At 40.7% G+C, this 142,464-nt stretch overlaps 1 protein-coding gene across 2 annotated transcripts; it reads right to left on the reverse strand.

Annotated features, from left to right (window-relative positions):
• Positions 1-24,565: 24,565 nt before the first annotated feature.
• NCK2 (NCK adaptor protein 2) lies at positions 24,566-113,429 on the reverse strand. 2 transcript variants are annotated; one of them, XM_055701954.1, is made up of 6 exons: positions 113,171-113,429; positions 111,003-111,094; positions 79,925-79,996; positions 56,635-56,876; positions 35,634-36,355; positions 24,566-25,946 (listed from the first exon to the last, which is right to left on the reverse strand). In XM_055701954.1, exons 4-6 carry the CDS (start codon positions 56,858-56,860, stop codon positions 25,752-25,754), a joined length of 1,143 nt encoding a protein of 380 aa, XP_055557929.1. In that variant the 5' UTR covers positions 56,861-56,876; positions 79,925-79,996; positions 111,003-111,094; positions 113,171-113,429; the 3' UTR covers positions 24,566-25,751. The 2 variants fall into 2 exon arrangements, with proteins under 2 accessions (XP_055557929.1, XP_055557928.1); XM_055701953.1 differs by lacking the exon at positions 111,003-111,094.
• Between the last annotated feature and the right edge of the window lie 29,035 nt (positions 113,430-142,464).

The raw sequence follows: 142,464 nt of genomic DNA on the forward strand, positions 1-142,464 counted from the left end.
CTCATGGATAAAGCCAAACTGCTGCAGGTAATTCCCAGCAGCTATACCCATCTTTGGAGGTCAAAGAGAGCAATGTAGGTATTCGTACCTTAATTTGGTATTTCCTGCTTTGCCACTCTGAGCTTGGCGTTCTGGAAAGATGTTCATACTTGGCACTAACAAAGGCTGGGGCCAGCAGGGGCAGGTGGGCACAGAGGTTGTCTTGTAGTTTGTTTTTCGTTGCAAATAGTTTAGCACACAGTGAGATGTGCTGGTAGGTCCCATCACGTGCTTGCACCTGCCCGCCATTGAACGGCTTGCTGGAAACATTGGCTGGGATGGAAGCGAAGGACAAAAAAGTACAAGGTCAAAACAATGCACTTGGCACTAGTATCAAGAACCTGTTTTGGTGCCACAAAGATCCCACCACTTCAAAAGCACACGGGGCTCAGCACAACCCGTTTCAGGTGGTGCTGCAATCTCAGCCACGTTACAGTCTGCAAGCATCAGACCAAGCATCAGTTTTAGAAGTACGGATGCAAAGCTAGTATGAACTGAAAGTAAATTGTTTATGCCCTCGCTCAAAAACATGACATTCAAATCCTATTCAGAATTAGCCCTGTAAAAATCAAGCAAACTTAATAGCTCATATCAAAGTTGGCCTTACTTCAGGAAAATTTCTGCTGCCTTTGTAAACACAGCTGAGTCTCCATTTTTCTCATTCCTATTGGCAACGTACTTCACTTGCTAAATAAAGATATCTAAACAATCTCTCTTTGTACAATAATTTTTATGCTTTCCCCATCAGTCTATTTCAGTCAGTTGCCCCTACTCTGTGCACTACAGTGCGAAGCAGCATTCGGAGTATGCCTTAAAAATGTTTGGGGTTTTGGTCAAGATACTAACAGGAAAAAACAAAGTTTTCTGGCTGTAAATGCAGGGTGAGAGAAGGCCCCTCTTTCATCATGTCTCTCTACGAGACAATGTCCTGCTACTGTTTCCATTACAAAAATTGCAGTTTTCTGGACAGAACTAATAGTACAAATTTACTGCAGCATAAAATCTAGTATTCAGAATCTACCAAAAATCTTTTCCATGCATAAAATATTTCATTTCTATATTTTCTATCCTAAAATCTTTATTACTCAAAACCCATTATTTCTGCAACATAAACACTTACTTTATAATGAAACTGCTTTTCGTTTTTGCCTTCCCTTGGAACTCCCTGTAACTAATTTCCATTCATCCCCACGCCCAGAGGGGAGTTACCCTGGGGAGAAACATCTGCTCAAGGAGAACTGCAAACCGATAACTTTTTCTGTCTAGTCATTTTAGACCTTACGCCAATGAGCAGATATCACTGTTCAGCAGACTATCACTGACTTTAACAGCCTTTTGGGTTGAGGGCAATCATAGTAGCAGTTACTCAAAAATACCCCACCCAGGTGGTTACCTGAAGCAACTGAAGTCAGCTTTTCCAGCAACCCAACAGCCAACGATGGCACATAACGGAGCAGCAAACCTCTCCCTGCACCTCCAGCTGCAAACAGCAGCACTGCTGCACCCAGCCTGAATTTCTGCCAGACATTAATGCTAAAAAGCATGAGCAGCACTAGCTTTGAATGCAGATGGGCTGGGCTAGACTGTCCATCCACTCCAGCCTTAGTCTAGTGATTTCCCATGTGGCAATCCAACCCCAGCTTTTGTCTAGAGATCGTCTTTACATGAGGAGAAACCCCTGTGAAACAAATTGTTATGATGCTGGTGTAGCCTGGTCCCTATTAAAATAAAATGGGGATGATGATGAGAGGGCACATGCATTCCTAGGTCAAGAGGGAAGAAAACTGCGTGCTTACCAGTGGTGTCACCTGAACAGTCACGTGGGCTCTGTAACCGATACATGACTTTTTAAGCACGCGTGAGTCCTTCTCACATGCTGCAGGGAAAAAGCAACTCCTCTGAGACTTGGGAAGAAGGATTTACTTGCCTCCCTATGCCTCAACTTTCAAGTACGCTCCATTAATTTGGTTTTAGATGACCCTGAAGACAGCGCACAGTTACCGTCTAATCTACTCAAATAAATGATTTGGTTAACAAAAAAAAAAAAAAAAGCTGTTGTCGCTTCCATCTGAGAGCAAGCACTTCTCACTTCACCAGCTTGCACAGGCAGACCTTTGTTCAATACCCCCTACGCGCATTTCCAGCAGCCGGCACAGAGGGACAGATTGTGCTTGGCAGAGAGAGGATGGGTGTGGAGAGCATCCCACCGGCATGCTGGCCTGGTGGCTAACTGCAGTCGGGATGTGGAGCAGAGAAACTGTGCTGGTCTGTTCCAGCTGCCAGATTTCCTTAAAGGAGATGGTTTTCCCTAGACCTCAGATTAGACCAAGTTTTGGCCCCTTGCAAATGTGCCCTGTTGCCAGTCGTTACCCAGCCATTGCAGGGCTTCTAATTCAGCTCCATGCCTCGACCAGGGTGAAAGAGGTGAGAGAGGAGAGCCGTGTACAGAGGAACATTGATTTTCAAATGGCATTTTGTCTCAGAGTAATACTCAATTAGAAGAGACTGAAACATCTCCCATTAGGCTTCTGTAAAAGGAACCTCCCCTGGGTTTTGATACCAACAGGTGCAGGCGAGGGCTGTTAAAGCCAGCCCTGCTCGTCGCCCCTGTGCGAGGGGCAGCCCGCTCCTGCTCCTGCCTGGGGCTGGTGTGAGATGGGGACCCATTCCTGCCGCAGGGCTGAACATGGACCCTCACAGAAAGTGCTCATCCCCCAGGGGTCCTGCACAGTGGAGATGTCTGTGGCCTGTCTCCAGCCCTGAGCATAGGAGTCTCAATCCGTATGCGAGACACATGTCACTGTCCCTATATTTCAACAGAGAAGACAGTGAGCATCAGCACAGAGGAAGATGAAAGCTCTGCCTGATTTTTGCATCATGCTCAGCTTCAAAAGGGCATCAGAAAGACTTTTTTCTCCCGTGAGAAGACAGAGCCTAGAAATAAGCACCAATTATTGGCTCCATCTGCACTCATATCGCTGGAAATAATTCTGAATTACAAACGTACTAAGGGCACCTTGTGCTTGTGCAGAAGCAGCACCCCCCATGGAATGACTGAAAGGGAAAAGCTTTGGTTTGGCATCCAAGTTGTACTTACTGCTTAAATAGCCTCTCTGTTAGGATCCAAGGTGTGTGTCATCCTGCCCCCCCCCTTTTTTTTGTAAAAAAAATGCAAATAAGAAGAAAATGCATACAAATGCACGAGGCTTAAAATTAGACAACAGGAATTTTTCTCAGCAAACATGCTACCAAAGCCCAGCAGATTATGAACAGGGGTAAAAGAGGCAGGCGTTTATAACCAGTAAGCGAGGGCAGGGATGGAAGGGCAGCAGTACAACCTGTCTGTTCGCTTCAGTCAGCTGCAGAACTTCGGCATCACAAACATTCACGCTTGTACTGAAAACACACTCACCAACTTTCCCTGCTGACATGAAGGTTTCTTCAGATCAGATCAAAGGTGCTCAAGCAAAATTAAACTGATAGTTTAATTCTGCTACTGTGCAGCAGCTGCTTTATGAACAGACAACATCTACATCTGGAACTGTCAATCTAAAACCTTTAATTTACTTCAGAACTGAAAGCATAAAATTTTATAAAGAAGGAAAAAAAAAAGGGGTGTAAGAATGCCACGTGGCCATGCCTCACATTACAGACACGTATCTGCAAAATTATAATAAGAATGCCTCAATCACAATGCTGATTTTACACAAAAGCAGAATGGTTCCAAAAATGACACAGAAGAACTTCCTTTTTTGGTCTTTTTCTGGCTCTTCTAGTTATATTAGACATGCAAACTACATATATTTGCTTTTTCAAATTAACACATGGGAGACAATGAAGCAATCTCGCCTATGGCAGGTGCTGGGTGCCTACTCAACACTTACTAAACTTTCCAAGTCCGCCTTTCAGCTGAGCCAGAAGAGAAAACACAGTATCAAGGCCAGGTTCACAAACTTTGGCTGATGCCACCTTGCCAGATGCTCCGTGACAGCAGAACCTCGGTGCTCGCTGCTCACTTCTCCTCTCGGCCACAGCAGGGAGGACACCCAGCACCGACAACCACCTGCTTGGGTGAAAAGCCCTGCAAGAAGTGGGTGGCTGCCAGCAGCAGCAGTTCCTCCAGTTCTTGCCATGCCTCCGGTACAGAAACTCAGGGTATGCAGAGCAAGATGTGCTTTCACAGCACCGTGAGAAGGGGCTATTTAGCTGCGGCGTTACTTAAAGGTTTAAAGACTTCAGAGCAGGATGAGCGACTGGAGATTAAGGCTGACTTTGCAGCCTGGGGAGGAGCTGGAGTCAGGGAGGAGAGGGGGAAAGATTCCAGACTTCCCAAAGCATCTCAGACCCCAGACTAAAGAAAGAGGAGACAACCACTGAAAGGAAATTGATAGAAGCACAGCAGCAATTTCTGCCATAGACTACGTTACAAGTGCTCGCCAAGTAATAAAAAAAGAGCTGTTTTTAGAAACCCTTCCCAAGAAGCTGGTTAATAACTCAACAAGCAACCCTGCATTCATGAGGTCACCCCCCAGCTGTGCACGGAGCGGCTCCATGCATAGCTAGCAGAAAGTCCCGTGCTTTCAGCAAATACGCTCTCAAAGGGGATGCTCTCCCTTGCCTCTCTCTACAAAGGCTGTTCAAGGCTCACCGCATTCATCACATACCAGCCTGTTAGGAGACACCAAACTGATCATGCTTGTTTATGCTTCCAAAACTTGCTCACAGAATGACTTAATTCCTGTTATTAGCACTTGACACGATGGACTGGTTTTCTCCACATGACTGCAGCTCCACTCAGTGCTCAGGCAATCCCCCGAAGAGCAGCGCTGAGATATTCCTGCAGCTCAGCCACACCTGGGCAAGCTGGGTCTCACCTCTGGAAGGATCAATACTGGTGACTGAAAGATGTACGGCACTGTCAGTCATGCAAGTACATGTAGCATCCCTGACACCAGCCAGCTCCTGAAATTGTTGGCCTTTATCTGCTCACCCATTGCTTGCAATAGCTTTCTCACTGCTGATTGCTGGAATGATCCAGTTCTAAAAGGCTCCACTGCTGCGCTGTACATCTTAAATTATACATACACTGCTCTACCATAGGAGAAGTGCAATCAAAGTGATTTATTTCTGGGTGAATAGAAAGTGTCCCCTTTGTCTCAAAATGGTAATTACCGCAGGCCACATTCCAATACCAGCCTTAGTCACGGCCGAAGTTACTAGAACAGAGATTATTTGTGGAGTAAGGTATTTCTCAGCAGGTATCAGGATGTTGGTTTTCAGCCCTAAAGCATCTATGTTAAATACCACATCTTTAATTATTTCCATTTATCTTTAATCAAACGATGTGTAACTGCAGTGCCTCCCTTTCTCTTTGCTGATAGCTGCTCCCACAGACACACAGAAGAGCAATTAATTAGCGCAAATTTTAGAACAGAAATAGCTATGTAGGCATCTGTGAAAATGCTAAAAATGTCAGGAGAAAAGCAAGATAAATGTCAATGTTATTAAAAATAAATGTCTACTTAATGCAACATTTACCTAAATGTTTGCCAGGAAAACAGTAAATACAGAATTTAAGTCCTGATGTAGCACAATCACATAAAGAGGCTCAAAGAGTAAACTCCACCCCTGCACTGAAAGGCAGCCCGGGATGAAAATCTCATTCCAAGCCTTGATACCATCTGTGCTAGCCCTCTGTACAAAAGTGGATTTTATCCAACATACAGTGACTTTGTAAACAACCCACTTCCTTTTACCAATACCAAGTTTAGTTTCCTAATGTTTCCTTCCACATCCATAACGGTGCCTTATCAAACCCCACACCCTGGCAAAGTGTCAGGATTTATACTCCCTTTCCATCCATCGGGGCCTCTCAGTTGCTGCTCTGCAGAAGCGAAGTCTCGGGCCCCTGCCAAGACCTGCTGTCCTGAGCAATAAATACAAGCCCCTGTACCAGGCAAAGAATAAATGTTTCTTACATTCTCTCAGTTTATAAAATAACGCAGGTGGCTCTTCCAGTGAGCTGACTTATTCATCACCTCGGCTGTCTCCAGTTCGCATGCACATCTGCAAACGTTATCAGTAATGATTTTATGTTTTCTAGCAAGCTACTGATACAAGTGTTAAACAGCGAAAGGCCAGCAAACGATCCCTGAGGAACCCTGCTATGCACACACCAGCTCAGAAACAATTCCCTCCATCCATCTCCATTTGGAGATCTGTCAGCGTCAAAACCATTTTCTGTTGGACATTATTCATTTTGTCTCTGGATCAAGATGTGAAGGAGGCCCACTCAGATGACTACTGCATCTATTATCAAGCAAGCTTGTAATCTTGGTAAAGTAAAATACATCAAGCTGATTTGACAAGATCTGTTTCCCTTAGGCTCAGGTGGATAGATGCTAACAAAGTAGTCCTCCCTTAATTTGTTATTAAAGGAGTCCTATTTTAGTCATTCCATTATTTTGCTTTGGATCAATGTCAAGCTGAAAGACCTCTACTTACCACCAGCACTCAATTGTCGTAGCATGTTAGCAACCTGCTTTTTTCCGCTTGCTGACTAAAAAGCAACATACAGAGGTCAACAGAGCTTCTCTCTCCAGGTCTTTAAAAGTTCTCAGATATAAATGTCTTGGATTTAACAATTCTAAACCATTCAGAGTCAGCAGCTGTCCTGCATAACCTTCTCTAGCTGCTGTCTCAATGGAAAACATTTCAACTTCTGTGATAGAGCTACATTTTCTATTTGCTAGGCCATGCAAAGTTCTGTATATTAGCACTGGCTTGAACGCCAGTGTCAATAGAAGCCATCACAACTGAACCAGTCTCCAGGTTGAACATTCAAAACTTCTCCCTGAAAAGTTGCTGGAAGCCGGTTTGCACAAGCTCATCCTCTCAGCTCCATGAGAATAAATTCTTTTCTAGAACATCTTTAAGCATTTCTGGCTGAGCTATAACAATTTATTTGATGCTTGCATGATGGAAGGAGGGAGCATAGAGGGCTCCCTGCCAAAGGGAGTTAAACTTCTTCTAAACTTGAATAAAATTAAAGCTTTGTTCTTCTTAATTTGGGTTATCAGTAAGGCCATGGATCACTTGCTAATTGGACCAGACTGATTTATTCCCTCCAAAAAGCCATGCTGGCAGCAATCACCATAACACCAGGGTAAGGCTCAACTCCACACACATCAAAGGGACAGTGACAGAAACCAGCGAACGTCCTCACATGCACTGGCAGCTCCTAAACCTGCAGGGGCTGGACTGCCTGACAGGGAGAAAACCGGGACCTTGACACTGTTCAGACTAATAAGCACACGCCTGACTAAGAATTGAACAGCAGTTGCAACTCCCGTCTGCATTATTTGCCTCTGCTGTCTATAAACAGTGGCAGGCCCACATTTCTCAAATGCTCAAGGAGGAAATTCAAGACAGTAATATGTGCCTCCCCCTCGCAGGCTGGGGGGCAGGGTACATAAGTTATTGGGTTTTTTTTCACACATCGCTGCCACCCCCCCTACCCCCCACCCCCCTCGCTGGTCACTTTTGACAATGTGACGCCTGCAGCTTGATCTTCTGTGAAGTTTTGAGCAAGCTGTAAAAACTCATCTTCCTCATGGAGGGCCGGAGATACCTGCAGACCATACAGATTGCATTTGCATGGCCTAGATATTATCAGCTAATATAGAAATATAATACCTCTTCTTGGTATCCCGGTAATATCTAACCCATCCTAATTTCCTGTTGTTTCTTTCGGGAGACAGCACATCAGAACAGCTGTGGCAGCAAATACACCCTTCAACAAGCTGGAGATGTCGCACGGAGTGCTCCCGCACTCACGGCCCTGGGGTTTCCGTGGAACAGCCCCCATTAGATGCCTGTTAGCAATCCTTCCTTTTCCATCACTTCAGCTTACTCCAGCTGCTCGATGCACAAGAACCACAACAGGCTATAGCCAGGCAGACTTGAGTGAACAACTTCGGTCTGTTTAAGAAGTTTGCATCATCAGAGATACAGCTCTTCATCCCTCTCAGAGGAAAACTATCCCCTCCCCAATAACACTTCAAAAATCCATTACAGAATTTACTGGAACCGCTACCAATGACAGAAACCACGCTGTCAGCATGAAAGACGAAACTGCAACGTAACGAAGAATGAATGCCCACTTTTGTGCAAAACTGCGATCCTAGAAAGCTATAAAAACATTTGGAAACAACAGCTCTTTTATTTGGCTGTAATACTGCCCTCCTGTTCAATCCAGTTCGCCGAATAAGACAACCCCCATATCATTAAAGATGATCTCATCGAAAAGCAGCTCCTAGGAAGTTTTCTTGCACAGGAGGCTTTAGCCGCCAGCCCTGATGCAGCCTGACTCGGAGCAGTGTTTGCTCAGCACATTCTGGTGGTTTCAGAGACAAAGCCAGCATTCCCAAGGCTGGAGATAATCAAGCAGATGAAGTCACGCACTCCGGATGCTCCAGAAGAACTGGATTGGGGTGGGATGGGGGCGGGGGGGTGGGGGGGGGTGGGGGGCAGGTGCAGGACAGACGGACAACTGGGGACCACATTTAGCATTTCCACGCAGAAAAGGAGAGGGGAAAAAAGAAAAAAATGTTCCTCCTTTAATGATTCTCTACGTGAATGGCAAGCTGGCATAACCAATAAGATAGCATTTGAAGGGATGAAGCATTTAACCCCAGGAGAAGTCAGGCAGCCTGTCTAAACACAGGCACTACGATAGAGCGTCTAGGTCTAGGTGCTCTCTCCAAGGACAAAGATCTTTGGTGGCTACAGAGGCAGCCTAAAGCCAGCAGCTTCTTATTTCAGGGATCTCAATTAAGCACCACCTTGTTATCGTTCCCGTGTCTGTCAAGAAAGGTACAGCTAATGCCAGTCGACAACACGTAGGGATAAAAGGTGAACCACGTGCTTAAAACAACCCTCTCAGTTTTGGAGCCTGCTTAGGGAGCAGGCTCGTGCAGGGGAGCAGTGCGGAGCAGCTCCCGGTAGCAATAACTTCAAAGGCAGCCCAAGGTTGGGAAGCAGGCCAGCATTAGATATTGATAACCACAAACATTTTTGAAAGCAACCGGGGTTTTAAGAGCCCTTGTGTTTCGGAGTTCAACTCCAACTGCTTAAGGGAAACAGATTTTTAGCCCTTTCTAGAAAACCCCAAACTAGTTGCTTAAAGACTGAAATCATTGCACTGACCTACCCCTGAACCCCTGTGCCTTCTTTTTGTATTCATCTCTGCCTGCAAGCCCTGCAGGGAGGGGTCTGGCCTCACACTGCAGTGTATTTCTGGGGCTTACATTGCAATAATTATAATGGATGGCTTTCTTTTCAGATTGGGGAAGAGTTTGGTGAAAATCCTTTCCATTCACATGTGTTTTCAATCATTTTTTCCTCCTTCTTACACAGACACATATCTTTCCAACTCGAAAATACGTAACTGCCCCGCAGATAGCACAGCTGGATGGATACATCTCATTACTTTCTTAGAAGCTTCTTTTTTTCCCCAATTCCTTATTTTTATTTTAACTTTTGCTTTATGCTTTCTTCCACCTGGGTATGGATTATGGGCATGGCCTCTGCTGCTGGATGGAAGTGTACTATGATAACTGATACGCAGTTTTCTGCTGCATATTAGGCACAGCCACCTGTGGATAAAATGGGAAACTCCTGAGGGGGTGATTTTGGAAGGAAAGCCCATGCTAGGTGCCATGCCAGAATTTCTCTCTGTACAAGACAGGCAGCTGCGCTTGGGCTCAATTCACTCAGATTGCCACTGAAATGGCAGCATGAAACTTTAACAGCAAAAATAGTTTATGCTTAGGCATTCCAGCCATGGATAAAACATCCTGCCGTCTCTCGACACATTGATTTCACTTCATGCTGAGTCTAGTGGCAAAATCCCAGCGCTAATGAAGTTAATGGGAGTTTCACCATCAGATTCAAGAGGGCTGGGATTTCACACAGACTCTTCAGTCATAAAATTCCTCCTGCTCACCTCTGAGCTTAAAGACTGTGCCCGTTACACCCAGCATGGAGGATCTGGGGCTGTTCCAATACCCTTTTAAGTTAATGGAAAGGCTCCCACTAACTTTAATGAGGATTGAGATAGATGGTTAGTGGATGAAAGCATTTTATTTGAGAGGAAGATGTTGTTCTACAGCCACTTACATTGCCTTTTTAACCCCTCATGTACTTTTTTTGTGCTTGTCATCCCCCATGTTGATCTCAGTTGTTGTCGATAATGATTTTGCAAGAGCCGGGGGAAAGGAGCCTTCCATCATAATAATTCCAGTTTTTACGCTTCCCTCCTCCTACCACTTAATGTGAGCAGTAACTATTGAGGAAGTCTGAATATCAACAGAAGCATTCAGGACAGAAAAATATAAAGATGTAAAAACGCACTCAGAAAATAATCTGTGTAACCGTGGTTGAGAATATGGCACAGCCTCGGTTACGCCTGCAGTATACAGCAACCTCTGCATTAAGGTAATGTATTTTGTCGGGAGGAGATATTAGTAGCCAAACAGCTGTGACAGCAGGGCTGTGCTTAAGGGAAAAGTATTACTTTTGTACCAATGCCAATCAATAAATGCGAGTTAATGCTCTTCCCTTTCTGTGTGAGTATTGTGGAGACTCATTCCTCCTCCTGATCTTTTCTGTCACCCCCTTATCCTTCCTGGCTGCATCAGCTCCTCACACTTGGGTACCTTGGCTTTCTCTTGTCCTACCCCACCCTCAGTTTTTCTTCAAATACTGTTTCAGAGGGCATCTCCTTTAAAAGGGATTGCTTACATCTCTTATTACTACCCATTTGTTTTAAATCCCAGTCCTGCAAAACTGGGAGGCAGTTTCTTTTATCCTGGATGAAGCAAGACATGAGAAAAGAGATTGCGCTGATAATGCAGGTAAACTAGGTCTGGCCCAAGTCTCCAAGCCCGTAGGAGGACTCTGGATGTCAGCGACAGCTGGATGACACCAAAGTCCATGTGAATCTCATGAAAACTCTCACTGTGTTTCCCTGCATGAAATAGAGCTTTTCTTAACATTTATCACCTTTATTTTTACTGCTCTCTTTAAGTCCCATCCTTGGTCTTATGGCATGCTTGAAAACTGAACAGGAAGTCAAAGAGCCACGTGCAGGGCTGAAATGACAGTCACAGTTACCTGAAGCAACAGGCCAGGGGGGTTTTAATTCTGTGCCACTGGAGGGAAACACATTTCAGTCCCACCCTTCCCATCCTCAAGCCTCCACATCCCCATTTTAAATTTTTTTGGCTCCCAAGTGTATTCCCAGAACAATGTATTCAAATGGAAATGAATAATCACCAGCTTAACAAAAGTCATTAATCCCCTGTAAGCACGCTTCTGCATGAATCTATTAATTCTCATTTCCAAGTTTTCAGAATTAAAGTGTTTGATATAGTACGTGCTACCTATTCTCTTTAATTAAACAACCTCCCACTGTTGAAGTGGGTGACATATTTCATCAGTCAACAGCATGCACAGCCCTCACAGAGAAAGTTTCTGGGTTTGCCTGACACACAATAAAACACTGAACATCAGCTGAAGTTTCCTGGCTCACATTAAATCTCATTTGTGGCAGAAGCAGCAAGGACATTAATTCCCTGGCATCTTTATGACATGTACCTTAAGAGAGAATTGCACTGTTCAGATTTATATTAAATATTCTCTGCACCCTTCTTCACTGATTGAAGTGTGGCTCTGATCAACAGCAAAAATAAATGATTAATAACTGCTAATCAGCGACCTATAGGGAACAGTTTCGCAGCACCAATGCAATTTCAAGTGAATGAATGTCCATTCACCAGTGCGATTCACCACTTGGCAACTCTGACAAGGAATTTGAGTAGCAGAGAGATACGCTAAGCAGTGCTGAAAAAGAGGAGACTAGCTGTGTTTATACTTCTCAGTGCTGCAAAACACGAGGAAGAAAGAGGACCTCTAATAAAGCCGGTGGCAGAAAATACACCAAACCATTTACTTTTCTAATCCTTTTTTTAATTCCCTCTACTTTTGGGAGGGTTCTACAAAGGCTGTATACAGTGCACAGAAGTAAATTTGTGGTATTTTGTGATTTCTTATCATTCTCGTAAATAGGAAGTGGAAATACAACATTCTGTCAAGAAGGTGGACTTGCACACATCCAAGAAAAGCAGAAGTCTGTAGATGCTTTTTAACATAAGCAGGACCCAAAGTTGTTCTTTTTAGTTCTATGCGTGATCAAGAAATCTCACATAATAAGCACACAGACACAAGGAGAAGGGCACAACAGTGAAAGCATCAGGGCAGTATTGGTACTGGGGGTCATCTGGCACGGGTGTCCCGCATCCATACAGGATTGTGATCCTGCTTGCACAGAGAGGCTTAGGACCAAAAACAGACAAGCAGAAGAGCTGAGCATGGAGCAAGGGGACTCACCCAGAAGAGCTCAGGCACTTGAGCAACTCATGTTTTAGGGCCCAGAACTGGTGATTGCTTTGAGACTTCTAAGCTTTTAGGTCACTTTGAACAAGCTTCCCTTAAGCATGTGCAATGCAAGCCATTTCCAAAAGTCCCAGAGGCCTAACACCATCCCCTTGATGGAATCAGATTACAAGGAAAACTTGGGTCATCCAAGAAACATCATCTAATAACAAAGTCATCTCTGGCAGTCCCAGTGGACTGCAGCGTAGGAGGCTGTGAATCACTGAAGACGTGGGAAAATGGCAGCAAGAGACAGAAAAAAAGACCAGCTCGCAGCAGATAAACAGGTGTAACCCTGCTAAATCCTTCTGCAAGCAGTTGTCAGAACCCAATCACTGCCTGGAAACTTGCTGCTCTATTCTTTAAGTAGCCCAGTTCTGATACTAAACGTCTGGAGTAATTACTGCAATATTAAGCTTGTGAATCCAGCCAGCTCCAGCCAGTAGAGAAGAAAAGAACATCACTAAGCAGCAAGGACTGTGAAGCTGAAATAAAAAGAACCCAAGAGAAACAAACCCCCAAACTTTAGCTAAGGCTTGTGTTATACCATCACAAAGATAAACATCAAAACCCATGGGATGAACAAATTGAAAACCACCACTCATAATTTACCCTTTAAGCTCTGTCACATATTAATAGTTTTCGCTACAAAGATGCAATAAGTGACTATCTCAAAAACAAGTCCCAAAACCGGGAATATGCTGGGGGAATGTCTGCTCTGTAGTTCCAGAAGACTGAGGGAAAGTGAGTTTGTACAGTCAAAGTTTATTTTTTTTAATGCTGGCTTATTGTAAATGAACTAAATATGCAAAATCCCTATGGGATGGGAATATAGGGTCCAAGAGCACAGGCACAGCAATACCACAGCGGTTCCCTGGAAAGCCGGAACATTATTCGAAAGGTGAAATAAAACAAACAAAACAAGAAAGCAGTAACAGCATCTTTTTCTCTTCCAGCCTGAGGTTTCCAAGTCCAGAAGTAGTATAGTATTCTTTAAATTCTTAATAGTAAGAAGGCTTTGTCCATTAAAAATATATCTATAACTTAAACCACTTTCCACTAGCTAGGATAAAGTAACATTAGCAAAGGGAGCTCTGTAATTGGAGGGCTGAATTTTAATAACCAGAAAATCTGGGAAAAGCCATAGCAATTCTACAGCAGAAAGCCTAGGAAGTCAGGTTCAGTTAAAGAACAGTGCAATAGTTGATACTAAAGTAAGCATGAAATCCTCTTTCATATGACATTTTCTTTGCAGATTTGGCACCAATTCCACGTTTTATCCTTTTTGCAAGATTGGTAAAGTAAATATGCTTCGCCTATGATAGTTTAGAAAACACAGATGTACAATGCAGTCAGATGCTCTGGAACAGAAGTTAACATTTCTGATTCCCCCCTATCCTCTAAAACCAGGCCTCTTAAAATCATAAGTGCCTTAATACTTTCTGATATCAAACAAAAGTCAGTAAGAAATGAATTATATTAACAGTTTGATCCAAAGCCAAGTCTAGTCACTTTGATCTTTCCATTAAATTTCAGCCTGCCTTGGTACAAAACCTTAGAAAACACGCAAAGTAAATGTTGATGCTCTTTGTGGTTACTGTAATGTTGCAAGGCTCTTTGCAAAAGGTTTTCTCTTTCTGTGTCTCAGTTCATGGCTACTGCCCATTAAAAGCCAAAGCATTATCAAAGTAACAATCAGGGTGCCAGATAAAGGACATGAATCTGCATGTGGTATTTAGTTACGGAAAGCAGCCATGCACACAAAAGACCAGCTAGAAGTCTACAAAAACCTGTAAGAAATTAAATAAGCACTATCATGTTCCCACACCTAAAAGAAAAATGTTAAAAAAAACAACAACCATGTGCAGAGGTACATGTGTGCCTACCAGTACGGGCAGCATCACAGGGTCAGTGATTTTGTCTTGTGCTTGCATAATTACACAAGAATCTTGCTGAAGTATGTTAACAAGTCTGTATATTCAACACGTGGTGAGCATTAATTGTAAGCACTTACCAGAAGACAGTACCAAGACTGGCTAGTTTCCTGAGTTCTAGGGCAAGAAATTAAGATGGAAGGAAGCACTGTGAAATCTGGAGTACTGCGTTCAGCTCTGGGACCCCAGCGTAAGAAGGACACAGCCCCGTTAGAGTGAGTCCAGAGAAAGGCCACGAAGATGGTCAGAGGGCTGGAGCACCTCTCCTATGAAGCCAGGCTGAGAGAGTTGGGGTTGTTCAGCCTGGGGAAGGGAAGGCCCCAGGGAGACCTTCCAGCAGCCTGCCAGTACCTAAAGGGGGCCTACAGGAAAGCTGGAGAGGGGCTTTTTACAAGGGCACGTAGTGATAGGACAAGGGGTAATCGTTTTAAAGTTGAAAGAGGATACATTTAAATCAGATATTAGGGAGAAATAAACGCTTTACTGTGAGGGTGGTGAGATGCTGGAACAAGTTGCAGAGAAGCTGTGGATGCCCCATCCCTGGCAGTGTCCAAGGCCAGGCTGGATGGGGCTCTGAGCAACCTGGTCTAGTGGAAGGTGTCCCTGCCCATGGCAGGGAGGTTGGACCTAGATGATCTTTAAGGTCTCTTCCAACACAAACCATTCTGTGATTCTATGATGATTCCCTGTGGGCTGGAAAGCCCAAGGCTTACAGAAAGCGTAAATGACATTCAGAGAAAGAAGCATCTTCATTAACTCTTCCTATTTTGTAGTACCTGGCTACCTGTCATCTTATATGAGCATGAAAATCTCTAGCTGTCTAGATCATCCGCTTTCTTTTTCAAGCCAGTAAGTGATGGATGTGGTTTTCACCATCAGAAAGCACAGCAGTCCAAAGCCCAGGGAATGATTAGTTCAGAGCACCATGCTAGAAGTTCCTAACTCACTTCTACCCATCCCACCTGGGAGGAGACAGGTCCCATTCAGAAGTCAGAAAGCCCCACAAGAACTGATGGGGAACGAGCAGAGACTTCGTCGGTCAATAATACTAGTAGAAAAGGTGTATTTTAGTTTAGATGCACTGTTTTGCAACAGTTATGTTCTCCTGCTTTAGAAACAGAATTGTCACAGTGAATTTCAGTGCTTTTCAGGCCTTGCATTGCCCTAACATATGTGTACCGATAAGACTACTATTAAAACTTACAGGAGCACCAGCAGACCTCTGCACTGAAAAGAGGCAATTCAGAACTGGCACCGAATCTTACATGTTCTCAAGCCTTACACATCATCAGCTCCCAATCCAACTCATATCCATGTGGATGTGGAACGATATAGGCCCAACACAGAACCTCCTACTGCTCTTCCACTGATGGAGCAATCCTGTATTTTCCGGATGCTGATGGCAGGCAACATGTTCATCTGGTTATGGCAGTGGGCAGCTGGGTGCCCTGGCTGGCATGAGTACAATTACACAAGAGCAGCCACTTCTCATATTCAGTGGGAAAGGCTGGTCTGAGGGGAAGCAGGCTCAAGGGGGTTGGGTTTTTTCCAAGTATCAGAATTAAAGTTGGAATAAATTTGAAGTTGTATCAGGGCTGTAAAACAGATGACAGAAGCCAAAGGGATACATGTCCCCAGCAATCAGCATGGTGGGTAAGGTAGAAGAGCAGAGTACTTTTAATGCAATCATGGGCACAAGTAAAACTGTTCAAACATTGGCTCTCCCTTCAGAGAGCACTGAGCTCATCATGGATTAGTCACCCATGTGCAGCCTAGGGCAAGTCTGCACTCATGTTCAAATGTAATTAAACCTTTCCCTAGCAATCACCCTGCTATGGAAAGGCGTGCACCGATTCTGAAAGGATAAGCAAGTTAGTTCTGGAACATATCAAATTTGAAAAAAAAAATATTTTAAATGGAGGGAAAGTAAACACATGCACACACACATCTATCTGGGACAAAGGGGATTTCTTAGATGTCTTCATTTCCTGCCACAGAAGCAGAGGCTGACTGCTTATTCAAGTCCACTGCTATTTATACCCTGTCTCCACATCATGAGAGAAAAAGCAAGACAGCTCCACAATGAATCTGAAGTTCCTCTGGCCTGGGCCTGCCAAGCCCAGTCCCTTAGCAAATGCCTTGTGCAATCATTTTGGACTTCCCTCTTGCTCACTGGTGCCAACACATGTATCATCGCACTTGCGTGGGTGAGCACACTCATAACAGCTTTATCTGTCACCGGTCCTTCATGATGCTTCATTTCCATGGCTCCTCAGTGCATGCTCTTTGCCTGTTCTCCATCATCACTCCACAGTACACAGCAATCGTTCTGGCTGCTTTCTTCAGTTTGAGCTGCTCCCTCCTTTTGTACATGGGCTGAGGGGTATTTGTTTTGTTTTTAAAGTAAAGGGCTTTGTTTACAGTATCAGGTTTTTAAATGAGGATTTATAGCAGACCCCATAATTATAACAGTCCCAATAAACAGTACAAACTGTCATTTACAGCTGCAACACAGTGTTATAGTTATATGCCAGCATAACATCTCCACTATGTCAGCCTAACTATACATTGATGCACTTCAAGCAAATCAGATCTCACAAAAACTATAACTGCTGAACTGCAGCTCTCTTGGAGGAATCCTTGGTATTTCTCTCTTCAGTACTGGAAAATACCATCCAGCAGGTCAGGGAGAAGAAACTTTGGCAAGCATGAGAGCAGGGGTGGGCAACCACCTCCAAATACCAACACAAATAAGAATTTCACTGCCTGTTTTGATGAGCACGCTGTGTGACATTCAGGGGAAATATGCAGAAATACTGCCCATGTCATTTTCCCCTCACCACTTCTGAGCTGCAGTTGCTTAGCCTGTTTGAGCACCAAGCTTTCAACAGTGAGAACACAAGCAGTGAAGCCCTAAAGTCAAGTTGCTGATTTAGGCTGGGATGGTATCGTCCAACCAACCACCTCTCTGAATGATAAGAAGAGGTTTGCTCAAGCAATACAGTTGCTTGGTGGCCTGCTCCTTGCTGTGCCTGCAGCACAAATACAGCTCCACCCAGGGAAGCAGGACTGCTTCTCTGCAACCTCGACACATACGGGAAAAGCACGGAGTATAGCAATTTTTCCCGTTCATTAGGTAGGCTCTAAATAGTAAAGGTTGGAAATGGAGGGAAAGCAGAGACAACTGAAGAAAGGAAGGAGCTGAAAAACTGGAGAAGCTTTAGTTTAGGGTACAAGAGAAAAGAAAGGAAGAGAGCAGAAAAGGTGAGTATGAGATGAAGTGCAAACAGGGCAGGAAGGCAGGGCAGAAGAACAAAGCACAGGACAGGCAGGATTCCTGGAAACTCAACCAGCTCAAAAGGAAGCGATGTCAGACCACATGCAACTGCACTAGAAAACACACAGGAAAAATCCATTCATTTGAGTAATCATAAAAGTAAAATTGTTGCAGTTAACAAAAAAATAACAAAAAAATCAAGCTAGATGACTGCATGGCGCCTTATCCTCAAAGGTTCAGTACTGCATTTAGTATGCACAGCTTGGTTTCAGATATATTTCTAAAGGCGTCTGGGTTTGTTTTTCAAAAATTCTATGAGCATCACAGAATCAGTGTTCTGCTAATGCTGAGGAAAGGAGTCTCCTTCCATCCGTAACTAAAGTATATCCTGGCATTGCACTATATAATGAGCTTCTCCCTTTTTACAGTTTTAAAATGATTAGCGAGCACTTGCAGAGTGATTTGATTTAAACCAGAACTGTAACCTGTTCTTTTTTTTTTTTTTTCTTCTTTCCTAAAGAATGGCCAGAATTCATGCTATTAGCATGAAGTGTTTCCAAGAACTAGCATAACGTAGGAAAGTACCTTCAGTTCTTATTTCTCCCACCACAGGATAATGCAATTCATCAAGAAGGGTATTATTTCCCATTAAGCCAACATTGGATGGAAACACCATTGTTCCAAACAGTCCACAAAGTTTCAGAACAGCAGCCAAAGAGACTTTCTGGGAAGTAACAGGACTGCCAAAGACAGATGCATGTGCATTTTTGAGGAAAAGGTGGAGAGGGAAGGAAAAGCAAAAAAGACAAATCTGATGTTAATTTAGGGAGATGAGTCTCAAAGATCACCATTAAAAAACATGAGATATTGCTGTCAAGGGGCCGGTGACTGATAATCTAACACTCACCACATGGCAAAGGACTGACCTGAGGCTGTTAACTTTTGAAACATGCTCAGACTTCTCAGTTTTGCAGAAAAAGTTACACCAAAGAGCATCAGAAGGCTGACAATGTAGGTTCGCCATATACTATATCAGAAATGCCAGCTAAAAAGAAATAACAATTTCTCTTAAACCATGCCAAATTTCATACCAGAATGATTTCAGAGACAAGCCAGAGAGAAGCGGCACATCTGATCAAAGTTACCTGTTAGCACAAGAAACAACTCTGTGCCTTATTAACACGGAACATCAAAAACTGGTAATGTCAGCACCCATGGCTGAATTAGTAAGGGCAAAGGACAGAAACAGGCACCCTGTGGCATTCTCCATGGCTCCCGTCCGTGACTGGTGAACACTCATTCAGCAGCTTGCTCTCCTCTTCACGTTCAGCTCTGTGCTCAGCCCAAGCCAGAAGCACAAGAGCCTTGACTACATTATGGAAATCCCTTCTAACAAAATCCCAGTTACCTTGTCTTCAGTAAAGTCAGGTTATGTTAGCACAAAGTTGGGCCAATGCTAGCGCAAACCCAAGTAACGTGGAGAGGTAGCCCACTTTTCACTGGGATATAAGCCTTGAAGGATTTTCAGTAGGAAAAGCTGTCACAAACACCAGTACCCTTAATTTTCTTTAGGGCCTCAACATCCACTTTCCCTCCTGCAGTGTTAATTCCTGGAATTTACTACTCAATAAACAGACTGTACACCAAAAAAGGGTTAAGTTTCACTTTTACAAATCAGCTATGCATATTCAAATGAAAATAAGCATACTAATTCTCCAGAGAGAAACCATCAGATACCTGCTTCATGATCCCAGGAGCTTTTTATCTCTGCCTGTCTGCTGGTGCCTTACATGCAATTCTTTATGGCTGTATTATCATCATCATCATCTATGGACTTAGTATTCCGCACGTACCAGCCACCCACAACTGAAGGGCTTCTTTGCATTACCGATTATAATTGCACTAAATGCTCTGCTGGTTCTTTAACATAAAAAGGAACAAACAAACAAAAAAAAAAATCATCAAGCTTATTTTAACTTGACAGAGTTGAACCCAGGTAAAAAGCTAAGTCAGTAACCCACGGAACCCACTAATTAATTACCATATAGATGTATGTATCCAATCTAATGGAGATCAAAATCAAAATTAAAAAAAAAAAAAGAAGTAACCCATTATTCACCACCACAGTTTCAATTACAGCTGGGAGAATAATTCCGGTTAACATATTCTCTGTGGTCTGGCTCACACCCAAAGAGATGCTTCTTGGGAGGCAGCTCAGAAACAAAATTTGGCTTGAAAACTGGAGCAAGACACCTCTTTCGAAGTCTTCCACAAAAATCAAAACAAAAAAAAATGACCAGCACAGAAAAGTCCTCAGAATCACAGTTCTCCCCTTTTGAAGATTACTACTATTTTCTGGAGTAGGACATTGAGATTAATAAATGTATCCATCCATTCCTTCGTTAAGATGGACTGAGCCAGCATTAATTTGTTAACTTTGTAATACTTCACACACACTAGCGCCATATGATGTCAAACTAAATTCACTTAGGAAAATAGAAAAGAACATTTCTTACCTGTTACTTTTTCCTCATAATTGTGGACTCCCACTGCTGAAGATAATTTGTCACGTTAAGATTCTTCTTTTTATTTTTAACCTCCCACTCCTAAAACATTTAATATTACCAGATATGAAAGAAAATGCATGGAAAAACTTATCTTTCAATGGTTTCATGCCATTTCTGTTAGTCTGCTTCTGTATAAGCTTGGGTAGATTTTTCAATATCAGGGGAGACAATCTATTTTATAACAAGAAAAGAAACACCAATAATATGCCAGAAAAAACTTGCATTTTAAAATACAAAAGTAGTATAGGGTTCCAGAGGCATGCAAAGGAAAATATTATAGCATTACGTAGATTATATAGAGATTACATTTCATATTAAGTCAATTTAGGTCAAAACCCATTGTGCTGAATTTTTCAATGTACTATAACTATATCCAACAGCTGTAGATATGAATGCCCACCTAAAATAGAGAAAAAGACAAGACATTATTGCTTTTGCAAGATACCAGCACAAGAACATACATGTATTAGGCATTGTTATATACAAAGTTGGTGCACATTGGGTTGCAATTGCAGTACGCTTTCTAGAATAGTATTGCACAACTGATTTACTTGTTACTTAAAAGCCTATTCCACCGAGGGGCAACTAGTGAATGAACAGCAGCATTTACCTACATCCTCCTTCTACTCTGGAACCTTTCACTCCAGGCGATCTATAACACTATTCAGGACTGTGCACCCTGTAACTTCCTGGTTTACACTTTTCCACTTCGTAAGAAAGGCACCGAATTTTGGAGGTACCGAAGAGAAAGGAATAGAAAGTTCCACAGTTCCTAGTGTTTTTTAAGAGCTGAGAGTTACTTCAGCAATACACCTTTCACAGATTATCAGTATAAATAAGTTAACAATTTTCCATTTAAAAATGAGTCATCCCATCCCACTGGAATAAGGAAACAGAACTAATCAGATTCAGATTCTGGTGATTGCACAGGTCTCATTTACCTCTACATCACTGAATTAAACTAGTTTAAGACCAAGAATGAACAAAAGCACTCACAGATATTTAGTAGCTTCTGCCAAGTAAATTGCCAGACCTAATCCAAAAGAAGCGTGATCCATTTTCTAGTTTCTGATTTATAAATTAGGCAAAATCTGACTCATTTTTATAAGTAAAATTGTATAGTGGTATTTTAAAAGTACCTCATCTTTGTGTCATAACAAAAGTTACTGTTTTAAGTGTGGAAGATCTCTGTTTCCCCTTAGTGAAATCATTAAACCAGGCAGCAAACTTTACAGCATAGAAAAGTTACAATAAACGTTTGGAAGAACAGCTGTAAGCTTTAAGGATTTCTATGAATTTATGAGACAAAAATATCTGGAGAGAGAATACTAAACAGAATCATTCAAGAGTGGGACTTGACAGTCCATTCATATAGTCCATATTCATGTTAATTACCCAACTGCATGTCTTTATTGCCTCTTCTCTCCCCAAAAGCCAAAACTACACGAACTCTTTGCTTTTATAATACAGTAAATCCATGTGAGTTTACCTGGCATGCTTTTGGTTCACTCTTAGATTAATCCTTCAATAATTTGTCCCCACCTAATACGTGACTGCCTTCAGTACCAAATCAGGTCAGCCGTGGCTACCTGGTACCCAGCGACAGTATTTTGCTGACAGGTACTCCAAGCCAGCTGAGCACTGCACAGCTGTATTAAGCGTTCTGTTGTACTTCTCTGCCAGACCCTCGGGCTGAGACTCAGCACCATGCCGTGGGTTCCTGCTTCTTCCAATTTGGATCTCAGCTGCCTAGCTTGGGACTTATGCAGAAGCTTGCGTGCATTTATCTGCAAACCAGTGTAAACCCTGAAACTCTCCAATGGTTTTGGCCAAATAACACCATCAGTAGCATGGTAGGTACACCACACTGGAATGGCTGGCGTAACACTAGCCTTCTCTCCTTGGAAAATGTCTCATACATGCATGCTTTCATAAGACTGAACAGCATAAGAGCTGGGACCAAGGACTACACTGTAGATATTTAGGAAGAACAGCTACTACAGCACCCTTTAAATAAAACATCCTCAGAAAAGGAGTGCTACAGAACAGATGGGCTGTGGTGTGTAAGTTCAGAAGTGACGGGATTTTGACCTTCTTTTTGCACCTACTTGAGGCAGGGTTAGTTGGCGACACCACAAACAGTCAAGAAAACTGGAAAAGGAAGCTCATCAATAAGCTCCTGGAGCTAAAAGTGAAAACACAGATCTCAAATTCCTGCCACTGCATGGAAAGTGTGGCAACTGCTACAGATTCAGACAACTCATTCACATTCTTATGTAAACACCAGCAAGGCAAGAAAACATTAACAGCTGTACAGGAATAATACTGATACATCCACACGAACCAGGTAAGATGGGAAAAGCCAGACTGAATACCATAAAGAAAAATCACCACTTCTACTCCATCAGAAAATATTTCAGCCTTTAATGAAAACTGCAGGTGAAGAAACTCAGGTCACCACAAATTCCTCTCATCTTAAAAAAAAACCCAAAAAACCAAAAAACCAAAAACAAAACCAAAACACACACCCAACCCCAAGCTTTGGCAAAGAGGCTTTAAGTAGTCAAAAAATAAGGGTGAGGTTTTGTCAAACAATAGAAAGGTACATTTAAAATAGGAAAATAAAAATAAAATATGTGTCTGTTGCACATTTATTAAGCAGTTAGTACTGAACATTGTTAATGCTTATGTCCAATGCAGCAAATGAGGTCAAAAATGCAGCAAAACTTGCAGAAACTTATCTCAATTTGTAAAGACCAAAACAACTGAAGAACTATTACTGAGCCTGTCGAATGGACAGCATATTGATTAAGTACAGCATGGGCAAAAACAAAATGAGGTTGTTTCAAACAAACACCCACCCCCCCCCAAAAAAAAAAACAACCAACAACCCCAAACCCAAAACAAACTCAAGTTAGTCATTCACACTGCTGCATCATAAATTAACCAACTGCTTCCAAAACAAAATACTTTAACAATTAACATGTCAATACACAGAAGCTGTTTACAGAGGATGAGGTAACAAAAATTTTTTGATAAATCCATTAAAATATAAAGCATATGGTAAAAACTTCCTTTATACATCTGTTTGATTTAGTTCTAAGCTACTAAGACTAGAACGGGGTTAGGAACTAAGATAGCTTGTAAAAAGGGACTATTAAAAAAAAAAGTGGAAAAAAGGATTGCAAGAGGCATACAAAGGCTCCTGGAACAGGAAACATGGAGAACATTACAGAAAAATGAACAAGGGGCATGAAAAAGTAATTGCAGCAATCAGTTTACTGAAAAGGAAAACCATTCCCGTATATCCTTCTCCCAGATACTACAGAGTCAATGAGATTGAAAAGCAATTCACTCAAACTTGAAAATGCCCATACAACATATAGTTGACCTTCTTAATGTCATTGCCATACTCGGTACTTGCTTAGTTTCACCTAAAGAACTAGATATTAGATGGCAAAAACCTACATTCTCTGCAGAATTCATTTAAGAAGTTCAAGCAGCAGCCCACTGTGGAGTCCTTCTGTAGGTAGACTGTAAACAACTGGTACTTCTAACCAACTTCCCAAGGAAAGTTTCCATATTCTCAGAAGATAATCATGGGTAGGTGCTCTTTGGGATAACACATGACCATTCGGGAGTGCTCTGACTCACTGCTTTCCTTCATTAAGCTGGACCAAGCAGAAGTGTCACTGCCAGTTTTCAGTTAATGCATGTACACAAATACAGTTGTCAGTTCAGATAACCTTACAGAAATAAGATTTCAAGAGTGATGGGAAAAGAGCACATGTGCACAATTTCAGAAATTGTACTTGCCCCTCGGGTCTGAGCAAGGCTGCAATTCATTCGCAGATGTACCAGTGCAGTCTCTGGCAGTGGTATGATTTACGCCAAAGCAAGGCAGACAGTGCTGGTGTCTGCTTAACCTACACTGGAGTTATGCACAGAGGTAGTTGTACTACCACTGACTGAGATACAGTATAGGTAAGGAACATGTTTTAACAGCAAAAAGGTACCAGGAAACAGCTCCATCTCGCAGTTTTCATTAAAGCTATGAACAGACTTACTTATCACAGAAACAAGTAACACAGAGCTCATTAGACACTGCTTCATATCACTGTCCCCTGCAGTCACAGAAGTTTTCTTTTTAGGCCACACAAATTCCAAGACAAACAAATTCATTATTCACTCTATTTCACCATTCTAAAGCAACACCAGGACTACCACCCAAGGATAAATCCAGTACTCCATCATGACATAATACCTTTTTTATTACAATATCCAAAAAACTGAGTATGCAAGATTTTGAGATCTCATGATCCCTTCTTCAATCTTAGGAATGTGCCATCTAAAGACTGTATATTTAAACCATAAAGGAGTTTAAATGTAAAGAAAAGAGAAAAATGCAATTTCTTCATAAACATTCTGTGTGTCTCTTCCTACCAACCACGCCATCCTCTGTAAAACCCGAAGATTTCTTTCTGTAAAGCAAATATATATATAGTGTTGGTAGCCCGCCCCACCCCGTCCCAAGATCAGTTTTTATTAATCTTCTGTATTAGTGTCAACAATCAGCTACAGATACATATTACTTTGAGAATTAAATACATAATCGTTTAATTCAAACAAGCAGAAGGGCAAGAGGAAAAAGCATTATGTGGATGGCACATTTGGTTGCAGATTACCAAAACATTCAGCCTTTACAATTCAATGATTCTTTCTCTAGTAATCAACTTTCAAATAAAATTTCTCTTTGTTGCAATTACAGACCAAAATACACTAGATAATTTTCTTTTACTACAATCTTACCATAGTAGTTTAAGAAGTACTATTACAAAATGCTTTTAATTAGTGTACTCTTTACAAAGAGTCAGAGAGGCAATGTAATAGCAGAGTACAGTGTAAAGAGTGCTTCTAGGAACTAGGAGTTTTTGTAATATGCTACTTGGTAAGCGATATAGCTACAGAACTCACAGCCACAACTGTTATGTCTACTCTCTCTCACTTAAGTAGCTGCAGCTTCAGTGCATTCAAACTGTGCCCGATGTCTCTGAAAGGAGAGTTCTGCCTTTGTGAGCAATCTGAACAGATTAACACTGGTTTGAATTGAAAACACCCCTCCTTGATCTGAGCTAACTATGTAAACGTACACAGGAGAGGGGAGTTTTGAACTCAGCCAGGAAGGTGAATGCTCACCACGGCCACCAAGGGAAACTCTCAACCTGAAGAGAGGTGGTCGGAGAATAACAGAACTGGAACACAAAAAGAGGCAAACAAAAAAAAAAAAAAAAAGACAAACAGCAACCAACAGAGCAAACACTTTAGAAAGAGCCTAATCCTTAAGCCTGCTTCAGATATTGCTCTGCTCTATAAAAGTGAATTTAGGACCTAAGGCTTGTAAGTTATAAGAGGCCCATGTGGCCAAGTCCATCTTCAACGTCACTGAAGTGCTTTCACAAGATATAGCTTTTCCCCGTGTTCACTGGTGAAGATGGGAGCCTTTTTGTAGTGTTCCACCAACTCATCCATAGTATTAAAGCGACGCTGCCCAATACAATAGACATTGTCCACGAGCTGCACCTTGAAATGTTTGTTCTTCCCCGATGCTTTTAGAGATACTGAGAAGTCACTGGGCTGTTGAGAAGAATTCAAAAGAAAAAAAAGAATTACATAAAAGTGAACAAAATGAAGGCGTAATTTTGTGGTTTCAGGAACAAACTGTGTCATATAGTTGATGGTAATTTATGCTAGTCTTTGTTCCACAGCTCGGTGCTTCAGCTACTTAAGAAACCCAATAGTCTATTATTCAATAAATAATTGCCATCATTATTAACGTGCACAGTTAAGTCAGTTAAGTGAAAGCTCCCCAGATGCACAGTCTGAAGTTGCCAATTACATGACTAAATTGCAAATATTATCTTAGTTACTCAACCTAGAAGCATGAGAATGTCAAGGAGAAGGGAAAAACTTCCAGCACGTATGGTTTCTTTGCTAGAAAGTCCTGGAGAAAGCAATTATTGCCATACTGCTTGGGCGAGATGAAAATTCCCCTTACCACTTTTTTTAGAGCCGTGACCACTAGAGGGCCGTTCTTGCTTTGCATTGCAAAAGCCAAAACCCCATTCATCTTTTATCTTCATTATCACACGTATGGGGAATAATTTCTCCTATTGAGTACACATTTTTTGTAAAAAAATATAAAGCTATAGAACGAAAACACAGTACAAATCTCACCATCAAACCACTGTCCAAAAAAAGACAAAATGTAAGCACTAATTAAGATATTCAGGACAGAACAATTTCACACTATACATCTCTTTGTCTTGGCATTGCCTTAAGGAAGACAGTTGGGATGAGACCATTCCGCTTTCTGCACCACATGCCACCTTAGGAGGGTAGAAAGGACACACTGTCCCTCTCTTCCAGCTGAACTCCATCTCTATCCATTGACTGCTGCTGGTTGGCCATACGGATGGCAATACAGGACTTGCCCTGCGAGAGGCTGCTGGAGGCAGCTGTTGCCAGCCAGCAGAAAAAGGAATAATAACAAATAAAAAGCACACACCAGAGTTTGTAGCAAGTGCTTAATGGAGATAAGTAACACCTCTGCCCCACCACTCTGCTGCTTTGGTTGGGCCACTGCTGCAAACCTGACCTTGTCCAGGGTAAACAAAATGCACAAGGGGCTATGTGGTTCACAGCACTGCCTGACAAACAGCCCCAAGCGCAGCTGTGGCACAGCAGAGGTCCAAGCGGGGTGGGGTGAAGGCATTTGTACATTACTGCTTTCACCAGAATTTGGTTCATGAAACCACAGCCTCTGGAGTCCTCTACGCTGCATTTGGGGGGTGAGATACTCACTGAGTACATACCCAGGTAAGCTGAAGGACAGCATTTTCTCAGTCACGCTGTCTTTTTTTCCTGCAACGATGCATGTCTCCACCCCACGCATCCCCCGTGTTCTGTCTATCCCAAAATCTCATCCCTTGCACCTCCCTCTCACCTGTTTTAGTACCGATGCCTTCTCTGCCTTCCCTTCCGACTCCACCTGCCCTGCCCAGAGCAAAGCGAGCTCCTGCTGTGCCTGTTGATCTGGCTCTGGCCCAACTCCCCAGGCTTGTACCTCAGCTTTAGGCAGCAGCTCTTCCCCTGTTGCACTGCTCAAGGCAGCAGCTAGCTCCCCACACCTCTGGAGTAATTCTCTTCTACCTCAAGCCCACTACATTCCAGATCCACAAGCATCAATCATTAAAAACCATTTTACAGAACACCCACAGATGAATTACCCCCTCCGTCTATAACCCAGGGTCACTGGGCCTTGGCCAGGTCAGTGCAGGGTCCATCAGGAAGGCTGCCTCAGGCATCAAGCAGCTCCAAAGCCACCGGCTCAAAATATACACAACACCCTCCGTGACTACTTAGAGGACTGGGGAGGGTGGGGAAAGGGATGGAAACAAATGTGCATGAGAGTGTACCTTTGGGGTTTCCAGGGCTCCACCCAAGATACATTTCATGCCCTGTCATCCATCCTTAGCTCCAAGTTGGAATACTTCTATTTTAAGCCAGCTAGCTCTGATATTAAACCCCTGCCTCAGGAGCACTGCAAACAAGGCTGCACAGAGCTCACACCAAGACTGACCTATTTTCAACACCTATCCTACTGGGTTAAAGCTAACCCAGTTGTACCAACACTGCGCTGTGCTTAAGACCCTGAATGCAGTGTGGACAAACCCTCCAAGCAACCATAACCACACAGGCCTGGGACCTGTTTTAGTGGACATCTCCATAGTCGTAAGCAGCAGCCATTGATCGGTAACAAAACACGGGCCTGCACAAAAGAAAGCTCTGCAGAAGCTCTGGGACCCTGGGTTCATGGAGGAGAAATCTATTGCACGGGCTCTGGGCAGCGTGCTGATCACTGTGCTCTGAACACAGGCCACCAGGCAGGTCCATAGGGTCTCTTCAAGGACAGCACTGAGGGGGGCACTTACAGACTATCCGCTTAGGATTCAAGAAACATGATCAAGTCTTGCTGACTGAGGTTCTGCTCCTTCCATGGGCAATGCCTACCCCAAACGAAAACCAGTAACCAGAAGGCCCTCATTTAAAATAGAAGAGCTTGCAAATGGAAATTTCATAATCTGAACCAAACACATTTTTTTTGGTTTTAGGAACAGGAAAAGATGTTATGACAAAGGTTTAAAAATAAGTGAAATAATCACTTTGTGCCCAACAACGTTTTAATATTTTCTGACAAAGCACAGTTGTTTTCAGCATATCCAAATTATGAGTTTTCAAAGCTCTTTGTATCTGCTAAGAATCATTATCTTTAGACCAAAAAGCATATGCTAATGACACACAGAGACATGCAGCACTGAAAGAGGTCTTAGACCTCTGATCTACTGTCCTATGTCCCAGGCCGTGGCCAGACTTAGACCTCTGTGAGACGATCTACACACTATGTTAAATACTTTCCTGCCATTTTAATTATAACTTCAATGAATGAACGTTCTCCTGAACTATTGTCCATTCTTCCCAGCCTCCGCACTGCTAATTAGATTAATGCATAAATAGAAGACTTTATTATAACTTATTTTCTCCAGAGTATGTTACAAAGTTTATTCTTTTTGTGATCCGATTTAATTAAAAAAAAGCCCACAACCAAAAAAACAAGCGGAAAGGCTGATCTAACTCCTGAGAGCCATCATCCGGTGCTAAGAGATGGAAGAGCTCAAACAGCTGTTGCAAAAATCCTGAAACCCTTTATTGGCCTCAGCACAGTAATTTCTACAAGAGTCAAACAAACAGCAAAAGAAACTGGACTTGGGGGTTTGTTTTGTTTTGTTTTGGGTTTTTTTTGTTTGTTTTTAGTTCTTTCCCACTAACAAAACTGCAAAATGGTTAAAAAGACTATTTTAAAAAAATTCTAGATAAACTACTGCTCTTAATATTACCATTTCAAAGTATGCTGGTTCAGTGCAGCTTGAATTGGTTCCCTGCTGTCCTCCTTGGATTTGCTCCAAGTCTGTTTATTTTATTTACTGTTTAAACTATTTTGTTTCAACTGCTGGCCAATTTTTCTCCCTTCTCCCTCTTAAATTAACTGCTATATTTGGATGTTTGCACACTAACTTTTCCAGGAATAAAAGCCTCACATACACCAAATAAAGGCACATCAGAAGTAAGCTTTAATCCCTGAAATCTACAGAGGACTTGATGATGCTGGAACAGAATTACAGAACACAGATTCATGGCAGAGAACCTGTGAATATTTTTACACCATCATAACTGGGAAGACCTAAACCTGAAGTTAAATCAATTCCTACAACAGAAAACTGAAGATTAGCTGCAGCTCTTTAGTCTAGGTGAATTACTTTTTTGAATTGTTTCATATTCCTTTATTTTAACACCAGATTATCACAAAGATGACCACAGGCTAGCTGGTGCCTACAGCATGTGGAAGACAACAGGTAGGAAGATGTTCCTTTAATTTTACTTCTTTGGTCAGGAACTTCACTGTCTTTTTAAAAAAGGATAGAAAACCTTATCAAGAAGACAAGTTAGAAAATGACATAATAGAAAACAAGGGAAACCAGGAAAGAAGGTTCCCTCTTTACAACCTCCATTTGAGAATGAAACAAGGCAATTCTATTATAAATGGCAATGTTGGGGAAAAATAACTCCCACTGGAAGCCTTTTACTGATTTTGTAACTTGTCAATCCACTTCCACTTGGCAATGCCCTTCCTCCATGGAAGATATTCTCATGCACTCATTCTTCAGACTATTCTAGATCCTTTAAGCTCCAGCCTGTAAGCCTGACCCAGAGCTTCCCAACTCCTTCCACTTCCATACCCAGGTTTTCCCTCACTCCTCCTTCACCCAGCCAAAAAAATCAAGTCATAGCTCAAAGGTCTGAAGTCAGGCTGGACAGAAACATCCGGGAGAGTTAATTCCTTTTTCTACCCATTTAGATATAAACAAATACCCTTCCTCTCCATGTAATGTTTGCCATGTTCCAAAATCAATGTTACACAGGTCAGAAACATGAATTGGCTCCATCAGTCTTCAAATACAGCTCTAATAAGATTTCTGTTCTTCCATTTGAAATAGACTACTAAGGTATTTCCTTAAGCCTGGTTTTGAAGGTAAACTTTCTCCTCCTCTTCGTTGTATTTGTCAATCACAGCATGTCACGGAAAATGACAAATGCTTCAGTTTTTGAACAGCTGCCACATTGCATTGCTTCTATCCAACACTTGCAGGATTAAAACCCCAGGAAAATATGGGACAGCCTGAAGGCTACACAATCAGCATCTCAAAAAGCATAGAAACTCTCAACCTGTGCATCCTCCCTCTGCTGTCACTATGGCTGGACAAAGAGCAGAGAAGCTAAACGTGATCTCAAAGGGCTGACACAAATCCAGTTGGACCTACAATCCTCAGTATCATCTTAATACATCTACGATCATCAGGATCAGCTGGTATTATACCCTGCAACCTCATTTAGGATCGGTTATTATAATTTGATAGCCGTGACACTATCGGCAGAAGGTAGCCATTACTTCCTAATGAATAATTGCTCCTGAAATCATGCAAAAAATTGCATAGCTTATTCATGCTAATAAACAGAACTGGTCTGAGAATAAAAAACATTGTCTCTGCTTCATGGGAAGATGTTGCAGGGCTATGAAGTAGTGGTGTTTTGCACCCACTCACAACAGAACGCAATGAGACTGCAAGTCCTGACAGAAGCTCCCTTTGAAGTCTAAGGGTGTCTGCAGCAGAGGATCTGCTCAGAAGCTTGAGGTGTGGTGTGGCTGCCCTCCCTCATCGCCAGCCACAACCTATTACTGCTTCCTGTTAGCTATAGCACTAGCAAGCACACTTGTTTCCCAAGGTGAACCTGAACAAAAAAACCTCTTCCTTCCAGATTTGCTTCTCTCCCCAAAGGAATCTTAGATCTTCAAAGCATGTCAATCACCTACCCAACCCAGACCAATGGTGTCAGCCAAGTCTTACTTGTCTTCTGTTAGGTACCAAAAAGAGAGAACAAAAATCTGACCGTTAAAGAACTTGCAATTCAAAAAAGGTAAGAAATGGCTGCACAGAGACCGCATCGATTAAATCTGCATTATTTGTTCAGAAGTACAACCTAAACGAGACAACAAACTTCAGTTTTCAATCAAAAGGGCAGCCTGCAATGCAAAGAACAAATCAAGCAGTGTTTCTAACTAGGTATGTTCCACTTCAGTCTCCTCCTTCATGTCTCCAAAACTAAGGTGACATTACTTAGGTGTAACAGAGTTGCAAAAACGTTACCAGTAGGTAACTGTGCCTGTTACATAAACTATGGGCTTAAATGGTTCAAACAAGTTTATCGTTCTAATAATAGTATTTCGTAATTAATGAAGATAATCAGGCTTCTAGCCACCTGACAGAGTTCGTCTCAGGATATTCTCCACTATGGCAGCATCCCTTAGATCTAAGGGTAACTGAGGAGATTATTTACGGCGAAAAGAATCTAGCTGTGAGACAAATATCTGGTAAATTACATCTAGAGAAACATTGTAAAATCTTGCAACTACTAAAATTTGAAATGGAAAAACATGACAGTCTCATCAAGTGAATACAGAATGATACAAGCCATCTATCCAAGGAGAGCTTTTCATAGCTCAGTAACAATAGGAAAACTCAAATCTATGGAAAAATCTTATACATACAAATGTTTGCAACTAGGGTGACAGAAGGCTATAGAAAACTCTAAAACAGGTCAATAATCAGGCAAAGGATTAGCAGAATGACTCACAGTTTTATCTATGGGCCTTATTAGAAATGAATAACCCCTGTACCCACAGCTTTAATAGGTGGGTTCATAACACAATGCAATGGGACTTGCTGGTCTGCTGGAAAGATGAGCAAACTGGAGAGCTGATAACTTCGCTTTCTTCAGCCTGGTCTCTCTAACCAAGATCTTTTGCTCTGATTGCGCAGACACTCCTGGTGACTTTTAGCCACTGCATGAAGGGCCTGTGTAGTCATGCATGTGAAGTACAGTAACCATCAAGAATTTGAGAGTCATTTCTAAAGTCTTTCTGTGTTCCAAGCTTGAAACAGGTATTTTATGATATTTTTCCCAATGCTACCAAGTATGCTTATCTGCTTATTGCACCACTCCAGACACTTAACAAAAAACAAAACAAAACCCCCACCAAAAAGTTAGCAATCCCCAATGCTTTTATAATTCACATGCATGAACAAATGACATGATGGTATGACATATAAAGATTAGGGCATACAAAAGTCTGAGATGTAGCAAAGTATTTCTTTAAACCTAATAAAAACTAAAACTCTCTACTAGTACTAAGACAGTAGTACTCAGACATTTACATGTGTAACTACAGTTTTTCTCGTTGCTCAAAAAACTCCAAATACAGAATCATTTGGATACAAGACCAGATCAAGATTAGAAAAAAGAAAAAAAAATTAAGTCCCTCAATTCAGCACTTTTTTTTTTTTCATGTGTGCAAAAAACTTGCTGTAATATGAATTGAGAAATTTTTCCTGAGATTCCATTAAGCGTCAGATGTAGAAACAACTTGAAGACCACATTCTGAATGAAACTTTTTGTGCTCTACAAGCAACAATTTTCCCAGCAACAATGCAGGAAGCAGATTTGAAACTGCTTTGAATACAAGTATGTTCAGTGTTATGATGTCATGTTAAATGAAAAGGTTACTGTGTCTTTTCAAGAAAATTCATTTACTCCAGAGGTAGACTCTTCAGCGCAAAGAAACAGGCTGTAGCACGGTGATCACTGTGATATGGCATGGGCTTAGAAATGGCTATGCATTTTTGTATTTACGTAATGTATTAATTTTCAAATTGTCCCTCTGGCACTTCCCCGAAAGACAACAGAAAATTGATAGCTACTGTCTCAGAATAACCCACAATGCAGCATCCATATCTGAAAGTGAGCTTCTACCTGCTGGATGGACACACCAAGGGCACACCATATCCAGTATGGTTCGGACAGGATGCTACTTTGAAGAGACTGCTGAAATACTGTAATTTAATGATTACCATAATCCTCTAGTGGCTTTCTACATTTTAGAAGATGTATGCCCCATCTTAGCCTCTTCTTCTGTTGATTAAAGAAACTTGATTTCTCCCTCAGACTCTGTAAGTCAGTCATGTTTTCTAAATTTCTATTTTTCTTCCTGTTTTCCTCTGGTTTATTTGCATTTGCCTTCATCCAGTGATTACAGTTAACTAAGAGCAGAAATAGAAACTCAATGACACAGAGCTTCAAAGAAAGGGTAGTTTGACAGCTATTATGTTTTCTGCAGAGCAAATTTATCAACGAAAGATGCCTGAAACCTAATCATACAATACTGTATCCAGAAAAAAATAATACTTGGGACAGTTACAGAATTGTATTTTGTCAATAATATTGGTTGTGATGTAAAAATTTCAGGGAATAGCAAGAGTCCTAGGTTCAATAATAATAAACAACTACTGTTTTCAAAAAATTAGAATGCAATTTTAATTGGATTTAGAAAATCCTGCAGAATTAGCAATTTCCTTGTCTTTCAACTGTTCTGCTGTCACTGTTCATCTCCCTCACCAGAAGCCAGCATGCCTGCCAATCCCAAATTTTAGCATTGCATATGAGGAATGCATGACAATTCAGACTGAAACCTGAAATACTTAGTTGCTTGTCCACTGAAGGGTACCCTTTAGTATGCACTGTTTAGTGAATCTGCCTCAATACTACCTCATATTTTGACTTCATCCAAGTACCTCTTCTGAGTAGTTAAAATTTTAACTTTGGAAGAACAAAAACAAGAGATGAAATGCAAAACATATTTCCAAAAAAGTACTGGGAGCTACAAGGGTCTTTACTTCCACATTCCAGCTCAAGCCTAATTTTATCTGTTAACGTAAATTCTTTGTCTTACAGCCTGTAGTCATGCCAACACCTACTACTGACTAGTTACTCAAATCATTTACACAAAAAATAGCATATGAGAACAGTTTTGTTCCAGTTTATAGCCAAATATGATAAAGAATATCACAAGTTCTAACCAGAGGTGATATATGCAATCAATACAGCCTTCTAAAGTCATTAAAGTCAAGAAATCTTTAAAAAAACATATTATAGCTCAAACTGAATGTATTTGACACTGCTCTAGTTTTTATTCGTAGCCTACGTTGTAAACCAGGACAGCCCACAACACGGGCACAGTGAAACCTGATATAAATATGACACAGGGATAGATATCTGTAGCTGTATAAGGTATACTTATTTTAGTAGTATCGTACACTCAAATTAGAAGACTGAGCTAACACAACTATATTAATTTTGAATTTTTATACATGAAGCAAGAAAATACTTAGATGGAGGCATCTGCTAGACAACACTTTGTCTTCAGGGACTGACCTTACAATTGAAACAATAAATGCAGAACAGCCCTAATCACAAATTCAGATTTGGTGGGGGTTTTTTTGGTAGCTTTTAAAAGACATATTAGGGAATTATTAAAAACTCTCATCTTTTCAAAATCACAGTCAAGGAATAATTAAATTTTGAGCACTTTAACTATGAATTCTCTGGCTTCAGCATACATGAAAGACCTTTCAGTGTAATTTAAAATTTTAACTTCCAGAATTACAATGATCCCTAATGAATATTACTCATATCCCTCTGATGTCATCAAAGCTCAATCTAGAAAGCATGAGCTGCTGACTTGACCCCCTCTGTTGTGTATCATAACCTTAACAATTAGATACAACTTTACCTTATTAAAACCTAAATAATCTCAGTAGAACAGAAATACAGTAAAAAATGGGATTTTAACCAACAATTTAAAGAACCTATGTTATTATTCAATTAAAAGCAGAACAAACCCAACCAATACAAAGATCTCAATTTGCAGTTAGCTTTAAAATCAAGTTCATGACCAAATTTGCAATTCACAGGAATTATTTTATCTTGTAGTGCTGTAAATTTGAGGAGGATTGCATACGAGGAACATATGAAAAGTCAGATTGAAGCCTGAAATATTTACCTTGCTTGTCCACTAATTAAAAAACCCTGGCTAATACAAAACAGCTGCTAAATTTCAGTGCAAATGTCACTGCATTTCAGTAACAGACTAATTCTCACAAGCAGTAAGCGCATCAGTTGGTAATGCCAAAATGTTGCTTGTTTCTTTAAGGGGGAAAAGCCCTTTACTACAGATAGGGAAGCTATTAACTGTCATGCTTGCTAGCCCAAGCATTGGGTATTACAAAGCCTACCAGGCTGAGTACCACTTACCGAAGATTCACTATCTCTAACAAGGAAGTCTCCTTCCACTCCCCTTTCATTCAGGGCACATTCTGCTTGGTGTCGGGTAACATTCCCGTAATACCACTCTCTTCCAGCAAACCGTCCAGTAGAGGATGGTCCCGTGTAGCTTATCTGAGGCGGATGGGAAGTGTTAATGGTAGGACCATCGCTAATGATTACTACATAGTTTTTAGGAACAAGACCAATTTGCCCTCTGGAATTTTTACATTTCCACCATTCTGGGTCATTTTCTGGCTTTTCAATGACTTCCATCGTTTCCCCTTTCTCAAAATTGAGCTCTTCTTCTGTGACGGAGCTGAAGGGATACAGTGTCTGAACAACGTGAAGTACTTTGGTGCCCTGGCCGTTACTCATGGAAGCGCCTTTCCTTAAGCTGAGAAAGCTGGGGGAATCTGCAGTTGCCTCCTCAACCTCCTCTACCACATAGTTCGAAGGAAACCATCCAATCTGTCCATTGTAGCTACCTCTCCACCAGCCGTCACTGCACTTCTCCATGACAATCACTCGGGATCCTTTAACAAGGGACAGTTCATCCTCCCTTTCCGCGACATAGGCAAATTTCACGTAGGCTGGAATGTTAAGATCATAAATCCGGTCGGCACTACTGCCGTTGGATGGGTATTCTGCGTCTGTGCTAGGAGTGGGTGAGGCGTCTCTTGCACTTGTCTTTCTCTTGGTTTTTCCCAAACCTGTTAAAGAAAGACACATAAAGTGGTCACTTGGAATGCTCATCCCCAGACTGCAAACACTGGATTTGGTGACATGCTCTCCACCACTTTAACAACACTGCTAAATGGAGATCTCTTCTGTAACACTACACAGTCAGAAAACACCACCTTTAAGAAATTATCTTTAACATCCAGTTGATGCACCATTAAGTAAGGAGCAATTTGTGTTATAATAGCTCTAGTCCCTTCCCAGAAGTACCAGAGTTTTAACACACTTTAAAATAGTGGTTTCTTCACTACTAGAACAGCTAATCACTGGAACAGTTGCACAGCTTGCTGTTATATCTCTTAAAAATCCAGCCAAATTATCATGCCTTTTAATTTTAGTGATGACTTTAATTTGGCTTAAGCAAAACATGAAAGGAAATCTACAAAAATAAACTAACACAGCCATAAAAGCTTAAGTTTCTCTGCAGATTACATTCTGCTCTCTTCATTCTTCAGTGAGTCCCCAGGCAGCTACAGCTGCAACTGCTTCCAACTGCAAGTCTCCTTTTGAAATCCACACCTCTTTCATCTACATTTCATCACGTACTATAAAAGCATAAACCTGACAGTGAGGAAGGCCATTTGCATATGTTCCCCTGTAATCTGTAAATTCTGATGTACTGTTGTGGCTTTAATTACAGCATGGAATACAATGTACAGAAGTAACAACAATAACATGAAACACAACTTTTTTTTTTCTTAATTAAAGGAACCATGCTAGCGTCTGTTTAAATATAGAAGAAAAAACTCACAACACACTTTGTGTACTTTTCAAACTTCTGTGGCAAGGACTGCTTAAGCTTATACATAAACAGAAAGATAGAGTGAACAAGTAGCCCTCACTTGTGAAATTCATTTATAAAAAAATCTGAAGAGAAAACAAAAGATGAAATCTCAGTATAACACAAACTAAGCAACACCCAAAATGTCATGCAGGGGACAGAAAGCAAAAACCAACACAGAAATTGGAGTTTCTGTACTTTTCTGCATGCTCCTTGAGCCTTGCTGGCAAGCGAGAGATTCACTTGAGACAGAACCAGTACATGCTGATTATGGCAATTGAATGGGGTGCATATTATTTCATTTTTACCAATTCAGGACTATTTAATCTGGCCACTCCACTGCTGAAAATGTGTTCAGTTTTAATATATACACATATATATGTACATGCATATACACTGCAAAACCACCTGGTTTATTTCACAGAGTTAGCTGTACAGCACAAACAGTGTGCACACAACCATGTGGGCACTGCTAGACAGAAGGGTTAAATACATTAATTAATACAGTCTTAAGGTCTCAGAAGACTGCAGAAAATTCCAATGATCCTAAAGTGTTTCCTGACCTTCCCCAGCAGCTCCTTGCTTCCTGCTGGAGCCTGCTTACATCCTAATGTCATTCTAACTACATCATGTCAGCCATGAGCCAGTGGCTGCACTTTCAGGCAAAATGAGGGAGAGCAGCTTATTGTACTAGGGGAGACAATCGCAGGAAAAGAGTGTCCAAGCAAGCACTAATGGGAAGCTGCCCAGGCTCTGATCTCTGCCAAGACTGGAAATTTTCATCAGTTTAGAGATCATTCTCAACCAAAGACAAGGAAGTATCAGAACTAAGGAGCATTAAATTAGGGTGATATAAACAAACACAACTTAAGAGTCATTCTGTTAGGAAAGGGGGGCAATTACTGTTATAACTTCATAGAAAACAAGCAACTGTATTTCAGTAGTCACTCTACACAAAGCCCTACACTGAGATTGAACCTCCAAGATTAAAAGCTTAGGTTTTGATGTGCTTGGTAATGGAGATATGCAGCACCACTTCTTGGAATTACAGTAGAACAACAAATACAATACAAAAACCCCACCAGATGATAGAGTAGCTGGCCAGGAGAAAACTAGCTGAAAATCAGAGTACAGAAATAATGGAGATATATGAGGACGCAGTGTGTTAAGAGAATGCCATAAACTGAAGTATCTAGAGAAAAAACTGTTGACAAACAGGTGAAAAACAAATTTCTCAAAAATAAATTCTGAGGTCTGATAAAGGTGCCTAAACATTTAGCAAAAGGTCATCATCCAAGCACTTTCTTTCAAGTGGAGGTTTTTTAAGTTGCATCTTTTTCCACAAACCTTCCAGTGCTGCATCTTACATTTTAAATGTTCCTTTCTATCCTCCCCATTCAACATAAACCATAACAACATCGGGAAAAGAAATCAGAAACTTCACTACTTTGCTTTATCAATAAAGGCAGTTGGAGCTCTTCAGTTTAACATTTAACGTAACCAAGCTTTTTAAGGCTGATAGCATGGTAACAATTAGTCTTTTGCAATAGCAGCAACGTGCACCAAAGATTGTGTTTCCAGCTGGTTTGACCAAGGTAACTAACTACGCAGAGACCCATTTGAGCCAACCACAGCAAAGGGTACACACAGCTTTATCTAATACTCATTTTTAATGTGAGGTTACAACATTCCTAACTGCCTCTATGACAGAAGAGGAAACAAGTTGTTCCATGAGCAGAACGAAGGAAATCTGTTCCTGTTTTTCTCCTTACACCTCCTGCCGCATTACTCCCCCTCTTGCCTCCCCCATCTCCTGTAGGATCCATAACAAGCCCCTTTACCATATGACTGCCTTCGCATGCCCAAGTCCTTCTCATACCTCCAGCTCTCCACTGCCATGTCCAAACTACCCTCAACCTATACCCCCCCCTCTTCCCTGGCGATGCCCTCCCTACCTTTGTTGGGCTGGCCAGCCAAGCACAGTGTCTGGCACCCCGCTGCCTTTCAGCCCTGCATGGACTGAGCAAAAAGCTGGGATTTCACTGGCTTCTCCAGTGAGGGACACCAGCAATGACCCTCCCAGGCACTGAGTTGGAGAAAACCAGTTAGTTTATCTCTGCCAGTCTGTCAAGTTTGCTTAAAATTGGCTATCAAGGGTGGACAGATGGATGGACGATGACAGCTGACTGTGACAGCATGACTAGTGTAAGCTTCATTTCCTTAGGAAACAAGAAAAAAAAATATAATTTAGTAGGATGGCTGGTCATAGTTAAGCAAGAATAAAGTAGGATGATTACAAACTTCACATGCACCCATGACAAAAATCACAAACCTGTTAGAAAAAAAAAAGTACAACCTACATGAGTCATCTCTGGAAGAGTAAACACTGCCGTTACTCACTACTAACAGAAACATTTGCTTACTACTACTTGTAAGGGTATCCCTATTATTATGTTCAGATGGAATGAAACCCATGTAAGGATTTTCATGGAAAAGAAAAAATTCAAGCACATTTGGAGACATGTTTGGAAGAGTCAAATATACTTGTGACTGCACTCATGATTTTGGCATTTTTATTGTCTTTGTTTTAATGAAAACTTATCTACTAGTGAAATACAACTGTATTTTCCCATTCTGACTCATTGGTTACAGTTCACCTGAAGCCATAATCCTTTGGAATACAACTAGTTGTCATACCCAGAAACCTAAAGCAACGGATTAGCTTTTAAGTGAGGGGAAAAAAGTGGGAGTAAAAGCATTGCAAAGCAGAAGAAAGCCTATTTTATGGTATGGTATCTCATAGGAAATAACACTTTACAATCTACAGCTGACCCATCCTAAACTAGTTCATTTTCATTCTCACAAACAAGCTGCCAAGTGATGTAAGTAGGTTTAATTTTTAGATGGATATATTGCAGAGGTAAAAAAAAATAATAAAAATGGTTAGCATCATTTCCAGAGAATGGATCCACTGCAAATCCTCCTTCTCTCTGCAGTGAAAGAAGTCTTCTGGCCCCCAAGTTAGTCCTATGGAGACTCAGAAACATGCCTCCCCCATTACTTTGTGCCCTCTTCCTTTCCTCACTCTGTTGCAGCTCTAAAGAATAGCTTGTTTTGCGAGCAGCAGGCTGAAGGAAGACCAATTTCCTATGCATTTGCTTCCTGTCTTTTAAGTCCCCATTGTGCAAGCCCCAGCTTTTCACCCTTTCGTTACCAACTTGTCCTTCAGCTCACACCTCCGATGCCCTCCCCCTGCAGTGCTTCCAGCCTTCTCGCCTTATTGTGCTCCTTAAGCTCTCCCAGGAAATGTTCTGAGCTTCCCCCAGACCTCAAAGTGGTGGAATTTCCTTCATCACGCCCCTTTGGCCTGATACTGTGATACTGACAGTTCCCCTACCCCTACTCTATGTCTTCTGCCATGCTGGCCAAGCTCCTGGGCTCAAAGCTTGGCCACCTGTCAGACAGCACAGATGCCCTGACTGCCCAGCCTTCCTCCTGTTAAAACCAAAAGGATTTCTCTCTCCTTCTGCCTTCAGTGAAAGCACTGAAAAAGGGCCGCATAGCTACAACCTTTATGAAAATTGGTGCTTAGGATAAGCAAGTTTAGTTATCTTTAAAACTTTATCCTAATACAGAATTTATCAAATACAAATATAACACGTGTATAGCAAGGGATCTTTTCCCCACTAGTAAAAATTCATATTCCATTTGCTAATTATGGTATGTAGTACATACCACCTTTCCCAGAAAAAGCCCATTTACAAAACAGATCTTTTCCTAATTTTAGGAAAAGCTATCTGATGAGTCTTTCCATGCTCCTGTGAGTTGGTGTCCTTGCTTGAAACTGATGGGTGACCACATTTTGTATTTTAACTGCTTTTGCTCATCTCCAGGAGGTGAAAGAACAGATTCACTGATGTGGCTGTATAATGCAGGCTTATTCGTACTCACATTTATTTTATTAAGTTCTGTTTAAGAATAAATTCACTAGACACTGAAGATATTTGCAGTCAAATTGTCTAGCACCACCTTCCCCAGACTGCTCCCTATGTTTATTACACCTTGTACATAACTTTAAATAGACTAAATACAATTGCATTTCTTTTACAAAGGAATTTCATTTGATATCTCAGATTACTGACTTTTCCATTCTCCCATTTTCTGTATATAAAAAGGTCAGTCAATACCCAAAGCCAATTTCTGAAAAATAGTTGGCAAGTGACACTAGTATCATCTGAATTCTCCCAACCTATCTTTTCTAAAGCCTTCTCTGATTTTAACACATAAATTATGAGCAAAAATATTTTCTGCGCATCAAATCAAATTCACAAAACAAAAAAAAAAAAAGCAGCCTTTCAGAAAAAAAAGGTGCAATACAAGAAAACTGTAATGCTTTGAGAAATCATAAAGGCAACACTAAATTTCTGAAGTGGAATTCCTCAGTCCAAAACTCAATGGAAGAGACCATGCCATTAAACATGCCAGATACAACTGCTTAAGAAGACTCCAATAACTTCTTATTAAAATATCAAGAGCATTTAAGGAAGGACACCCCCCCTCCCCCAAAGTAAGTGACCATTAAACTATAAAAAACACTCCAAACCCAACAACAGAAGTGTCTCAATACAACTCAATTCTTGGAAGCTACTTCCTCTTTAAGGAACTAGTTTTCTACTAAATGGTGTCCTTCAAATATCCTATATCAATGCTGGAGTAGCTAGTTTGAACCCTAAATATACAGCTGGAAATATATTAACAAATGCTGCTGAGTAATGCTGTTACCTTGCCTCTCCCCACGGGAATTAGAAAATCAATTTTTTTATCTATTTTCTTTTATTGCTAACAGATTTTTTTCATAACAAGTCAGAACTAATTTTTGTACCATGTATTCAATCTTTTATGTTTGAAATTAGTTTTCCATCAGTTATATTATTACAAAGCTGTAAATTGGCAAAAAATTAATTCAAGTATGACATAGGTCATCAAATAGATATCTTGAACTAATAGTACATCACATACTGCCAGCTACTTTCTTTCACAGTCTATTCACAAACACAACAAGCTTTTTCTCAATTAAAAAAACTAAATTATGCTGTATTACCTAGTCAAAACACAGGAACTGATACTACAACTGAATTAAAAGCACACTTATGTACAGTCAAAAACAAAGGTGGATAAAAAAATGATGTATTTAATTTTTATCTCTCCAAACTGTATTTTGTAGATTTTTTTTATTTTTTCAATCATCTGAAAACAGAAATGTGATGCCCTGCCCACCTGGAAAGGCAGGCAGGACTACTGAGGATCCCTGCCTTCCCACCTCCTGGCTCCCCACCAGCTCTTAAGTTGCTCAAATTGGCTATGTCTTCCCCAAAGAGACTAGCTCTACCATCAGGTTAGCACCCAAAAAATCAACCCATGATGCTCAGTTCTGTCAAAAGTCAATGAATTGGCATGATTTTAGTGAGATGAATGCAATGCTATGCTGATCTTGATAAGTCAGCAGCTATTTGGTATCAAACTGATGAACATATAAAAAAAAAGGTATTGAGAAGAGGAGGAAAAAGGGTGAAAGTCCTGGGAGACTGTTGCTTCAGTTTCTGCCTTAAAACCTGTCCACGCTACCACAACTCTCACACATGCTGTCAAAGCATGGATTTTAAACATAACATGAAAGAGTCTTTGAACTAAATGAAATAAAATGCATTTATAGGAAAAAAATATTTTTTAAAAGGATCTTTCATTGGCATTACAAATTACCCAGTAACTGAAATTTCTTTACATTACTAGCATTCTTCTCTGAATTACAAAAACACCACCAAAAGAGTTACTTGTAAAATTTTTCATACAATTTTTAATGTAATCTGTGTACCCTCCCTTCTAGAGTAAAACAGTTTAAACAGCACTGTTAGCTTTATGGTTAAAAAAAAAATGATCATAGAAGCCACCACAAAGAGCATAAGTAGAGTACGTTTTTTATGAAAATATTTTAATTTTAATCAGATTTTTAAAATACTGTTTTTCTTCTTTAAAAATAAATCCATTAAAATTCAAATTGAAACAAGACACTCCAGAGCTGAAAAATTTAACATTATTGTAATCTATTGAGATGACTTCCATTGAACAGCTGAAACAAACAAGTGAAAATGTTTAAGGTTGATAAATTTAAGGAAGCCAAACAAATGAGCTAGGAGAACTCCCAGTATAAATACCTAGAGCAAGACCTTGTTCAAATACTGAATAATAATAGTAATCTCTGAAAGAGTTAGAAAAAATATTTTTAAAATAATTTCTGTTTAATGGCTTCTAGAAAAAGTTAAGAAATCAATTTCAGCTGTGATGAAAATACATTTTTGTTCCCCCAAATATAAAACAAAATTCTAGAGAACAGCTCTCCTAGTTGTAAAAATCTTAAAAGACAACATAACCAGAAATTCTCATTCAATTTACTAATCAGGTGTTTTATGTTAGATGCAGCAGCAATAAGCAAGCTTATCAAAACCCATTTTTATTTAGAGGCTTATGTAATATTTTAGCCAATTTTTATTTAAGAAACTTAAAAATCATGATTTTTCTTGTGCATTTTAATAGAATTGCAATTCCACCTGGCTTCACATATACGCAGTTAAAAAATTTTCCTTTTCTGTCTAACAAGTTATTCATCTCTTGATACTAAGGCTCTGAGTTATATTCCATATTAATGTATGCATCTAATAAGTAAGCAAAGTTTACAGTCTTTTTTAAAAGAAAAAAGTATTTAAAAAGAAGTCATTAACTTTTCAGGAAAATTTCTAAGAAAAAACAAACTGATGTAAATTAAGTAATTCATTCATCCAAAGCAGAAATAAACACATAATTTCTTAACAGCTGGAACATCCAGACCAGACATTCATTCATTTAGCTTTACGTTACTTATTATTTTTATAATTTTAAATTAACTTGTCTTTGCCTCTTTATTAAAAAGGAAAAGTTTCTTCTGTTACACAGAAAGAAAAACCAAACATTTCTGCACATTTTCAGTCTGTAACCTCCCACCCCTTCTTCTGCCCCTCCACCTACACATCCAGTTTCAAAGCAAATGTTCCAAGGCCAAGATCCATATGGACAGTCAGTATTTTAGAAGCAATATCTCCATCAACAGCACTCTTTAAAGGACACTGCTATAAATTCCAGAAATCTTCATCTGCACTTGTGATACAGAAATGAAGCCTTACAGCTCTATTAATGATTTTTCTGTATCTTCTTTAAGCAGCTCAATATCAAAAAAAGCCACACTAGAACAAACCAGAAAACGGAAGCTGCTCTTTAAATGTCAAAGTGAAATTCTGACATTTCGACAACCAGGCTGCTTTGTCACTATGTTTTTCAAATGCAGGAAAAAGTAATGTCAAAGTTTCCCGTGCATCAAACACTATTCGGTATGGAGGCTCCCATAAAGAAACCAACTCCACAATTGTATTAAAAACAACTACTGCATTAGTTCTTGTAATTTAGACTGTGTTAAACATGACTACCTGTTATCATGAAAAGTACATTCAAAATCCAGTACCAGATAACAAGTTTTCTGTACGCAGAGCATTTTAGATCAAAAGGTTAAAATGAAACATGTACTACAGGGGCGTATGTGGACAGAGTTTTCCAAAGATGCCAAACACACGATCCAAAGGCTTCCATCAACTGCCTTGCGTATGTTCTCACCCCACTGGAAAAGCGAAGTAGATGAAGTCTTACCAGGCCAGTTTAAAATGGCCTTGGGATTTTAAATTCTCTAAGGAAAACAGTGTTCTCAGTCTCAAATAGAAGGCATATAAAATAAACGGGGTTTCTCAAGATCTATGGTTCCAATTTCTGCAAATTTAAATTGAAGACAGTTTGCTTTAAATACACACCTGTTGCTTTCAAATAGAGATCATTTAAAGATATTTCCACCTACTTTGTAATCTTATTAATGTTGCTCTCTTGATTTTGTAGGATACCCTGATAAGAAAAAAACAAAACAGGACTACCTTAAACCTAAGGCAACCCTATCATTCTAAGAACAGATGTATAAGGGATGAGGAGAAGGCACAGTAGCCCTGCAGGACTTCCTAGTGCTTTCTGTTCCCTTCATGTAGAGAAGGAGAGCTACGCCGTTTTGCTTCCCCTTCACAAACACTAACAGAATACTGACAAAGAAACCCCTAATATGCATGAGGTGCTCCAAACTGTTTACCCCAACACATGCTCCTGTCCCTCAGCAAGCGTACAACAGCTTATGTTCCCCCCTCCTTCTCCAATGTTTGATGGGAAAATAATTTATATTTAGCTATCTTGCACTTATATGAAGCAAAAGAGGTGCATGGGACAGCTCAGGATACAAATCCAATTTGCTAACACAAACTTACTCAATTTTTATTTTTTATTTTTTTAATAAATAATACAGCAAGCACAAAGTAGATTACCCCTCAATTTAAAGGCTCTTCCCGATACATGAGAATGAATCATTCTATTTTGGGTATGGGCAATTATACTACTAACTTGGTCTTTTCACTTCTTTTTTGCTCAAATTTGCTCTCAATTCTGTACATGAAAATGAAAGGTTTTATAGATGTAACAAATACAAACTGAAGTTCAGATAATCAAGCCCAAACCTGACTAAATAAATTACAAAGCAGTATTATACATAGCCCCTCAACTCAAGGAAATGCATTAAAGACAGCGATGCAAGTACTGATTAATGGGCAATCTCTTGGGATCAAAAAGCTCAAGGCAGTCCTTCCTGAATGTACCATGGGTCGGCTACTCTTTGAGGTTACAGTGTTTTATTCCAGTTGGCCCATACCAGCACCAAGCATGATGTAAAGCCTTAGTAATTCCGGCATAAGGTCAGAATGACCATGCTATATTATACTGAAGTTTTTAACCATTAAATAGCATCTTGGATAGAAAATCCAAGGTGTCTCCGACTTTTTTTCTTTGGAAACGACGGAACTCCTTACAAGCCCGTCATATATACTGCAGTTTTAAGAAAGGAAAGCACCTTCTCTTCACTAACTTCCTCCCTGAACTGCAATGCCCATAGCATCATTAATAAAGGGCTCTCAAGTTATTTGCAACTACATGCACAAAACCAGACATCCCCACCACTGACGAGGATGTACCAGAGGAAAATGGCTTGCTTAAACAGCTTGTCTCCTCTGAGGTTTGGCCCTCACAGCCAAAACACCAAATCCCACAACTCACAAACTAAAACAATTTATTCTATAGATTAAAATTCAATAATGAATTAGTAAGTAATGCAGTAATAAATTTAGCTCCTGTTCTGGAGAACAACTTCCTGACTGAACAATTAAAAAAATATCTTACAGATTTGTAAATTGGTAGAGACCATGTACAAGAACAACGACTTTTCACTACACCAGAACACGTTTGCCCTGTCTTTTCTCTTTCACTTTCCATTTTCTTTCATTTACAAAGTCTCAAAGACTGCTGAACAGCAGCAATGGCAATGATTGCATATAGCTTAGACAGTCTACAGCCAAAGTCCTAAATCAATTTTCTGGTGCAAAATACAGTTACAAATAGTCACCTAGTAGAATCAGCGCCCATGAATGTTCACATGGCCAACCTTACCGCGCATTCACAATAAGAGCAGTGTTGGTCCAAATCTCTTTGCTGAGACCACAAAAACTTACTTGTTAGTAACTAATCACATTTACCACTGAAGTGACTCAAAGAAAGCCATCTCTGCCACTGGAACCCTCCCCTCCTTAAAAACAAGTGGCCATTTTCTCTCACATACCAGATTTATGCTGGGTGCCTGGATACACTGCATACATCTTGATTTCTGCTTTATGGATGCACTCCACAAAACAAAACATTTTTGAGACTCAGAAAAAGGAAGGAAATCTTCTCCTGTACATTCTAAGACAAAGCCCAATTTTTTTGGTGTGAACACTATGTTAGAAGTTTTGTTTGTTCAGGTCTTCAAAAAAACTGAGAAAACAGAAATCTATAGAACCCAAGTGGGACGACACAGATTAAAAAAAACAACAAATGCTCCAGAAGACCCTGGAAGATTAAATATTAAGACAGCCCAAGGCCTCAAAAAAAAAGAGAGGGAGTCAGTAATATTGAAAGGATTATTTAATGATGTATATTGGAGGAAATACCTGCATCTAAATGAGAAGAATTCTACAATGATGCTGAGGTGGTAGAAGAAGCAGCCATTGTCATTTCAATATAGAAAAATTGCTTGTCCTTCGAGTCACTGGAATTCTTTGGAAAATGGTGTCCCCAAGAGTTCATACACAGGCTATTGATTTTTGCCAGCCATCTTAGATCGGTCTTTCTAAGAGTGACCCAGCTACACACACCAAACAAGTTATACACAAGACCTCAAAACCAGCTACTGTCGACTGTTCCTTCTCTGCTACCACATTCACACACTAGGACATGAAGCTAAAGGAGAGGACAGTACACAGAGACCACTTTTTCTGAAGTGTGGTCATTGCATTCCCCCACAAACACATGCTTACATTACAGGAGAAGTCCAACCCTGACAGCAGGGCGCAATGTGGTGATCCACACTGCAGCCCCAGTTCTGCTGCTTCAGAGGACTTTGGTCCTCCCAGGAACCTGAGGGAAAGGAGGACAGAAGGGAACACAACCCAAGAAATCCAGTACAAGACACTACTTGGAAAAAAAGTACTCTATTTTAACTGCCTCAGAAGAAGAGACTTAATTAGCAGATTGCTTAAAGGATTTTATTCTATAGAAAAAATTAAACATCAAAAGAGTTGAGGATTCAGACACAAGCTTTTAACACTACCAGAGCAAAAAGCTCTGCCTCCATGGCTGGAACAGGGTATAAGGAAGAGCTACTGGCAATGGGGTGACTCTCTTTAATAGGGAAAGATGAAACTGCCTTGGGAGCTAATCTTTGGGCTTGCATGTTGAAATATAAATGGCTCGGAGAGGGGCAAAACCAAGGGTCCTCAAAGGTGACAGTTGAGGTAATGCCACCAAAGACACCAGTACACGCAGCCACACCGAGTTAAGGTGATCCTTTTATCTTTTCAAAACATAATTATGACTAAAATAAAGGCTCATTCTACAATCTGTAAATGTCAAATTGTACCCCCATACACTGCATGGGAAGGGAGGAGAGAAGTACCTATTACACAAAACTTCTAATACGATACAAGGAACAAATTTATTCACTCAACATGGCCTAAAACCAGCAAGATTTCTTTACACCTTCAACTTTTCAATGTTCTACTGCAGCCATCTTATTAGAAAAATCTGCTGAAAGGTAGAACACATCACCTTTCCATTATATGTTTGTTTCAAACTCATGAAGCAGTAAATCCTTTAAATAATGCACTCCAATAAATAGTTTGCATAAAACAAACTTTCAGCAGAATATAATACACGCAACTGTAAACTGAAACGAGCAAACTTCTGCTCCCATCACCAGCTAGTACTGGAGCTTGGGGCCACTGCAACAGGCTGCAGGCTCTGCTTTCGCTGCTGCTTTTGGCTTTTCAACTCAGCTCAGATAAAGGGCCGGATGCATACACCCGGCAGAGACAATCTCTTATCAAGCAGTAAAATAAGCTTTACTCTATACCTTGAGCTCTCCAAAATATTTACTAATTTTCTTTGCTTTCGAGTCTTTTTGCTACAGGCAACAAAAAAAGCATGAAGTTTGTGATTTATTTTGTTTTGGGGTGGGGTTTTTTTTTTCAGTAGTCTGCTTTGCAATTTCAGATTTATTTTCCTTCATGAGTACATGTTCCTTTAGAAATGGTAACACGGTATTTTTTAGAAAGTCTGATTTTAGTTCCACTAAGCAGAGACTTCAATTCCTTTAATGCTACTTTCACTGGACATAGTTGATATGCATAAAGTTATTCAAATTTTTACAGGCATACAACAGGTACATAACCATAAATTTGTGAGTTTGTTTTGTATTCTGGTAACTATTTTAACATGCACAATGGTAACACTAATTCAAAATGAATATATTCTTATGCTATTATGTATATATCAAATTGATAATGAGATAGCAGACGCTACCATGTCAGCAATATCTTCTTGTATTATTTTCCATATGCAGAGCTACTGGTATCAAATGTGTGTCCAGATCTTCAAAGATCATCAATGAAGTGAAAATAGCTGCTTAAGCTAGTCTAGGTTTTGATGACGATCATGAGGCAGATATGTTTCCAGAAAACAACAAAGCATTTCAATTCCTTATCATACAAATCATCTGCTACCCCTCCAGCGGTATCAGCACTGCCAGCTCCTAACTCCACATGCTCTAGATGGGAATGGAAGAAATCTCTTCCTTGTGTTTTGAAATCATTGTGAGCATCTCCCATTTCTCCTTTCTCAGCATCTAATGACAGTAACCCGTGCAACCAGACTGATCTGTTACTGCTGTGAAGATGGAAGAAATGCAATTGTTCCAGCTTCCCCCTCTCCCAAACCACCAAAGACACCACACCTAAACAAAGTTCCCATCAGCTTCTCTTGCTACCAGAAAACCATGTTCCTCAATTTCATCACTGGTGAAGAGTCACCACTGTTGCTACCCTGCCAGACAAACAAACATACATGCGTACTTTGAGCAATGCAACTAAAAAGCAGGATGAAGCACAGCAAAGGAAGTGCTTTTGTTAAACAAACTCAACCATGGAATAAGCTATTTCAACACAGAGATACTAGAAAACTGAGCAAGAATTTGTGCCGTATATAAAAAACTTCAACTACTTCCTCTCTGCAAATATGAACTTAAATTCCTGTATATTGACTGCTTAAAAGTGCCGATACAGATGACTTACCCTCAATCCAGTCTTCCAAGACACATGACAGATGTGCCACAACTGTCATGCCTACATTTTCTGACAAGCTAGAAAGCTTCAAAGCAACATAAAGCGACACAGAAAAAAACAAACCCAAAACATATTTGTTTTGAATTCCTAACAAGAGGATTTTACTGCTAACTTCAACTGGAAATGTTTGGCTAAATGAAAGGCTTCCTATCGTTCTTTCTTCAAAACCTTTATATATGACATGTAATTTGACAAGCAGCTACATACTGTAGAAAGTTGTTAAAGTTGGTTTGTTATGTCTTTAAATCAAATTTATTAAATGCCTGCTCTTAAGTGGAAAGACTAGCATTTCTTACAGGTCTGTAATAAGGAAGTCCAACAACATCGGGAACTTGCAGTTCTAGAGAGATTAAAATAACTTCTGTTTGTCTGATAAGGCAGCTCTGTTTTTATTAACATGAGCTCTACAAGGCTTAAGAGGCTGTGCTATACAGCAGTGTACTTACAGAGTGATACCATATTCATATTTCCACCATTCTTTCATTCTGTAGTAAATTTTACACCCACATGGTGTCCAGAAAAAACTAAACTTGAGAACAACTAATTAAGAACTAATAGATATATTTTCAAACTAGTACTCGGCCATATTACCGATTTAATGTGTTTTCTGTGATCTTGCAGCTAATATGGCTAGGGCAGTTTGCTGATAAACAAACACAAATTCATCAAGCAAAGAGTACGGAAGACTCAATTTATAGCTATCACTGTGCCAGAAATACTGCATATGCTTCTCATGATTACACACTTTTAAACACTAGTGCTGAAGAACTGGAAAAAGTTCAGTTAAAAACCACAACAATTTGAGTCACATAAGTAACTTTCACCAGTGAAAGACTTAATTAGTAATCAAATTTCAGTATTCAAGACAAGATTTAGAAGCAATCAGATGAATGTCAAAATACTACCTTGTACAATTAAATCTACAAAACACACCATGTCAGAACTATTGAAATTGGGCCACTAAGAGATTTTAAATAAAGAAAAAAAATCCTCAAAACCAAAATAAAATAAAGACCACTAACCTATATACTAGAACTTAAAGGTTGATGACTTATTTGGAGAATAAGATTTCATGACCACATTATACAGAATAGTAATAATTTGAGTTGAAATAGTTGTATCTAAAAAGGAAGTACACCAAACCTCTTAACCAACACTTTCTTCCAATGTTAAAGAAAACATTGCACTAAAAATGACCCGCTCCACATTTCTGCTTGTTACGAAGCAATGGCTGCCTAAAGAAAAGAGCTACCTTCCCTGGCAGTTTCCAGAAAGGCATGGTGAAGGTGGTATTAAGTAGCTCTCAAACAGGAAAATGTGAAGCTGTAAATATGAAAAGAACCTTTTCATGTAAATAAATTTAAATAGCCAGGGGAGAGGTCTAAAACTGTTGGTTCCTGGAAGTGACAGTATAGCTCTCAGGAATTTTTGCACAGACCTACACGCTGACCCAGGTAGACACCATGGAGGCTGATGAACACAGGAAATACTCTTGGACACTCACACCACTTCTGAAATAACGTACTAGGAGCAGTGATGCAAGTAAGGACTGGTTTCTGTAGTTCACATCTCACTTGTCAGTTCTTACTTCCCACATGAAAATCTGGCACACAGAGTGAATTAGAATTAAAAAGTTACTGAAATGTTTTGCTGACTTACAGAAGCTTAATAAAGAAGTCATGCAACTTAAAACATCTCTGTGAAATGTTATGGAGATTACTGTTACTTGCCATCATTGCCAACACTCACTAGTGTTTCTGTTGTTCCTACGCATTTTGCAAACCTAAAACCACAGCAAACCTCCTGTATTCCTGGTGTCCAATCTCTCTTTCAATACCTTTTAATAAACCCTATTTCTTTAGCTGGGCATCTGTTCAAAAACTTACACTAAGAACCAAGTGGAAATGTATTCAAGGTTTCTTATGTGGTTGTTCACTGAAGACAGCAAGACCAGACACCTTTAATAAATCCCTGTTACACAGTGCTAGTTGTGAAGCAATAGTGGTAACATTCAGAAAATTGTGGATTCCCACAAAAATGGCACCCTGCTGCTGGATCACACGCACAAGTCACCCATGGCACGCTGCTGCCTGGGGAGTTGTGCTGTTGCCAGGAAAATGACTTGCAAAGGGACGGAAAAAATGCAGAAGTTTTATTTTGCTTACACAAATAACTGACTTCTTCATTATTTTTGCTTCCTTCAGATAAGCCTTCTGTTCAGCATGACAGAGACAAGCCAGCAGCACAGATCTTCTTTGCTGCAGAAGGGGAAACCCATGGAGCCCCACTCACAGGCAGCTCTGAGGGTGGTGCTCGCAAACACCTGCTTCATCCAAGTGGGTCTAGGAATTCCTTCCCACCTCCAGTGTGCATGGGAAGAATTATATAACAGAAAATTACAGTTTGGAAGACATATGCTGGAAGTATCTTGCTTAGCAAGATTTAATCAAAATGTATAAAAAATACCCTCCCCACAAAAGAAATACTGTACAAGGAAACTATTTTAAACTTCATTATAATGAATGAAGATGAAATTTTAATCACAAGCCTGGAAGCCGGCTTTTGCCTTAAGAATATTAATAATTACCAGATTTCATTCAATATGAGCAAACAGAAGACAGCAATTTGAAATGGCTAAATTGCCATTAACTTTTTACTTGCAGTATCACTCAGTTAAGACAAAAAAGGGAATGAGAAGATGAATCATTTAAAATACTTAATAGATGGCCTATATGCTACGTTTCCATAATTAAAACTGGGCTGTTGTAGCTATGCATCCATTAGAATTCACCCAAGAAAGAGGTTCAAGAACACAGAAATTATATATATCAAACAGAAAAATGATAAAAACAGACATCCATCAACAGAAAAATTTAAGTCTCAAAATGTCTCCAAGTCACTTAAGGAAAGCTAAAAGTTTTGGAAAAATTCCCTGATGACAGGACTAAAAGAAGATACTGCAGAAGAGAGTAAGACCGTAGAAGTGAAAAGACAAAGTGAATGGTGCAAAAAAAGGCTACTGTTTTGTAAAAAAATGTAGGATGATCCAAAGGTACATCTTCAGAAATTACTGGGGATCATTTGAGAATTGAGGGGAGCTGTTTTCAGTCCACAAGTAACTGACCTAATGAACATTTGCTAAATAAGTGTTAATCAGCATTTTAAAATATACCCGGCACATTTAAAAGAGCTGGCTCTGAACACATTTTACCGCTGAAATACAATGGAAATTCCAGAAGCCTTAAGACATTGCTGAAAACAGGCTGATGTTTTAAACCATCAAGCCACGTATTCTAGATATCCACGTGCCCATTAACCTTCTACCGACCCGAAGCCAAACAATGGTAAAGCTGATGGGATTCTATTAATAAAGTATTCAAGGGCTGAGATTCAATTAATGACAGTCAACAGAGTTCTGGGAAAATTCGTTTTCAGCACAACAGGCACGACTTCATTCTTTGATGAGATTAAAAGTTTTCCTGATAAAGGCAATTTTGTAAAGTAAACTTTTGTGGGGTATTTTGTTTTTTATGTACGAGACACCAACATATTAAGTGGTGCCATAAACTTCCATTATAACACAGACAACACAGATTAAGAACTATTTAGATGATGTATCTTCAACAGCCAACTATGAGTACTATTAATTAAATAGTAAAAGCTCTTATGGGGTCTGCCACAATTTGAGCTATGGTTGGCACTTTTCATATTTATTGACTATCTGGAAGTAAGTATAATTCAAACACCAGTTAATTACTGTGGATAAGCCTAAGAGTGGCAGATAACCACAGGCAATCACATAGACAACACACTCCATCATTTGCACAATAACAACGCTTTCAGATGAAGTATGTTCGAACACAAGGAAATGTCATCAATTAACAAAGAGGTAGGGAAAAGCGCATCTCCATGGGACCAACCGTTTGCTGGAGCGCTGCAACTATGAAAGGTGAGTCCACATATATCAGAGGGTTACACTCTTTAAAGCCCACTAGCCTTGACCCTGAAAGAAGCTAAAAGCCTGCTGTTTCTCTCCTGACATTTCACAAGACTTATGATTAATTACTGACTGATTATTAATTTTATTTTTGTTTTGTGTTGTTTTTGTTCAGTACCTGATATTTTGGTAAAAGCCTCAAGGTCAAAGTTGAAAACAGACTTCATTTAAGGAATAATACTCACAACCACCATTCCAATCTGTGCTGGGTTAGCAGGTATTTTAACGTGAATTTTCTTGTGATCTTAGGAAAGGCATGTTTGATGAGACATTAGACATATTTCTATTAAGAGAACTTAAGAACTTGTTTCACTGGGCACAGCAGAACTTTCAAAAGCTGTTTCACTAGATCAAGTGTCAGCCTTGCAATTTGCAAGCCTTTATTTAAAAAGAAATGCATTCTTGATGGGCAGTTAAAACAAAGGATCCTCTTAAGGAAGGACACATGCTCTCCTTGTTCTGAATGGGAAATACTGTACAGCTAGACAAGCTTAAAGACTACAGTTAGTTGAGGATGCAGATTCAGGTAAGATAACAAGAAAATTGTACAGATACGTGGTGCACAGCACAGACTAAAGTTTCATTATGCATACATAATATGCATACCTTCAACTGTAAAAAAAGAATACTCTTAAGCACCAACTTTTTTGTGGGGGTATTAAGAATATCCTGAGCCAATGTGTGGGTTATGTATGGCTTCAGCAGTTTCTTACTGTCACAAGATGTACAAGCACAAAAGAGCATGAGATGCTCTTTGGATTCTGTATAATTAGCCGGTAAGTGTGGTCACTGCAAAAAAAAAAAAATAAATCTAGGCTCCGTCACACAGTATTTTCTGCCTCAGCTGAACAAGCAATGCACAGAGAAAACCATTAGAAAAGGTAGGGGAATCGGTAGATTGTAGTTTACAGTCCTTCAGAACATGTGTGCAAAGGGCTGAGGTTTGGAAGAGGTGACACAAGCGAAGGCTCAGCCATGAAACCAGCAAGCTTTGTTCTCACATATTTTTATCAGTCACCACCATAGTGAAGCATCCTGCAGCACACAGCTTTGCTAAGATGAAGGAGGTAAACATGCATAAATGCTTGGACATGTCTCTGTTCCTTCACTTAAACACATTTCTGTTGAATATAAATAAAAATGAGTTTACATCAAGTAAATACTGTCCACATTTCACACAAACACGATATATAACCACAATAGAAATGCAATCCTTTCATAAAGGAGCTTTCAAACAAAATACATGTATTTTAAACAACATAAATCCATGTAAAAGGAGCATAACACGCAAAATTTTGATTTTAACTAATTAATTGATGTTCAGGCTTATTCCTTATACAAATCTTTGAAAAAGGCATAATCACATTTGCTGGCACTGTAATGAGTATATTCCAGAAGTATCTGTAGAAAGACCTATGGTTTTAAATATTACTGTGGTAAATCCTGTGATAACCTTGTTTGCCTGCCTCCCATCCTGTAGTCCTCAATTTTCATGTACTTTACGGCAGCTCAGCAATGGAGGACACCATAATGAGGTGACCAAGAAACCTAACTTGCTAGATGCAACACCAGCACAGGACACCTGCAATAAGCCTACACAAGCTATTGCCGTGTTATTTTCCAGTGAACCTTTTTGCTTTTTGACAAGTCTAATTCCAAATTCTAATTTTTCTGTTGAAGAGTCTGTATTTTCTACAGCAAATTGCAACAGAGTAAGTTTTCTCTATGTAAGATTTGCAAAACACAGGCAAAAACCAAAACACAAGCAAAAAATAACCTCAAAACACCTCCAGGTGCATAGCTGTTTCTGTTTTATTCATAACATCCTAAAATACCACTAGTAGGGGGTTTTTGGCCTCTAGATAAAAAATGATTACTTATCCCTACGTTTAACCTTTCTTAGCCGCATGCAAAGCCCTTAATTTTTTAGTAATTCAACCAGTCATTAAAAATCATTGCAAAAATAAAGGAAAAAAAATAATTTAACCAGACTTCCAAATACATTTCTTAAAAATACACTCAAAATTTTTCAAAGGTCTACCATTTTATATGTATGATACACTGTTGTGAAGAATTTATGTACAAGTATAAAACGGAGACCATATTAATGGCTTGGAAGCAGAAGGAACATCTCAGACCACAGAAACTTAGCCCCTGACATTGCACATAGCCACATTGTATAATCCCATTCATAAAGTGATTTAGCTTTGCTATGATAGCTGTGCTGAACAATCCAGTTTACATCCTTCTATTTCTGAGCAAGTGGACCCAGAATGAGAGGAGGGGATTCAGCAGCTGATATCCCAATGAAAACACAATTCTCAAGCCACTGAAAATACACAGCCTCTGACAAACTGGAACAAAAATAACATCTTACTCTCCTGGATGTGATATGAGAAAACCTTTTACAGATTTTTCCATGATTCTTCACGACCCCCTCATCCCTCCCACTCCCAACCATCCACAATGTTACCTCAAACCAAGGATTAAGAAAATCTAAACAAGCATGTTAAAAAATATTTATGTGCACATTACATTCCCAATCTGAAACCCATCAAGTCTACTAAACTTCTTCCAAAATACAAAAGGACTTACCCAATGTGTCTTTTAGATTTTTAACCAGAGAACCTTTCTTCAAGCTGTTTTTTCGCTCCACATAATTTGATGGCACATATCCCGTTTTGTTGGCCGCGTTTCTTACCCTCCACCATGTCTTGGAATCATCTAATAGCCAAAGACGCTCATTTTTCTTGATGTCAAGTTCTTGGTCCTGCTGTGCAGTGTAATCCCACTTTGCAATAACAATAACTTCTTCTGTCATCTTTCATGGAGTCCTTCTGCAACAAAATATTAAAACATGCTCATCAGTAAATTATATCATGTAATTCTTACTCAGTTTTTTCTTTGAGCTCTTCTGAAATAAGCAAGAAAAGGCTAGGTTAAAAAATGAGAAAGCCATACAGAGAGAAACCTCATAGATTGGAACTCCTCTTCTAAAAATAAGGGAAATCATATCAACCTTTCTTGCTTTTTCTGCCACTAAAATACAACACCACCTTGAAAGTAAATTCTAGTCATAATGTATTTATGTTTGGTTCCTCTGAATGTATACAAAATATTATTCAGATATATGTTAACAAAGGCTAATTTATGAAGCCCATTTAGTTTTTGCACATGGCATTATAAAACTATCCCACATCTGGCATTCAAATTTCTGATCTGAGGAAAAAAAAAAGGCAGCATTGCAAAAATGTATTTGTTTTTCTTCTGCCCTAGTTCCTCATCCTCATACTAACGTATTATTTATAAATTTTCTGCATATAAAGTTATCTTTTTTTTTTTTTTTTTTTTTTTTTTTAGGAGGAAGTTAAAAATAATTGAATAAGTAATATAATTCAGCAGGGAAACCTGCCATCAAGAAGAGGGCATTGTCTTTAACAAGCCTTTGTTCACAATGTTTTGCGCAGGCAGCACAAGACTGCATCTTTGGAGAATCCTTTGCTTCCCCTTTGCTCCTGGAAAGATCCCAGCTCACTGCAGTCCTGTGCCACGCACAAGTCAGTGGGCTGGAGGAAAAGTACCCACTGCACTTCCCTCAGTTGCATTTCATTTATTCTCTACCCGAAACTTTGAATTCAGAGTTCTGTTAAGACTGAATGAGTTGTCTTTCTTTTCATTACCTATAACAGGAATGATCTTTTCCAAAGCTATTTGTCACCTGCATAAAGACAGCCACATGCCTCCACATTTTCCTATGCATCCCAGTAATTACTGGGAACAATGTAAGGGAGCACAACAGTGTGCAAGGAAAAGTGCCATGCCAATACCAGTAACACTCAAACACATTATAATGCCAACCAAAACATGTTGATTGTACCTTTTGAGTTCTAAGAAGTTACCTAAAATTTTCTAATCACTGCTGGGGGATTTTGGGGCAGAGGGAAGTGGAGGAGGACAGGAGAGAGTGGGAGGTGAGAATGTATTTGAAAATAAATGTAGCAGATAATTTTATTTAAAAAGCAAAAGCTGCAGTTTTCCTTTGAATTACGGTTTAGTAGAAGTAGTAGAGACAGGTCCCAAGTAGTAGTAGAAGTAGTAGAGACTGTACTTCAAACTGTTAATGTCCAAGGATCTTCTTAGCATGATTGACTTTGTTGCCTAGTTCTTAGCAGTCCACAACCCTATGAATTCTGATACCTAATAGTTTACAAGACAGAGAGGTAATTAAAAAGAAAACCCAAACCTCATTGAGAAATTCTGTTCAGCATTTAAGTTGTATAACCTATATTCCAAAAGGGTTCCTTCTGCAGTCTGTAAACACACACATACGCACCTTCTCCCTTTAGCTATAGTACAGGCTGTGAGAACTACATGCTAGACAGACTAGCAGTCTACTCTTTCAAAGAAGTGTTTTCCCTTAGTTAAAGTTAACCTATAATCATAAGACACAATAGTGGATTCCATTATAATTTAACAGCCTCCTCTTATCATAATTTTTATTTCCATGACAGCATCATACAGGGTTGAGCTATAGTTACTAAACTATTTGAAAGCAAAGCTTTGGAAAACACCAGCAACGTCACCCCTCATGACCAAGGTAGGTGACATTTTTGAAATCTGAAGCTGAATCGACACGCTTAAGTACTTACTTTCCAATTAGAAAACAGAAAAGAACATACAACAATTAAAACATTTTTCAAATGTGTTTGCATAGCTGAAAGCCCCAAGAGGACTTCAAAAAGAATTTAGGACATTTCAAACAAGTGGAAAGAAATGCAGCCCTTACAGTTCAAACAGGTTGTGACTTATGCAGATAGAATTGATGATTTTACAAGAAATAAGTCACTATACCCTTCAACCATTTTTTTCCTCTAAAACAATAATCCCATCTGACAATGACATGCGACAGTCTGAGCTTTGGACCACAGTCTCCAATAAACCGCCCTGGTTTCTGACTCACATAAAATGGACAGATAGCCCACAGGTCTATAAACTGATGTAGCCACAGGGGGATTGCAATCAAGCATGTCCTGGAGGCCAGCGTTGTCAGTGTAATCTCTCTTTCCAATTTAGATCAGTTTATCTCAGCAATTGTAAAATGCTCTATTGTTACTATTCCAGGGGACATGGAGAACATAAAGAAATAGGACACCGTCAATGCAGTTGGCTGATGTTGCCACCACACAGGCTCCACTTCTAAAAAAGATTATTTTCACAACATAGGCAAGTTAAAATTCTCTATCAATATTACAGTATATTAATAATAAAAAAAACACACATTAGGCTTAATATTTGACTAGTGACTGATGAAAAACTATTACACTTCCTATCCTTCTGAAGAAAAAAAAATAAAATTGAATTGGCCCCTGCTGCAAGAGTTGCCAAGTGTTTCCCTGCGGTGTTGGGCAAGGACAGAAGAACAGGAAGAGACCATACATCAGGGCTGATGACATCAACTATACAGTCCTCCAAAATTCACTCAGGACAAGGAGACTCAAACTAACCGATTTCTGTAATTCCAGTTATTGTAGATGTGTAAAACTGCCACTGTGCTTGAGAAACCATATTATGTCACAAGCAGACCCCTTGCATGATGCAATTATGGTGGAAGTGTAGAGTAGCCAAGTTACTCAACTGGTATGCTCATGAAGAACCTATTTTAGTAAAGTACTCCAGGTTTTGCTGAATGTATAATGGGGCAAGCATTTCTACCCAAGAGGGAACAGGAGTTATAAAGAGTCAAAATGCATCATATAATGGCAGCTGAACATTTACAGCTGTATGCATGTGTGTAGAGGGATTTCATTGTGCTGGTTTTTATCTTGGGGAGAATTTGGGTGGGGGGTGGTGTTTGGGGTTGGGGGGGTTTGTGAGTTTCGGGGTTTTTGTTTTGTTTTGTTGTTTGGGTTTTTGGGGGCGTTTGGTTTTTTTTGTGGTTGTTTGGTTTTTTGGGGTTTTTTTTTGTTTGTTTGTTTTTTATGTGAGGAACTAGTATTAAAGTTCTTAACATTACTTTTGTATGGTTACATCATTAGACTGGTTCCGTCAAGGACAATAAGGTTCTTCCTGTGACATCTGCAGAGCTAAGATCTCCTTGTATGTGAATAAGGACACATTTGTTCCCCAGAAGTGGGGCTGTGGAATTAATAGTTCTTAAACGCTTCTGCAACACAGTTGTGTGCCAAACAAAACATTAGAAGCAAATGACATAACTAGATATGGGGGAAAACATAAGTAAAAACCAATAATATGGCCTTCCAAAGCATCTGAGTGTCCCATAAAAACTTGACATGCATTCAAAACATGAGATTTCTTTAGTACACTGCTTATAGACCACACAACAAAAAGTATCACAGTCCCTATACACTAACATTAACATGGGAGTGCTTCACACCAAGAAAATAAAAACCATTACTGCAAAGAGTATACAACTTTCTAGAATGTTCCTCCTTAAACAGCTCAAAAGTCCTAGTGCTGAAATACAGTCTTCTCATATCCAATATAACGCACCCACTTTAAAAAGCACCAGTGAAAAGCTCTGAAATCCCTGTGCAAAGGACCGTAAATTTACAGAACGCAACAGTCATTTCTCAGTACAAGACTGTTTCACTTTAAGAAGTATACTTATAACTTGGTTTTTAGCTTACCATATCACGAAGTCATTTGCTTTACTTTTATGGCAATCCAACTTGCAACTACAGTTTTTAAAAGCAAAAAAAAAACCCCCAAAACCGACACCACACTAAATGAGCAAATAAACAAAACGCCACAACCCAGACCTTCATAAGGTAATTCTTCTATTAGCTACGTTACCAATCCAAACTTCCAACGCCTTTTAATCCAGCATTTCCTTCATTGCTAGCAGTGGCAGTAAACTAATTTATTTTACCAACATAGTTACAACATTTCAGCAAATACAAAATACTTTAGGTATTTTCAGTGGCTTTGTTTCTTCCTTCCAGTTTAGGTTTTGTTAAGGAGTCCTGTCTTCAGTGGCAGCTACCCTACTGCAGAAGCACACATGAAAATTTTCCTATACGAAAATACCCTTGGGAGAGAGGGGAAAAAACTGTAAAATCTGCCAGGCTAGGAAGGTAGTGAACAAAAATGCAGCCAAGGTAAAGTATAAGACGACTGTACTGAGAGCCTGCTCAGACAGGTGAGGAACATTAGCTAACCCTCAGCCAGAAAAAAGGCAGACATCAGTGGAATATCTAGTACTGTAGCTCCCATATAGACGTTATCAGAAGAAAGTCCAGAAAGAAAAAGGTTATGTTGAATGAACTATCAATGATCCAAGAATTTAGCAATGCCAGAAAAAAACCAAGGACGACCACCTGCATTGTTTTGAACTAATGCTTAAAACTGAACCATGCAAGCAATACTTCAGATTATGGAAACTTAAATGTAAAGGAACTTAAGAGAATTTGTTCCTGAAGCTTGTAAATCTGCTAGTTATATTTCATGTGAAAATTTGCTCAGTCAATGTTATTTTAAATATCAAACTACATCCAGTTGTTAATACAGACCTCATTACCTTTTACCAGGCCTGGATTCCACTAACACCTACACACTCCATATAGGGCCTAATGTGTTTCTTCCACAATGATACGTAAGAAAGGAACCATTCCAGTTCCAGCAGGCTACCTGAACTGGAATCCTCTCCTATAGCATGATGCAGGTTAGCACTCCCACTACTCCCTGGCCCAATGGGCTGAAAAGCAGCACCTTTTCTTGTCTTCAGGAATAAGGCTCAGGGTTACATCGGGGTACAGTTAGTTAGGATAGTGTAAACAGGAGGTATGGTTAAGCTTTAAAGATGCAGTGGGAAAGGAAGCAGTTGCTTGCCTTGTTCACAATTTAGTTTGCAAAAGCTAACATGGCTGAAAGATGACTGACAGTAATGCTTGAAATTTAATCCCTCACCAAGGGAACAAGCAAAAATTCTATTAATAGGAAGTGCCAACTGATATAACAGACTGTTCTGGAATTGGATGTCCTCCTAAGACATGCTGAAAGAAAGGCACTAAACTGATACAGAGGCTTTTACATGACACTGATGTACATAAACCACATAATCGCTACACAATATTACATAAGACATAATTACTATATACAATGTGTAGTTAATTGTCCTGGGAGAATGAAAAGCTAACTAATGACATGTCACTGTTTTCTCTAAAACTGGAAGGCTGAACAACCTCCCCTTCTCTGGCCCTGAGAACACTGAAAATCAAAATGGTTTCTGAACCCTACAGCACGTGCTGCTGGTGGGCCAGCTATCTGTGATGTCCACTTGGTTAATCTTTCACAAACTATAGCAAAATAGGCAATAGTTAGTCTTCTAATGTAACACAGTTGTGGAAAATAATAAAAAAAACCCCAAGTCTCTTTCCATCAAGGCCTTTTCCATAACAAGTGGATGAGCTTACTGTACTGTGTAACTAATGAAATATCTTGTATCAGATCACTTCATCTGAAGTAAACCCTTAAGTCTGAAACTTGCTTATAAAGATGCAATCTCTGGTGAGCCTGCCTGCTGGTTCAGGAAGTTTGAAGCTTTGTTTTCACTTACAGTTATTTTCTTTGTTGCATGTGTGTGGGTGTAGTTAGGTTTGGTTTGTTGGGGGTTTTTTGTGTTGTTTTTTTTTTTTTTTTTTTAATCAGCCTAGATTAATAGTTTTGACATACAGAAAGATTTCAAAAAAGCACCTCTCTCTGTAGCTGAGATTGTTTCACTCTGTTCTTGGGGCTCTGTAAAGCAGCAAATTCAAAGACAGAACTCAGAAGGCATTAAAAAGAACAGAAATGTGAATTCAGATAAAAGCTTGTGAAAAAGAATACACCTTTTGGACACATTTTTTAGCTATTTCCAGTAGAACACAGCATTTTTGATACTTAAAGTATGTATGTTTGAAAAAAACTTTGGCCTTTGTGTTTTCCTGTTAACCTAAACCAAGTGAAACATATTTCTAATGACTGCTACAGGAAAATTTCAAAATGCAGAGGTTTAAAAAGAGTAAACAAACTGACCCAAATTATGGCAAATCACAGCCCTCTGTTAAAACCCTTTCCATGCTTTGTTACATGGGCTATTTACTGGTGCTCAGACAAGTGGAGATGAATCACATAAAGGCCACCTTGTCTAACTGCTTCTGCAGTTTAACACTTCAATACTGCATATAATGTGTGTCAATCCACCCCAAGAGACACATTTATATGGAAAGAGGTCACTGCACCAAAAATTATTGTAAGAATACTCCCCTCCTCTTTCAAAGAAAGTTAACCAAATACCTGTAGTGACCAAACATTCATCATCCTGTTATGCAGTTCTGAGGTGTCAAACCAATACCTGAGCAGAAAAAAAACTCACATACCTGGGCTGCCTAAAATTGCTGTTTTAACACAAGCCTGACAATTAATTTTGGTTATTTCACTATTAGTTCTGTAGTTAGCACATCCTAATGAAACATAAAAGCGATAGTTGAGTAAGTGCAAGGGACTATTATCTAATTTACTTTGCTGCACAAACTGAAAACAACCCACAGGCAACTGAAATCACCTGTGGGTCCTTTAGGGCTGTCAATTTTCCTAAGGTGAAAGCAAGGATGAGTGGAAGCTGTAAAGAATAAATGTGAACAAAGATGTAAATAAACAGATGCACTGCAAAGGAGGAAATTTTATTACATTTCTCAACCTATTCTCACAATTTAGTATTTATGAAAGAAGTATTATATGGTTTAAAATGTCCTGTTTAAAAAGTGAGGTAAAAAGCTGTTGAGGTGCCTGTGTCCCCTCTTTCTCTCCTCCTTTCTTTGAAAAGGAAAATCTGATAGCAACAAGCTCAAGTCAGGAAATACAAACTGAAGGTATCAAAAGAAGTGCAGTTCCGCTCATTAAGAATTATAAAAAACTATTAAACTGTGTCTGGAATAGATTAAATATTAGCACTAAGTACAGAATTAGATAGAACATTAAGTTTCCTGCACACGATGTAGGGGAAAAAAGTATGTTTAAAACTTAGTTCTACACTATGGGATTATTTTACAATGACAAACATTTTCTTCTCTGTCGTTAACTAGGGTACAAAAAATAATAAGAAAAGTTAAACACTTTTAATCTTCAAATGCACCCCAAGATAGCAGAGCTGTCCACAAAGGTTTTGCAGTTTTAGCATCAACTCTGAGGAAAATCTGGAGCAATGAAGACGTTCCGGAGAGTTACAGTTGTGCCACTCATCTGAAAGCACAAATTGGAAAATCCTTGATAGCACTACCAAGTAGTCAGACAAACTCTAATCCTAAAGAAAAATAAAGAGATAAAGATGTCCCCAAAAGACCTACACAGCATACCAGCAGATTATGGGTGTGCAATTAGTACTTATTAAGTGTTTTAAGGAAGATGGGAATGAAGAAATTTTTTTTTCCTGTATATTTTTCACTTCATGTGAGCTCCTGATTTAGGCCTACCCATCCACCAAAGCCTGCACCCCCGCTGAGCAGATGAACAACCAGCCAAGGGACAGGCCCAGCCGCATAGGTGACTTCAAAGGCAGGCTCAGCAGACACCAAGAGCTTTTCTGGCAGGCCCCCAAGACATTTGTTCTTAGGTGCAAAAGCACTCTGTTTCCTTATGAGTCACCTGGAGCAGGGGGAAGGGGAAAATACTTTTAGATAAAACTGTGAGGGCAATACAGCCCCGTGGAATGGCTGATCATGTCGGACATGCTGGGCCCAGGTGCCACTGGCAGGACTGCCCAGCCCCAGCCGGCTTCCATGGGCACCACAAGCGTGGGTTTTTCAGGTGATACTTCTTGCTAAAACACAAGCGAGCTGCGCATCTTCAAAAAAAGCACGAGAACAGTCTTAATTAACCAGTAATTTAGAACTGTATTAACTTCATCTTGATGCTACCCAACAGCCTGCCCTGCACACCCCAGACCCTCTTCCCCTCTGTATCGCCTGCCATTGTTTCAGGGCACAGCGCTGCGAAGTTTGGGGTTTTCTTTCTTCAGCTGGGTGCCTCTGACAGCTTCTGAGCAACGTTGTTTTCTCTCGGCCCACAATATATCTGATATCCCAATCTCTAATACAACTGCTGCTACACTCGAGAACCTTGTATCTTACGTTACAGAACAACTGCAAACAGGAAACCTCAAGACTAGTTTAGTGGTAACGAATTTCTGCGTAGCTCCAACAGCACAAAAGTTAATCTTGTTTTTTGTCTTGTAAGTGGCTTAGAAGTCTTTTTAAAAGACACACAAAGAAATAAAGGAGAATACAGAATAGAAACACCCAGAAATACATCCTTCCTGCTAAAGGAGTCAGTACAGCACTTTACCATTCAACAGAAATCTCACTTTACAGATGTTTGTATAATAACATAAAAGGATGTTTGTAAAAAAATTTTCCCACCCAATGTTTTCATGAAGCCTACCACACAAATCAGTCTGCTCAGATGAAATAAGCAGGGACTGCTTCAAATGATCTTTTGAAACGTAAACTTGTCATTTAAGGAAAAGGAATAATTTTAATCACAAAATTAAAACTATTAAAACTCTCCTTGGTGAGACCCACCTATGTCTTGTGTGCAGCCCAGAGTCTTAGCGATGACCATCTCTGATGCCTGTAGGTGATGCCTAGGCCCTTTCCAGCTCTCCAAGCCCCACTCCAGCAGGAAGGTACAGCACCAGTGTCTAGCTGACAAGAGCAGTGGGGATGGCCTTGATGGTAGAGACTTTCAAGCACAACAAAAGCACCGAGTGCAATCCCCCAGCTCACATCTTTCTTTCTTTCTTGTAAGCCAAGGTCACCTCACAATCACAGCTGCCCATTATTCAGACTAATACAGCTTCATAATTTGAGGCGTACAGCCTCAGAAAAAAGTTGAAGTTGTAAGAAGACAACAATGCCATCACAACAGTAAGACTCTGGAAAATATTATGAGATAAGATTAAAATTGCTAACATTTATATGAGAAAGTAGCTTCACCAAAGGCAAGTCCTGCCTGACCAACCTAGTGACCTTCTATGATGGAGCAGCTACATCAGCGGACAAGGAAAGAGCTATGGATGTCATCTATCTGAACTTCTGTAAGGCCTTTGACATGGTCCCACAAACAACATGCTTCTCTCTAAATTGGAGAGATATGGATTTAATAGATGAACTGTTTGTTGGATGAGGATTTGGTCAGATGGTCACATCCAAAGGGTAGTGGACAATGGCTCAGTGTCCAGATGGAGATCAGTGATGAGTGGTGTCCCCCAGGGGTCCTTACTGAGACTGGTACTGTTTAATGTCTTCATCAATAACACAAGGGGACTGAGGGAACCCTCAGCAAGTCTGTAGATGACACCAGGCTGAGTGGTATGGTTGACACACCTGAGGGATGGGATGTCACCCAGAGGGACCTGGACAAGCTTGAGAAGTAGGCCTGTGTGAACTCCATGAGGTTCAACAAGGCCAAGTGCAGGGTCCTGCATCTGGGTTGGGGCAGCCCCCAGTATCAGTACAGGCTGGGGTATGGAGGAATTGAGAGCAGCCCTGCCAAGGAGGACTTAGGGGTACTGGTGGATGAAAAGCTGGACACGAGCCAGAATTGTGTGCTCGCAGCCCAGAAATCCAACCGTATCCTGGGCTGCATCAAAAGCAGCGCGGCCAGCAGGCCGAGGGAGGTGATTCTGCCCCTCTGCTCTGGTCCGGTGAGACCCCACCTGCAGTGCTGCATCCAGCTCTGGGGTCCTTGGCACAGGAAAGACATGGACCTGTTGAAGTGGGTCCAGAGGAGGGCCACAAAGATGATCTGAGGGATGGAACACCTCTCCTGTGAGCAAAAGGCTGAGTTGGGATTGCTCAGCCTGAAGAAGGCTCTGGGCAGCCCTGACTGCAACCTCTCAGTACTTAAAGGGGGCTTATAAGAAAGATGGGGACAGACTTTTTAGCAGGGCCTGTTGTGACAGGACAAGGGGTAATGGTTTTAGATTAAAAGTGGATAGATTTAGACCAGGTATAAGGAAGACATTTCTTACGGTGAGGCTGCTCAAACACTGGCACAGGTTTCCCAGAGAGGTGGTAGATGCCCTGTCCCTGCAAACATTCAGGGTCAGGTTGGAAGGGGCTCCGAGCAACCTGCCCTAGTGAAAGGTGACCCTGTTCACTGCAGGAAGTTTGGACTAGATGACCTTTAAAGGTCCTTTCCAACCCAAACCATTCTATGAAAGTAGCACTGCAGCTAAAGGTACATCAGCCTGCTGCCTCTCTAGTGGGAGAAAGAGAAAGATGTCTGGGCTGTTACAAGGTAGGCTGCTGCAGCATTAGAAGAACACAAATCTGAGTTCTGGCCTTCTATAATTTATGCAATACCACCCTAATTTTATACAATGTTGACTGTTTCATCTTGTGACCTTCATACAAGCTAACCTTCGCAATTCCATATTTTTTTAATTTCATTAGTAATACTGCTATGCCACAAAATGTCCTGGTCTCTGTCAGTTCGAGGTACAAATGCTTAACCAATGTGACAGCGTTTAAAAGACATAATACTATCTTTCCTATTTATTTGGTAAGCACTCTGCTGTTTTGAGAAGCAAAGTTTTAAAAATATCTTTTGATGTCTCACTTGAAAAGGGTATTTCTATACCATTTTTGGAACAGCATGCCTGTTATAAAGTAAGCAGTATTCATTTTTAGCTTCTGACAGGTGATTTAAATTTAAAATTTTATTTCAAAGGACAAAAAGCTGGTTTTCTACAGAAACAAGCTGGTATTATAGCAACATATGTTAAAAGTTTTGCAATACTAGTTAGAAGCCTTATAACTTACCTATGCTTAAAAGATAGGTAATGATAATAGAAGTTACAGAGAAAACACTCTAACTGGTCTTTAGCTAAGCTGTAACTGAGTATGGTCACCAACACACAGGGCAAAGGGCTTATCATAACCTGGCTGAAGTAGTTCCATAAACATGGGATAACTATTAAGAAATTGGCTAAAGAAAACCTTAAGGGATTATAAAAAAATCCAAAAAAACATATTTCAGCCTGTTTAAGGAGTTGTTTTTAAGAAATTTGTGTTTTTATTTTACTCAGAAAGCAGGACAAAGATTAATAAGACAGTACTGGCAACCTTCTAGAGACCAGACAAAAAATACTGAGATGATTTTTGTAGTTAGATGATTTTATCAGCACTTCATCCAACCCTGATGGTGGTTTTGGAAGAAGGTACTTCTCCCTATCTTGAAGGCTATACAAAATTGCATCTTTTCATGGCCTTTTATTATATACTTTCCAGAAAACACAAGGAGCGTGAATTATTAAATTATCATCATCTGCTGAAAGAAGAGGGGTGTGGTGGAAAGTTTGAATATAAACCAACTCCAACCGCAGATGGCCAGCTAACATCCCTTCCCACCAACCCCTTCCTGCAGCCTTTAGCCCCTGCATGTTCATGCCATCTGCCTGCAACTTCCCTTTTCTGCATCTGTTGCTGCAAACTCCATCAGCAGGGCTCAGGCAGATGCCAGCTGCAGCTGCAGGTTCTCATGCTGCCTCTGTCAGTAGTCGATGCAGATGCAGCTACTGCGGATGACCCAATCTGCATGACTTCTTTCACTATTAGTGCAAAAAGCTTCCTCTTGCTTTATTTTGAAGGCATTGCCATCAAGACCAATGGTTTTCCATGTTCTAGACAGCAATGGCAAAACCCAGACTGTGCAGACAGGACATCTTCAGACCCTTTGGCTGCAAATGGCATGCAAAAAACAGGGAAGCAGCGGCTTTTTTGACCTATGTTTCTTGGTTGCAGAGTAAACGCAACAGAACCCCAGCCACTGCCTCACATTTAGATAAATACAGAAAGAGGGTCAGAAAAGAGCATCAGCTCACCTTTTCCTGAATTCTTTTAGAAGTAGTTTCAGAAAAGCCACATAGGTAATAAACAGCTCAACTGCACTAAAAGCAACTTTTGGTTTAAGGAGACCTCATCTTGCCTCTAAAACAACAGCAATGATGAATAGCCACATCTCCACATTGGTTTATGGGTGTTTCTGCTAAGTCAGAGACACAGATAAGCTTAATGTTTGTTAGTGTTGCTCTGGATTGTTCTCTCTCCCTTCCTCCCAGCCAACAATATTTAAGCTTACCTATACATTTCAAAATACATGAAAACAAAAAACCCCAAACAAACGAAAAAAAAACCCACCCAAACATCAAGATAAAAAAGAGGGGAAGGTCCAGGAAGAATACAACGTACATTGATTGTATACACAACACAAAATTACAAATCATTGTGCACCTACCAACCTCTTCACAGTCCCTTACAAAAAGGGGGTAGGAGGGAGCCAAGCTGATAGAATAAAAAACCAGACACTCTACTGAGAGGACATTTAGGTAACATTATCTATATAAGACTGGTGAAACATGCTCTGTGGAAGAACAAATTAAGCGTATTGCTGTTCATGCATTTTCATCCTCACTATCAATACACCTTCCTTCTTGCCTTGAAATTAGAACAGCCAGCCACTCAGGATATGGTTAACACCATGAAATGTATAAAGGATACACCCTTGAACTTCTTTCAAGATTCAAAAAAAAGCATTTGAATTATTTGCTTCCATTGCTGCTGCTTTTCCCCTAGCTCAAACATTCAATGGTCTGCAGGAACTGTACTTCACTGGAAGTGTTTGTACATTTATGTATTGTATAAACAATGAACAGTGCTCAGATGTAAGAAGTTTAACCTTGATCTCACACAGAAGGACAAAGCTCAGAATCACTGTGGATTGCTACGTTTTACTGCTAATCCCTTGAAACACTGCTACCTACTTTTCAAGGGATTTCACTTTAAACTGTCTATAAAATGCTGAAAATAAAATTGAACTGCTGACCTTCTGTTCCCCAAAAGAAAAATCATATCTTCACTTTTTAACTAGAAAGAGGAAGAGATGTTTGTTCAGTTCAAAAACACATTTATTCCCAACCAAAGTTGTTTAAGGAAGGAAAAAAAAAAAAAAGTACATTGTCCATTTCTAGACAATGTTCACTTTATAGTCTTAAGTAACTTCATAGTTTTAAGTAATTTATCAATTGCTTTACAAGAAAAAAACAACATTCAATCTACCACATGACAGTAGTGAAAAGTACATATATTAAAACAACTTTTAACTTTCTAGCTCACAGAGCACTAAGTAATTTAAAGGCCCTATTCAAGACACTGTTCCTGTGAGCTTTCCAGTTTACTGTAATGTCAAATACTGAATGAATTCTTAGACTTCTGGATTTTTTTACCAGGTCACCTGGGCAAGAATTTTTATCCAATATGAAAAAGTACATGTAATGGGGGGTGGGGCATGGGGTGAACAAGAAGTTTAACTAATTTAACTCTCAAGGTAAAGTTCCACAAATTTTTACCTGAATTTGGAGTTATTGAACACCTATTTCTTATATCTAGGAGAGTTTATCTGGCAAAAAACTTCTTTCTAGCAGCAGGGTCTTTGAATAATACAGGCAAAAATAATGACCAGGCACAAGATTTCATTCTTGATACTGTGCTTACATATGTAACCAAAGAGGTAGCTTGAAAGATACAGTGTTAGATTTCATTAAGCAGCAGCTAATACCATTAAATTTATTTCTGTATATATCTGTACATCTTCTTGAAGAGACTGAACCACAAGATCGTTACTCAGAAAGTTATCCTTCTAGTTTCCTTACAGGACACGTACCAAGGGAAAGCACAATTTAAATGAAGAGACACTCCTGGATCTTGTACGAGATGTAAGTGAATGCTGCAGCTTCACAAGTCTCTTGTCAGTCAGATTGACTGCTGTCAATATATAGTGTCAATATAAATGTCAATATTATATCTAATGCTATAAAACAGGGAAAGTATCAGCCCATGCAAGAAATGGCCATCCCAGTCTCCCCCAAAAGTTATTTGTTCTCCTTACATTTAACAACTCTTCAGTCAAGACAGGAATCCTTTCTTACCACTCCCAAAACACAAGTACCGAGGACAGTCTACCCCTCACACTTTTCCAAACAAAACAGGTTTCAAACCAACCTGTCCCGTAGCTCTTTAAAATGCTTTAAAGTCAAAATTTGATTTTTTGGTTTGGAATGTTGCAGCACTCTATTTCAAGCAAATTACTTCTTATATATCTTCTGCCAGTTCAAATGAGGTCTTCTTCCAAAAAATAGTTATTTGTGAGTGCTCTGCCACATGATTACAGCAGCAAGCCATTGTTAACTCCTCAAAGGAGAGGGGCAAAACTAAGAGAGAAGCACCATTCACCAAAGGGGGGAAAGGATGAAAGGGGAAACCCTTCCTGCCAGGTGTGATCCAGAGAAGAGAGGCTGCTGTAAGAATGTAAGGAAGATGTTCCTTATTCTGAACTCTCACCTTGCAGTTCAGGTGTCAGCTACTCTAAGACAGCTGACACAGACAACCTAAAAAGTTGTTCCACTACTATTACCCCAGCATGACTTTCCACTGCACCAGAACTGCTGCTCAAAAAGATAAGCTTCTGAAAATAAACTTTTACTGGATAAAGGCTAGGAATATCTGACTTTTTCCACAGAAATAGCTACCCAAAACCATGAATAAGCAATTAGAAGAGTCTACATTTCTGGGAGCAAAATACACATTCAATGGAGACCAACACTGCCTGGCAATGCCAGACTCTCATCCTCCTTTATTCCTACTCTCGGCTCCAGTGCTTGAACAAAACTGAATTTTTTCTAACTCTAAGCCTCCTCCTATTGTTTTATCTTCTGCCAGAAATTCCTCCAGAGCTCACTTTTCTGAATAAAATCTCCCTGCAATAATCAAATCAACTCAAAATTAAGCATTTGGCTTTGGCTGCTACATCACATCCCCTTTCATCCAGAAATGTTATCTACACTTACATGAATGCAACGTTCTATCCTCACACGCTAACTAAAACATTTTCTTCCTTACTCCCACCAGGTAATAATAAAATGCATCAACAAATGTGAAAGGGAAATAATAGTAGCCAAATAATTTCCAAACATGGAGAGAGACTGTGGGGATTAATATCTGTACTAGAACCAAAAATAAATAAAGTAAAAACAGGTTCAAAACCATAGGTCTGAAATTTGGAAGTTTAGCCACAGAGTTCTTGTTCCTTCTAGATTAATACCAATTAAAAAATTTCTATTGCTACTGAGTTTCAATAAAAGTGACTATGCCATCATTATTTCATACACAAGTTTAGCCAAGTACCACACAAAATATTTAGCACTTGACATGTTCTTGTAGTACCTTAGTATCACTTGTAGTCAAAATTCCAAGAGCGACGCGACACAATTGTGTTAAAAGTAATATTACAACAGAAGTAGACCATTTCTTCATTATCTAAACCAGACCTTACTAAAAGAAGCCAATAGTGTTACCAAATCTGCATCAGGCCTCAATGAAAAAGGCTTTTTAAAGAAAACTCATACACAAATATTGGGAGCTATGGAGCAGTATAAGAAAGGAGTGGTAAGTTACAAACCCTTGATTCATCAGAAGTAGGAACAAGTCTATAAAAATCCACAAATTACCTCAAGGTTGGGAAGAGAATAGGGAGAAGGGGGAAACACATGCATCCCCTCTACATCAGGGAGAACTTACAGAAGAAGAAATCTCTTTTCCTTTCCTGCATCACAGAACCTCTGAATGTCTCAAGTGACCAATACCAAGCATTTTTATTTTATTTGTTCTTGATCTTAAGCTTCTTCTTGAAAATAAAGCTCTGAGGAATAGATCTTGGACTAAAGTGTTATTTGATGTCTTGTCCTTGCTCCTCTAGTGTGTAATAAATTTATGTTCAAAAACTCAACCTGAAACCAAGCTTTAGCTCCATAAAGGTAAGCAGCACCATATCATTGCATCAAATCTGCCCTCAGTTTTTGTTTCTCTTATTTTAAGGATTCTGCAGAACTAGTCAAGGTAGTGACTCTGGATGCAAAGACATCCAGCCACCACTTACAGGCCAGAATCCTTAAGCTGACCAGTGGCCTGCTTTGCGCCATTATTTTCCTCTGCTGACCTCTCTCCTGCCACCTTTTTTCCTCAAGAATACACAGCAGCAGCCACCCCTCACACAACTGGACATAAGCCCAGCACACATATGGGACACCCCTATTGTGGCCACATGATGATGCTACCAGTTACATGAGAAAAGGCTTACAGCTCAGATCAAGACTTCCTGAAGTTTCAGTAACTTACTGCAGTCAGAAAGTATGTTATAGCATCGATGCATCCAAAGACTGCCTGAAGTAAGCAGTCGAGAATGCAAGTTTTCATACTTTCAGAACCAGTTTTATAAACATACATATATAAACACACAAGGTTTGTAGTTCTAATCAAAGCATTTAAGTCAACGCAAGGATGTTGCACCCTTTTCTGTTGAGATAAACGCTTGAGCTTACCAAGCACCCTGATCTTCATAAACCAGCATTCTCTCTAGTAATAATGGAACAGACCTTTCCAGATCCTACACAAATCCAGGGCTGGCAGAAAATACCATTCAGTAATCTTGAGGGAGAACTAAGAACGGAAAACTAATACTCTCACTGTTTAACCTTGAAAAACAAATTCAGAGATCAAATATAGGGAGGTCTAACCCTCATTCAACAGCATTTTTGGGACTGGTATGTGATAACTTGAGAAGCCAACTTATCAGGGAATGTGCTAAGTGACAGACAAGGAGCTTGGCGCAAGATAGAGAATTCAAAATCAGCCTCTTGGGGAAAATCTGGATCCCTCAACTACCTGCTGCTTCAGGGAAAGGATCTCTCTGACATCACCTGCCATAGCCTGCTTGCATGAGAGGCAGATATTTAACTTCACATCAAAATGTGTCTGTTAAGATGCCTGTATTTCACATTAAGTATCTCAGGCTACAGGTAAATTTTAAAGGTTAGCAGGAAGAGGTAGAACAAGCAGTCACAAGGAAAAGACATGCTAAAAAACCCACAACTAACTAGAGAGGAAAAAGACACCCAGTGTGAGTAGGAATGACAGTAGCAGGGGGCCTGCTGGAAGGTTTATGCATACAGCTGCTGAATCAAAAAGCAGGATTAGGATTATTTAAAAGAAAGGAGTGAGGAAAAAAAGAGGGTGATGGAACAGGTAGAAAATTAGCTGCACAGAGGCTCTATTATAGGGAACAACTATGAGCAGCTGACGCAAACAACAGCCTCTGAAATAAGGAGGGATAAGAGATGAAGGGGATCCCTGAAACAAAATGGTGTGAAGAAAGGGTACAAAGGGAAGTGGAGGTTAAAACCAGGAGACTGCAAGCAGCCTATGATGTCTTAAAATTGGACTCGCAAACTTGAAATCAGGGAAAGAAAAACAGATAGAAACCTTTTATGATCTATATGCATGGGTTTGTATTACTACTGGCTTAAAAAATAAACAGGACAAGCTCATTTTCTCAGTACTCTCAGTTTAGTACAATTCAAGTTTTGTCACTACAGTGAAAACAGTAATTGTAATCTAAGATTAATTAACCGCATTATTAGAAACAGAACTCCACAACAAGTATACCACACTAACATTTAAATATTTTCTGTTCTGTGAAACTCACCAAATTCAGCAGTTACCCGGAGTGCCCCTGGGTAACACATAAAACCATCCTCCAGAAATGAAATGAGATTAACTGTGTGCATAGTCTTTCCCCATTCATTAAAAGGCTGTATTTCAGCAAGCTGAACTGTTTTCTAATATCGTAATACATTTGATGTAATACATACCATTTGAATATGATGTTATATGGAGTTCGTTCAGAGCACTACTGAAAATACATTTACAGTTTTAGCTGTATTTCTACTACACACATCTAACACGAACAATGCATCATTTTAAGTTCCCTCAAAGCTTCTGCACCAGAAGAATGGCCTTCCAGCCACTATCAAATAGAGGAACAAGCCTTCAACTGATTATGTAAGTGACCTATGCCAACACTGGCTGCATGCCCGCTTCTGCAAAGTGCCAGCTCAAGCAGTCAGCCCTAAAGAGCTACAAAACCAGGCACAGCACCTCTCAGAACCCTGAGGGAGTGGACCTCCAGGAGGTTTGCAAACAGAGATGACAACAGCTGCTTTATAGGACAGTTAGATCTTGGAGCATCTCGGTGGCCTGAGCTGCTAATCTGCTTCCTCCTTCAGGAGGGTTTGGGATCACTGACCCTGCACTGATACAGCCCTATCGCACTACACAGTGCTGGCACAAAGACTGCTCCCAGTCCCCACACCCCAAAAGCTTCATGCTGACTTTCCCTGACATAGTCCAATGTTGTACATAGAGGTGTAAGTCATGAATGCTTTCAGCATCTCGGGATGCTCTCCCTGTGAGAGGTTAACTGCGTAAGCTATCTTGAAGAGTTTCTCAGGATCATATTCTAAGCCACATCAGTTGTGCCTAAGAAGTGCAGTGCATATTTAAATCTTCTAACTGAAACTGGTGTAATGCAAGGATATGTTTATTTAGAAGCCACAGAAACAGGGGTTCAATAACCAGTTCTGCCAGTGGCTTTCCTCCGAACACTAGTCAAGACACCAAGGTTCGTTGCTGAGTGTTTTGTATTCAATTCACTAATATACTTGGGCACAAGCTTAAACTTAGCTTACTCGTATATATCTATTTTAAATATACATAGCTTAATTCATAGCTATATTCAGAAGCAGTTTTTTGGCTCAGAAAAACTGACACACTGGATGAGAAGACAGCCAAAGTCCACACTGGCTACCAAACCACAAAACTGCTTCCACCAGGAAAAACATGGTCATTGTTTTATTTTTACTGAAGTAAATTTTCATGTATTGATGAAAGCCACAGAGTGTTCTCTGATGAGGAATCCATATGGACTGCTAAAGTGTACTACAAAGGCCATTTGTGGGTCGTAACAGATACCATTGATATCTACAAACCTGAACTGCACCTGGAGCTATCAAAGCAAAAAAAAAAAAAAAAAAAAAAAAAAAAGAAAGAGACAAATTATTAAATTATTCTTAATAATCTGGTTTGATACTACTAGCAAATAAAAGCATGCCTGTATTTTCATGCAAAGAACTACAATTACTACAAAGAGAAACCAAAAAATAGTAGTAAAAAAATCTAAGGAAAGAAAGTACTAAAATTACATCATTCAGGGAAGATCAATTTACTTGGGGGATACATGTGATTATGGGGGCGTAGGACTGGGATGGAAGTGTTCATCCCTGCTGTCTACAATTGCAGATTAGAAAGCATTATGCCACTAGCATAACGGGCAGTATTCTATAAAGTAATTTATTGTACTAAATGTCTGTAAATATATTTAAGTAATGCTAAAGTTGCATTCAAAGACTTGAAATCAACACTTTAGGCATCTCAGATAATTGACGTAGTTACAGCAAACTTTTTTTTTTTCAGGGGAAAGAATCCAGACATCCACTCAGTACATACCTCTCATTCTCTTAGTGTCAGAATCAAGATTTCCCCATAACTTACTCACATGAAACACTAAGAATAGGGGTTTTTTTTCCTTGGGTTTAAACGCCTCACAAATCAACAACTCCAAACATGCTAATCCAGAGAAAAATACCAAGAAATATTTTGATACACCACTGCAGACAGTTCCATCAAGTTGAAATGTCTGTGGTGCTTTTTCCTCTTTAAAGGAGGAGGATGATCAGTCCTTTCAGTGTGAGTAGGTCCCCAGTCTCACAAGGTGAGGAGCGCATTTGTGTTGTGGTTGTTCTGAGTATCTTAACAGACTAGGCTTTCCACCAAATGCTGTGGTACTGTAGCCGTTGATCCATCTGATCGCAATTTGGCAAATCTGCTGAGTACTAAGACTCTGATAATTGTGCTTGTACCTGTTTGCTTCTGATCTCAGACAATCTCCCTCCTGTGCATGGAGGTATCCCTGAAGAACCAAACAGTACATTTCATAAAGGTGTATGAAGTCTCAAAAAATTACACTATTAAAGAACATTTCCCAGAACAGTTTATCTAAAATAGAAAAAAGAACTGCTGAAGGCACATATTAATATTGCAACCCTTTTTCAAAATATTCTATTGTGAAGATACAAGATGCTGCTTATTTTTTTATTCAAAGATTGCAAGTGAATGAGGAACAAGTTTAAAAGCACAGAATAGCACCACATACAATATGTTCTCAAATTGGTTAAAATGCTTTATGGACAGTTTCAGATTTTTAACAACTTGATGACTGCAATAAACTGCTAGAATATTTGACTTCAACTGTAACTTTATACTAATTTAATTGCAGAAATTATATATTTAATTTTTTTTAAAGGGTGCTTTCCATATAGATTTCTTCCTTTAAAAAAAACCAAAACAAAACACAAACAAACCAAAAAACACCACACACCCAAAAAACCAAACAAGTGAAGAGCCAGCTTGCCCAGCTAGGTAAAAGATAAGCTGGCAGATCTTGACAACCATATACTAATAACACTGTGGTTCTGACTCAACTAAATACTAAAAGGACACATCATTGTCCGCAGTTTGGTGAAGTTTAATAACATTTTGAGTGTAATTTGTGAATCTTTCTTCTGCTCCCAATTGCATTTCCTTTTCAAAGAGCAAAAGATTTACTATGTTCTGGTTCAACAAAGCATTTCAAGTGCAGGCTTTACTGAACCTACACCTGTGCATTCATTTCTCTTCGGCAAAGGCATTAGAATGCTCCATGTTTTGCAAAACCATATCCTTACCAAGCTGAAAACAGTTCATCAGAAACATGCATACAAATGATAGAAAAAGACATAAAATATTAATACAGAAGTTAGATTTTGTTACTGAAATCAAGTGCTGTCTATTGGATACATCAAGCATTCTGGGTAACCTTACTTTAAAAAAAAAAAAAAAAAAAACACAACACATCTACAACACACCCCTCTACACCCTACACCTTCCTGCATCAAGGCGTCCAAATAATTCTTCCTCTCCTCCTTTCAATGAGCTATTATCTATTCATTGCCTTTTTGGGAAATATATAAAACCTTCTGTAAACACCTTCCCTTTGGGCACATTTTGTTCCCCTCCCCCCTTCTTGTTTTAAAGGGTAGAAGAAAAAATTACTCATTAAGCCAAATACCACAAAAATAAGTTCAACAAATAAAGATGACCAAAACCATAACCCAGATTCCAAATACCTATTTCCTTGAACAAAGCAGTGGATTTTTTCTTTTTTAATTATTTTCACTGAACACTTAACTGAAAACTAATAAAAAGGACAAGAAAGATTCCAGATATAAAAACTCTAAAGCCTTTTGTATTGCACATTTGAAATAAGTACAAAATTTGGGCCTTAGTCAGTAAAAACAACCTTAATTTTTAGTAGAAATTTTAGTAGAAAAATTAGAATAATTTTAGTTTGATTAAGTCTACAGTTTGATGAATCATTGGCTTTAGGAGCATGTGTTCTTTTGTTTTTACATTAACAGCCCTTTCAAGAATATTTTAGTTTTGCTACCTAAACGACATGCAGAAAGTATGAAGAAAACTTACTGGACTTTCTACTCCAGAAAATTGTTATTTTCTCACTATTAGTCTTTAAACATAAATACAAAATGTTCAAGGCTATACTCTCATCTGTTGGAAAGGCCAGGGTTATAAATTCTTTCATTACATTTAGAGACACGTAACAGATAATTTGAAAATTTAGCACAAAAGCCAATTGTAGCATTTCAAGGCTTTCTATCCTAGTACTTCAGAATTTCCTTTTCAATTTGAAAGAAACAATAATTTGCAGAAACATATGTAGATGTTATACTTAAGACTGGATTGCATTTTTAATTCTAACTGGTTCACCTGCACTTTATTAAACAAATTAAGGTTAATTTCAACATCTGATAACACTTCATTGAACAATTATTTAACAGAACTCTCAACAAATATCAAGGCACATGAGGACTTCATACATTGTTTTCCATTTGAAGGCTCCAAAATATCAATAATTAGCCTTCATAGCTACCTTCTGAAGAAGGTAACATTATTTTTATTTTATAAACAAAGGATTTGAGTAAGAAATAATAAATCCACCTGGTAAAGTAATGATTGATACTAAGACTCCCAGTTTTCTGTTCCATGCTGCAGCCACTACAATTTCATTTGGCGTCCTGCCTTTTTGCTTTTATTTTTTGGTACAGTTGTAATGAGGTTTCATTTTATTAAAATTTTCTGTTAAATCTCTGCTAAGCCACTCAGATCAACTACAGTTACTAGAACCAGAAAACAGCGTACATGAATTAACAGAAAGAAGATAGCCAAGACTTTATGAAAGATGAATCCTATGGAAAACGTCAGCTTCATTAGGTTACTTCATGTCTTCCGAGCTAGACTGGGAAGATATTCTCTATATATGGAATGCAATTCTGTTCTCCTCTCACACAAAAGCCACAGAGTTTCTCTCCTCTCAATACTTTATAAGCTATTACTTAGTTTTTAGAATTCAATCGAAGAAAAATATTAAGCGTGCTCCACCACAGGCTATGGATGGCTGCCACTCCTCCACACTTCCCACACCACCGTGTCCAGCACACAGTGCCTTCAGGTGACAATGTCCCAAGTCATAGCAGTAGGTAACAGGAGACGGGAGCCAAAAAACAATGGTAGCAATAACCACCACTTAGTTAATAGTCTGAGCCTATCCTTTTTTCTTGTCTTTTTTTTAAAGTAAGAGCTAAAACTGATTTGTCTCAGATCACTGAAGCAAAAAGACTTGCTATGTAATCATCCATCCAGCAGTTAAAAAAAAAAATAAATATCACAAGTACTACACTACATAAAAGCAAAAAACAAGCAATATCTCCAGTTCGCTCGTTATCTTTAGCTACAAAGACAGCTACTGCAGTTGAACCACTCACCTTTAGCACACTGTTAAAAGGCTCCAGGCAGTGAAATGCAGGACTTTCCAACAAAGTTATGTACACCACAATCTGAAACAACAAACAACACATATTTTAGTAAACTCCGAAGACCTTTAGCTAGGTAGTTTAGCTTTCATACTATCAAAATTTCCTAAGAGATGCTGAAGAGCAGGCAGAATAGCTCTAACTTGATACACCTGTTTAGCATATATAGAATCTATCTTCATATTTAACTCTTCTCCACCAATACAAGGTCAATGTAACCACAGACAATCCAAACCATCTAGGCAAAAAGGCAACTACAAACCCAGCCATCACAATACAGAGAAAAATCAGTCACGAAGTGGAATTAAAAATTCAGCCCAGTTTTAGAAAGATTACATTTTTTAAAGTGAAGGAAACAGTAGTTATTTTAACTTGCCCATACTTCCGAAAAAAAGGAAAACTATTATACTTGAAAAACTAAGGTACATCAGCAAAAGCAGAGCCCACAATTTTGTGGAGCATGACTATTTCCAGTGAGGAGGCACTCAGACACATTTTGTTGTGTAATCCAGCTGGATTACTACCACATGTAGTTTGAAGCTCTCTTGGGACCAACAAGAGTGAGCTCTGACAGCAGTGGTGAAGCTGGTCATAGAGCTAGAGAACTCCATTAAGGGAGATGCTGGCTGGATGTAAAGAAGCCATGAGGATGGCTAAAGCACAGCCACATGCCCCCTGAGAACTGACAGACCTTCTTCCTGGGAGACTCTCAAATGGACCTCCTGGACATGGCCCCAGCTGTGGCCCTAGCCCTGCTGGGAGCTGGACGGCACAAGCTTCCACAGCTCCCTCCTGGCCTCCACTGTTCTGTTAAGTATTTCTAGCCACAAAAGTAATCTTTCAGAAGGGACTTCAAAGTATTTAAACACTTGTTTCTGTTTTTTAATGATGCTTCTAACTCCTTAGGTTGTCTGAAAAATTCAGGCAGTGTAAACCCATTAAGATCCAATTCAAAGAGAAGGAAAGAATTCTGAGCATCTTCCTCCACCGCAGATCCTAATTCGTAAGGACGATACATTGCAACTCCTACTCAACCTGAGACTACTCAGGCAAAAATGTTTCTGTTCGAAGTCTTCTCTGAACAGATTCCAACCAGTTACCACTCTACAAAAGCACCCTATGAAGAAATTCAATTAAAAAGAGCAATTCGTCCAGTGAGCCTGTGCATCATGATGAAGGGGGGTAAAAAAGTATCGACAAAGGTATTATAAATGCCTTACACAGATGTTTAGAAGTGAGATTCAGACTTCCACCTATTAGTAAGGGGAGTAACAGAACTACTGAACCCAAAGTTTGACAAACATTTAAGCGCAAACATATTGTTAGGGGGTAAAGCACATGACAGTCCCTGCCCCTCAGCTCCATGGTGGCTCACCCCTTGCTCTCCAGCACCTGCGATGAGAGCCTAAGCACTACTGGCCCTCCTGAAAAACACACAAGGAAAAAACAAAACAGAGAGGGGAAAATTGTGACGAAGTATTATTCAAACAGAAGAGCCTCCTGATCCAGTTCAGTCCCTGAATGAAGATATGCCTGTAACGGCACAGGGCACTGGAGGGTGACCTACCCACCTTCTCCCCGGCCAGGGTGCTGCCTCACTGCCTGATCCTGGTTTTCAGCTTTCTGCAGACACAGAGCATGGGTATTCACACTTTGCTGTATCAGTTTTCCTACCCGGTTACAGACCTCGACTGCATTCTTGCTGAAAATTGCTCTATATTTGAAATTATAGGACAGATAGCAAGTAAATGGGAAAGATACTTTAATAAATGAAGCAACATTAAAACCCTGAGGCAGGGCAGATTTATTTTTCTACTGGTTGATTGTTCTGTAGTACATGTTTTTCCCCTGTCAATAACACAAGAACATTTTAAATATAAGGGAAAAAGTGAGAAAATAAAAGTCACTTCATTTTTTGTTATGAGATCTTCTGAACAGAACTATCTTTCCCCTTCCTACCTCACAAATCTTCTACTGCCCATTACCATCCACCACTGAAGTACTGTACCAAGCTTCTGATTGTCTGGGGTTTTTTGGTTTGTTCCTTAAAGAAAACCCAACACCTCTCTCAATTATTGCTTCCACCTTCACAAATGCGCATTTGCATATAGAACTCGCGTTTGAAACCGAGCTGAAAAACAGTACTGTTACTCATCAATACCTGAAAAACTAACCTTGTATTATTAGTCAACTGGATAGGAAGCACAGTTGGGGAAAATAAGTATCCAAATTCCATCTAAACACATAAGAAAAGAATGAGTCATGTGTTTATCTCAATATAACAACGCTAGCTTCCTTCTGTACAGCAAGAATAGTTTTATTTTCACAGCTCAAGTAACATAAATCAAAAGTAGCTCAGGACATTAATGGTGATAGTGCAAAGAGTCAAAGGAAGAAGATGCACAGGAAAACTTCATTGCTACCATCATTTGGATTGAAATAAAACCATGGTAGATAACAGACACATGAGTGCAAGATGCCGACTGGTCTCAGTCGTCTCTGGGCTCAATTCCATTGCATTGTGACCTCATTTCCTATTTTTCTCCTGGTAAAAACCTTAACTTTGCTATGGAAAAGACAGAGGAATTTTTTTGCTGCAAGTCACACTAAGAGTCACTTCCCCAGAAGAGTAACCAGTTTCCATCACACACTCCCACAGCCCAACACTTTGCCTGCAATGTTGCGACTTGCAGAGTGACTCAAACGCAGTATGGAAACCTGGGCCTTAAATAATTCACTTATATTCTAAATATGTTCCTTGAAACAATCTTTCAGTTATAGAAGTTCAAGATCTTTCTTCTCAAAGGGCAGTAAATGGAAACAGTGGTTGGGATTTGGGACTATCTGCCCTCAGGCAGAGGGTTTGCAACATACGTGGCAGTTTCTGGTTCTGCTGATGTGTCCTACCCGGGCAGGACTGTATGTGATAGCAAAACAAGGGTGGGGAATGAATAGTTAAACTTTGAGAGTACAAAAAAATCTCCATCAGCCTTCAAAAGCTTTGGAGCACACATGGCAAATACTTACTGCCCACCCAAAAGACAAACTGGCACATCAGAAAACTTGGGAAATGAAGTCAACAACTTTCTTGAAAGGCAGCAAGGCAAACAAAAGCATAGAGCTGGGCAGTCACCCCATGGTATCACCAGTGCCCGTCACTACTGTACCACCTAGCGTGATGTCCATTTGTCATATCTCAACCCTAAAGCCAATACTACTGCAGTAACGTCAGCCCCGGCTGCATGTAAAATGTCACAGTTCCTAACCACTCATGACTGCCTTCATATTCTATGCTTAGCATGAGGCTCAGAGCAGAGGAACAGGAGACAACAACAAGGAACAGGAATTGGCAGAGTATAGGAATTCGATGAACAAGTGATTACAAACATGCAAGGCAGGAACGACAAATCTGTCTGCACTTGAACAGCAACATCAGTCACTCAGCTTTTTTCTAGACCCAGGTCTTCCTGTACAAGGGCTATACTAAAGTGAAAAGTACTTTTGAATAGTCAGAAATAAAAGTTTGAACCCGATGCCAGCAAACAAGCACCAGAAGATAAATATCAGTAACGTCCAATATAATAAACACTGTACATTTAACTGTGTAGTCTTTAAAGATTACAACCTTAAGAGTAAATCTGTGCTTTTGTAATGATTACAAGTAACATCCACAGTTACTAACCATGTTTCCTTTCACTAATAGCTCTAATGTGCCCCATTTTCTTTATCCCCATGGCTAAAATCCAGATTCAGCCTTACAATGACTACTTCAATGACAATTCTCTCAGGCTCTCTTCTCAATACCTGACCACGTCCTATTTAAATTCTGACATGAAATAGCTAAAATAATCTCTTTGATAGTTAATATGCTAATACACAAGAATGACCTGACCATAAACCTGTACTACACAGACTGGGAGTTTTAACTCCAATGGTAAGGCATTCAAATGACTCCAATAACTATGATAAAATTCAACAACTGATGTATTACTGGTGACCTTCTGGAGAACAAATGAAAAGCATCACGTTAATACAAATTCTCCTGTGGAAAAGATCAAGCTGGCAATCTGCCAGTTCATTACACCATCTAGCTCCACTCCAACATTAAATATTGCCTTCCTTTGTAATTGACTGAAATACGCTGGAGCAATTGCAGGTAACCACTTTGGGCTATTAAAGTATTCCATTAAGACTTCTCCATTAGGCAGATACTTCAAATGAAGTTACATCAAAACAGGCTATGTTCAAAATATTTTAACTATATAGACAATTGGGCAAGCAAAATCCAGTTCCGTGGAGCAGCAGATTCAGCAGAGATCAGCCTAAGCACTCAAAAGCTCAATGCTCGATTACTTAAAGTGAAAAAAAAACCACCAGGTTTACTGAAGACTCTAGTATATGCTTAGTATTTTAACCAGCTAGTCAGATATAACCTCACAAAAATCACTTATTACCTTATTCTAAAGCTAAGAAAATGGTCATGTTAAAATATGCAGTAAATTCTTTAACTCTGATAAGTCAAGGCATTAATTCAATACTACATTTTAAAACTAAGTATGAAACAGAGAAAACAAAGGAAGACTGGTTCACATTGTATTTAAGATTTTTAAAAAGGCTGCAAATTGCAACATTGCATTACGATGTGTATAACATTCTAAAAACAAACAAAAGAATGAAATTCCATTCATGCTAGATACTCTACACAGCTAAGCGTTTCTCGTCTTAAGATCACAGTACCTTAATGGCAAAGAAGGAAGTGAAAATGGGGCACAAGAACAGGTTCACTGCCTTGCATGCAGAAAAGATTGTCAGATACTAAAACACTGGAAAAGATTTAAGCCTGTACGCCAGTTCTGAAAATGAGACTAGCCCCTGAAGCAAAGACAAGCTTCTGTGTTTAAATGGGCTTTTTTAAGCGGTCCAGGTTTGGAGCCATCACTAGAGGCTATAAGGGTTAGCCTAAGAAATTTGGGTCTCTTCTGAACAGTGCAAAAGCAGGAGGTTGTGTATCGCCTCTGTGCTCTAGCATACAAGAGCTGTAGTACACCCCCTGGCCATGCAGCCTTATCAAAGAGGAAATGATTAGACAGGTATCGTTTGCTGCTCAAACAACTAGCCCCCGCCCCCCCGCCCTCTCCCCCAAACAACGATTTTGGGACAGGGTATAGTGAGAGGAATGCAGCTAGAGAAAGCATGCAATGGCTCACACTTTAACAACACGCAAAGAGGCTACACTGACCTAAATTCTTATTTATCTCCTGCAGTCAAATGCATTTCCTCCGCAGACTCAGATACATTCTCAAAAAACAGGAACACTTTTTACATCTACTTGCACAGCCACCAACTCCCAATCTATTCATGAAACACAAGTAGTTGATTGTCCAAATAATATCAACATTTAAAATACTGTATTTCAAAAACCAACTTTCATTGTCAGCTTCCTCTGTAGTTGCAATTCAAACACATGCATGACTAGCATCTTATTAAACTGGAAATAAATGAGGAGGGTTACATCTGTTAGCAACTGCATCTGCTAAAATTCTGCAATATACATTGTACAGATTCACATTATTTTGTTAAGAGAAACCACACAGTTCTTACATTCTGTCAGCAAGAATTTTTCCCCAAAAGTCCGAGCCATTAAAAACCTAATCCTGATACCAATTACTACTTAAACTCACTGTAATATGCAAATTTTTTAAATTCCTGGCTTAAGCAGGATTTTCCACTTCCATTTTGATACTTACTGATATTGACCTAATTCAAATTTGATTATGCTGAGCTGCAAACTTCCAGGGCAGTCCCCGCATGAGAAAAGGAAAAAAAAAGAACCAAAAAAAAAACCCCAAAGCAGAGTGGAGAAATCATAAATGGGAGGCCAGGAAGCCTTCCCCACCATGAGGCTATAAACATGAAAGGACATGTAATCTTGCACTCTCAAAAACAAACAAAAACCCCACCACCAACAAAATTCCACACACACCTGTCTTTGAGGCTGATAACCAAGCATCAAAATAAATGGAAGCCGTGTCCACTCACGGTCTGCAGACTGAAGGAGGCTCACAATAAAGGTACTGTGCCACCAAAATAGCCCCTGGTTTTTTAAGCATTCCTATTCAATAACTACCTGTGAAAGGTCAAGTATTCAAACTCCATTTTATCTCAATTCCCCTATTTTTTTTCTTTTCTACTTAAAATAAGGAACAGGAACTCACAATCTTTCTAGTTTTCCTCATTTAAGGGTTTACAAACTGGGTATGGAAGTGTATGTGTAAATATCCCTAAAGCCCACATTGGAGAAGCAACAAAGATCTTAAGTTATGCTTAGGACAGCTCTAAGCACCTCAAGAACCCTTATTAATGTATGCTGGTAGAGCCGAGTTACCAATTATAATGGCAGACAAATAAGAAGAAACGAAACTATACATACCCAGGCTGTTCCTAAACTTTGTCTCACAGTATCTTTAAGGAAAGGAAAGGATTATACTTCAACCTTAGGTACTGCTTAACTAAGCAAGCTTCTCAAGGTCATGGTTTGAACACGAGATAATTATTTTGGTTTCCTTAAGGGGATACCTTATTATTCAAATTACAGATTTCATTTTTAGAAACATCTTAGCACTTACAGTTAGATAAGTTTCTTCAGCATTTAGAAATCAGCATTTTATACATATAGTTTAATAATTCACTCAAGTGGAACTTTAGCCTTGTTCCAATCAATACTTTAAATTTTTGTTTGTAAAAACTGCACAGTGACAGTCTTTTCTGTTAAGTAAAATCAGCTCAGAATCTTTGAGGACCTGAGTGGGTAACAACTCATCAACCCAAGCAGCTCCTTCACAAATCTATTTTTCCTATCGCACCTCTGCCATTAAAACGGTTTACACAGACACATATGACCCACCGATCATACCCGTTCTTCCAAACCTTTCTACTAGAGTCAGAGATTTTAATTCAATATTTGTGGGTGTCAGGGCTGTGAAAGATGGCTACAAACAGCACATCAATATACTCTTTACAGCAATCTAGTAATCTGCACATGTCAATTACTGAAAACGCACACCTCCACTGGAAAAAAGGCATTTGCAGATGCTTTTTGGAGAAGTGAAAAACCACAGATTCTGATGAATTAGCTACCACAGAAGGATGCCACGCTAACTCACTATCAGAGAAACGCTAGGCAGAGACACTTGGTTACTGCTGTTGGAAGGGAGACTAATGTTTAAAATAAGCAAATAAATGTCCCATCTACCCAGTCAAAGAAGATTTGCTTTGGGGTACATGTAACAGAAAATGGGACGGCCTGTAACAGGGGCTACAGAGAGACTACAGATCACTAATAGTGTAAGGCAGACTTAGCCCACTGGCATTCAAAGTTAAAGGCTGACTGCAACCCTTTCTAGAGCTCCTGTTGGTGGTAAATTATTCGTTTGTTCTTAGGAAAGATTTTCTTTTGGACTATGTGTACAGTCAACACACCACGGTCCGAATTTGAAATAACAGGTGCACTACTGCCTCTGTGCTAAAATACACGGGGGGTAAGGTGATGTTAAGAGGGATAGGTCAAGGTCAGTGGCTGTCTTTGAAACCACCAGGCACATACGGGGAACTGGAAGAAATGCACAGAGCAGATCCTGAGTGACATATTCAAGGAAAACATTGTCAGAAACTTCTTGGTAACTCTCAAACTGCAAAGTGGCAACTTGATATGTTATCTGATAGAACAAGGCCTGGCCTGGGCACTCCCCAACTCCTGTAAAAGCTGTCATCAGCAGCAGCTGCAGCAATCACTCCTTGTACTTGAGCCTGTTCGCTGAAGGTGTTCGGGTTTTACCTTTCCTTCAGGTGCACAGCCACCAGGTACGCAAGGGTGCTGTAGGCATTACTGGCCAAGTAGAGTACCTCATTCTGAAGAGTATACAAGCTCTGCCCTATTCTGTTCAGGCAAACTACATCTGAAGTACTGTCAGCGTAAAAGACAGCCATTTCACTTTGAAGGGATGGCAGAAAGAAGTCCAGGCATCCTGGCTCTCAGGTGATGAAATCTGTAATGACTTCAGCTGAGGAAGCAAGCGGAAGAAATCCCTCTCTACCACCACCAGCAGAAAGACCTGAAAGATTCATTGCTTACTCAAACTTGGTATTTCCTTTACAATGTTAAAAAGCACAGGGCTGTAAAACTCATATAAACAGACATCAAAATAGAACCCATTAGTAAAATTGAGGGAGGGGTAAAAAAAGCCAAAGATTGCAACACAAAACCCCTTACTGAAACTGGAATATGCTGAAATAGTACCTGGTGTTAGAGTTCAGTAATGTATTGATGAAAATTATCTTCCTTGGAAGGAGCAAGACATTTTTGTCTCAATACATTTGTATATCAAAGGCTGGGAAAAACTGGCATTCCAGATTCAAAGTTTTTCTGAGTGTCCTCTGATGGCCCAATTGAAAAAAAAAAACTAACAAACTTCATGTGGTTCAAGCACAAAACTACCAAGACTAGGGGTTCACGACTAAGAGCCAAAGGAAGACAAACACTTGGAACTTAGAAGTGGCTTTGGTTCCTACATGATTTGGTAGGCGGTATGCACTAGTCAGTGATGCGTGGTACCATAACCATCCTCTTTGGACATGGCAGAATGGCAGTCCCCAGATTCAGCACCTTCAATGTGCAGGTCAAAACAAAACCACCAGGTTCCTCAGATCCACGAAAAGGAACCAACAACTGAGTTCCTAGGATCACTACTTCCCAAGAACACAGTCCCTCAAAAGACCTGCTTTTTCTGTCAAGTTACTAATCAGAAATTGTTGAAGCAGTTTTTGCCTGACCTGCCCCAGAAACATTGCTTTAGGTTGACGACAAGAGAAACATTAACAGAGCTTTGGTTCCACCACAGCATACATCAGCCCTAGCCGCAGGCACTGCTATTATTGCTGTTTGAAAGATAACTAGATAGTCCAAAATCTCCTAATACCCAAATAAAATTTGGCAACCGCCTATATTCTGAGGTTTTCAGCACTGATTTTCTCCCTTTCATGTCTTGTACATGTTTGATGGTGTCTTTTTCTACTCATTTTAATCACACCAATTCAGTAGCAGACTGCAAATGAAAATGCAATAGAAACATTGCAGGCCCTGTAACAATACTCAAAACAATGATTTCCTATGGCAGCTGTCAAATTAATGACATCTCCAAAGCTATCTAAATACAGTATATCTGGGCAGAAATCCAATTATGTCAATTCCGTCTGAATACCCTAAAAGAGAGTCCTACTGGGGTTAGAAGTGGAAATAATTTTAAGCGCAGATTAGCTACATAAGCAGCTCCACACTTGAAACCAGAACAAGGGAACAAAAACCTAAAGGCATGACATTTATCTGGACACAAGGGGGGGGGGGGGGGGGGGGGGGGGGGGGGGGCGGGAACCAACCTGCTAGACATCTGGCAAAAGGTCAAAGCCAATTACCTTGTCCAAATTTCCTCCTCAAGATAATAGCTTCCAGGTTCACTTATTTGAAAAAAGATGTATTGACTGCAGTAATTAAGAAGATTTCTGCTTACCTCTACATCCTCCACTACTGCTTTGGTTTTTCTAAAACTTCTTTTTCCCAACCAAATATTAACAGCAGTAGTAGAACATGCCAACTTCCCAGAAGCACAAACTGAATTTATCTGAAACCTACATAAAAGAAAATAATATTCTCCTTCTAATATCAGGCAGTAGTGACAAATGGTATTCAGGGCTTTTAATTCAAGAGTATGATTTCTTGCTGCTTTTGCTGCTTTCCTTAAACCATTGTAACCACTCATTTCCTTTTTGCCTTGGAAATGTCTGTGTTACTCCTTAATTATGTGGCAAATTCAGTTTGCTGAGCTTTGCCAAAGGACGCTGTTTATTTGTGGTTTTAAAACAGAGAACGACCAAGGTGGGGGTAAAAATAGCTTTCTAATTCAACAAACAAAAAAATACAAGGATTTTTGTTCTCTTTCTTTGCAGGCATATGAAAATAACTTCTTTTGAAACTACAGATAAATATACATTTATCTATTTTTTAAACAAAACTATTCAAGAAACTGCTATGAAACTGAAGAAAAAAACCTACGTGTCAAATAACTGAAGCAATATATATTGGTTAGTAACTACATTTCAACTGGAAACCTTTATCTTTATTATGAATAGATAAATAAACCTTTAAACACATATAAGTGAATGATGATGAAAAATATCAGACTGATTTACACAAAGTTTCTAACCCTGATCTGTCTGTACACAGGAAAGAATGCTTTCAAAAGTAGGGATATAACTCACTGTACATGTATTGCAAGTGCTGCTTCTACCAACATGATACCAAATTCAGGAGAAAGTAAACCATTCATTATGGATGGGCCTATACTTAGGATTGCATGTTCCAGCCTGTGCTTCTTACACCAAGACTCACACTGCTAGAGGTGAGGGGGTTTTGTTGCTGTTGGGTTGTTGTTCTTTTTCCTGAGCACAGGTATTCAGCAAAGTCCAAAAATAAGCTTTTTTGGTGAAAACCTGTTAAGTTCTGAAGTATATAGCTAATTCCAAAAAGAAATTCAAAGAAACGGGTAATACAGAAACGTAGGGTTGCGCTCCAGAACTCACGACATCCTTAATTCAAAGTTGTGCCAATGAAGACCGGCTACCACCTTCACCCATTCAAAGAATTTAATCTCAAAAGCATTTTTAGGCACTTGCACAGAGATTCCTTTGCAAGCCAGCAACTTTGGATATTACCAGTTTAGGCCAAATTCAGATCAGTAACCCACCACATTTTCTGCTGTTAAAACGTAACTTAGAATATCAGACACAATAATTTTAACTAAACTTGTTAAGTTAAAGCATACTTTACTGTATTTTTCACAAAATGAAAAATACATTTTATTTAAAATAGCTTCCAATTGAACCATGCAGTCAATGAGGCTATCAGAAACATTTTGGCAAAGCCTAGAACAAAATTCTTCAGCTTCAATTTTTGGGTTTGGGTGGGGTTTTTTCTCTCTCTTTTTTTTTTTTTTTTTTTTTTTTTTTTAAGTTTAAGAATATATACAAGGAATCCATTTGTTGCCAGTGCTTTATTACAAGAGATTTCATTTTTGCACTTGCTCTCTAGAACACACCGAGCACAGTACCATGAATCCTCCTCTGTGTCACACAGGCACTGCAAATCCAATTACTACTCTATTAGGTCTCATTTAAATCCCATACGGTATGACAATAAACTGAACAAAATGAGCATCAGCACGTTTTTCAACCATCTTTAAAGCATGACATAGATGGCAATCCCAGCTTAATAAAATTTCATTTACAAGGAAGGTAGCTCCGAATTTTCTCTTTGTCTGCCAGGCATTTCAAGTAGACTTGGGAAATGCCACTTCTTCCCACCTTCCCTTGAAGTATCCAGGTGGACATCGCTATTTCATGCTTCTCAAATGCCTGAGCCTTCTGCTTCTGGCACATAAGTTTGCTCAATGTTTAAAACACATGCAAACCCTACCAACTACCACCTACAATTCAACAATTACTCCAAAGGTGTCACAGTTTCTTCCCCCCCACCCCCCCCCTCCTTTTCCTGGGTAAGGAACTTTCTGACACAGGGTAACATCAAGTTGGGAAGCACGGAGAGCAAAATCCCACCAGTCTCAAGGGTACTGAAAAGATGATAGTATTTTTAAGTAACCTATTATCCTAGCTGGATGCAAAAAACCTATCATTGTTCAACACTGATGTTCAGCACTGTAAATTTGCACAACTTTCAGAAGCTCTGAATACTTTACCACTTCAGTGCAGTTAGTTTATGCATATATTACAAGCATGTGCTCCTCTACCTTATATTACAGTATTTCCCAAGCTCTTCTCACTACCCAGCAACTACTGTTTACAGATGTCCGGGTCTGCCCTTTTGGGAATAAAAATAATCCAAAGAAAACAAAAAATGCCTCATTTGTAGTAAGCAGCCATCACAGTCAAAGCTCTTTCTGAAGGATGTATACGAGCCTTGTTGAATAGCTGTTTTTTAATAGCTGACCTGACTAAATCATCTTCCTCGTGCAGGCTAGAAATCAAAATGTCATGCTGACATTTAAACACATGATCTCTTGTTAAAAAAAAAAAAAACCAAATTGCAGGAAAAACACAGGCTGTCCAGTTTCAACCATACTCCCCAGATACTTTGTTGCTAGGACAGAAAGGTACAAAATTTCAAGAGTAGACTTCTAGATATTTCAGTTATTCCATTAAACAATTTCAGTTATATTTTTATTAAATTTTGTCCTTTACATGCATACCACCCATAGCCAGTAAAACCATGAGAAACGGGTAAACTCCAGGTTGAAGGAGAAAGGGTAATCAAGTCATTTCAAGGTTTGTGCTCCAATTATGCAATTATAATGAGAAGATTTGGGCCAGAGCTTTCTCTGTGCAGAGGAGATTATAAAGGCTGTAACATTACTGACGTTTTTCTTCTTTTTGCTAGAAAAGGAAACAAAAGGCAGAGGCATTTTTCCATGCATATTATGCAATCACATGGTCTTTTCTAATGTACTTCCATGGGAATTTTTCTGCATGCCTTTTAAAATGCCTTCCCCACTGTTTCACCTATCGTTTGCTGCAATTTAAGTCCTTCCCATTTATCTTCATCTTGTGTCTAAAACTACAGGCAGGCCACATTAGGGAACAACAAAAGCCAAAGACCACAGACCCTGAATTAACTCTGCCTGCAACTTTGACGTTTATGTCCCATAAGGTGTATTATATTGCTCACTTACAAAAATATGAAGATGATGATCACGATCCAAATGTCTTCGCCTGAAAATGAAGCTAAGAGTATCTTCTTTAGTTTTTAAAACTAATGAAGAACCGAAAACACTAAATTGTACTTGTATACTTAAATAATTTTGAAAATTCTGGTTTACTTTCAAGGAGGTAGAATGATTTCCCCTCCTTTCTATGGAATTTTAATTATATTCGCTTTCATTGTATTTCACTATTCCTTTCAATAGGCTATGACAGCAAATACAGATCCTATAACAAGAACTTATCCTCTATGGAAGTTACACCTCTCGAGCTGCAAAAGAGCACAAACATCCCACATGCTTCAGGACACAAAGCTTATTGCCATGAAACCTAAGAGTAACAGTCTCAGAAACCCACTGTTGATTGCTGAAGTATACACACAATTTTTCTTTGAAAAATTCAGTTATAGCAACCTTCCATTCAAATCAGTGGTATCACAGATGCTACGAGTGTTTCCTTCTTGACAAATATAAAGTAACAGTTCCCAGCAAAAATCAAGGAATTTCAAAACTAGAGCCTAAATACAGACTACGAACATATCAAGTGCTTAAATTACAGCTACTGTATTTTTAGAAGCACTAGGTACCTTAAGAAAGCAGTGCAACAAACTTCAAGCTCTTAGCACATTTGACATATGGTAGCAAAAAAAATATATATGAAAAAAAAAAAAATCAGTCCAGGAACAGACACCCTGTGCAAACAGGATTCAAAATTCTGGTGATGGTCCAACAGTCAGAAATAAACATAACATAGTGAAGCAATACCAAGGACAAAAAGCATGATGCATCATCTAGTACTGGTTCTGCCCCCTTATGGGGTACACCATTAATTCATTCCTTTGCCCAAAAACAATTCTTGCCTTACATTTTACTAATCTGTAGTAACTTTACATGTGCAAACTTACTTGTTCAACTAGAAGTACCTCATCCTTCCTGCTGATGACAGGCATTAATGATCTCAAGAAATGTCAACCAATATTGAGCATTTCAAAATATACATGGAACAGAGCAACTCGGGGCTACTTATTTTTATTACAGAGAGATTACCAGCTCACTTAGTGAGACACAAAGGAAACAGGACAGGAAAAAAGCAGCCCTCCAGAGTGCATACCTACCAAAATTCCCTAGCATGGGTTTCTAAGCCTATTACTGATCAGTAATGAAATAATCTTTTGAAGAAGATAGTGCTGCACTTATAAACTGTAAAGCTAAATGTTACACACTTTGCACAACTTACGTTTCAGAAGCCAGTTTCAGCTTTGCCACCTAAAAACTGACTGGCTTCACCACAGAAACATGACTCCTCTTTTCCGCAGAATACAACCTGATGGGAGCTTCAAATGAGCACATTGGGTCTGAGAACCAAACTGAAAGCTGTCACAGAGTGAAAATGCCTCCTGAATAAAGCTTTAGATTCCTGAAGGAAGGATCACCTCAAAGCAGGGCGGTATTGCTTCTTCTTCCAGCCTTTTAATATACCCGCAGGCAAAAGACTCTTTCCTATCAGTGCTTTCACTGGAGCTGAGAGGCAGGCCAACTGCCTGGACCTGCTACTTGATGAAGAGTTATGCCAGCAAGTAGAAGAGCAGCTAATCCAACAAACACCAGCTTTAAAAAGCTCTTAGCACATGCTACTCAGTCAAATTTATGATGTCAAATTAAAGAGTGAGCCATCAGACTTACACATACACATTCGCAAACTGAAGGAATCTTGCGTACCTACACAAAAGCTTTACTGAAAAAGGAATGAGACTGTAGGGTCCTCAAAAATCAACCACAGGACTTCTGTAATTCTCAGCAGGCCAGGATTTCCCCCACAACTAGAAAGACTGACTAAGGCTAATTACTACCAAATGTTATGAAAGTTCTTCACTAAAAAAACCACAACCAACCCAAAACAAAACAAAAACTAAACCATACATCTATGGTTTCAAAGAAAACTAGCAGAACTAAAAGTATGTGTAAATTGATGGCCTGAGGGCAGCATGAGTTCTGTTTCAGGTCTACAGAGCTTCTCTAAACAGTACCAACATGTAAACGAGAGTACAAATCTGCTGGGGATATATCCTGGTTGCTAGACCATGCCATCACATCTTCATTACTGCCATTACCTGCAATATCTAGATTAAAGCTTGTATGGGCATGCAATCACAACTTCATTTTATTGCAGAGATCTGCCAAATTGCTCCTGGTTGGTGTCTTCAAAACAAGAGCTTGGATAGCAGATGTAGTCTTTTAGCAAGTGGCTGGTGAAGACTTCACACCTTGTGTACAATACGGAGTGGGAGGCTGGTGTGATAACTCACACGCGATGGTCAAGCAGTGCAAAAGTGGGGGAAGAAACAGGACAGGAGCAGCCAAAATGTAAGAGGAACACCAAAGAGATGCAGAAAGATTTTAAGCAAATAGCAGCTCCCTGCACAGACAGGGAAGGGAAAAGTACACACAGAAGAGCTATGAAGAGTTTATCATCAGCTTAATCAAGAAAACTAAACAACCATTAATTACAACAGATTTTTTTTAAGTATTCAGAACAATTTGATAGAAAATAAGGGTTGGCCGTTAATAGCCTAGGTGCAGACATCCTTTTTGATACACTGACATTTCAGAGATAATGAATTTAAGGAAATCTATAAGCAAAGGAAATGCAGACCATCTACACTATTACACCAAAAGATCTCAGGTTTTACTTAAAGTTTTGTATTTGACAGCTTAAACTCTAATCCTGAAAGATAAAATACTGATGAACTCGAGCCAGTCTTTCAGGAGGGGAAGAATCACAGAGATTTTTGTTGTTCGTTCTGATCCAAGTCAAAGATGCAAGATGAAAAGTTTCAGCATACAGGGATTCTTCAAATGTCTGACTACAAGGTCATTTTGTGACCTTCCAAAGTTTCTTTAAAGATGTGAATACACACAGCAATTCTGGAAAAAAGTGGGAGAAGACTTTTCAAATGAAGATATGAAGAAAGAGGCCAAACTAACCAACCCACAAAGTACTAATACTCCTCTTAAACCATTTCAAAACCAGTTCTATACAGATGGAAATTTGAGAAGCATATTACCATTCTGACACAGAACATTATGCTTACAATTTATTTTGTATGTAAAACAGGTAAAGATAAAAAACTTTAAACTGTTTTTTATTTCATTCCTACCAAAAAAACAGAAGTTGCATTTCAGAAATGCAAAATTCTTGATCACAAATAAGCATGACATTAAGTACATGCTTAATGCTACATATGGTGTTAACAGAATTTCAAGAGCAAAGACAATGCCTTATTATTGTTTGCAGGCTTTATTTACACTCAAGAAGTCTATAAGTGGAGTAAAGATATGAACTGAGATACTGTATAAAAAAAAAGTTTATTTAAATTATTAAAAAAGAAATCCTTTGTCTCAGAAAGATCATTTGAAAATGGATTTCACAAACACAAAAAAAAAGCCCATTCAGAAAGGGTATCGTTTTTCCCTCCTAGAAATCTCCTCGAATTTTCAGTTGCCCATTGTTCCTGACAAAAGGACATGGTCTCAGCATCAGGAAACCCCCCACCCTGTCTGCTCATGCTCCTGACCACAACGACCTCTTAACTGGGGAGAGCTGTCCCATGGCCCAGAGCAGGAACACGCACACACAGATCCCAAGCACAACTCCTGGCCCTCTTGCCTGCCACCAGCAAGAACCACAGCTTCCTGCTTCTTGACTCTCACCAGAAGATCCATCCTTGTCAAACTGATTACTTAATTAACATAGGCCTAATGAATCAGTGTTTTCCAGGAGGAAGGAAAACGTTTTTCCACCAGAAGGTTGTGTGACTAAGAACTTCAGAATTGTTCGTAATTATAAACACATGTAAAACTGCTGCTTTACATCAGTGAATACCAACCCTTCATCGTCACATTTTCATTGCAACTGGAGCGCACAACACGCTTTCATTCAAGGTCAGAAACAGCAAGCAACTGGCACACAACAAGTTGAACTGAACCATGGGGATGATCTAACATGGAGGAAATTCACAATCTTATCAAAAGCTTTGGAGTTGCATAGAAATTAAAGGGCTTATGTAAAGAAATTAAATTAACATAAGGGCTGTGGGCTGGAAGTGGTCATTAACAATTACTGTATTGAGGTACGACACTTTAAAAGTACAATTTGGGGAAAGGATTTAGTAAAGCAACATGATTTCCCCTGTGAACTGTCATTGTTACAGGAAAACAGAATTCATTTTAACAAATTCTACCAGTTAAGCAACTACTGTGGCAAAATATTAATCACTCAGATTATCTATTTCACAAGTAAGTTTCTCCCCTCCTTTCTATATAAAAAAAAAATTCAAAATTTATTGTCTTTTATTTTGAAGAAAACTCACAGAATTTGTATAAACTTACATGAATACAGCTACTCTTTATAAGGAACTACCTTATTAGTTTGTGCTTCACAAGGAAGAGATGTTTTTTCTAACCAAAACCTGACACAAATTCCCCAAACATCTTTTCTGCATTTAAAAAGTTTTCATAGATTCCAGAATTAAAAATAACTCTGGTAAAATACCTCCAGTAATGCTTCCTCAGCTTTTACTAAGCAACAAAAGCTTAAGAAATCTACTCATGAAGTACAATCAATACAGAACCTTTTAAGGAGATACAGAACATATAAAAATAACAGTTCAACAATACATAAAAATTAAGTTCAGACATTAAAGCAAAGCATTAAACCTCAAAACGAGAGGTTTAAGCACAAAAAGGGTTGGAAATGAAGGAGTGAAAATGGTAACAGAGTTGCCAGTAGCGAAAGGATGCTCAGTATTTCTTGGCATCTCCCAGAATAAACATAGCAGTAAGTAAACTGACAGTCCTGCTGAAATTAAGTGTGTATTTTGAAACATAAATTACATCTACACCTTGCTGCATTAGGACAGCAGCTCAGAAATAAGCATGCAATCCCTCCAGCGGAATTTACTTCAAAGCCTCCCCCCTCCTCTGCCTACAGAGCTCAGCAACAGATAAAATTGAGAAAGTGGTTTTCATTCATTTCTTCCAGGCACTCTAAAATTCACACATGCACCTCGGAATGGCTTGAAATCTGGCATGCCATATGGCAGTGCATTTGTCATTTCCAGAAATATGTTGAATATGGGTTCCAGAGATATAAAGCCCCAATAAAAATTAAAAAAAAAAAAAAACAAAAAACAAAAAAACAAACAAACCGACAACCAAAAACAAAAGCCAAACCCAAAACCTCCTGAAGCCAACAGATTCTGCTTAAATGCCCGAACACCACCAACTTTATACTACACACTGCTGGAGAGAGCCTGGGCTTTGATCAGGCTTCAAAGAACCTCTTCATTTGCCCCAGAAAATAAATCTGATGCCTTAGCTTGTGGAGGCTTATTTCCCTACTGTTTTGCAACTCTGTAAAGTTATTTACACTTTCCTTAAGTGAGACTGAAGTAGAAATAATACATCAACATCAATACTGGAATTATACAAACACGTTGCACTCAAAGCACAAAGTAAATGATTTACAAGCTCTAAAAAAGCAGAGAATCAGGATCAAGAATTTTATGGCTATTTCAGTGTGAATCAACTGAAGAAGAAACAATTACTTCTTCCCATTCCTGCATACAAAGTTTAATGGTGCACATTATGAAGTAACATTCAAAAAAATAACAGAACAATTAGCAAACAGATTTTTTTAAAAACCTGAGAAAGAAAGAAGGCTCTCCTGCTGGCTGAAATAATCACACAGTCTCCAAACTCAGCAAATTATAGTGAGATTTCAAAATAAATTGGCGGAGCTAAGCTAAACATCTTGCTGTTGCCAAAATGAGCAAGTCTTGTGCTGTAGGTAGAAAGAAAATAATTTATCCTTCTACTACAACTTCTACTTTCCAGAGATGTCTACTTCCCACTATTTACAATTCGTGATTAAATAATCCTTTTTTCTTTTTCTAAGAAAGAAAACACAGATTAGTAAGCAGCAATCAAATAACATTACATGACAAGAACAACTTTCCTCCTTGCTTTTTTCTTTCGAGGCTGGAATCACAAATGTTGGTATTTTCTGACAGATACAGCAAAATGAAGAATCATTCACCTTTTTGCTGGCACATTTAGTTTTACCTTCCTCTCTTTTCTCCTCATGTTGCCTCTTGAAACTAAGTTATTTTAGCATACATCTTTTTACCCCAAGGATGAAAATTAACAGTGAGTACCAACTGTTGACAAGAACTGCTTTGGGGGTGGTAGTTTGTTTTGAAATACACATAGAAATCAAGAAGAAAAAAATCTTACTCCAGCAGGGTGGATCCTAGAGTCTCTGCAGAACTTCCCATATGCGTATTACATAGCAAAATTTGTTTTGGAGACAGTGTATGTATACTGTTTATCCAGCATGAGAAGGTGTCTGGAAAAACAGCAAGGAAGTACAGGTGATTCTGTAATCAGTCTAAACCAGACCTACTGCAAGGTTTCTATGCATAAGGAAGAAAATCAAGAGCGTTTCTACCCTAACTGGGAAAGAATACTAGCGAGCACCTAAAACAATTTATGGCAGCATCAACTGGGATATTTAAGACAGCACAGACATTGTTCCACTATACTAATCAATCATGTTCAACCAAGACCAGGATCCATCCAGCTGCTCCAGCAGATGAGCGTTTCAGCTATCCAAAGACAAGGCTCCCGCATATCTGCCACTCACATCTCCTAATGATGACAGCATTATCTGCTCATTGCTGCTAGAGGCAGTGGGCTTTCTCAAAGCCTGGGCTTTTTCCCCAGGCCCAACAAGCAGAGACCTGCCAGCCACTGGTGTTGCCATCTAGAGAAGCTATTCCTAGAGAAACAAGAAAGATGTGTGGGTTGAGCTGCAAGGACAATGTAAAAACTAAAGCAAGCAGAAAAGTCCCTGTAATAAAAGAGGTGAAGAAAATCTGCTAAGATTTAGGGTGATGAGCAGATCTTCCCCCCTCCAAGGCAATAACTGGACTTTTTAGGTATACTGACCTTACGGGTGGGATGAAAAGCGACTTTCACATGCTACAGCAAATTTTTACTGTGCCCAGCAGACAAATAAAGTATGCTGAATTTCCTGAGCATTTTAATATTCATTGCAAGGCAGAATAAAAAGAAAAACCCTAGAAAATCTACACTTTACAGAACTTTCTATATGTTTTGCATGTTGCGTGGAAACCACCCGTTGATGCTGCCAGAACAATTCAAGAACCACCCAAGTCTGTGTCTGACAGGTCCAGACCTACTGCAAATAAAGGAAAAACCCACATGGGAAGCCTAGATGAGAGTGACTTCAGCATGATATATGGAGGTGTTCCTGGATAATACAGAAGAAATTTCTGCTTTAATTATTCTTAAAATCAGTTTGAAACTCAACTTTTACCATATTCATAATAGGTCTAGAGAACAGAAAAGTCATCAGCTGTTGAAGCTGCACACACTCTACCACCCTCCCACAGCTACTACTACAGTGGCAACAAACTATCCTAGACAGACAAAAGTATCTCGAATAGCAGTTCTCACATTGTCACAACTAAAATGCTAAAGAGACAGAACCCATTCTCACTGTGCATTCAGTTCTTTTCATCACAGTTTTCTTCTTCACATATGTGCTTTTCTTGTCAAAGTCCCAAATCTAAGCCTCGGAAATGTTAACTAAACATGTTCATAAGTGGCTTGAGTATCACAGCTCAGTTGATTAAATATTTGGAAGAGTTCACCTGGTGGCTTTGAAGTGAAGCAGAGGACCAAACCAGAGCTCTGCAAGTGGCAATATACTCCATGGGGGTCTATCAGCAAAATGGTAACAATGCTTCAGCTAAAGTAAAGCCAGAAGACTAAAGATGGGAAATGAAGTTATAAACAGTGAGAACATAAAAGTTTACTTCCTGTACCCAAGGTTAGCAAACTATTACATCAGTGTATGTGCCAGTAAAGCTATTTTCCTTTCTTACTTACAGATTTAGCCTTTAAGGTGTTCTATGCACTTTTTCAAGCCTTACTGCATATTTTAATTTTACACTTAAAGATCTTCCTGCATTCTGAGATAATTCTTACTATTTTGCTTTGATGCTTTTTTTTTTTTCCTTGGATGTTTTCCAGATGAAGCTCTAAATTGAAGTTCAGCAGAAAAACGATCAGAGCACTACATTTCAATAACAGAAGCATTGAAAATGTGGCCTTCAGTGTATTAAACTCATTGCTGGAAGCTACATATGAAAATATATTACCCACCTCAGAAAACTCTCCATTGTTATAATTTGGTCATTTCACACACCAGTGATCAATCTCAGCTGAGCACATTCTGTAAGTCCACACATAATGATAAAAAATTAGACATACCAGAGAAAAATTAAAGCCCTTCCTTTGTGAACAAGTTTATTCACCTAGTGATTTTATATAAAAATCACTTTTCTACTGCTTCTTGGTATGAAGCTAAACAAGCTGAAGACACATAAATTGTTGATTACAAGGGTCAATGACTCAGCAACCTGCATTATGTCCATTTTACAGCAAAAGCTGGTAGGCACAAAACATTGACTTTAAAAAACAATCTCAGAAGCATACCCAAACAAAACTTCACACAGAAGTTTTATACAATGCTATATACACATTTAACGCTACAAACGTTAAGTCATTCATCCCTTGTCTAACTCTCCCTAAACTCAGGATTTCTATTTTCCAACTCCCTTTCCTTACCCTTAAAAAATTTGAGTTTCAGATGATGTTGCACATATGAAAGCCTCAGAATCAGCAACTGTCACAAAGTATATTACAGCACATCCTTAAGCTGAAAACGCTGGGCTACACTTCAGTACAGAAGGACACAGACTTTTCATAACAGCAATGTTCCACAGAAATACTACTAAAAAGAAAATATCCAGCCACTGGAACACAGGAAAACCTAAGTAATACTGCTTTCTGCCATTCCCCCAACACTCCTTTGTACTGAGATCCAGTTGTGGACCTCATCACACAGTTCTCAACTATGGCAGCTCTCCCACAATAAAGAGTGGACAAGCAGGAGGAGGATGCTGCACAGTGAAGGAAACTATGGTGTTCTTTTTATAAAATTAGTTTTAGTTCAAAGCCAGTTCACACTGGTAAATCCTGCCCCAACTTGGACCACAGTGATATTTATAAATTCAGTTCAGATTTAAGAAATCATTCCCAAATACCAGGTTGCAGGCACATACATATCTAGGTAGAAAATGAAAGCATGATATTCAACAGAATAACCTGTGTTAACCATACTTACTCCCAGCCTCAGCAGAAAGCAAGCAGACAACCTCATTTCTGTGACTGGTGTGCAACTACATGCTTAGAATAGTGAGCTAACAAAACAAAAACATCCAAACCCTATTCACAGGTGTTAATTTAATGGAAAGACTCTTTCCGTCTGAAGAATATGTGAGTAACAGCCTCCAAAGCAACGTTAATGGCAGACTGTTGGACAAGGGGCTTCATAACACAGCAGCTGGATGCCATTCAGCTACCTGATGGCCGCTAAGCCACTTGGAAAATGTGAATTAATCAGAAGACATGTATTTCTAAGGCAATGACCAGTGCCTCTCTGATACTACAAGGGAGCAGAAGGGACATGGGGGGAAGGAGATGGATTTGGATACTTTGAAAGAGGGAGTAGAGCAAGGGGCTGTGTGATTCAAGGCAATGTATGATGATCACTCTCACACAGCTGCAAGAACATACAGATTTCTCCACAGGACGGTTACACACATTAAGGTTAGCCTCCTGTAAATTTAAAATATTTTAAAATTATTGCACTGAAAACAACATAAAACCAATGTAAAACTCACAAGTTTTCTCAATGTGAAAATGCTTCTTTTTATTTAGTACAAGACGTTTATTGACTGAAACATGCGGGAGCCCACCCCAATACCCTAATGCAATGCCAGAGCATATCCATGAAAAAAAGAAAGTTTAAAACTATACAGAAATGCTGTATGCAAGGGTTCAAAAGTGTGGATAATCCATCCTCATTTGAGAAACTTCATCAATTGTATTTTTGAACATCACTTTTAACTGAAACGTTTTAGCCAAATCTTGCTCATTTTACTCCCAAAGTAGTGTAATCACACTAGACGGGATACAAGGTTTTCTTAAGTTTTATCTAATGATTTTTTTTTTATTTCCTGAAATATTCCTGCAATACAAATGGATTATAGACAACCCAAAAACATATACACTCACAATCAAGGCTATTCCCAATCCTAACTATGTACGATAAACTGCAAAATGGAAAAGGTGGAGGGAAAAGACTAACAAAGCCACAAAGCAGAGGTGATTGTCATCTGTCTAGATAACACAACAATCAAGGTATACACCAATTAAAAGTTCTTCTAGAATGAAGAGCAACTATTTACAGACTTTGAAAAATAAAACAGTATTTCCCTAAGAAAATCTAAAGGTGCATCTACATAACCACCAGAACTATGAACTATATTGATATCAGGTGCAAGTATTCTTACTGGGGTTTGGGGTTTTGATTGTTGTTGGGTTTTGGAGGGTTGGGTTTTTTTGGTTTTTCTTACATCTAGTAGGCACCACGATTTTAGAAGGACAGTGTCAGCAATTTAAACAACCCCCTGAAATCTGGCTGCTTAAAACCAGGCATAGTGTTTTGCAAGTTGTGCAGATCCCTTACATTCAAAAAGCCAGTCTCAGGAAAACGAGGCAGAAATGAGAGCCAAGGGCTGCTGCCAGTCAGGCCAGCAGCAGGCAGGTGAGGCTGACCAGCTGGGTGGCAGAGGGAGGTCACAGCAGACACGGCATGGGCTCACCTGCAGGCAGGATGGCTATGCCTGAGGGTCGGGATTTGAAAGGTAACACCTGATTCCCCCCACCTGGGTGGGATGAAAGTCGACCAGTGGACATGATTAAAGCTGTTTGATATCGCATTTCATTGTCTTGGGGTTTGAGCTGCCAGCAGTTTACAAGCCCTGCATTGCACTCCTACCAACACTTCCCCACATGGCTGTGGAGCACAGGAGTCCTGGGGGACACACAGTCCTTCCCTCATTGTTCATCCTTACCAGCTCCCTTGCCAAACACGTTCGGTTCACGCACTGAAAAACAATTTCTAAACTGCCAAATGCACCTGGAACTAGCAATGCCAAGCTGCTCTTCACACAGTCAACACGAAAAAGTATTTAGAATCACAAGTTAGTTAATGATTACCTAGCTGATCTATGCTGTATAGATAGATAGACGACTCCTAGGTTTTTCTGTAACTAAAGTGACTTGATAATACAGCAACAGGTGTTCTACTCAACCATGAGAAAAACTATCTTCTCTCCGGTGTAACTCCACCGTGATGCACCTGCATTCATGATTCACCAACATCAGCCTCAGGATTGCTATCTTTGAAGAATGAAACATTAAAAATTTTACTACCTGCTTAGCAAGCACTGTATAACCCAATAAATACCAAGCTGCATCTAATACTATGTCCACTTAGTAAAGTATGCCATTGCTGCAGAAGAGTAAGGCAATGTCCATTAATGTAAAAAAAAATGCAGTTACGTATGGTACCTTCTTTTAACCACGAGTATATTATCTCAAAGGAATCCAAATGACCAACTACTTAACCACTAAAATCATCCATCCGGAAAGAAGAAAAAAAAATAAAAATCAAACAGAACTGATACATCGCAAGGACAAGCTGAAAAAACTTTTATCATAGAAGAGTGAAACTAAGTCTACTTGCACCATTAAACAATGTATTATAGTTAAAACACAGGGGGAAAAGAGTTTTAAAAATTGTTTATTTCAGTGATCTGCAGGAATATACCTAACTGCAAACCTCAATTCCGCCAAAACCAATATAACCCTCAATGCATTTAAGGGGTTTTTTTCTGCACCCTGTTCTAATTTTTCCTTTTCTCTGCTTTCATTTTTCTGTTTTAAATATTTTAAAATTAAACAACAAATTAAATCATTCCTTGCCTTTCCCATGACAAGCTAACTGCCTTTTTCCATCAACTTCAGCAGGCATTATATCAAGCACTGTCTGATCCACTCCTGTTCTTTAACACCTCAGTATCATCATTCATTAAGCAACGCTAAACTACTAGGAGTCCCAAAGACTTTGAGACTGATGATGATGTAATACACTATAGGTAGGTGTAAAGCAGGGGTCCTCAAACTTTTTAACCAGGGGGCCGGCGTGCGGATGCAGTGGCAGGCAGTCATCTGCGGCTGCTTGGTTTCCCCCCCAACCCCCGGCGGGGGGCAGGGGTGTCTGTAAATACCGGGGACTGGATTAGATTGAGGACCCTGGGGGGCCGTATCCAGCCCATGGGCTGTAGTTTGAGGACCGCTGGCATAAAGTATATCTGTAAAAATAGAACTTCTTCTGCAGACAGAAGTTCAACATGTAATTTAACATACATGTCACGACAAGTCAAAGAATGTCTAATCAAAAAAGAGTTGACCTGCAACCTAACTGTGGTTCTTGTCTTGAAAAAGATGTACTCATGGCTCAGCTTCATATTTTGTCAACAAGAGATACTCTTTCTAGTAAGACCACTAAGAATACTAAGCACTTGCCTGCATTTTCACAGGGCCACAGCAACAGCAGGAAAAGTTGGGATACAAAATAAAGAATGAACATTTTGGCAAAGCTACAACATTGTATCTTCCCGATGTTCCAGAGAGGCGAAAAGAGTATCTGAACAAAATAAACATCCAGGATCTCCTGTCAGCAAAACTAGGAAAGATCCTAAAGGAATACAACCATCAGTATTACAAGACAGGACTAATGACAGAAGGCACACATTGCTGCAAAAACATTACACAGACTTTAATAGTTTTCTGTCATAGGAGGTCTATAACATTTTGGTTCATTATGATTCCCCATGCATCCTTTAAGAGCCTCAGAGCTCATAAAAATGATGTGTCATATTTTGATACCTGCGCTAAACACAAGCTTTATTATTACCAGTGTTTAAACCCAATACAATCCACAAAGTCCTTGCCGAGATATCTGATTAAATTTCTAATATTCATGAACTAGAATTTTAATATTGAATGCTCAAAATGATTTAAGTCTTTTGATGTAACAGAACGTAAGTCATTCAGTGTCAAGTGGAAGGCAGATCCTTTATTATAGCATTAATTATTTGGGATATTAGCATTAATTTCTTTCTCTATTTGAATTAAATGGAATTCAAAACAGTGTGAATTTATGAATAGTCCAAACAATTATTTCTAGAATATCCCTATAGCGTTAGCAGAAAGATTGCCTACAGACCTGAAAATGTAAAAGAAGGAGATTGATCATTAATTTTTCTTTTAATATTTTTTCTGAAAGACAGGAAAGGTGAAGCTTAACATGTTTACACTCTAAATGGCTTATACCTTTTTTTGATGTAAAAATACATGTATTAATACCTATAAATGCCATCTACATATTTTTGTATTCAACATGCAGTGATTAAAGGAAAACACATTTAAGCAAGATATACCATACCCAATGTCTTTCACAACTGGAACAAAAACATTCTTAATTAAAACCACAAAGCTGCAGAAATAGAAGGGACTTTTTAAAAATTTCAGTACTCACTGGGAAAAATGCTATGTCTTAACTTACATTTCCAAAGTTGCTATATCCACAGGATTTCAAGGAGTTATGGTAAGAAGGACTAATTAAAGATACAAACACGGTACCTTTTTTCCCCAGCAGCTAAATGGTACCAATTTTTAATCCACTTAAGTTACAGCTATAGACAGACAATACTGCTAAGAAAAGTCATCCAGAACACAAAATAAACATTGCTCTGTAAAACTGCTCTTTGCAGATCATCTGAGTTAAGAGAGCGCTAGATACTGAATGACTGTAACCCAGCATAGCATTCCATACAAAACATACAAAAATCAATATTTACAGGGTTTTATCCAACTTTACAAGACTACTGTAGTCTGGTTAAACCAGAAACAGCTGTCCAACTGAAATTGCAACTTTACAAATAAACAACAGCCAAGGCTAAAAATAAGCCAAACAAACCATCTGTGCCACTGCCCCTGTTCACAGCCTATCTACACAGGTGTCAGCTCCTGTCCCTGCACGCCACAGCAGAACTACCATGGGGTGTTTGTATTGTCACTGACTGATAGCACTAACACAAAATGAAAAAAATCAGTGAATAAAGTGCCCACTTCTGACCTAAAAAATACTCTACACTTGTCCTTCTGGTTTTGCTGATGTTCTTATTAAAAACACTGAAAGCATCTAAAGCATACACATTTTTAAAGTGACTGGATGAAGTCCAGCTACCTTTTTTCCTCTTCCACTAATCCAGCAAATAAACTTCCAGTCAAAAATTACCAATTAAATTTCCAACAAACACTAAATCAACTTAAAACAAAAACAGAAAACCAAAGGGCAGTTGTAAAAACAAATTGAAAAAACCCTGAACTCAAAATCAAGAAAAAGGCTACGGTAAGTTTTACTAAGCCAGGTGGCAGCGTGCATTTGCAGCAGCCCAAGTCTCCTGTGGTGGAATCCAGAATCCTTGACATGTCATCATTCAAGATCTGTCAAACTTGATAACACTCTGTGTGTGTCTGGAGGGACACCATCCATTCAGGGAAATGAATGTGTGATTTGTTGTCATGACAGCTATCAAAATTCAGCCCAAGAACATATCATACAGTCACGTATCTCTCCTTCTGCATTAAAAGGTTGAAAAATACTTTCCTTGTCATTCTCCAAAACAGCATTAGGATGTCAACTAAGAAGTCAACTCCCTTGGAACAAAGGTAGCCCAGGATGGCACTGGAAGCCAAGACAGACACACAAGGGATGTGGGACAAAGCAAGTGTGATGAATACACTGCTATTCTAAGAACAGGAAGGAAAAACCTTGCAGCCACACGGAGGGGGATGGCCCTATTGCACTAAATGAAGAGGTCAGTCCGATCGATGCTTGGGAGTCCTCTCCTCTGGTATCAGCACCAGGGTTTGCTAAACAGGAGGCTTAATTTATTGCAGTTTCTTGAAACATTTTATTAGTCCAGAACGCCCTAAAGAAATTTGAAGTAATACACCAATTTAACTCTCCATACACAGAGTATGTTTGAACAGGATTTAATGTTCCTCTTCTCTCCTAAACCTGTGAAGGGACTACTCATGAATGCTTCATTTTACTATATAGTTAACTAAAAACTTAATTGGTATACAGAAAGGATTTTTTCAGACAACTTAAATTTAATAAGATGGACATGTTAGAAAATCCCAATATATTCAATTTATAGTTTGCATGCTTAATGCACACCACCATTCCTTTCTAAACGTTCCCACCCTGCAAAGGATCTAGTCTCATTTTGAAGGAAAGGTTCTAAAACAGTGTTTAATGGCTTTTAAAAAGTAATATAAATAAGGACAATATAGTTAAATCAGAAGAGAAATGGACTAATATTTTTAAACAGCGTACTTTTATTTTCTTAAAAATAATTTTCTTAAAAAAAAATCTTAAAATGCTGCACTGCCAGCAGAACTCAGAATCCCACCCCAGCATGAGCAGAAAGCACTTGCTTTTGCTAACTCTACTCCTGTTCTCCTGCAGGGTCTGACTGCTCCTCTGTATTTGAATGGAGCCAATCCAGTGTAACCTGTAGGGAAAGACAGACCAGAGATAGCACTCAGCTAAAAGCAACTTCTCACACCATAGAGTGGACATGACCCTGCATCAGGAGGAGTGTCTGCAGACTCTAGCCTCTTGCTAAACTTCGGTATCCACTTTCACACCCATCACTTGTCCTTGTTAAGGCCCTCGCAAATACTCTGATCATTTCTAGAACACAAAAACTTCAAATGATTCACAAGGCTAAAATCTGCCTTTCTACCAAAGAAGTAATAATCTGAAGGCTTGCTCACTTATTTTTGGTTATCAATCCATTTCGGCTAAACAGTTGAGCCCTGGCACAGCAAACACTACCCACATCGCTTCCAAGGACCATGCATTACACACATTAGATACCTGCTAAAGTGACAGAGGAAGAAAGCACCCTACCTATCAAAACAGCACAACCTGCTGAAACAATGATAATGAGTTACCATCTAACTATATTTTTTAAAAAAATTAAAAATCTTCTTGGAAACAAAGTTTATATTTCATTTGATTAAGGAAAAAAAAAAAAAAAGAAGAAAAAAAAAAGTTGCCCAAGAAGGTTACTACCTGATTTTGTAAACATACTAAATATACTGGTTTTGTCTAATAAAGTTTCAGCTATACTCTATCTGTGGTATATCTCACTACCTATTTTTGCATCTATTTCTACAGTTGTGTGTACTCTGCAGACAGTAATTTCAATGAGTTTAGGAAAACTAGATCAAGTTTCTTCAGCCTAGATTAAAGACATGCCTGTATTGCATTGTATTTTGCATTTGTATTCTGTCATGACTGTAAGAGAGAAGCAACATTTTGGAGAGTTCAGGTATCTACCAAGAGTCCCAGCATGTTCACCCCACTGTCTGCCTCACAGAATAATCAATACTAGTTACATGTCACCATATTAATACTTGTTAATATGATCAGGACCAAAACCAGCACAACGAACCAGAGGCTCTTTCCCTCTGTAGAAGCCACAAAACGTGTTTCTATGACTTTGAATAAATACTAGCTACACCAGCATGCCTGAGCCTCCTCTCTAACAGATGTTCTTCTTAGCATGAGTACTTCTAAAACTTTACTGACATCAGGTTATTGTGCATAGCCGCAGTAACTTAAAATGCAATGGGTTGCTATTCTCAAATCAAGTTTTATTCCTCTGCACCTGATTCTTAAAATCTACAATACTCTATTAACGCTTAAAAACATATACTGCCAGGCCACCTCACTGCACACAAAGTTATTTATGCTGAGTATAAAATATGAACTCACTTCATTAATGGTGAGAAGCATATTCATTTGTTGCGTCACATATATTTAATGGAATATAAAAGTATGTATTTAATATTTCAATGCACTTCCAATTTACTCATTTCATTAGTATTTATGAAACAATTAAGAATCCTTATGATGGGGGAAAAAAGATTACTCCAAGAAAAAAACCCAAACAACACTTGAAAGAACTACTTTACCCACCACTGAACAGAGCAACGGTTTAATTGGGCAGAACACCAACGACAACGTTATTATGAGGAAACTAATGGGCCTAATTGAATCCACAAGAAAAATTTAAATGGAACTATAGAAAACAGAAATAAGCTTAGGATTCCTGGGCTGACATTCATAAATTTGCAAAGCAAAACAAACAGAAAAGCCATTTTTCAAAACATGTAAGACACCAGGATCTCATGTAGTGTCTTTTTTCAGAAGACTGGACAATGGTTAAATTAATAGTACAAGCCTCAACTCCACTCTTTAGGAGGAAAAAACAGTGCTGCTTCCCACATTACAAACACCATCTCAGTTCTCTCTGAAGGTCTTCCACTCCAGGAACTAGTAAGAATTCTTGACTTTCACTCTGTGGAAACCATTGTTCTGCGATATTTCTGTATACCTAGTAAATACAAGGATAAAGTGTATTGTCTTTAAGTTTATTATTTCAGTAGAATTAGAAAGCAGCTTTCCTGCAGAGCACCTCAACTCTGCCTCTTCAACATACCAGATGACCTACTTCAGGAAAACAGTGTGTCCAGCAACGAATGCCCAGCACCTTACCCCAGCTCTGACTAAACTGAAACATGGTAGGGTCTGGTTTCACAGTTTTCAGCTATTTAAAAACTCCAAACATCTTCGATAAGTCCCCACCAGCAATCCCCCTTTCTCAAAACTGGGGGGTGTGTGTGTGTGAAGGAGAATACCCAAGGCTTAGAAACCATCGGTCCCTTCATACAAGCAGGAAATATCTTCTAGAACATACGTTTCAGATTCAAAGATGCCTTGGTTTTGATTTCAAACCTGCAGCAAGTAAATTGATACAGCACCTGTCTCCATGAGTCTGGAAGCAGCTTTTATGCTTGAGGAGCACGAAAAACACATACTCCAGGTAGTTTTGTTGCTGCTCAAGACCATGACCAGCAAACAAAGCTATATGGGAATAACTTTTTGAGTTGCTGCTGTTATAGTTGCTACTGAGAAAAGCCACAAGCACTGCAAAGGAGTAACATATCAACAGCCACACAAGGTACAAAAAACAAAGGATGGAAAAGAAGCAGACGCTACTGACCTTGTCCCTCTTCTTTAGCTGACATTAGACACAAGGTGACACATAAGATAGCAAATACCTTTCCTTATGCTCCCACACAGCTAGCCAGGAAACTATAGAAGGAAAGAGAGGAAGGGGAGATAAGTTCCCTTTCCACTGCAGTAACAAGCCAAAGGCTGACATTCTGAATTTATCATATATTCAGTAGCCAGGACACAATGAAGAGAATCATCCAGACAATCAAGGACTAGGTCTGCTGTTGGTTTTGGAAAAATATAGCAAAAGAGATTTTGTGTATCGTTATATCACTACAGCAATCGGAAATGCAATCTGGTAGAAGCAAAAGGCCAATACAACTGCTAATGTTGCAATGACAGAACGACAGCAATGAGAGCTAACATCAAAACAAGTCTGTATCTGTTTCATGGCCTATATAAAATATTTGCTAATTACACGCTTGATTTTCATGGTACAGGTGCCTTCCATCTCTGTATTTATTCACTGTTCCCAGAAGTGACATCTTCCGTCAAAGTCTCAAGAAGCAAGCCTGTTATGAAGACAAAGCGATCTGCTTAACTGCTTAAAATTACTTTGGTCAGACAGAGGATTTAGATTTTCAGAGTTGTGAAATCAGTATTTCTAAGAAGCAACAACATTATTTTACTTCAGGAGTCATAATCCTAAAAATGAAAACACAGTACCATTAACATCATTTAAGTGGTGCAGACTGCTTCAGATTCCTAAAAAGCAGTGGCCAAACAAGTACTTTCAAACAAATTTTTCATAAGCTCCTACCCAGTGAGCCCTTTCAAATTCCTCCATATTAAGTTACCAGTCCAAACTCCCAGTGACACAAACCACGCGTGGTTAGGCCATGAAAATTTGTTTTTACAAAGGGCACTGCTGCCTTTCACCAAAGAGAAGTCTAATTCTGCTACATTGAGCTGCTACAACAGTAGCAGCACCTTCCTCAGAAACAAATCCTGCTTCACTGGGAGGGGAAGAAACACGGTTCAGAGAGAACGTTTTACATTCTTGCCGAGGTTCAGTCAGCATCCAAGTTTTAAAGTAACAAAAGAACAAGACAGTTCCGAGTTAAAACACTACATGGAATTCACGAAATAAACCCGATGCAGGCACAGGGCCACATTTCTGTGAAAATACCAGCCGTGGGAGACGTCCACATCGGAACCAGAGTCGAGCGGTGCTCACCATCAGCCAGTCGCGGGTCAGACCTGAGCTACGAACCCGAATCCCGACACGACAACTTTATCTGACGCGGGCCACAGTGCCAGCCTGCCGGCAAGGGCAGCTGGTGGAGCAGGCGCGCTTTTAATTAAAAGCGGGATGAAAAGACTTACAAACTTGGATATTTTTCCTCCCCAAACATCCCGGGATGCACTTTACTCAACAGTCACTATACGAGGTTTAATTTTACCTTGTATTTTTCTTTTTTTTTTTTTTTTTTTTATTAGCTTTATGTCCTTTAACCAACATCGCCCATCGACCGGGGGGGGCGTATTGCACCGCGCTCCTCAGGAAAAACCCCGGCCTCAGCTCTAATAAAGTCGAAAGCCGGGAACGGAAAGAGCGATGAGGGGGCCCGGGAGGCCGCGGTGTCCCCGGCCGCAGCCCGATGTGACCGCCCGCCGGTCCCCGCGCTCCGCACCGCGGCCGCTCCCGCCCGGGAAACTTTCCGGTTGCGCCGCGGTCCGGCCGGCAGGCGCTGCCCGCCTTCCCCGCCGCCGGGCCCGCCGGCTGCCCCCGCGCCCGCCGGCTACGCCGCCTCCGTTCGCCCGCCGGGCCGGGCGCGGAGCCCCGCGGAGGGGCGGGGGTGTCCCGGCCCGCAGCCGCCCCCCGGCAGAGCGCCGGGTGGCACAAAGCGGCGGCTGTCACACACACGCACACACAAGAGGCAACTCGGGAGGATGAGGAGGAGCCGCCCCCGATACCCAACCCCCCCCCACCCCCCCCCGCAGTTGGACGTGGCACACAAACACCTTCCCCCCTCCGCCGCCCCCGGCAGGTACCGGCCCCCCCCCCGGGGCGGCGACGGGGCCTCGGCCGCCCAGGTGACACCCGCCCCTCCCCCGCTCCCGGCGGCCCTTCCCCCCCGCCGCCCCCCGCGGCCGCCACAAGTTTACGGCGGGCCCCGGCTCCATCCCCGTCCCGCCCGCGGCCGCGCTTACCTCCGGCCCGCCGGCCGGCGGGGAGCGGGGCGGGCGGCGGCGGCGGTGGCGGGGAGGCTCCCAGCCCAGGCGGGCTCCGCTTCTTTGTCTCCTCGGCGGCGGCGCCCGCTCGCTCCCCCCTCCGCTTCGCTCTGCCCTTCCCCGGGCGGATGCGGGCCGCGTCCTCCGAGAGGGGCCGGCTGGCTCCCCCCCTTCCCCTTCCTCCTCCTCCTCCTCCGCTCCACGCCGGACGCGTCCAAGGCCCCGGCCCTCGGCGGCGGCGGCTCCGCTCCTGCCTCCCCTCAGTCAGCCTGCTGCGCCCGGCGGCGGCGGCCCCTCCCCCGCCAACCGCCCGCCCCCCCCGGCACAGGCACAGCCCCCGCCCCCGCCCTGCCCTTCCTGCCGCTGCCGCTGCCGGGATCGCGCGGGAGGAGCTCCCCGGACTCCCCCTCGCCCGCCGGGAGGGCCGCCGCTCCCCCCGCCCCGGCGCAGCGCTGGAAGGCCGGGCAGCGCCGGGTGGATCCCTCCGCTCCGCGCCGCCGGGGCTGGGGCAGCGGGCGCTGTGCCTGGCGGGAGCGCCCTGACGGCCCCCCGCACCCGTCCCCCTCAAGCCCCGGGAGACCCGGCACTCCCGGTAAAGCTCCCCCGCTGGGAGCGGAAGCGGCCGGGGAAAGTACTGGCGAGCGCTTAAAGAAACGGGGATGGGGACACGGGGATGGGGACGCGCGCCCGGGGCCGGCCGGGGGAAGGGCAGCGGGGCGAGGCGGGGGGCGCCCCGCCGGCGCGCCGGGCCGGGTCGGGGAACTTCCAGCCGTGGCATCGGGGCGCCTCCGCCGCCCATTGGCCGCGGGCCGTGACGTCACGCCAAGGCGCGTGGGGCGGCCGCGGCCCCAGCTCCGCAGCGGCGGCGGGGCCGGGCTGGCGGCGGCCGCTCCGCGTTTGCCCGTTCCCCTTCCGCCCCGGGGCCCGGGCTCTGCCTCGACGCCCCGCGTGTTTGCCGCCGCTGGGCGGCAGTTTTTGTTACGGGGGCTCGGTGTGTACCTGCCCAGGTGCTGTTCCCTCAGGAGAGGGCGCCGGGCACGGAAGCCGCCCCAAAGCCGCCCTTCCAAAATAGAGCCCCGTGCCCGGCTGGGCCGGGCGGCCCCCTGCACCCCTCCGGTGGTGGGACCGCCGGGCTTCCCCACGAGTGGGCAGAGACGGCGGGCGGAGGTCCCTGCGGAGCCCGCGGTCTCTCGTGGGAAGGGCCAGCGTGCCAGCCCGGCCACCGGCCTCGGGCGGTCACGGCCCCGCCGGCCCTGGCGCCCTTCCCGGGCCGCAGCCCCTCGGCGGGAGCCGCTGTCCCTGAGCAGCGGGGATGGAAGGACCGTCCCGCTGGAGTAACCCGGGGAGCTCCGAGTAAAACTCAGCGCTGTGGGGGGAAGCTGCTCTGAAACGTTCCCAAACCATTAACCCTCCCCAACATGGCGGCGGCCAGAGCGGAGGCCTGTGCGGGTTCGGTCGCCCCTCGGGGCGCGCTCCCTGCCGCGGGAGGCAAGGCCGCACAACAGCACCTCTCCCACGGCTGAAACACAGTCAGCAGCCCCAGTGTCTTATTTTCCCTGACTAAGCTCAAACTAGCCGGGAGAACTTTGGACAAAGATTTTCAACTCTTTAAATACGATGATTAAAAGACGCGTACTCTAATATCTTTCCACGCTCCTACTTAAAATAGTTCAGAAATCCTCGACTAACAACCTCTTCCCTTGTTAACTTTTACTAATTCTCGCAGCATTTAATGAATGGTTTGGGAAGACCCAAGCACCTCTCATGTGCCTGTGAGATAAACCTGAAAGGAAAATGTGGGCTCTTCTTTCTTCCAAGAAGGACTTTGCATGCACCTCACAGAGGGACAGAAAGGCCCTTTCCTTCCCAGGCTTTTCGTGCGCGCATTTGACTTCGATTCAAGGGAGGTGTTAATCTTCCTTTTGAAACAATAATCTGACCATGCTTTTTTAGAGCTGGAAAATATTTGGGGTCCCTGCTGCCTCCGCATCACCGCGCAGTCAGGCCTCACTCCAGCCTGTAGAGGCTTAGACTGAATTTAAATGGGATCGGTCATCCAAGGACTTTCAGATATAAGTCTCTTGTTGTTCCTGGAACAAATTGCACCATGGGAGCGATAAAGGAAAGGTGAATTATCCCTGCTCTCCTTTGCATTTATAATACACAGTTAGGTTTCAGTCTCAGTTTTGTCCCTTCTTACCACACCCTTACTAATGCCATCCTACAGAAACCTTCCACTTTGTTGCTTTCCCTACAGTGCCTTTGAGCTGAGAATGTCCAGGGGAAGGTGATGTGACCGTGCAAGGTTTCCAGGCCAAATTAGACTTCTGAAAGTGTTCAGCACCATAAGACGCTGAGTGAGCGGTAGATCTCAAAGCTTTCCAGGTACCTGAAAAAAAAAATGATAAAACACACCTAGCTTTAGCAGATTAATGCTAATAGGATTTACAGAAGAAGAATGTTTTAGGGAGGGATTTGGATGAATGCATTGTCTTCAGGCAAAGGACTAATTTAAGGACTCTGAAGCATGCTGTTGTTAAATATATTTAATTACATTAAGAAATGATCCATTAAAGCTGTTTTTTCCAAACTGTGGCTGATGACGAACAGAAGATACTGTAGACAGGATTTGCAAGGGTATGCTGAAGGGTGTTTTAACTGCCTGTCTGCTGAACAGATCCCTACATCTCACCAGCAAAAAAGACCAAGATGTTGCCCTGAGTAGTGCTTCAAAACAGTGAGCCTACTGAAATATTAATGTATGGGTTTTGAAATGTCATAATTAGCTGTTGTCTCTGGAATAACTGTTATTAAGAAGAGCTGGGTGCTTGTGATTTGAGTGAGAGTTACATTCTAAATATGAGATGATAAATTTGGGGAAATCGGCACAGAAGTGAAAGCTGTACATGATGTGGCGGGCACACTATTTTGTATAAAGAAAGTAAATATGCAAAGTATGCACTTTTGCATATGCATAAGAGCAGTGCCATCCTTAGAAAATATATACACAGGAGAGAAGAGCATGAATATTCCTCCCAGCCTAAGGCTGTAACTGTATAGTAAAAATAAAAAAAAAAATCGTTAAGCAATAGAAAGATGCCTCTTCGTCTTTGGCAAAGAAGCAGCCTGCCTCATGCTGCTGCTTCAAACAGGGTTACATGCAGACAACAAAGCCAGAGGTTGTGTGATGGACTTATTTTGCAATTACATAATGGCAGTCAATTCATCTTGACATTTGTATCTCACACAAGAAGCTAAACAATCATACTGTGTCTTTTGGCTTGTATTTATTTATTTTTCTTCTCCTGTCTCTTTTTATGACTACCCATTTTCTCTCCCCTGTGTGATTCTGCTTGTGCTTTACCACTCACTCAGCAGAGCAGTGGCTTCCTCAGGATGGGCGCATAGCTGTAATCTCCACCACAGATCCCAGCCATACAGATCCAAACTATGCTTTTGGATCTGTATGTATTTACACCCCATTGTGGCAAGGAGACAACTGTCACCTCCCAGATGTGGGTACTTCCACCTTCTGCACAAATACCTGGTTCTTTTTCCAGGTGCATCAGGTTTTCTCTCCAGCTGCTCTGTCTAGAGTACAAGCTAATACCTGCTCACGTAGGCTACTGGGTGACATTTTAGCAGGAATGTGAGGAGGAGGGACTGGAATGTTGTTTAAAAATCTGGAAAATGGTGTTGTCCATTTCAGAGGTGGACAGCAAAGGTGTTGGGTCATTCTGTGTTAGTCCTGGGGATAAAATATACCTACATCTAAATTAACTTGTTTTAAAAATCGCTACGCCTGCTTTTCAAAACTGCCTTTTAAAGGCATCAATGTTGTAATAAACTCCATTTATGCAAGTGGGGTTGTGATACTCTATCACTAACATATGGACAGGTAAAGAAACAGTAGGTACTCTGGGAAAAAAAACCTATTCCTTTTAATTCTCTCTAATTTGAAAAAAATGTTCATTTTAATAACAACTTTCAGAAAACTTCCCAGCTCACAATTCAGTTAATTTTAAAATGTTGAAAGTAGTGTCAGTGTCTTTTCTCTTTCTCAAAAAAACCCAAAACCCTCCATCTTTAACGGTTTACATCACTACACTTCATCTAGTTTCTGCTTCAAGCATATGCTTGGTTCCCATGTAGGTGAAGGGGAATTACATGACCGCTACCAGGGGAGAATAGCTCCCAAATACTCAATTAGTTACTGCTGAGTCACTTAAGTATATTTGCACGATGATTCTAATTCAGCCTGACGGTAACACAGCTGCTTTTCTCACTTGCTGCGTGGCTGCTGCATCTTCAATGACATTTACGAAAAATGTTGAGGGGGAAGAACGTGTCCTTAGAGCTCAAAATACATCCAAATTCTTCTCTTCAATGGACAAAAGCTACCCAAAGGTGCTGTAAAACTGCACGCTAAATCTATCGGCAGATCACATTTTATTATGACAAATTCTATCGTTATCTTTTGTAGACAGTTGCTAAGATTCAAAGTGTTTATGTAAGGAAAACAAAGCGGTGTTTTGGGCTTTGGAAATGTCAGGGCCCTTGATTCTTCTGTTTATTTGAAAGTGAAAGTGTGCTGAGGGACATCTTTTGAACTCTATTCAAAGGTTAAAACTGATCTTTCATACAGTTTTGAAATTCAAAATATTGCTGCTAAGTGTTTTGACTGCAGCGTAATCTCCATTTTGCATTTAAATACCAAATTCTGTCCAGAGCTGGCTGTTACGCCAGAGACCCAGGTGTTGCATCTTCCAGCAACGAGGTGCAGCCATCTCAAGGGAGGAGCACAACCCTCTGACATGTGGCAGAGCCGTGCAAGAGTTCAGAGCGAGTGGCGCAGGGTATAACGTCCTGCTGCCAATGCAGGTTACGTCAGCAAAATTTAATAACCCACACTGGACTTTGCTCAGGACTGCAAGCTGGTACTCCACTCTTATGGGGAAAAACATGCAGGGAGAGGCCATGGAAGAGAAAGAGGAGGTTAATTCTTACTTGGAGATCCAGCAGGCTACATGACCAATCTGCAGATTGTGTAAGCCCATGGACCAGTGCTTTCTTTGGAAGGAGCATTTTTCAAGTATGTAGTTGTTTCTTTCTGCTGATGGAGGGAAGCTCAACTCGGTGGGCCTCAGCCTGGTGAAGCTCCATGGAAGCTTCCTTGGGGACCCACCAGCCACAACCTTGCAGCATCTGTGTGTATGAGAAGGACTTCTCTGGCCCATCGCAGCTTGGCATGGCAGCCACGGTCTGGGGAGGGGGGCAACGGGTTTTGCTGTAGATCTATAGTTGCACTGGTGGATCCTGTCAACCCAGGACCTTGGGCAAATGTATCAAAGGGATGGTGGCACTGATTTGGGCCAAGAGGCTGGAAAAGCAGCTGCAGGTTGTGAGTGAAGGCAACATGACAATCCTGTAAGATGACACAGACTTGGGTTTAAGTTCCTACTTGGCTCTGTACTAGGTGTCTACAGCCTTAATTACCAACTTCATACATGAGAGGTGACTTCACCTGTAGGAGCTCTAGCTGGTGTCAGAGTTTCACAAGCTAACAATACTGTAGTTGGCTGCAGAGGGAAACAAATGCTCCTTATTAGCCTTCCCATTTCTTTTCTAATAACCGATGAAAATTCATAGGCCTGCCTTCAAAATCTGTATTGCCAATTATTATACTATTGTCATTGTTATACAAAATATTTGGTATCTCTGAGCGTAAATTCCAAGAAGCATTAGGCTATGCAAGAAGCTCAACCTTCAGACAATGTTTTCATCCTTCGTGACTGCCAGGGAAAGTCTGGAAGCCTGATCCCTCTGAACTTAGAAACCTGTAGATAAAAGAAAAATCAATGTGCTTTTAAATCAGCATTTTACATTAGTTTCATGATTGGCATCCTGATTGAATTTTTGAATGTTTGCGGTTGGTGATTCTGAATTAGGTCAGATACTGTAAGTAGTTTTCTGCTGTTATATGCTGGCATGAAGTTTACCTTCATGCAACATTTCCTATTTGAATAGGTAATGCAGACTGTTACCAACCAGCACACAAGGTTTTAGTCTACAGTCTACACAGATGTACAATCCACACAGATCAAGCATTGTCTACAATCTGCGTGGGCCAGAGCCAAATCTGTTTTGTCTGGTTCAGAAAATACGGAAATGTAGTCTGTGTTTTACCTTTCAATCTGGAATTAAAAGACAAAAACTAACAGCAGAGTGATCACTAAATGATTTTCAGTGCATCTATGCGCTCTAGAATAATGGGATAAAACACAGTGGATGTACAACAGCAAACCAAGACTCCGCCTGTTTCTGAAGAAAAATTTCAGTTGTTTTGTATGGTCAGTTTTTAAAATCCCTTCTCAATGTTACAGAGTTATGATCTCTACACTTAACAAGTGAAGTCATCCTTGTTTTCTAATGGGAAGTAGGTTAAAAAAGACGTAAATAGGTGTGACGTGAAAATCAGCATTTGAATATACAAGGTGATGGACCACTGTTTCCCGTAGAACTCGTATGTAATTATTGTAAAATATGGTGTACTCTGGTATTTTGCTGTCACTCAGCAAATAGCCTCAGTCACCACTGTGGAATTAATTGAATAGTACATCAGTACAATCAATTGCTGCTCTAACTAATTAAAATTAGAATTAGCTGAAAGAAAAATAGTATCAAGAACTAACACGACTGAAAGAGACATTGTCCTGTGACTCTGTCAGTTATAATTGAAATTGCTGAACGATTATACATAATAGAAAACATGAATACAAGACAGCAATATAAAAATCACTGGTCAAATACAAATATTACATAAAATAATCTGGAAACGCTGAATTGTTAAATCAGAAATAGAGAAAATTTTAACTATACAAAATTATAAATATGTGTTGTTAAATGAAATCAAGATAAAGTAAAATTAATTTTAAATATTAATTGTATTTTAAATAGAACTCATGTTCTGTACAATTAGTTATTTTAAGGTGCGACAAAAGAGCTGGAAAAAAATAATCAGGTGGCAAAACATAGTTATGGTTTTCTTGGGTCTGGGTGGGGTTTTTTAGCTTTAAAGCAACCCCTTGTTAAGCAACTATTGCAAAGACAGCAACCTGGCAATAGCAAATGGCTGAGCATATCTATACTCAGATCTGCTCCACTACCATTCTTTTAGCTGATCTCTGTTACATACAGGTAGTGTCTAGAGACAAGAAAAATAATTCAGAAATCAGTGTTCCCAGCCTTTGTTTTCTATTTGTCACTGTCACCCAAGTGCTATATAGCTTTAGCTTAGTAGGTAAAGCTTCGGCAGTTTAGCATTCCTATCTTTTATACGATTATAGTAATAGCTCCCGGGGATGATGGAAGGCTAATTTGTAGATGTAAAGCATGGAGGGCATCGTATACAGGTGGTATATTTTAGTGTTATGACTTGCAGCAGCATAGTCAGTTCTGATTTAGCTGAAAAATCCAGCACTCAGCTGAACCATCTTGGGTGCTATTTTTTCACCAATAGGTTTTGTGTGGATCCATTGTATTTATAGCTTTGACACTCATTAGCCAAATACCTTTGTCATACTAACGTAAGTCAAGACATGTCTATCTAGCCTGCGAACATACGTGGGCATATGTAGCAGAGGACTCTGGATGAGCATCTGAGTCAGCGCCATCTGCCAAAAGCAGGGAGCAATTTCTACTCTTGGAAAGAAATAGGCTGTTCCAAACCAAGGGTCTGCATAGTTCCCCAAATTCACAATTTAAAATACCACAGCTCTTTCAGTGTCAAACCTCTCTGAAGATTGCTTGTTGTAGCTGTGAATGCATGGGGCATGGGGCGCGGGTGGCCATGTGCTGCTCAGCTGCTGTACAAAAATGCAGTGATCTGATGCATTGTGTTATTTGGCCTAATACTAACAACCAGGTCTATTCTAGGTTTGAAATTACCTGCACATTGACATTTAAAATTACGTGAAATTACCTGATTCTTACAAACTTTTACATGGAGTTTTCCTCCTTGTCTCCTGGAGAGTTTTCTGCAGAGCTCACCACCACAATATCCTGCTGTTCTTTGTGATTTTAAATTTGGTGGGTGATGTCCCTAGATGACAGGGCAAATTATGTAAGCAACCTTAATTGCAGCTCATTTACTTTGTGTTGGTACTGGCAGGTCCTGATGGTCCTTTCGCAGATCAATCAAGAAGAAGACTGGTTCCTCTGCCCGCACCCCACAAAACAGGTTCCTTTACCATAGAGGTTTCCCAGCAGACCATAGGGAACCCTGCAGAGGGTCAAGGCTCAAGGTCCGTTACCTCTGCAGCCCACCTCGAAGCCCCTGCCAGCACATCTGTAGCTGCCTTGCCTCCCCTTGCCAGCTGCTGGCTTTGGAGCGCCTGCAAAAATGTTGGGGCTGGAGAAAAGCTCTGCACTGTGGGAGGGCGGGTAGGAAAAATGATAATGGGGAGTGGTTGCATTCTCCCCATTCCTGTCCCAAACCTCCTAGTCACTGAGCCCTCTCCACCAAAATACACGCGGGAGGGGAATTCCTGGGAAGTATCCAAGCTAGAGAGAATGAATTGTGCCATTAGGCCAAGATGTTATTGTTCACATGGTCTTCAGATGTTGCAAACTGGGCTTTTTGCTGGTCCCCACACTGTTCTTTGCCCAGTGCAGTGTGTTTTAATGGTACTCTCCCCTAACAGGTGCCTAACACACTGCTGCCTTGTGCTTTGGTGTCTAACTTTGAAATTGTTTATGGAAAAGCTCATGGCTCTTACTGATTTCATCTGCTCTTGCAATTTTACTGTGAGTCATCCAATATGGTGTGTACTGTGTCTTACTTACAGACCAAACTGCCTGAATCCCATCTTTAGTTAGGTCGTCTACTCTCAGCTTTATTTAGGCAAAAAAACAAGCAAATAAAAAGCTACTTGCTCTCAAAGCTGTGGAGGCACTCTTGAAAATGTGTACTCCTAAGCTCTTTTTTACTGGAGGTAAATACAAACATGCCTGCCATCGCACTTTTAATAGTGGTTATTTGGAGTCACAAGTTATGCATACCAGTGACTGGCAGTTCTGGGTGTTTGATGTCTCTGAAACGTCCACGTATCTCCATGTGTGCGCTCAGAAATTGCATTACACACCCTTGGGAAAGTAGCAATATTATAACACCTCACAGGGTGGTGGTGAGGCTTGTAAAATGCTTTGAGATCCACAAAGGGAAAGCACTGAAAGAATAATAGTCCTGTGTTTTTTAAGTGATTCTAAATAACCTAGGTCTACTTTTAGCTGCATTCAGTTGAACACATTTTTTCTTAACTGGGCTTGCACTACACTGCTTTGCTTGTGAATTTTGATAATAGGGATGGTATAATTACTGCAGCAGCGCAACACCTACCCATTTAGACCTGACTTGATCTTTCAAGGGTGGTAGGTGAGAAGCAGCAGCACACAACAGAGCCCAAAAGAACTGCAAAGGGAATCTGCTGAGATGGGTACAACCGCCCACTCCCCTTCTAGCCCAGAGCTTTGCTGCCTCTAACCTGTGAGACTGAAATAAAGTCAATCTTGCACTCTTCTGACAAAGCTGAGCCTATTGAGAACACCAGTTACAGTGAAAATCCTTATACTACATTTGCTGGGAGAACTCTTTTACGTTTATGATTTGCTGAAGCCAGGAAGTCACTGAGTGCAGCCCTCTCTGAGCGGGGATGCTGCGAACAAGTAGCATCAGTGTTGGTTTTAAGAATAACACATCCAGGTGCACCCGCCAGGCTAACAGAACGGAAAGTTGTTTTTCCCACAATTTGGCTAAAAGTGGCATAATTATGTCCATTACTTTATCAGAGTTGTTAGCTTTGCAGTTGTAAACAAGAAAGCCTCGCCAATTTTCCACTCAATGGAAAAATTCTGTATGCACTGATAGCAATACACCAGAGATGGCACATAATGGAAATGTTGTTGTGGAGCACCAGCTCAGAAAGAGAGGAAAATGGCTGAAGAATTAACCCTCAAAAGACTATTTTCTTTCCTTTTCATTTCCTCTTCCTCTTCCTCTTCTTCTTCCTTTTCCTTTTCTTTTGTCTTTCTCTCTCTTTTTCCTCTTTTCCATTCTCTTTTCCATTTTATTTTTATTTTTTCTTTTCTTCTTTTTCTTTTCCTTTTTCTTATTATTTTTTCTTTTTCTTTTTCATTTTCATTTTCTTTCTTTTACTTTTTGTTTTTATTTCTTTTTCTTTAATATAGAAACATATAAAGAAAAGTATTTCTATCTCAAATAGGCCTGTATGTCTTTTGCTATAATTTAAGATTTAGACCTGCAGCAAATCCACTTGACTTTTCAGCTGTAACTTGCCAGGCTCTTCCTGCTTATGTCTTCTATCAGTGATGGTTAAATATTGGAAAAATAGACTTGTGGGCATGCAGATTTCATGGAATTAAAGGTAACGCTCTGCATAAGCAGAATAAAGCACTTAGGGAATATATCTGCCAATTGATTTCTCTCAGTTCGATGAATGCTCTATTGTTTGTATGTATCTCTGGGTCTAATTATGATCTGCTCATGTGCCCTCACCTGGCAGTTTTTTGCCTTCTGAAGGGCAGGATGGGCAGAAAGATCTTGGTAAGCTTGGTCTCTGCTGCCTACATACATCAGCTGAGCTAACGCCAAGAATAAAGCAACCTGTCCCATTTGGAGCTATATTTTAGTCTCCGTTCTTTTCCCACAGCAGTGCAAAAGTGTTTGACCTATATCACCTAAGTTCTCTTCAATACAGATTAATTATTTGCTGACCAACAGCAATTGATTATCTGAAGCAAATGTAAATATTACTCTAGACATTTGTGGTTTCCCTAAGGCTAATTCCTAGATTAAATCATAAATGTTTATACTCTCGGAGAAGAAGTTTATTCAAAGCTAGGAGAGCGTGCACCTACTACAAACATATCCCTAGCAGCCACCATTTAGGCTCTATGTGATGATTTGGACAGCTGCCTGTGTTCATACTGATTAATCTTTTCCTAATGAAGTTATACCAATCTTCCCCATTCCTCATACCTTTGCTAATATTTTTATTAGCAGAGGTATGCATTACGTGCGAAGAAGGACCGAAGCCTGCAGCTGGGAATGGTGCTCCCTGGAGAGCACACACGGAGCCTGTGCATGCAGCCACTGAAACGCTCAGCTCAGGACGAAGAGGAGAAACCGCATGGCTCTCTCCTTTCCCAGTCCTGTGTCCTGCTTACACCAGCTCTGGCCCTCACGGGACCCTCCCTTTTGACTCACTAGTGTGGCATAAAGCTATGTGGGTTTTGCTGTTGTTTGTTCGTTTTCTTCCAGGTTGTTGAACTGAGGTTTTCAAGTACAAAGCCAATGTGTGAGGGCCATTTCACCTGAGATACAGAGTGGGATTGTGCATTGGCAAGGGCATGAGAGATGGGTGGACCTCCAGCTCTGGGGTCACAAAGTAGTTATTTGACACCCTAGGACTTATGAAACCAACCCCTGGGAAAAAGGGGTCAGAATAACAACACCCTCAGCCAGTACCTACTGCAGCGAGCACCCACAGCCTGGCACCAAGAGACACAGTGCACAAGGATCTCCTAGGGATCCCACCCCTACTCCCCTGGCCAGGACAAAGCAATCCTGAACTTGCTTTGCTGACTAGGAGATGGAGATCTCTTGATTTTACTGACTCCCTCCTTTCCACATGAGTGCCTGCTATATTAAGCAGTGACACTACACACCCTTTCTCAGGCCCATAAATCTTGCCTTTACTGTCAACAACAAAGGTGGAGGGTATTTGTAGTCAAAGCTGCTCCATAACCACTGCTGCCTCCTGTAGTGGATCCATCCTGCGGCTGTGTGCCAAGCCTGCTGTTGCAGGCCCTTAAGGCAAATGAGCGCTGTATTTTTGGGTTACAATCAAGCCCAGACATGACAAGAACATCAGGGACAGTCCCGGGCACATGCAGGCACAGAGCTGGTGGTGTTTAGCGACTTACGAAGTCAAACAGGAAGGTATGGATTTGCAATGTTGAGCACAGGCATCTTAATAATACATAAGTCTTTTGTTAGTCACTTAAACCTTTCATTGGGTCAAGCCCTAAGCAGCTCATTAATTTGCAGTCACACAGTCAGGAAGCTGGAGCAATGTCACGTAGAGCCACTGCCTCCACATTGTCCCTGCTGAACAACTGCAGGGATGCAGTGAGCCATCTTTAGCCACCTAAAACCAATTCCTGCAAACTATTTCATGGGTACTCAAAAGTAAAGTATACATTCATGATTTATGAGTGAGTGGAGAATCAGCCTTCCAATTCTTACTAGTTTTCATGAACATTTGGTTTACTGTTTAAGCAGGTGTCTTAATTTCTTCAGATTAAATTGATGTATTTAGACAAGAAAAAATCTACTACAAGTGGCTTATTTTACAGATTTTTATGTATTAGGAACAAAACCTTTATGTACTTTAGGTGGAAGTGGATTTGACGAAGAAACAAAAGTCACCAAGTGTCAGCCTTAGGCAATAGCATTTTGTTATTAAAAATAACAAACAGCTGCAGAGAGGGAGGTAGAGTCTATATTGGGAAATATTGGAAGATTGCAGCCAGGGAAGAGGGAGGCTGGCTGTAGGATTAGCAAATGAATTCCCCTAACTTCTTTCCCACAAATAAATCAGTGGAACGTGGATGACCCTGATTCTGGCAGGGAGAGGCAGCACACAGTAACCCTACCCCCTCTGCCCTGCTCCCTTCACTCCCAGTAACACCCCCAGCCCCAGAGAGCAGAAGCCTCAGCTTGTCCTGCCCTGTGGCTGCTGCCAGCCAAGGCAGTGCCACACGCAAGAGCATCACCTCTGCCTTTGGCTCCCAGACTAAGTTTATGTGTTTGCTGTTATTCCTGCATGCTCTTCCCAACCTTCATTTTTCAAGGAAGTGGATGTATTCTAATCCAAATGCTTTGGTTTGGTATTTTAATAACACTTCCATTCATTTACTGCTTGCTAAACAAAGAGCATAATCAGCACATCCAATACAAGAGTTCGGGAGGGATGTTCATACTGGGACAGACTTCAAAGAAATAGTATGGATACAAGAAGCAATTTGCTTTGACACGTTTTTAGGTATTTTGCTTCCTATTACAAATGATGAAGTGATGCTATTTAGATTAATCAATATGATTACTGATTTCTTCATTTTCATTAAGTATGAGGCAATAAAATATACCTTCTATAAAACAGAAGCATGAACTACAGATGCATCTGATACCACCCAGGCAGCTAAAAAAGAAAAGGCATCTCTACAGTGAGTATATATACTGGAAACCCATACCAGGAAATTTTGCTTCAGGTTTAAGTTCTTGCTGGTTCAACTATTAGGATGATGAACCAGGTCTAAAATGTTAAGCCTGTCGATTAGAATAAACACATAGCTGTTGAAAACTTAGGTCAGAACATCAGCTGGACTAGACTGGCACTGTACCACTGCGCAGCTATTAGAGGTGAGGATATGGGCATGGGTCATGTTGTCTGGATAACTCTAGATTAGAGCACCACTCAAAGCAGTAGTCTTTTTTTCATGATTTCCTGTAAAATACCATCTATATCCGTAGCAGCATGGGAGCAATAATAATACAATTACTAGTGCAGCACAAATTAATTTCTGAACAACTGTGTCCTCATATGAAAGTCCTTTTGGAGGGGAAAAAAATAGATCAGTAGGCAAAATCCACTGCATTTGCACAAGGGCAGGACACTTGGGCTGCCTGTGCAGCTGGAGAGTTGTAATCCAAATCCTCTCTGCACGTGACTGGAGTGCGCTCAGGGCTGCTTTGCTGGTCTTTTAAGTGTTGTCTTTCACAGAGAATGAGCAAGCAGTAGGCTGCTGGACTCATTGCAGCCGGACTGGGAACACGTTTCTTTGGGCGCCAAGCCCTACAGCCTGGCCTGCTCCCAGCCGTCTGTGGGCAAGCAGGCATCCTGGCACCGGGGCTGTGGAGACAGGGTGCCGGGCTGCACATCCTGGAGGGGGAGGCCAAGCCACTGGGGAAGCTGCAAGGGCTCAGGAGTCTTGACTGTCCTTCTGAAAATACATTTTATCAACGTGGTGGGGGATTTATGCTGGTGAAACATAACTGTCCCCTTCTTCAGCAGAACAGCAGCCCAGGCAGGCATCGCAGCTGAAATGGTATGGGATCCTCAAGGAACCTCAGGGACCCCAGATGAGCTGAAGGGGTGGTGAGGGGCTTGTGCAGGTCTTCTGCACCATGGGTGAGGCCAGGGTGACTGTAAGGATAGCCACGGTTGACCTTGCCAACAGCCTGTCCTCTGGCTCCATCTGAGTGGTGCGATTAATGTGAATCACAGTGTGGTCAACCCTGCCTTGCCTACAGCTCAATTACACAGCGCTTGCGAGGGCCATGGTGGTAAGTCCCCATGAAATCTGCCTTTCCCCAGCACACCGAGCTCTCTGCGCAGGGGTGTCTGGCCTTGCTCCCATCTCCAAATTTCCATCTACAGTGGAGCGTAGCAGCTGGGGCAAGCACTTCTGTGTGTGTGTGCAGAGAAATGGGTGATGGGGGCTCCTCTGCATCCTCCTGCTGCAGCACCACTCCCACACACAGCCTGATGCTCACAGTACAGACAGTTTGAAAGCACACAGGTAGAAAGACCAAAATAAACCATCCTCTTTAGTATCGATATAACTCTTCAGTTTGGTCTAAACCACTTAGCCAAACCACAATATTTTGAGAAAGAGAGTAAATGTAAGTACTCATGTCCTTACAGCCAGTAAACCACAATAAAATAAATGCAGCAGACAGCCAGTTATAATGGACTAACAGTCCTTTGAGGAAGACTTTTCCAAGCCAACCATTAAATTCAACACATTGTTCCCTGCTTGCTCTGGGCTCCTGAAGAAAGGGTTGAGCTCAGAGGATGACAGGGAAACTGAGGAAGTGAGATAAAAGGCTATCAAAACTGAATTCCCTCATGGAGTAATTCTTCCATAAGCTGCATAAACTTTCTGTACCTAAATAAATGCTCTGAGACACACAAGTTTTCACATTTCCAGTGTGGATCTAATGGTAGCCTTTGTCTATGTTATGACAGCCCAAGAATCTCAGAAAATAGCTGACACATTTTCATCTTATATGCCATGGTGAGCTAGGCAACAGTTGGAAACCACAAAACCCTTCCAAACCTTTGAAAATACCAGAATCTTAAAAAATAAAAAACGAAAAAAAAGGAGCAAAACATCTTAATCTCTCCCCCTCCACCCCCCCATCCACCACCACCGCACCCACCCCACCCCCGCTTCCCCCCCATTCCCCCCCATCCACAAGTTATAATTATTTTAAATATAGAAAGAAAAAGATCTCTGGACTTTTCGTTGAATTGACCATTCTGGACTTTTCGTTGACTTGACCATAAAGAACTCTGCCTCTTTCCTTGTTACTGCTTAATTGATTCTGCCTGGATAGGCCACATATCAGCAGAGAAGAAAATAATGACATAATGAGAAAAGTGTTTCAGACGCTTAGGCTGTAAAATATCAACCTAAATATCAGCTATAGTTGCACTATGTAGTACTTTCAATATGTACAGTCCTGTTCGTTGCAGGAGTATCCCATGAGGCAGGTACACTTTATATACAGCTACATTTAGGACAAAGAAATTACAGCATGCAGCAGTTGGAAGACTTGCCTTTGATCAAAAAGCAATTTATTATCAGAGCTGGAATTCAACACAAAGCTACTGATTCCACTGCTCCCACCTACTGTCTCAACAAGAACGTAGTTTTACATTAATAAAATAAGAATTAAAATTCTTTTGCTTCAAGTGCTTTTGACATCTCAAAAGTATTAAAAAAATAAACCCAGCCCTCAATTTCTTACCTTACCTATAATCTAAATGAATGAAAAAATCCATCCCTTAACCACTAACCCTACAAAGATATTATACAGCAGCATGGGGCCAATAGCATCAGCTCTTGACAGGTGAAGATGGGTAAAGTCTTACTGTCTTGCTTTACCAGAGCTGGCCTTTGGAGAGTCAGTTTTTAATCTCACTTTTCTCTCTGTTAAATGAACAGCTCAGATCAGATTAATTGCCTTGAAAGGAATTAATTTATATCTTTGTCCATGAGACTCCCATAAAGATCTACTTTCCATCCTTGAAAGAAAAAAACCCATCTAAATAGAAGCAAAAACCCAATAGCAGAGCATGAGCTGTGATTTATTCAGTCCATCATTGGAGAATCAGTTCTTCACTCAGAACTGAAGATGGAGAGTTTAGAACTAGACTTGCTCCTTTCAAAGACAAGACTGTGAATCAGTACTTGTTTACGTACCGTCTGTCTCACTATACTTTGTGTAGAGGAAGTGCTTTCACCCACACATTGCTCCGCCTGACCTGTTCTTGCTCAGATTTTGTGTAGAAATGTCCTTGACATCAACAATTACAGGAACTAAATATAGTTTTGTAGTATTTAATTGTTTCATCAAGAATTCCAATTAAAAGAAGATACCTTAAAGTTAACCTGCTGGGAAGAAAGGGGATAAAATCCATCACCCATATAGATTTTTTTTCCTTTTCACTCTTCAGAGCGGCCTTCAGTCCTGCATCCCTGGAGTTAATTACCTTTAACGGAATTTTGCTATTTCCTCATTTTTATTATTAAAAAAAAAAAATCTTCCTTCTTAAATTTAGACCACCATAAATGGAATCACAGACCTCAGCTTATGATTATTGCTACCACCGACAATGAAAAAGTTATCTGCTATACTGGAAAAATTCCCACAGCCTTTTAAGTTGCCTGCATGAAAAATCTGTGATGTTCCCTATTTTAAATCTTTACTAACATTGTCTCCCAGTTTTGAAAGCCTTGAGAATTGACAGGGCAGTTTCAATTTGTTGCAGCCTAAAGATCTTTGCAGGACCAGGAATAAGAAGAGTGTTTTTCCGAACAGCAGGGAAGGGATGGCTCCAGGCTGGCTACCTGTTGTGTTTGCAAACCCTGAAGCATCTGATGGTGCATGCAGGGGCTAAAACTCCTTCCATGCTGCTTTTCTCTCTCTCCTTCCCTCACGCATCATCTCTGCTGGGTGACTAAAGACAATATTCTCAATAAAATGTTGTCGTTCAAGATACAGGAAATACAGCAGAACAAAAGGTCAAAGTATATTTTTGGTCCACTGACCTGAAAATTCAAACCAAATCAAACTGACTTATAGTATGAAGAAATTTATATTGCTGATGCTGGCTGTGTGCATACTTCTGCGTCCTCCTGACCAAGAAAATGCCATCACCTTCATAGCCTGGAATGGTATAAGTGAATTTTACAATTAGAAGAGATATATGCAACAGCATCACTCTGATATAAAAACACTCGTAGCCAGAAAGAAAATGCGTTTTTATATTGTCTTTGTTGCAAACATTGAAGAGCGTACCAGGAAAGGTGCTTGTGCCATCTCCCTAAATTCCTTCCATCTCACATAATAAGGGACAAAACCAATGGGAAAATAGCTTTGGGGAAATATGTGAATAAAGGTAATATTTAAATAATTCAGTTCTCTGGAATGCTCTCTGAAGTCTTTTTCCCATCTTAATGAAAAAGAGAATATCCACTTGTGGCAGCCTATAGATGAGGACAGTATTAAAAGACATTTAAATCAAGATGTGATTCTAACAATTTCCAACTTCCCCTACTTTGGAGAGCACTCTTTTGGCATGGACTGAGACTATATGAGTTGTAACAAATACACCATTTTAAAACACCTTATATAATTTTTAGACTATTTAGCATCTATTGGAAAACCACAGCCTTTGAAAGAACAGAACTCAAACCAAGATTGAAACAGAGCTCTTCTGCAACATTTACATCTCCGCAGGATCTAGGGAAAACAAAAAAATTTGCATCGACTGCTCTAAGATGCGGGTGTAATGGAAAGGACTGGAGCAGAAGCATGTTTTTAAACAGAGTTATCCCTGGAGGGATATCGTTCTTTGGATCACAATAATCTGGCCTCAGTGCCTGGGGAGAGGGGTCAGCAAACCTCCAAAGCTCTTCTTATGGATGGCTTCTGTAAAACAGCTAAAGTGTAGTGCGCACACATTTGGGGCAGGGGACTGAGCAAGAGATAATCACATGGTAAAAGCTCCTTTCGCGGGTCGAGTGACAAATGCCACATGCAAGATTTGCAGCACCATCAGGGCAGAGGGGGTTGGTTACAGCTCTGTTCCTTCCTTCACAACTCCATCCCTGGACATAAGTGCCAAAAAATAAAGACTGCGTCTTCAAATGCATTTTCACACAAGAACTGCATTTTGAAAAACTTTATTTCCAAGATAACCCTATTAGAATTTTGTTTGCCCAAAATACAAGCGCAACAATGTTACAAAAATAAAGGAAGATAGATGATTTGGAATGAAACATTTGGGTGGAAACACCGAGTTGTTGCCATGACTAAAAGGAACTAATTTATTTACTTATACATTCTTTGTAATCTTTTTCTCCCATGTGACAGCCAATGACTCATCGTTTGTTTACTGATGAAGAAAACATACTTTCTGAAATCTGTACATGGAGAGATCTTCTCTGGACAGTCCACATTCCTCCCACGCCCAAAAGCAGGCTGAGCCTCCTCCGCAATGCCCATCCCATACGGCCCTGCAGTCCCACAGACACCAACCCTCAGCATCGGGGGCTGTCAGGGCAGGGGGAGGTGGGGGAGAGGCACCCACAGAGGTGCTGCCTGTAGGGACCACCTAGGGCAGGTAAGGCAGCTTGCCTTGCTTGGCTTTCCCTGCAGGGTTTCTCAGCCTTGGTGGTTTGGGGGCTTTCTGGGCAGAGGAATGTAGTGCTGGCAATGCTGCTTGAAGGGTGGTAAGGCTGATACTTTGGAGCCAGCTCTGGTGTGAGCTGTCTACTGCATTTCTGGGCTTGATATATACTAGCTCAGGCAGCGCTACCAGGAAAAACAAATGGGGAGATGTTTACTTTATCTTTTCCTTCCTCTCCCATTGCTTGCATACCCATGCTGATAAAAATGAGCAGAAAACGAAATGGAAAGATATTTCTGAGATGCTTCTTCAAGTCAACAGACAAAAGAAAAAGATCTCCATGGAAGAAAAGAAGATAAATTCATAATTTTTGACAAAGCAAACCAGCTGCAAGAATCGCTGTGGTAATCTGCAAGCATTTTAGGAATGAGGAGTACTCACTTGTAGGCACATCATGTAAAAGGCTGCTACTTTATTGTTGCTCATTTGATTTTCCCTCTTCCATTGCCTGTCCTTTGGAGAGACTTGCTGGACCGCTCAGAGCAGCCGTTAACTGGTGGTGTACACCATCCACGTGGAAGAAGGTGGCCCCAGACCCCAGTGCCTTTCCCCAAACCACAGGTCTCTGTACCATTTGAGGTGACAGACAGCCACCATCGCTTGGTGCAGTGGGTTTGCATCGTTCTGGGCCTCTAGTTATTAAAAAGTAACAAAACTGCTAACAGATAAACGTATGAGATCATCAACCTTTCCATTAATTAAAAGGGAGTGCTTCAATCTGAGCAATAATTATCTTAAGTGAATACAGGATACAAGCCTCGTAGAAGGACTGGGTACAGCAGGGAAGACTTTAATGCCAGGAGATAGCGTTAGTCACCTAGGAAATCCTGAGAGCCCTCACAAACACGGAGACTAAGCTACCTGTCTGCAGCTGGAAAACAAATGATGTCTTTTGGTCTAAGCCAGTGCCCATTCCCAAGTCTACAAATTCTGCCCATGGCTTAGCCTGAGGCTTGCCTTTGACAGTCCATTTCATGGGCCTGTCGCTCAGTTTCTGTAATTATAACATCAAACATAACAAGAAAGCCCCAGATTCAGGGGAAAAAAAAAAATGATTCAGTGGGGTGGCTTCAGGAGGGAAAGGCAGAGGTTCGTTACTCCTCTTGCTGGAACTGTGCCCTCAGCAAGGAGGAGGTGAAGCCACCGAGGGGGGATAAAGCCTGACTGCACTGGGATGTGGACGACTGTGTGGAGGAGATGTTGCTGCCTGCTCCCAGGCAGGTCATGCACTTTCAGGCTGAGATACAGTCAAGGCTCCAGACTGCCCCTCTGCAGGGAGACCCACATTGCTGGGCTGGAGGCATCACATGGTGACCTGTGAGCTGCATTGACGTGATGCTGTGGAGGGACAGCGCACACACACACACACCCCCCCCCGAAGCTCTGGAACCTGGCAGTGATGAACCTTCCCCATCACGGCTGACTGTGGCAGGGCTAGGCATCCCGCCGTCCCAGTCACTCCATTGATTTAGCTCTTTGAGTGCTTGTGTCACTGTTAACGTTTGCTATACTACAGCAATGAAATAGATTATTAGAAATATTTTTAGGTAACCCAGACTCCAGTAGTAACCTGATTTCTGCTTTTGTCTCACAGAACCAAACTGTGAAAGCACAGAGCTCTGCCTAGTATGGCCCTGCAGGAAGGACGCCCAGAATGCCTGCAAACCTGACGGTAATTCAAAGTTTTTATGCATATTCGTCTTTGAATATCTGCTTACATGAAAATTTGGATGGACTGATAATTTATCTATCTTTAACCTAAAATACTCTAGGGTGATTGTTCAGTTTGTAAAATATTTAGATGCACACACCCACACATGGCCCAGTTTTTTAAACTAGGTTTGTATAGCTGTATGCCTAATTTGTTTGTGCAACTTTTGTGACTGAACGTTCAGCTAGCACATGGACATGCAAATGCTTAGATCTATAGATACCAAACTCTCTGTTTCCTAATTTTTAGGTGTAAACAAGGTAAATGTTAGATAGCCTCCTATCAGACCCCAAGCAGACAGTGGTCCATACTGCTTTTTTAAGGAAAGTGGGCCCAGGAAGAAAAAATTCCAGTTACCCCACCACTAAATGCATTAAGCCTAAAATAAGTAGTTCTATAAATATACGTACTAAAGCTGTAAGTGGGAACTATTCATAGTGGATGGTCACATTCTTAACCCTAGTCTGTGTCGCTTATCAGATAACTACCGGAATTCCCAAGTTGCATTTACAAGTACTGCATTGTATTCCAAAAACACTTGAAAATAAAGTTATGCTTACTGTAAAGAGGTACTCCTGAATTTTGTGTACTCACTAATGCAAAAAAATTTTAATTAGCAGGTTCCTTGAACACTGGTTAAGTTAAACTTTGTAAGGGTTTTACCAGATACCATACATAACTGCTAGGAACTATCTCAGAGAAGTTTTAAACTTGAATTATAGGGACAGATGAAAATAATGTCATAAACAAGATGCATATATAGCCTATATAAAATCATATGGTATTTATGCATCAGTCAGTGCTGTGACTCATGTTAAACTATAGTGTGAACACTCCATCACTGTAATACAGCTATTACCTATGAGAGATCCCGTGCCTTACAATGCACTGTTGTTCCCCTTAGTGCTTAAGAAGCACAGTTTTCCAAATTGGTCTCTAATTTTGTAGATGTCACCCATATGGAATTTCTGCTCTAATGTTCACCTTAATCTCTGCAAATTGAATGTCTTCCAGTTGTTTGAGATATAACTCTTGGAGCAATCCCCTCCCTCTCCGTGGCATGTTATTTGCCCTCCACAGTGGTGGGAATGGTAGAGATGTGATGCTGTATTTCATCAGGGCACAGAACTGTCAACAGGGAGTATTCTCCACTCCCCCTCCAAAAAATCACACCGCATTTTCCCAGCTCACTGGCCAATCCAACTGTGTTGATGTGGACACGCTTACCACAGCCCTCACCCAGAAGGAGCTGGGATGGTTTTTTACCCCACAAGACAGCAAGCAGAGGAAGCCATGGGCCAGGGCTGCTGTGCCGCGGATTTACGTGATGCATTTGCAGACTGATGCAGGGTTTGTTTTTAAATAAAGCTACCTCTACCTAACAAGCCTCACACAGGCTATGGAGGGTGAAGGCAAGTGACTCATTTCCTGAGCCTGGTCCCCATCCCTGTGACTCAGTGTGGTGAGTCTCACTCTGGGTGTCGCATCCTTGCTGGGGACCCACACTGCATCCCGTGGGGCATGGGTGCCTCTCCCCACAGGACCCTGGGTCTCAGGGCAAGTTGGACCAGGGACAGGCACCGGGGCAGATGCAGCTCTGCAGGGAGAGGAGCCAAGGCCTCTGCTCACTGTGTGATGCAGTTGCCAACGCACCAGGGAGGACACTGGAGAGCGTTACAGTTCTTCTTTCATTTTGCCATATATAATTAGCCCTCCTAGAATTTCTTCAGGAGAAATCACCTCCAAACCCTGGAGAAAAAGAAAAATCTACTTTTCTTTTGCATGCACCAGCAGAAACCTGGGTTCATCACCCTAAACACTGAGAAAAATCACACTCTGCAGAGCAGCAAGCACTTGAGAAAGGGAATCCCTCCTATTTCAGAGGTATGCTTTGGAGTGAGAGGGATTGCACCCCCATGCCTGTCTGTCTTCATCAGCTGTGGAGGGGGTGGCTTGCTCCATCATAAACCTCTCTAAAGGAGACATCTGAAGTTAGAGCAGGATAATGAAGATAACTGGGAGAGGGCCTCCCCACATGTCACGCAGCCCAACTGCTGGGCTGAAGTTGTCTGCTGCTTTAAGTGCTGTAAGTGCCCGTACCTTAGATTAGCTGAAATGATCTTTAGGCATGATGTTCAGCTGCCAATAACTATAGTGAACTATTTGTCTACTAGAGGAATATAGTAGGAGCTCTAACACCTAGCTTATGTGTGGATATGGGCATCTGGAGCCTTAATTTGGAGCTACCTCCCATTCCCAGCTCCTGGTTCGGCTGTTTAGCCACAGGTGCCTGGTCCATTTTGAGATGCCCAAGGCCTGTCCTGTCCTGTCTGGCCTCCAGCCCTATGCTCCAGAGGGACGTGGGTTTCCTGTAGTTCCTGTGATGTATCTCTCAGTCCCCAGTGCATGTCTGCTGTCCCCCTGGGCCATGCCTATGTGTGAGCAAGTGAATGAAGCCCTAAATTGCCACTGATTATAATGGGACATTTGATACCTCCATCATGTGTAGATGCTTCACTGTTTATGCATGACTTAAATCAGCAAGCTGAGTCTTACCCTATATTCTTTCCCCCATCTTAATGTATTTTTCTCTTTCTCTGAGACATAGGAAAAATACACAATTCAATAATAATCCCTTCAATGTTATGGATTAATTTAGTCAGGGCAGTTAATTTACCAAATATTTTCTCACATGTTTTTTTTTCAACAGCTAAAGTGTTGTCGATACTTCCTAATCGCCAGCACTCCATCTTTATTTTTCTTTCTATAAAACAAAGTTTGAATATAGTTCTGCAGCATTCCCGTTTTGTAAGAATTTATCTCACTTCCGTTCTTAAAAGGGGGTCTGCTTCCTCTTTAGCACGGCACTCCCTTATCTGATGCCCCTTTGGCTATCCTTCCCTTGTTCTGTTTTCTTGCTAGTTTTATCTTTTCCCAGGGACTTGAGCTGAGCCTGACAAGCAGGCTCCCTAAAGGCACACAGCCTGCTTCTTTCTCCATTCTGTTTTCTCTTTCAGAGGGAAAATATAGACAGACATGCTGCAGCTGTGGTTCCTTTCAGACTTCTCCAGGTTTCTTAGAATCTCGTGTTGGTTGGTTTGTTCATTGACATACGCCATTGCATCATAGAGACTAGTTTTCTTAACACATTCCATATTTTCTTCCACACCTCTTACCTCCTGCACTAAACATCTAATCCAAAACTTCTGGTTATCAGCAGCAGTCTCCTATACAACACCTTTTTGGGGTTTGCTTTCTTGGACTTGAATCATCGTGAGTATGAGGGTCAAACTTTCCTATTACTCTCACGTGCCTAATTCCCCCCTTGCTGAATAGAAATTGCTGCAGGCTAACATCTTCCTTGACAGAATTCCAGCTGTGCCAAACCAAAAAAAAAGTCAGAAACTGCAGATCAATCTTCCTGTCTACAACTGTGTGATACTGTGTTGAAAAAAGACAGGAACATGGAACATCAAGAAAACATGGAAGGAAGTAAGGTTTTGTGTTTCAGTCTTTTCAGCATATGGGGCATCCTTTTGCATTTTTCACTGCATCAGAGAGAGAGAGAGATGAAAGGAAGGGGAAAGGGGTGCAGAGAAAGGGACAGCGGAGGGAGAGACGGAGGGAAGGATAGGAGGAAGGAAGAAAAGGAGGGAGGGAGGGAGGGAGGGAGGAAGGAAGGAAGGAAGGAAGGAAGGAAGGAAGGAAGGAAGGAAGAAAGGAAGGAAGGAAGGAAGGAAGGAGGGAATTTTTGTGTGACAGGATAACTCCAAAACTGAGGGTTTAAGACAGCTGTTAAGAAGTTCCCATGAAAGTTAAAATGGCTGGCAACACTGAGGCACTCTGTTGTCCGAATCACGATGCAGCTGTGCCTGCAACTTAGAAATGCCTCAATATTTGCAGTAGCTATAGTTGTCATACCATGGATGTCAGGGTGGGGTGGGGTGGCCCCTGATCCCTGTATTCCCAAGCTGTGAGGCTGTCAGTCCTGGGATTACTCAGATTCATTCTCACCAGGCTGTCAGCCCTAGTACCCGTTCCTCATTTTTCCTAATAAAACTAATCTAACTCCTCTTACCCTGCTGCCCCCTTTCCTCATCTGATTGCACCCAACTACATTAGTGCCCTCTGTCCCACCTCCATCTCCCACAACCAAGCCTGGACCTGCATAGCTGGCAGCCACCCTGCACACGGATGACAGCTGTGAGGGCTCTCTCCTGTGCTGGCACCCTTCAACACTGTCTGAGAGCTGCAAAGAGAGGTTGGGGTGCTGCAGTGGGGAGGGTGCCCTCCAGCTGGGCCTCCACCAGCAGAAGCCATGCAGGGAAGCACAGACAAGAGACTGTGCTTCAGGCAGCTTGATACAAGTGCCTGCCATGCTGGAAAGGAAGAAAATTAGAAGGTGGGGAGCTATCAAAACTAATAGCAGGTTTGTTCTGGAAGTGTTGGACAGAAGTGGTATGAAGACAAAAAGATAGGAAAACAAGATCTTCCCACAGTAGATCAATATTGTTAATATACCTAAGATCTTCACAAAAGGCAAGGGTGCACTTTTCCTACATTAGATGTTGTCATAGCAAGTGGTCCCTACTGTTCACATTCAAAAATTGACCTTTTCATCTTTCATTACTGCCACAAAGATCAATAATCTCATGCATGAGGAGAGATACTGGAATCTGTAGGATGTCCAGAGGATAAAAAAATAATGTTGTGGTACTCACTCCACTGTCTGATAAAATGATTCTTTGTGAGTGTCCCAAAACACCCTGTTTAAATTTCTTCTCCAGTGCGAAGATGGAAGATAAAGGAAGAACTCATCATCATTCATTCTACATAATTAATCAGCTATGATAAGAGCTTGATGAAGCAACATTTGCAGTAATATAGACTTTAAAAATAGATTGTATAATTCCTTCCATGTTTTCGGTTTCAGTCTACATTCATGCAGGATTTTATGCAAATCCATAATCATATCCTTTCCTCCCACATACATGTGCTCATAGGAAGACTGTATGATAACATACAGAAATAAAAAACATACTCATGCGAAAACATGCTTATGTTGAGCTGTATACATTTTATATATTCTAACAAATGTTTACATTATTTTCAGCATTCCTTTCAATTGCATGTTTCTTTATGTGCTTATATATCATGCTGCCATAACATCATATAAACACAGTGGTATCCATACATTAAGCTGCAGAGACATGGGATGAACATTGCTGGTGAGAGATACAGAGTACATGTTCAGATGCAACTCTATTACATACAAATACTCAAAAGGCATCTGTCCTCCCTAAGTATATCTCACAAAACCATTGCTGCAAAGGCATTTTTAGTCTCTGTTATCCAATACATTTAAATGGGAAGAGGAAAAAGAAGAGAGGAAAAGAAGGACAAAACAGAAAAATAAGAGAGAAATGAAAGAGGGAAAAAAAAAAGTAAAATATACTTTCAGTCAGTCTCTCTCTGTAATAAAGATCATAATGTGTATGATCATTTTTACCAAAGGAGTCTGATAATTATGGGTACACTGTCCTGCATCTCAGACCTCTGACTCATGCATAGATATAAATAGATACACACACACGCATATATGCACATATCCATATTTTCGTATGTGCTTGTATATATCCACATATATACGTGGATATATGTGCAGTATATAATAAGTACCAACCGAACCCCAAAGCTTTTACAAGGGGAGACCACCAAAGTAGATGCCTGACTGAGCTGGGGAGCCGGCTTATGTAATTTCTGTCTTCAGTTTGCTCAAAACACAAAGGATAAATCTCTGCTTTACACGCCGCTTCTGCGAGCAGTGCCTTACAGGCAGATTTACAGCACCACCAACATCAACAACAGCAGAGTGGGGACGAAGTCACTGAAATCGCTGACACAACTCCACAGCTAGAAAAAGCCCTGCGGTAGCCCAATAAAAAAAAAAAAAAAAAAAGAAAACAACCAAACAAACCACCCCAGCCAATTTCTTTCCTCATCATGTCCTAATATACACTGCTGTCATGTTTTGGGAGAAATTCAGGGCTTTCCACTGAAAGAAATAGCAAAAAGGAGGATAAATTGCTTTATCTTTGGCAGAAATGGAGCAGGCCTTCTGTCATATCCCCAAAGCTGCTCCGGGGAGAGGATTTCCTCACATGGATTCGGGCAATTATTTTACATTGAATGAAGAGCAGAAATGTTTCTGCTTCCGTGACTGAGCCTCCTTGGGGATCCTCTGCTGCCAACAGCCAGGATCTGCAGATCCTCAGAGACGGGTCCGAGGGCTAATGTGGTTTCAGCAGCCGGTGTCTCGCCAGGGTGCTGCCTCCCCCAGGTTCACTCCGGGGACATCTCACTTCCCACAGGTGGAAAGGCAGCAAGCCACCTTTCATCCACATCCCAACCCCAGGACAGCAGAAACTGGGGCACAAGCAGCTGTATGTCAGCCCCCGAGCCCAGCCTGGCTGTGCCCTCCCTCCCATGGGGTCCAGTAGCTGGGCTCCTGGGCCAGCCGCTCCCAAAACCCAAGCAGGGGATGCAATCACATCCTGCAGAGCTCCTGCCTGTGCATTGCTGTGTCACCAAGCTTTCCCTCCCTATTAAAGAAATGATATATATACATATATACATATATATACATATATACATATATATATATATATATATCTCCTACCCTCAGGAAGGCTGAGAAGCCTGGAAAAAAAAAAAGGGTTTTCTGAAAAGAACCATCCTCAGCAGAGGTGCAGCAAAACTTTTTGTGCTGGGCAGAGGCTGCCTGGCCCGGGGGGGTGGGAAGGAGCCCCCCGGCAGTGCCCCAGCTGCAGGGTGCAGGGGGGAGCCAAGCTGTCCCTTGCCACACAGCCCCCCTGGTAGCCGCTGCTCCCTTCCAGGCACTGTGGATGGAGCCCTGCTACTGAAGCACAGCCACACCGTGCTGGGCAGGAGAGAAGAGCACATCAAAAGCAACACCCGGGATGAAAGGTGATCTGTTGCAATTGTTACAATAAATTAAAGAGATTATTGCAGTGAAGCATTCTGCATTTCTGCTTAGTTTATTTGCATCAGTTTCTATAAACGCAATGGGACTATGAACAGCGATTCCCTCACAGAGTGGCCATTGTATTTCTCTGCTCCACACAGACTCCTTGTAAACTTGATGTTGTAATTAGTGGCCAAGCACATCCCTTGGTATCAGTGACAACATCATTAAGTGAGACACAACTGAACTTTCATCACTGATCTAGTTTTAATTTAGGACATAGAAAAAATGTTTTCTGAACTATTCGCTTATATTCACGGGCATCAGTATTTAAAATTTACTGGAGCACAGCCGCTGTGAATACTGTCTTCTACAACTTTTATTATTCTAAAGAATTAATTGGTACAGAATGTGAGAAAAATAAAACTGCACATGTAAACCTTATAGCCTGAATCCACCCACCTGTAATCGAAATAAATACTTGGACGATTCAGTTCCACCTAATTGAAACTCAAACTGATTGTGAGGGTGACAAATACGATTTATCAATCTTTAACATCTTTAAATAGGCATGATATTCATCTGAGTTTTCACATTAATTTGTAGCTTTGAAAAAGGGAGGAAATGTTAATTTTTTATATGTTGCCATGAAGTGCCTGAAACCCAACACGGATTTTTACCTGAAGTACAGTATCTGACTGACTGTCACCTTACTTTTAAGTGTAATAATTAGTCTGATGTTATATTGAGAGCATTTGGGGCATACCTTAGGGAAGGGGAGAGAGTTAATCTACTTTCACACAGGAGAAGCAAAACAGATTTGGCAAACTCTGCAACTACATTACCACAAGTAATTCGTGCATGACAGAGTCCTGCTCAGCAACTGGCTTTTTCTGAGCATGTTCTGCACACAGCTGCACAAGCTAATCCCGCTAAGAATCCAAGGTTTTGGTACGTAGTAACGAAGAGACAGAGAAACTTTTAGGGAGTTTTGTATGTAAAATGGGTGAAAAATATTTGCCTTTTTCTCAGGCTATGAGGCTTTTGCTGAGGATGGGTTGTTAGCAGCACTGCTAGCAGCAACTATTAGAAAAGATGAGGAGAAGCCATTTCTGAAGCTGAAGGAGATGGAAGCAGCTTCCCAAGGAGCAGAGTGCTTCAGCAACAGGGACATGTCTGTGACAGACACACCAGGCTTGTCTAACACAGAGGTGTCCTGGGACATCTGTAACACTTGGGGCTCTGGGGAAAAAAAAAAAAAAAAGTATACAGTGAAGGCTTAAAACTCGTATCAGGAGTGGGAATGGCAGAGGCACTGGCTGGGTGAGATGCCCCTGTGTGACACAGCTGTAGGTAAGCAGGAGTTCCTTTTGCACTGTGTGCAGGGGCATTTTTCATCGTTCATCGCTGAGAAGAGTCATTTCGACTCAGTGAGCTGTCGGCACCTGACTCCATCTCAGCGCATTCCCCCCAACCACACACGCTGCTGCTCATTCAAGGCATGGCACCCGGGGAGCAGCAAGAGTAACAGGGCTTGAGCTGAACAGCACAAGTCACGAAATGCGTGACAATAAAATATCAACAGAAAGAGAAAAGACTGAAGCTTTGTAAACAACTTAAAAGCTCTGTGAGACTCTCGGGGGGGGGGGGGGGGGGGGGGCGGGGGGGGGGTGGTGTGTGGGGAAAGATCTTGCAGTCCTCAGCAAGGGAGTGGAGAGAGGTTTGTGCTGCTGCC

Source organism: Falco cherrug, chromosome 2 (genome assembly GCF_023634085.1).
Source record: "Falco cherrug isolate bFalChe1 chromosome 2, bFalChe1.pri, whole genome shotgun sequence".
In the NCBI taxonomy this organism is placed as follows: Eukaryota; Metazoa; Chordata; class Aves; order Falconiformes; family Falconidae; genus Falco; species Falco cherrug.

Coding starts and splice junctions, on each gene's coding strand:
- NCK2 (XM_055701953.1), bottom strand. CDS start 56,860: ATGACAGAAGAAGTTATTGTTATTGCAAAGTGGGATTACACTGCACAG. Junction 36,356..56,634: donor AAATCTAAAAGACACATTGG/GTAAGTCCTTTT, acceptor TTTCTTTAACAG/GTTTGGGAAAAACCAAGAGA. Junction 25,947..35,633: donor TTAGAGATAGTGAATCTTCG/GTAAGTGGTACT, acceptor TCTTCTCAACAG/CCCAGTGACTTCTCAGTATC.